Source organism: Aulonocara sp. 'chitande type north' Nkhata Bay, linkage group LG4 (assembly GCF_057382095.1).
Source record: "Aulonocara sp. 'chitande type north' Nkhata Bay isolate Kocher_YH1m ecotype deep benthic linkage group LG4, A_spYH_male_GT1.1, whole genome shotgun sequence".
NCBI lineage: Eukaryota > Metazoa > Chordata > Actinopteri > Cichliformes > Cichlidae > Aulonocara > Aulonocara sp. 'chitande type north' Nkhata Bay.
Genome location: NC_141347.1, coordinates 28,291,354 through 28,435,532, shown reverse-complemented (window position 1 = coordinate 28,435,532; position 144,179 = coordinate 28,291,354). Strand labels below are relative to the sequence as shown.

At 37.5% G+C, this 144,179-nt stretch overlaps 1 protein-coding gene across 1 annotated transcript; it reads right to left on the bottom strand.

Moving 5' to 3' along the window:
• Positions 1-27,106: 27,106 nt before the first annotated feature.
• On the bottom strand, positions 27,107-115,664 carry hs3st4 (heparan sulfate (glucosamine) 3-O-sulfotransferase 4). The gene is made up of 2 exons (XM_086289658.1): positions 114,391-115,664; positions 27,107-29,195 (listed from the first exon to the last, which is right to left on the bottom strand). Exons 1-2 carry the CDS (start codon positions 114,984-114,986, stop codon positions 28,541-28,543), a joined length of 1,251 nt encoding a protein of 416 aa, XP_086145784.1. The 5' UTR covers positions 114,987-115,664; the 3' UTR covers positions 27,107-28,540.
• Positions 115,665-144,179: the final 28,515 nt, after the last annotated feature.

Sequence of the window (144,179 nt, the reverse complement as noted above, 5' to 3'; positions counted from 1 at the left end):
CCTTTGTGTCTTCCCTGGTGAACTTGATGTTTTTATCCACAGTGCGCAGTGAAGGATTCCACTTCTTGTGTCTTGATTTTGACCCAGGATGCCAATGTTCACATTTTGGACAGAGAGGACAGATGGTTTGAAAGAGGAGTGAAAGAAGCCATCTATGTCCACTGTGAGCGACCATCTTTGAACAGAGGCGGGGGTTTACGATACCAACTCTCTGCCATCTATAATCCAGTTTTGAGATCCCTTCCCAGACGCCTTAACGCCCACTCACATCCTGGGCCATCTGACCTCAGGAATTCGCATGACAAGGTGGGGCCAGGTTTCACAATGAACACACCCGAAACTCTGGCTGATTGGGACCCACACCCAGTTTCACACCTTGGCTCAGGCGATTAGAGGATCATCAGGGGGTCCTTTTGTCCCTCTGTGGGGGGTTACTCCCACTAGGTCATATCTGGGACTCTCCACCATTTGACCTTAGAACTGAAGAAGCTTCTCGGATGAGAGGTGAAACGTCTTCAAGCAACTTAAAGAAGTCCAGACGCTTTTCTTTGCAAGCTCCTTTGACTACGATGACCTGGATGACTGAGAACCTTCACAGACAAGTCAATTACTGTATATAGTGACTATTAAGTCTAATATATATACCCTAGTAAGCTATAGTACTTTTTTCCTTTGGGAAGGTACCATCTGTGCAGTCTGCAATTTTGTTGAAGAAAGATGTTGAATCTATTTAATATTTCTTGAAAAATAATTGATTTCTGTGCATTTTTTTTCACACTGCATCAAATTAAGGTTGATTACGTCAATTAAGCATCATGAGGTGAAGCGTGAGGGGCGGTTCCCTATTTTTTATTTATTTATTTTTGTTGCTGGGAGTTGGAACCATATTAGTTAGGTTGCTTAATATTTACGCTAAGTACTCTTTAAAATACCAGAATAGGGAGGATGGTGTAGGTTTGAGTTTATTAGACTGATCAGTATTGCTGAACTATGAAATATTTTTTTTTTGCATACAGGTATAACAGAATAGCTTTAGTGTAGTTGTTGTTTTAAACTTGAGTATGGACTTATACAAAATGCAGCAAGACATAAAAAAGTGGTATCGTGCCATCTCTATGCAGGACACTGGAATGTGTTGTTCAACAAATCCTTATTTTTCAATGTTATACCTACAGGACCTCTTGCTTTTAGCAAACTTGCTTTATTCTTAGCAATTTGCCCCTGTTAGTTACATAATTACACTGTACTTGATTTCATTTTATCTTTGGCCTTGATGATAAAATTCCACTATTTAAAATAACTTCAAAAGGTGAAAATAATGTGGAAATGATAGGTGGCTTACTGCCAGTGTGTTTGGCAGAGTTGACAGGATTTCCTGCCACTGCCAAAGATTCAGAAGCGTTTGATTTGCCTGGTGGCTACTACTAATTTCCCGCCCCCCACTCTACTCGTCAAGACAGGCAAAGCAACAAATTGCAAATGACTAAATCTTTTGCAATCAGGAACCATGAGCCAACTTTGCTTTAACGGATGGCTGTAATTTTCTGTTTTTTTAAACATCTCAACAGCACAAACAGACCCAGCTCATCTGAATGCAGAAAAATGAGAAAGATAAAAGGCTTGTCATCATTTTTAACAAAAGGGTAAATCCTTACTCTAAATGCTGCCTGCATATTGACAAATAAGACAAAATGTTGTAAGTTTTGTAAAGTTTGTTCTCATTGTAATGTAATCCATGTCAGCAGGTGAAAGCCTCTAATAGCTTCTGATTCACTTCATTTAACATACAAAGCATATAATTACTAAGGGGTAATTAAAGCTGTAGCCTTTTTAACCAAGACTGTAACTCATTGAACAGCATGGTGACAACGCTTAAGTTGTATCCAAAGAACTAAAGCTAACATACAAGTTAAACAGAGGTCAACAAGAAAAACCCTGCTCAACAATCACAACTCAGACTTTTGTTCTGCATTTCATTCTCAAATGCTGCCTTATAGCAACCAAATCCTAACAAGCAGTCTCTTTGGTGCATTTTAATTGGACTCAAGGATTTACTGAGGATTTGGTATTACGGCCTCTGCAGGACAGACTTTAGGCTCAGTGTCAACAAAAGCAGTTGCTATATATTCTTAGTCTTAACTTTAAAGTAAAAATCATTACAGTATGCTCTGAAAAAGATGAGGTCAGCATCTTCAGCAGATTCTATCTGGGTGTACAGTATGTATGAAGCCACAGTAACCTTAACCTCTGATTTTTGATACTTTTAAGGGGACTTATAGATGGATTTACAGTTGTTCAACTTACTTTTGCCAGTGCAAACCCACTGAAATTAAGTTAATCCACATTCTGAGGATAACATGAGGGGTATAAAAGATTCTTTTGATGATATTTCTCATTTACTGTGTTTCAAGTCTGTTTTGATAGTAATGGCAACTTGTGTTTAACATCCACAGCAAGCCAGAATAGCTGATAATACTCTATTTTTTGTCTTACCAAATTTATGACTAATTAATCATAATTACAGAGTAACCGAAAACACAATGCACAGCTGCTTCAATGAACTGCTGACATTTGTTATTATTATTATTTTTAAACCCAAGACCTTTTCTGACCTGATCTACTACAGGGAAACCATAATCTTATAATAAGTGTTGCAAGGCTTTTATACCAGCCACATTTGCAGATTCCTTTAACTTGTTCTGTGTGTTTGTATAATGCAGTTTAAATAACTAAAACCCACATCTTCCTTATCCTCCCTGTAAGGAATAGCTATTATCTCTGGCCACAGTGCCTTGGCACAAAGCTGTACTTTATAGGGATCAGTAGTGCAGAACAACATGGAAAACAGCACCCTAGCTGTACTGCAGAGAGTCGGGACAGAAAGCCGTCATCCACCCTGATCAGAGGGGCAGTGATGCAGACCTACAGGGCACTAGAATTTAAAAAACTGGGCTCAGAAATACTAAACTACTAATCGCGGTTGTAGAAGATTTGACATAAGCACATAAGGAGAAATTTCTGTATTGGCTTTTGTGTGCGGATTTTTTTCTGGAAATGTACACGTGTGAGAAATGAAACAATGCATTGACTGAATATTTTTGTTACCGCTATATCAGCATCAACTACAACATCAGTTTATTTACCGTGTGTTATGGTACATGGAGATAACTGCTGTGCTTAATTTTATGAATGAATTAACAAAGACTATCATTAAAAGTCATATAATTGCAGTACTGTTTACACTGGACAGTAAGAAAATGAACTGATCACAGGACGCAGTATTTGACAATTTAGTTAATTTTAAACAACTTCTATCAGTTGCAACTCGCAGTATTTTGTGTTATTTTTGTTGACCACTCTTTTGCCACCAACAACTGTAGACTTCCTCCACTAATTATATGATCTAATTACCTTAATACATCACGTTTTTCCCCTATTTCTCATAAAGTATAAATTAAAGTTCAAATTAAAAACAATAACAAATTATAGCTGGGTAAATCAACGCTTTAACCAACAGAATACAATAATATCTTCAATATACAGCTGATAAAAGAACATTTCCAAAATGTTCCAACAGTTGAAATGACTGTTTATATGTGATATAGGTACATGTTTGGTTCTTGCATGTCTAGACTGGGATTCCTGGAGATTTTAATCTATAATACTGTCTAGGCAGCAGAAAGAGCCTCCCTTTTATATTTCCTTATATAACATCAAAGCATATCTCCACTTTCGTGTACCTGGTTGATCTTTTCAAAATTTGATGATCGTACATCCTGGGATATTTCAAAAGGAAAACAAATATTATTGCAACTGTAACTGATTTCATCATTCACAGATGCTGGACATCATTTCTTTGAACAAAGTACACATATTGAATTGTAAAGCTTTTGTGTAGACTGCACTGCATGATCCTAAAGTTACCTGCATGATGAGAAGAGAGCAAAAAACAGTGCCTTAAAGATGCTGTGTGATACTAGTTTGGTTTAGTAGACAAGGGCTTATAATGCAGTGAAAACTTAAGAATCAAACTGCTGTGGATTCCTATCTTCACCCACTTGCAAATGCTATGATGTTGACAGTACAGGTTTCAGAATGTGAAATCATCTCAAAGCTAGAAACAATGAACTTCAAAAGCTATTAAACTGCCAGCTAATGATAAGGTGTATCTCCATGAGAAATATCTGCAGTCACTAATAAGGAGAGAGGCCTTCATTCTAAACACATTTTGACAGCTTAAGAAAACTATAATCAGTAAAAGGTTCATCAGACTTTCAAAGCTCTCATGTTGCCTTGAAATTTTATCTGTTTTATGGCACAAAGACAAAACTTCTTGCTGCTGTGTTAATCGAGTAAGTCAAGAACATCCTAAAGTTACATGATAAGCTAAACGCTCGAGATACGACAAATACACACACACACACACACACCAGCTGTTTCTAGTGGTCCTGTATCCCCATCACAATTTTTGCCACTCTGACCACAGCGAAAATGAGCCCATTCTTTTCAGGCAGGTCAATATGAAGACGATTTTAGCCAATGATGTACTCTCACTGGTGTAACACAGCATTTCTCAACTGTCACCGCCATCTCCGCTCAATAACTTTGAAAGATTGTCCCAGACAAGGTCAGTCCTCAGTCACTGTGTCCCAGTAGTTTCCAGCTGATCTTACACGAGGATCTCAAGAAGCTAGTGAGGCAAAAATGGTCATGACACATGCTTGGTATGGCTAATATGATCTGAAAAAACGGAGCTGGCTTTTGCAACATATAGTATATACTGATAAAGCCAACGCACACATAGAATGGGGAAAAATAAGCCGATGCTGCCAGTAATAATGGCTAACTATAAAAAAGTGTAACATACCTACCCTTGATTACAGCTATGAAGATAATACTAAAGGGACACTCTAATGTACTGTACTGTAATGTGATGTTATATATTGGGAAATACAGAAGGTATACTAATGATATTCAGACACATCTCACTTTCCCTTTCTCTAAAAACACATTATCTTTTGAAAGTTCTGTTTCTATTACCAGATAGGAAATTGTCACCAAATCTTCTTAAATGGAATGTGCCCCTGAATAAGTGCCCTGATAAAGATTCATGCTGGTTACATTCAGGAAGACTCAGAGAATTTCTGCTCAGGCTTAGAGAAGGCGGTGCCATTTATTTGCTCCTCATAGTGCAGTCGGTTTTAATAAACATTCAGTTCTATCTCCTGTTGTTGGAGATTAAAAAAAAAACCCACTATCTAGAAAACTATGGGCCAATTTTACTAACACATTGCACCAGTGCAACTTGGGTTTTAAATGTAAAAAAAAAAAGTACCATTGGTATTTACAAAGCGAACGGAGTGACAACATTGCTTGTAAGAGTAAGGTAGAGGGACATTTTTGCGACTGACCCATATGTATGCATATGTATTTCTGGGAGTTGCTTTCTTAAGGTGCAAAATATTGGGAGTAGAATATTTAAATTGAACACGTAAACTAATTAAATAATGTTTGAATCATGCAATTTACTTCTAATTGCATCAATATTTAACGCAGAAAAAGCATGTTTTTCTTTTTTGCTATTGATTACTGAAATAAATTTACTGGACAAATATTAATATTTGTCCCATTAGGTCTTCAAACAAACAAACTTGTCCAGGTTAGAGGATCTCAGAAATGTAGGATACCTTACTGTGGAGGGGATTGCTGTTATTTTGCAAATACACACACTTCACATCTTAGCCTGGCATCATTCAACATGTACTCGTCCAACTTGCAACTTGCATTTCAATAAGGAGAAATGATTTGGAAGAACTCAACAAGATTTATTGAGATACAGAATTCAATTAAGCTATTTGGCAATTAGACTCAGATGCAGAGCAGAATCCCAGTGGTGACAGGAATTAGGGCAGGACCACCCAGAGTCTAGATGTTGGTGGCAGTGGCACTGAAGATGGAGGTTTGGAAGAAGCTCTGAGTGACCAGGGGGAGGCAGAGATAGGGAGGAGATGAGTTGCAGGAATGAGAGTCTGAAACTGTGACTGGAAACGTGCATAAGCTTCACAATAATCATTTTCTTACTTGTATGCACAACAACACATTTATACATTCTTTCATATGGTATGAACTATCAGCAAAAACTGTGGTGAGAAAAAGCTATGAAATTTGCCTTCAGCACTCATTTCAAAGCAGGCAGATTCATTGCTGTGAAAGTCTGTTCCCCAGTTCAGGCAAATGCGAAACATGGCAGCCTTTGGATTTAAAATAAGCACGTACAACAGTATGATGGTAGAGGTGGAGTGCTGGAATAAGGTCTCAGCAGCTCTGCTACCTTTAAGTGATTCATATCTGGACAGTTATACAATTTTACTAAATATTCAAAACAAACCCCTTTACTTTTTTACAGATTTTTTTCTTTTTGTTTGTAGCTTTTTTAAACTAATTTGAACTAATCTGCACCGAGGGGTCTTACGATTTTTACAGATTTTTACAGATTTTTACAGATAATGATTTACAGAAGCCCTAGTGACATTGAAATTAAATAAAAAAAAAAATATATATATATATTTGTCAGTGGTGAAAAATAATGTCGACCCCTGAGCCACAAGGTTCTCATTTGCCATGTTCTTTCATGCTCTGTCTTTAAAGATATAATTCAAATAATTTACATTTAAAAGATCATTGTGACACTTTAGATCAAAAATACCAGGGCACAGCATGGAAGAACGGCAAGAACATGAGCAATTATGATTCCATTATCAGGGAATTTTTTTTTAGGTCACACAGCGAAACACAAAACAGGCCTGTCAGTCCGGTCTGACTTTAACAAACATGAATTAGCGGCAGTACATTGGCCAATATAAGAGAGCAAGGCCTGATTGAAAAGAACACTGTTCATTGACAGGAATTAAATCAATGGGACTTTAAACATGAATAGCACACTATGCCTGCAGTACAAAGCAAAACACTCAATTTCTCAGCAGTGGCTTGATGTGACCGTTGTGTAGCAGGGACTGTATTGGGATAATGATGGTGCCTTTCACTCTATTACACGAATCCAGTGGAACACAGGATGCATAAAGTGATTTTCTTCCACATGACATATATGTTTTCAACAAATTATTCTGCAAAATGTTCAGAGTTAGCCACAAAATGTCCATATCCCACCATCTCATAATGATGGCTACTGCTGCTGAACTCAAAGGAATGTCGATTGATTTTTTTTTTTTTTAAGCCGTAGCATTTGGTTCTTTCTTTAGTTTAAATGCTGGTGGTTGAATCGTTAGTGCTGAGCAGGTGCCTTGCTGAGACTGTGAGAGAAGTAAAATAATTTTTCTAACAATCTGGACTCTGTGCTATAAATCATATGGCGTCTGAGCTACAATAAAATAATCAAAAGGAGACAAAAAAAAGTCACATACATACAAATACCTTCTAGCTCTGCCTGTAAACTGGTTGAGCTTCAGTCTTGTGATAAGGGATGGCAGGCCTGTGATATTAGATACAGTTGTTTGATATATTATTGTATATGTCAAACAAACATGACTACAGACTATGAAGGCTATGTTTTCAAAAGACTTAATAATATACTGGATATATGAGGGTGACTTGTTTATGTGTGTATGTGTATGTATGTATGGTGGTGGTGGAGAGGGGGGAGTGTGTAACACTAACACTGTTTTTCACTTGTAAAAGCAAACATTACCACTTTTTAGCCATTTAAAAAAGTATATTTTGTATTTACTCATTGTATCTTTATCTAATATTGAAATTTGTTTGATTTGAAACCACAACCTGGTAGCTCTGAGCTATAACATGAATAGAAGAGAGCTACTATTGAAGCTGAAGATCCATATTCGACAGCACAATGGGAACAACACTGAGCAGCATGACCATAATGAGTAGAAAAGATCAGTGTAACTGACCTAGATGATGCCCAGCCACCTGCTATAACAGATGCATCTACTGAGCAGAGGATGAATATGGCAGCCAGACTCCAGGCAGCTATACAACCAAGGATATGACTCCTCTAGTTCACTCATAAAGTCCCATCAAAGGAGATGCATTTGTTGCTCTGCTACTGTGACGCCCTCAGACTCACCTGTGGGTCTGAATAAACTGCAGTATAGTGGACCACAGTTTAAATTTGCGAGGTAGCTTTTAGAATGACTGAGATTACAGTTAATAGCTGGAACTGAGTTTGTTAAATTAATTTTATCTGGCAAAATGACAAACAAAAGAACAAGTTTTTAAGTTGGTTGCATTATGTACTTTATATTAAAATATTATCATTCTTTACTGTGCTTTACACTATGTTATCCCAGCATAGCTAAAATCTACAAAATGTTACTCCAAACAAACACTTCAATAAAAAGATTCTAGAATATGGTTATCAACAGACAAACTGGATAACACAATTGTTTCTATATTCTTTCTCTTTAAGTTAAATAGAGTTTTTGATTTCATTCTGTTCTTTTCCAGTAGGTATGCACACTGGCAACGGTCAGTCAATTAGTCAGGACTTCATAACTAGATGATGTTAGATCTTTTTACCTTAGTTAGAGGACCTGGATTATCAATAAACTCTACTGGTGATCAGATACCCAGATTAAAAAAACAAGCTGGCCACAGGAGGATGTAGATGTCACTGATGTCAGGACATAAAAACTCCCAACAACTCCACCCAAAAGTCCAGCACCCTGAGGCTCTATGAGTAACGAAAAAAAGCAAAGTGACGATTAGTGAACGTCAGAGCCACAATCCAGGATGAAACACAAAGCATCTGCAAATACATCTGAGATGAGCTGTTTTGAGAGTGCCTCGGGCAGCTGAAGACAGACAGTGATGAAGAACAGGAGGAGGAACTGTCATGGATAACCAAAGCCCTGCATGGGATGTACCATCAATAGACAGAGGATGTGGCTGACAACAAGAAATCTTACAAGTGGATAGAAAAGGCTGGCTTAAAGGACAGCACAGAGACTGTGATGATGACAGCACAAGAAAAGGCCCAAGAACCAGATCCATAGAGGCAGGAGTCTCCTATATCTGAAAGGATCCAAGTTGCAGGCTATGCAAAGGTGACCTGGAGACTACTGAAAATAAAGTAGCAGGATGTAGGAGGCAAGCTAGGCCAGCATATATACTGAGAGACAAAACAAAGTGGCTGGGATAGTGTAAGGGAACATCTGTGCTGCAAATGGACTGGAAGTCCCCAAATCTCAATGGGAGACACCACCAAAGCTGATTGAGAACAATGGGGACTTTGGTCCTGTGGGACTTTGAGTTCCAGACTGACAACCAGCTGTTGGCCAACCAACCAGACATAGTAGTGGCTGACAAGGAGCAGAAGACCGCAGTTGTCATAGATGTGGCAATCCCAGCGAACAGCAAGATATGGAATTAGGAGCACAAGAAAATAGAGAAGTAGGAGGGCTAAAGGAACAATTGGAGCAAATGTGGAAAGTAAAGTTCACAAGAGCATTAGAAGCTGTAACCATGAAACTGGAAGAGTGGCTCCAGCAGATCTGAAGCACAGCATCAGAAGTCTCTGTCCAGAAGACTGCAGTCCTAGGAACAGCTAAGATAGAACTCTCAAAGTCCCAGAGCTCTAGTAGAGGACAAGCTTGAGGATCACACACATACCAAACCCCTGAGATGTGGATGTGTGTGTGTGTGTGTGTGTGTTTCTTTTTGTCTGTTAAATCACCTAATGCTGACCTATGAATCATAAAGCATAAAAGGGGAAAAGAACAATTTTTAGATTGTTTCTTTAGGCGTTTTGTTACTAGCATCCTTTCGCTAAAACCATAATTTGTTCCTACTGCTTTAATGTTAAATCTACGAAAAAAGGCTAACGGTAATACAGTGTGACAGGCACAAAATAGTATTTTTGCATCAACAATTGATGGAATTATGACACAGAAAAGTACTGTCACATTTTCATCCACCATGCAGTATACACTATAGATTTCCATTCATGTTAACACATGCTTCAATAAATTGCTGCTCTAATTTCCAATTTTCCTCGCAAAATATGAAAAAATGACTAGTGGCTCAAGACTTTTTCATAGTACTGTATACACACTCAAGCCTGCTTATATGCTAGCATGAGTGACTACACTCAAGGGATGGTCAGGGGTGATTTCAAGCATATTGCAAGTCTTTTTTTTCCTGACATTGTAGGCAAATGGGGGTTCATTCATTATTCTGTAATTAGCCTGCTGTTAGTCTCCTGGTATATTATTCATTACATGCATTTGCCCCACAGTGTTGTGACAGGAAAGGTAAAATGAATGAGTGCCATAGATAGGATCAGCCACACCAAGCTGCACTCCCATGGTTAATACTATGCTACAGCCAGAAAGTAACCTGCTCTCAAAGCCATTGCTAATTGACCATCTCTCTCACACTCTGTCTCTCTTTCTGTCTCTCTCTCTCTTGCGCGCGCACACACACACACACACTACCAAAAAAACCTTGGAAATCTACTACTGTAAGCATGTGAGAGCTTGTACAATATTCACCTGTGACACAAACAAATCTCTAAAATCTTTTGTTCACAATACTGCGAGAAGATACAATTCCAGTCCATTATTTTGGGTGCAGGTGGCACTTCATTCTTGGAAGTTTTTCATTTTGGTAGTGGAAAGCACCAACAGCTGGAAAATGTAATGTTTCCGTAAATGATGCTTCACGGTTGATGGTGAACACGATGCTTGTTGACTGATAATGTTTCAGGGGGCTGAAAACAGGCCAACTCAGAAGGATTTGGTAGGATGTAGGAGAGCGACAGGACAGTGAATCATTCTGTAGGGATCAGTGCACAAAGAGAGGCAGCTCACCTAAATGCAAGCAAAGCTGGGGGAGCTAGATTTCTGTGTATAAGACAAGAACACATCAACATTGTATTGATCTACAAGTTACCGCAGCAGACAAATTACACAGTCTCATGGGAATCTGACACATTATATAGAAAAGAAAAGAAAATGAGTTTTAGAATGCAGTTGGGAAATGTTAAACTATATAGAGTTCTGTATATATAGTATTAGAAGATATAATGTATATGTGGGCGTACTACCAAGTATCCCAACTAGTCATCTTCATCTTGGCTGTTTTTCATATCCAAAATTCTCCTCACATTTTTTCCAGGCAACCTTGATCCCTGAGAGCACACAAGTTGTAAACACTTCAATAGCAGCACAGTTGTTATGGTAAAGCATAACCAAACATTTGTTAATTTACACATCCAGTAAACACATACCGATAAAAGCATACATTTTGAGTTAAATCCCTGCCCACTGCATAAATCATATATAATCTGTCTTTAGCATTCTAAATTATCCGCTATGTGCTCCGGCTGACTGATAAATCTATCTGTCTGCTGTTTAATGCTTAGTTTAATTTTGACACCGTTTCTGAATTGTGAAATTGCTGCATGGGTACACTTTTTAAAACCAACATCAGAGAATATAGCAAAGTCAAGAGTGAGTTGCACCTCTGTGAAAGCACCATTGATGCTCAACAACTTTTACAGATTCGGAGCAATTTACCATTTACACACAGGCAGTACTAGACAGGATGCAAGTGAGGATTAACTAGGGTCAAAAAGCTGCATTCTATAACCTGGATGTATAAGACTTCTCTTCTCTGCTGTGATCTGATTCTCTGTAACTTTGTATGGTGGTATCACTTCTTTGGATCTAGTGCCAATAATCGCAGCTTTCCCTTCTATTTCCAAAATTAGTGGTAGTTATCCTGCTTCAGCTGTTATAATATGTTTTAGTGATTTATGAAGTGATTTTTACAAATTGGCTTTTGATTTATTCTGAAATCTGACTGCGTAATCTTGACCCTGTCCAGACCCTTAAATAATTATTCATTTTGCAATTAAAGGCTAAATTGGGGGCACTGGCTTTCTGAATTCTTTGTTAGTAAAGTTACATCTGAGGTGAGAACTCCCATTTATGCGTGGGACTGATGACTGTACTGGTGTGGTGTAGCTACTCACTTAGATGCACTACTAGAGAATTTGGACCCTTTTTAATGACAAGTCAGGCAAGACCTCCTGTATATGAATATCTGAGATATAACATAAGTTACAAGTTTATGTTTGTTTTCATTTACACTTTTGTGTACCAGCTTTTTCAGGAATAGGTGAAATTTCGATAAATGCATATTTTCCTCTCCCAAAGTTTAGTATTTTTACACATGTATAGATTTTGTTCATCTGCTCACCACTTAAGCATATCAGTATTTAGGTTTACACATCTTAGCAAACATCAGTTTCACTTATTGTTTTTCTTTTATTTCAAATATCTTGAAATTTGTCTTTTTTGATGCATTTTCATATATTGCTGTGTATGAAATATGTGGAATCTAAAAAGTGTTATTATTTGTCTGAGATCTTTTCCTTACGCAGCATATTCCGAATAAGAAAATGTTTCACATAAACAGCAGTTAAATGGATCTCTTTGTTTGCCTGTGCCCTGTGCGTTTCAGGATAACATTAAAATTGATTTTGCCGCAGGGGATCCAAAAACTGTCCAAAGGAGTCCCTCACCCGTACGCGTTTCCTTGAACCTGGATTCCCACTTGGGATTTGATTCTGGCCCTCATCTTGTGCCTCGGTCTAGCAGAGTTTCTGCAACACAGCAACATTTATATTTCAGCGGCTGAATATGAATTATGCACAATAAGCAGTGAGAAGGAATTTAATGATGCCTCGCTGGTACAGCCTGCCTCAACAAACGAAGAGTGATTCCCCCTGTCTTAGCTGCGGGGATGGAGGTGCTGATTTGAACAAATCTTTGACCTCATCCTTCTTGTTGCTTAAGGTTTACAGTCAATGCACAGGTTTGGAGAGAGAGATGGGACTTGGGGTAGCTCACCCTGTCAGAATATTGATCCACTCTGACATCTAATGTAATGATTCTTTGTCAGTAAAGAAATGACTCGACAGGCTGAATTTGGGTGGTATCACCAGTGACTTTTAATTAAGACTCCTCTGCCATCTCCTTTTGACCTCGTCATCTAAAGCACACAGCAGCCAGTGAGAGTTGATGTTTTGTCATTGAAAGAGCGAACACTTCTTCCACAAAAGCAGATGATGAGTTATCCTCTGTCGCTCAGTATAACCTTGATTTGCTGAAGGTAAAACTCCTGCCATGAATGAAAATAGTATTTTGTAACAACAGCATTTTAAGCATATTCTTCCATGCACGGGACAGTTTGTTCTACGAGTCTCACAGAGCTCAGCACTTGAACGTCTAATTCTGATAAACAGCGGAGACACTTCTTGTGCTTCTTTCACGAATATTTGATGTAAGCCTCCGCAAAAAAAAAAGAGACATTTAAACATACATGCACACGGATTCACACTTACATTGCTAACAGCAGTGTGAAATAAAAGTGAAATATTTGCTAAATACGTCTGATTAATGGGATAATCTGTCCTATTTTACAACCTATTGTAAAATGATTTCTGCATTCTTTTACTGATTTCCATTCAAAGTGGAAGAAAATGTCATTACAATCAAAGTCCATTGTAATTTGGGACAGCGGGGAAATGGGTTCGCATTTTGTATCAAGCTCATTAAATGATATCAGGAATGGTGCGCTTTAACATGCATTCTATGTAATGTTCTCTCTCTGATGTACTATTGTGTAACTATTAATATTTTTACCTTTTTAACACTGAAGATTTTCTTTTTTTTTCTGGCCTTATTATGTTCAGTGTATTTCTTTGAAGTATTAAGCCACATAAACTAATAAAAAAAAAGAGATGGTGTCTGGTTTATTGAGAGATCGTGTTTTTTCATCTTTGGAGGATGATATTTTATTCATAGTTGTTACATTAAAAGAAATTAAAACTGTGGTATTTCTACATAAGCAACTGTTGACTCTTGGTATTAGTGATGATGACTATACCTATGTGCACTGCAAATGGATATTCATGGGGTTTGACTCTGAGCCACATCACATTCTTCAGAATTAGAAGCTCACTGCCTGCGAGTCAGTGTTAAAATAGGAAGGTGAAAGGCTGTGTTGGCTGTGTGTTTGGGATGTGTGTTTATTTTCCCTATGGTGCTACATAGTTAATAGTTATTAATTTCTGTATCGTGACATGGAAGGCTATTATTACAGTATATTTATTAACCATTTCCCACAGGGTGAAAACAAGTCTTTTTTCTGGTGCATGTACACATGATGTGACACACATAATAACACCATTGTCCTTGGTAGCCCAGGTAGCCACCGCCATCAACTTGTTTTCTTTTGCTACCTTTAAAAAATGGGTCAGGAAATAAAGTACATTTTAAGGTGCGATATTGAAGGGTTCTTTATTTTTTAGAAGCTGAAATGGTTTTCAAAATGTTTTAGTTTGTCTGCTCTTGGCCGCAGGCTCCCATTTGAGTCTAGTCACAACACTGTAAATGCCTTTGGACATTTACTCATAGCGATGAGCTATATTCAGCTCACTGTTGACAGACTTACTCTAAATGATTTTATTTCTCATTGTAAGGGCATATTCTCTTTGTTATATATTCCTTTTTGCATATCAGGCAAACAACAAACGGTGTTTATGCGCAGAGGATTTTAACCTTGTAGCCTATGCATGAAAAAAAACCAACATCCTGCTGAAGCAGATCAATGAAAGCTATGCATATGCACAATAATTGCAAGGTATGCTTACTGTAATAATATAAAAGAGTCTGGTCTGTTTTCCACATATTTCATAACAAATAAATCTGCTCTAAGGGTGATTTCACTAGCTACGGATCACCACAGCTCATTCCTCCATATGTCCCTGCCTGCACTGCGTTGTCTTTTGGACTGTTATAGGACACAGTTGTTTCTGCAGCACAGTTCCAACTCTCACTATCTGTTATGATTTCTTCTGCTGTCATTTCTATTCAATTAAATGATAAGCTTTTTTTAACTTTTCAAATGAAGGTAGTGTCCAAACTCTTTTCAGGAAGAGGGGTTATATTCTACTTCAATATGTGTGTTTTTTTTATAGGTAGAAAGATTTACCTTTAAACCTCCATACTTCCTAGCTGCTTTTACTTGTGCTATACTTTGTGCCATTTCAGTTCTCTCAAGAAGTTTAATCAATAGGTTCGCAGAATCTTTGCATCTCCTGGGAATCCGCTTTTTTCTTGATTAAAAACACAGGCTTTGACAGCAACTCTTTGCTGTAAAATACACAAATCCCAGCAGATGGGCAATGGTAGTATTTGTTGAAAACATTAACAAAGTGTTCTCGGTTTGACAGTACGGACAGCAGGTCAGGAATACCAACTTGCTTCTGTAATCTCAAGTAGGTTCATTAAACCTGTCTAAATCTTCTCAATCTTCTCAACTCAATGAGTCTAAGAAACACACACACGGGAACAAGAGCTTGATCTTTTGGGTTGTGTTGTTGGCATACACTGCTATAAGTAGCTCAATTGATCAGCAGTTTCTGAAATACTCAGACCATCCCAGCTGGGAACAACAGTGCCACGCTTGATGTCTATTAAATCACAATTCTTGTTGTTTCAAACCTTGTTTACATGCCTAAGTGCATCGGGTTGCTACAAAGTGACTGGCTCATAAGATATTTGCGTTAAAAAATATTTGAACACATGTACCTAATGAAGTAGCTAGTGGTTACTGTGTTTTTAAAGGCTGTATTCATCTTTTCTGTTATTTAGCATGTTGGCAATGTCTGATGCCTTCATGATGCTAAAAAACTAATATCTTATAATAACTTTATCTATAAACAAGCATGTTTTTTTAAGAAGAGCAAGAATGCTAGTTGGAGACTAATGATGTTTTCATGCACTAACCATCTTTTTTTCACCCCATTTTAGTATTGCTCTTCAAGTGTTCTGCTTAGGAGTTGGATTGCTTGAGGCAAAAATCTGACATGAGTTTGAGTCCTGCATCATTTATGCATTGTCAGCATTGGCATGCAGTAGCTGCAACAGATTCAGTCCAGTGAACAAACATATTGACGTGCTGCCACCATCTAAAAGATTGAATCAGAGTCATCATCAGCTTTATATTGTTCCAATGAAAATAATCACATTTTTATTTAAAGAGTATTTCACAACTCTCAGCATTGACAGAGACTTTTTATTTCAACCAAGAAATAAAGCAAGAGTGGAAGTAAGTACTAAGAAGAATTTTAACCGAGAATGAAATAGGATAACAGACTAACAGTGATATGTTTTGAAAATTTTATATAATGCACAATACAGTTTTTTTTTTTGGTTAAGAGTTGATTGCTAATATCAAGATTGACAGGTGCTTCTGTTGTTACATAAGAATTTACTACAAGACTTTTTCACAGCTTTAAATTGCATTAATTTTAATGGCAAGTCCCAGTCAGTCTGATAGCGAACCTACTGCATGTACGGGCAAAATCATTATACATTTTAAAAACGCATTAAGTCTGTTAAAGTTCACTTTTATGAGACCAGAGAGCAGGAATAAAAAGTTTGAGTTGAAAAGAAAATGCATGAACATTTTGAATTAAGATGTAAAAAAAGTCGTGGTTTAAGGTGGAGGAATAACTTGATCCTTAGTTCAACCATCTTGTCAGAGAAAAACTGAATGCTAGATGTGAAGTTGAAAAGAAAATGCATGAACATTTTGAATTAAGATGTAAAAAAAGTCGTGGTTTAAGGTGGAGGAATAACTTGATCCTTAGTTCAACCATCTTGTCAGAGAAAAACTGAATGCTAGATGTGAAGTTTCTTCATCTCCCAAGGCCTCGAGTCATGATTCAGGCCCCATTTGCATTCAGAGCTGCGATGCTTTTACACAACCTAAGAAATATACCTGCCACTTGCGGGGTCAAGCATACTCCTTCAAACACTATCTCCAGACTGACAGACGTGAAGTGGATAGTTTATCATACGCCAACAATTAGGGGCTAGATTAGTGCTGATAGAAAATGTAAGCAGTTGTCATGACCAGATGAGAGAGTGAGCGATCAAACAGGATGGAAAGATGCAGCTGTCAGCCTCATTGTTCAACTTTGACTGGGGTTCAATTTAATATGGTGGGAAACCTATATCCACATATTTATCTCTCATTTATATTTCATTAGTGCAAATCCACTATGGATCAACTTACGTTTTGCCTGTATTTTCTCCCTACACCGTAGCTTCCCTTGTCTTCTTGTCCGTCTTTATGCCAAAAATTATGTTTTCAAAAAACTACAGGGTACAATATGCTTCTACAAAATATTACATTTCTGACAGGCCATTACTTTAAGTCATTTTTTCAAAAAATGTTATATTTACATAATATTTCCACTTTTTTCATGCTGAGATATATAATATGTTTATGTTGCAAAATATTTGGAAAACAAACACATAAAATCCCCCCCCCCCACACACACACACAATACCCTCATTAGTGCTAGACAATGGGCCACTGGGTGTTGATTCCCTGAAGTGTGAAACTTTCTGCCTGTCTTAATTCTTGCTGTTAAGCAACACACTCACTTCTTTCTTCTACCTATGCAGACGATTCTTCTTCCACCCAAACACTGTGATCTGATTCCTTTAAGCTATTGTCTCTTTTTATGACTTAAAGTCAGACATACAGTACACAGTGTTCCTTATCTTCTTCAAACTTTGCACACATTTAAATAATTTAATGCAAAAGGAAAAAAAAAATCAGTTTATTCAATAAACATTTTCTTCTGCACGTACAACCAGAATGTTGGATTTACCAATACCTACTAAAATTTACAGCAATACATCAGACCTTAGAATTCATGGCACATTCAGTTTATGGACCCTTTTCTCCAGTTGTCTTGTTTCTGTAAATCTCCCTGCTTGGTGCAGGATTTACTGGACTCCTGTTAGCTGTAGCGGTCTTTCATGAGAGTCAGTAAAAAAATGAGTGAGTGCAATTTTCTTATGGGAAGCCCATAAGCTGAAGTGTGGCACATATGAACAGAAGGAACACACATTAAATGTTATTCACAGCATTACATTAGGCAATATCCAAAATTGAAATGCAGGGTGAATCCCAAGCAAAGATCCACAGTGTGAGCTTAAACTCGCATGGTCGTGAACATTTGGGTTTTCATACAGGGAGTTGTCAGAGAGGCATATTTTAAGAAATTCACTTCAGAGGCGAGTTTAATTACTATGCACGAGTGTGCATGAATAGCTGTAGTGTAATGACAGTGTACGCGAATTTACTGTGTATAAACATGTGGAAGATAACAAGGATGCTTTTTAAAATTAAACACTTTAAATGTTTTAACTTTAAAAGGATTATAATTAGTGCCCTCAGTTTAACTGCACTTACTTTGAGGCACACTGGGTTGTGGTGACCAGGTGTTGCACAGTAATCCCTGCCTAAAAACCTATGAGTATTCAGAGCATGATAATTTAAACTGCATGCATGGCTCGGCAAAACAGAACAAATAACCCCCCTTGTCACTTCTGCAAAATTTACCATGCGGGGCGAGAGATTAGCAGTCCTTGTGGTTGAGGCGTAAAGGGATCAATAAATCAATCATTTGAGTCTAAGAAGTCAGCTGGACATCATGAAGGACCTCTAATGTCAGGAGCCTATTAATTGGTTTGTTTATGGCGCTCCAATCACAACATACCACACCTCTCCCACAGAAAATTAATGATTACTGGCAAAAGGTTAATATCCACTCAGCTGAAAATGAATCAACACTGAATTAATGGGATCATTACCTACACGGATTGATAACAAAATTAGTCTTCTTTCAAAGCAGTGCTTTCTGGGATGTGGTGGTATTGATTTGAAAAATAATGTATCTGTTACTGAAGCCCTTGACCAGATGGCCCTCACTGAGCGATCCCTAATGCTGAAGGTTGCAGCCAATGAAAGAATTGTTCGGAGTAGAACGAAATGTCCTTCACATCAGATTTTTCCCCCTCTCTTATGATTTCAAAATGAATAACCATGGATAATGATTGAAAAAAAAAAGCATGGTGTTTTGCTTTATATTTAATGTTTGGAAGACAATACCATTCCTTCCTACATCTAAAAGTTGCAACATTATTGTTTTTGAGAAGACTCCAGGGTTTTTCTTTTGTGTTGTTTTTTGTACCATCCTATTTTTTGCTGTTTTAAAGAGCTAAACTATCAGCATATCCCACCAGTAGTGATTCATATGCGTGAAATAATGTCTCTGTGGAAAATGGCACTGGGTTAATAATTGGCAGGGAGTAGGACAGTACTTAGAGTAGACTCTGGAGATGGGTTGATTCATGTATCAATTCTTCATTTGAACAGCACTTCAAAGTAACACAGTCAAATTGAATCTGCAACAGAGCTGAAATTTTATGTTAGTTGCAGACTGTAAGTTGAGGGTTTCTTTTTGCTTTTGTTTATTTGGTTTTTTAAAAATATTGTATATCTAATACTGATTTTCTTTTTCCTGTTGTAAGAAAATTCATTTTATTGTAACCATTTTTGTATTTTTGTAGTTATCCGTCATGGTCCAGGTAAGTGGCTGTGTTTTGTTCACCAGGTGCTGGTCTCCGCCTTTGGGTGGAGACTCGACAACCTTTTCATTGTCCACACCTGCTACCAATCACCATGGCTGTGTATATATATATATAAATATAAAAATAAAAGACCAGCGCTCTCAATGAGTCATCGCCAGAATGTCTGCTAACCTTCGTTAGTGCAGCCTGTCAAGTCAAGTTAAGCTTAGAATTCCTGTGCTTGTAGAAACCCCTGGATCATCCACCACCTTTTCAGTTTCATGTTTCCCTGGCCGCTGGTATTCTGATGAAATCACGGTCCCTGTTCATGCCACTGCCTCTCTGGATCTCTGGGCTCCCTGGATTCACTTCAAATGGACACTCACCCAGACCTCATCGTCAGTCCTTTTGCCCCGCACCTTTGCTTACTGGATTACAAGTAAGACAGAGCAGCACATGCATATATTTACCGGTCTCTCAACCAGTACTCCACCTGACCCTTGTCTCCCTCTGTTAACAGTGACTAAGACCACCGAACCCTATGCCTTGATACCTGTGCTGAAAATCTTCTGCAGACCCTGCTGTTGGTTTTCAGCTGCTGCCCCAGACTCTCACCCTAGCCACAGCTCTTGTCTAAAATCCTGTTACCAAGTTCATGCTACATTACTACAGCTCCGTCAAGTCTGGATACTGGGTCCACTCTTTGTTCTGGCTACACCACCATGACTGTTATCCATATGGTGTTATACAGTTGTAATGTAATTTAATCTATCGGACAAAAATTACCACTTAGTCTAAGGCTGCTAGTTCCTTTGGTCATTTCAGCATCTCTTTGCATTTATATCTATATATGTAAATGATTAGCAGTGGATTAGCAGTCACACAAACTTATATACCAATTAGTGACACCCTGGCAACTTTAGGTTGCCAAGGAAAAAAAAGCATGCGTATGCCCTGACCAGGTGGTGAGTGGTTGCTGGCAGTCACTAGACGATTGCTACAGTTCCAGACACCAACACAAATTCCTATCATAGTGACAACAGACATGCAATCTTTCTTTTAATTTTTAGATATAAACACAACGTCAACAAAAGAGAGCTGAAGGTCAAAACAAACCCAAAGAGATTACTTTATTCTACTTTAAGAACAGGAATAGGTAAAACTTGAGATTTCAAATTTGACTGCTCATCACTGAAAATAATGTTAATATGTCTTCTCTAAACCGCTCCCCCATCTGCCCAGCCCTTAGACTACTGAAAAACAATGACATAATTGTAACTGTAATATTATTACTGAATTTAGCACAGAAATGCCTTACAAAATTGCGAAAACAAAAAATGTAATGTAATTGCAGTAACACGTTGTTTTGGAACCGCTTACATCCACTGTGAGCATCCTGAGCAGCATAAAACTAACCTGAAACAGAGAACGTTTGGCCCCAAAGTAAAAAATTGTCCCTTACCTGCAATCAACACATTCAATGGTAATTGAACAGTGTTTGCACACAAATTGACATCTTCCATGCAAACTACGACTGTGCAACCAAAGGAAATCCTAAAGATGTTTTACTTCTTTACCATAAATTTAACCTAGTGACTCTGAGCAACTTCCACCAACCAGTGAATATTAATTTTATTATATTATCAACCTGTGGATTCTAGGGGGAGACTGACTCGTCTCTAGGCCTGCCCAACTGGGGCATTAGCAACAAATTTCACAGCAACAACCACTCACCAACTGGTTGGGGTATACTAAGTTTATACTAAGTGAGGCTGCAGGGGGAATCACCGACCACTCTCTTGGTCTGTGTAAATGATACCTGGGCTATTTTGAAATTGATTCCACAAGTGTGTCAACTAGTATTTTTTTGTTTAAAATGACGTTTTTCAAAGGGTGTACAGGTAGTTTTCACAAAGTATTTAATGTTAAAATATGAATCTATTCAATGATTAATAATAAATTAATAATTTCTCAATTATTTACTTTTAAGCCTATTTTTCTAATAATATTGTCCTCTAGATAAATATACAATGAACACTATATATGTATAAAAAAAACAATAACATTCTTGTGTAAATATTAAAGTCAAACCAGCCTTATCAAATTTAGCTACAAGTTTAAGCTTTTTACTTCTACGTACACTTATATACTTAAACATACTGGATTTCTTTTTCTATTTTATCTATATATTGGACTTGTTCCTTCCAAATAGTGTTCCATACCAACTCAAATGTTTGTCTGAAAAGCTGCACCAATAGGATCATTTAAAAATCCATTTCATTTCCTGAACGACTCTACTTATGCAAATGTTTCTCCCTGTTTTCAGTATTCATAAACTGTCTGCCGAGATCCAAATTTCTTAAGGGAAATCATCCCATTAGTGATTTCATCACTCCCTCAAAACAAATAAGTGTTCAGTTTAGGAAAGAAGCGGCACTCACTACTAATCACACATCTTCTCAGTTTGCTTGTTAACACAAACATCACATTGTTAATGCTGTACTTGGTCTCTTTTTAAAACAAGTTGCTTCAAAATTTACTATTTTATAAAATTGATTTTTGCTTATTTGTCCTTTGGCTTGACAACAGCTTATCACATTCCTTCAGCCAACACTGCAGTCCTTATATTAATTAACACTAAAGCTTGGCTCCGGCATATAATACAGCTCAATCCAACTGTGACATGGCTGCCTCATGCCTACTCTTAGTGCCTATTGGGGGTTTATTATTATTGTTATCAGAATCAAAATCAGTATGTAAATTATTTAGAAAGAAACAAATCTGTCAATTTTAGTATTGATTTGAATCTTTTTTTTTGTCTTACTACCTGAACAACACAGTTTTACACCTGCTAAAATATTTTACCTAATATTAATTTGGGTTATGCTTCAGGATAACTAGCCTTGTTTGGAAAAGGATCCAAATTCATCAAGCCACAGACACACATTTGTATTAGCCATAGACATATGCATTTATTTTTTTTCCACACTTTCCACACAAACTGGACTTTAATACTGCTGCTTATACTTCTTCTGTATGAAATGTCCTCAAATTCAACTGACAGAGGATGTCTTTAGAAGAGCTTGTGAAGTTTTAGTGGAATGCCAGATTTCAAAATGATCCATTGCATTGGCCTAAAGTTCAGACATTCAGGTCTGTTCCTGCAGGGCTAGTCTCTACATTTTTGATCCTTCTTCTGATCTTCACTGAGATAAATTTGGTACCAAGTAGATAAAGACCAGGTGTGGCTTGTAAAGTAGCAAGAAAGACCAGAGTATCTGCAGAACACCTAGTATCTATTGGGCCTGAAGCAGAAATATTTCAGTGTCATATATATTTAATTTATTTTCATTTCTTCTGTTTACTGGCATGGCTTGATAATTTCTTGTTCAAAGTTGTCTTTAAAATGTTGTATGAATGAGTTTCTTTCCCCCCCCCTATCAGTCATATAACTGCAGTCACCTGGCTCTCTCTGATTAGAATAGAAGTTGCTGCTCTGGGTCATGTCATCTTTTTACACTCTTGCCCATTGTTTATTTGAAACAACAACACAACCAAAAATAAGTTGACTTAAAACCACAGCATCTGTATGTGTGTGTGTGTGTATGTGTGTGTGTGTGTGTGTCTGAGTTAGGGCGTTGTTGTTGTTGTTGTTATTGTGAGCATTAATAAATGATGGGTAGGGGAAAAACCACTGGGTTAATAGCATTCACTTGCAACTAGATTACTGTGCATTACCATAGCAGACTTTGGGAAAGCAATGTGATTTTCTGCCAATTTCATTAAACATACATTAATTATGTATGCCTAATTTACTGGTCTACAATATCAACATGTTTATCTGTCAGTGATTACTGTTTAATTGGTGATTAGATGATAACTGTGAGCTCTAATAGTGAATGGCATTTTTTGCTTTTGAAGTCATCTTTGCTCATCTGGACTTTTTACACAACACACAATACCTGCATTGAAAGGACAGTATCAATTAACAGAGCTCAGAAAGCTGAATTAATAACAAACAACATCATGGGTGGTAAAAATACTCTACCAGACTTCCTTGACTTTTAGATTCAATTACTTGTCAGTTTTTATTTTTGCTAAAGTGCTATGAATCAAAAGTGTTTGTCGTTTTTTAACAATTTCTCCATCGGAAACATGAAAATTTGTAATAAAGTGGACAGTTGCAAAAAACAGAAGATGATTCATCTCTGAGTCATTGTAAAAAGCATCACACAGGATTGCACGCAAGAGGAGGCAGACACAGAGAATGTGTTGGGGCAGCAGGGATTGAAAATCACCCATCACAGCACGGAGAGGAGAACGAGTTTTGAGTCAAGATTTATGAGAAGATGCTTTTTCTCCACTGAGGTGGTTAGGAGGAAGTTCCTGATTTGGAAAGTGGCATTAGATGAAATGATTGGTCATAATTGCCAGCACTGATTCTGGTGTATGGAAATGGCAGGAACTGTTGATCTCAGGATATTGGAACCATGTGTGATTGAACACTCTTTCTGTAATAATCTTTGCTCTTTTGTTATTGACTTGAAATGATTATTACAGCAACTTCAGAGCGAGCTTCAACACCAGCTTCGACTGAAATGGGTTGGAATATAATTTCTTCTCCACAATACAGGGCAACACTTTCATACATTTCCGATGGAAATGTAGTTTATTGCTAAAGAAACATACTTCATGTTTGAATTGCAGGTGCTGGTATGTTCGATTACTACTGCAAGGGTTGTTCTTGGCAACTGATCGTTCTCATTGTCTGACCCACCCCTTGTATCCATCTGAAGATATACACTGTTTAAAAAAAATACATGACTGTAGAGAATGGGAGAGGGATTTTAGTAATCAGATGCAGAATCAGGTTCAGATACATGGGTAGCATCTCAAATCAATGACTGCCTAAACCACACTTGGGACTAGGGGTGGGTACCGGTATCTGACATAAACGGTAGTAACCAGACCGAAAAGCAGCGCACATTTCGGTGCTTTTTTTTTCCTGAGCTGTGATACACTTTAGATTCTAGTAGCCAATCATTTTACATTTTCGAGGATAGTAGGCGGGTCCAGGTACGTACCTTCTTTTAGAGCAGAGCTACAGATTAAAAATGCCCAAGGCGAAGCGGTCAAAAGTCTGTACTTCACAGCAAAAGATGCAAACTCAGCAGCCTGCAACAAGTGCTTTAAGGTAATAATGTCAAAGGAGGTAACTCCTCGAATCTGATGAAACGCCTGGCGACGCATAGCGTTTTTTTTTTTAAAAGCCGAAAAATGCGCCGTATTTGATAGCTTGCTGCGAGACCTCACACCGTGCACATCTACTGCGGGTGTGGTGCCTGTTATCGGACCCCGAGTTAGCAACATCCCCCAAAAACCCGAAGAGGAGAGTCCTGGCCCCTAGCCCTGCCAGTGTAGCAGAAATGATGACGGATGATGATGGCAGCAGCAGCCGTTCTTCTCTGCGTGAGTAGCTTAATGTTGTTCGTGTATAATTTACGTTGAGTAGGCTAACCACGTTATTACATTAATGCATGTAAGGTGAACTAGCAAACATCATCATAGCTACATGCGGCTGTCTTCTTGTTTGATGGCAGATACTCCCTTCACGCTGGCCAAAAAGGCTAAAATGACCAAAGAAAAAGTGGAAAGCAGTTAAACATGAGAGGTTTTTGGACAAAGTTTGTGTTTTTTCCATTGTTTAAGCACTGCTTCCAGCCAAGAGTGATACTATATATGCCCCATAGCTGCAGAAAAGGCTAACATTGTTATCTTTTTACAAAAAAAACAGCTGAACATGAGAGGTTTTTGGACCAATTTTGTGTTCTCCATTCTTTAAGCACCGGTTTGAGCACCGTTTAAGCACCGGCACCGTTTCAAAAGTACCGGTTTGGCACCGGTATCGGATAAAACCTAAACGATACCCATCCCTACTTGGGACATTTCCATGCAAATAAAATTCCTCTATAGATGAATTATTTCACTAAAAATGAATAAAAATTACCATGATGTAAACTTCCATCTAATTTTCAGCAATTTTTTGTGGATCTTTTGCAGTTGCTAAAAAAAACCTTTATTGCGTGTTGACAATTAGCAAACAAGTTGCTTAAAGATTTTTGAAACCTTTTCTAAAACTACATTTCCAAATGAATCTGTCCTTTACTAATGTGAATGTCAGTGGACATTAAAATGAGCAATTTAAGAGACTACATTAGAGAGTTACTCAGAGTGGAGGAGTGCTAAGTTGTCAGAGTTGACACTATTGTGCCTCTTTACACAGCTGGTGATCATTCACTCAAATGAAGTGAAAAACCAATTAGTTGGTAGTAATGGAGACTTCTCTTCAAACATCCATGTTTCCGCAAGCAAACTATTAACACTGTATTTTTTTTTCTTCTGCACCCTCCATTATGCTGTATATAATTGGAGCTCATAAAATAGAAAAGTGAATGCATACTTTCGCACTTTACCATGCACAGATTAAAGCCCTTCAGCCAAAAAGCAAACACACAAAAGGCTACTGCAAAAACATTTGTTGGTACGTCCAAGTGCTTTTTTCTTTCTTTCTTTTTTTTTATTCAAAGCACTGTTTCAACTTCCTGCCAAATTTTCAGTAATGTCTGACAAATATGAATTTGTACCCCATTTCCGAAATGATGGCACTTAAGCAGTGACAGTTTGATGAGTAGGTGACACTCATTTATCATCACAATCTTCTTTACTTGAAGCTGGAAACAGTGTGGAACCACATTAACACAGCATGACCCCCAGTGGGAGGAACACATGAAGGACAGCTTAGCATGTCTTTCATGCATGGTAAGCCTTGTCGGATGTATCACAGTGCTCCTCCTGTACCTAAAACAAGCAAGAGATACAAAAAAAAGGTGCACGTGTTTCTGTTAATGAGCAATTGGATCCAAGTTTTCACTTTGGAAAGGAATTCTCTTAAGTGTGCGATCCTGGAAATGCAAATGACAACACGGCTGCATATTCAAAGATGTAAAATGGAGTCGTCATCTGTCCTAATAACCCTGTAGGGTGCTTTCTGCGGATTTCTTTGAGTATCTGTACACTGAGTAGGAGGGACTGTCTGGCTTGGAAGTTGGATAATGCTTGTTCTTAAGCTTAGCAAAAATGTGAATAAATAAATGAAAAATGTGAATAAATAAATGATGATAAGGGCTTTTATTAACTGTGTGATTAGCATGTCTTGCTTGCAGTTCACTTATCTTTATTCAGTGCCTCACCTTTGTGAAACAGCCAACACACTTCACAGCTTTGGAGGATGACATGTGTGAGGAGAGAGAAATAGATAGAAAGGGGGGGGGGGGTAAAAGTGCAGAGACATTGTCAAGAAAACACCAAGGGATGGCTGCACAGAAAAGCCTCAAAGTGGAAGTTGTGACTCTGGGATAGTGAGACTCAGAGGTAAGTGTTCAGGCTTGGTGCTACAAAGGGCAGTATAGTGCTTACTTTGATTGAATCAATTGCTCTGTGTAAGTAGCTGCTGGTGCTGGCTTCCCCTGGGTGACAGAGAGGTCTACAGAGAGCGAACCAATCCAATCATCCATGGCAAGAGAACAGGGAAGATTAACAGAGCAATGCATCATAGCTGTAGCAACCAGTGATGTGTAGCAGACTGTATTTATTGACTCATTGGCTGTATTGATTGTCTCAATTGATGAAAAGTCCAGAGACAACAGACAGACGCACAGCAGATTATGCAAAATCAGAAAATAATAAAGGAAAGATGATGGGTCATGTTGTTATTTCATTGTATGAGTAAATTAACATTTCACAGCAAAAGCCTGTAATATCTGGTACAAGCATTCAATCAGTTAGCGTTGCTGATCATGTGATTAAGTGTTTGCTAGTAAAACGTCTAGTTACAGCACATTTGACTGGCATGAGTTATTCCATTCAAGTTAAGCACATACAGTAATGGCTTGGTAATTTACCTGGGCATGTATGTAGCTTTTCCTTGACAGCAAATTCTCTTTGACATTGACATTGTTCCAACAGCAGCAGCAGTTTATTTAACACGCCATTAATCTCTAACGACAGAAGACTGCATAGCAGCAGATGTTTGGTAACAAACTTCTGCTCGGTCCTCTGTTTTTCTTCACCCTCATTGACATGTATTACTGTGACAAGAGGAGGGTCACAAGGCAAGCAGGACCACAAAAGTCAACTGTTATTTTTGGGAATGCTTTGGCAGCACCAATTTTTTCTTCTGCCTAGATGCAGACTCGTTTGATGCACAAAGAGAAAACAGATTCATTTGTAATGCTATACCAAAACTACTCATAGTGCACCACACTGGTGCGCATGGTCGTCAGTATGCTAATGTTCAACTGTGCAGTGAAACAATCCAATTATTGAATGATGGCCACAGTACATCTTCTCTCATATGTATGCAATTAATGAGTGCAGATCAACCATAACAGTGACACAGAGTAAATTAACACTTTGGTAAACTTAAAAGGATTGTCTCCACTCAGATATAGACAACTGGAAAGATGAGCACATGTCAAAGGATTATAGTTCTATGTCTATCATGTCCTCTTTTCTCTCTCTCTTATAAAGCAGCAGAACTCTTTTAAAAGAAATAATACAGAACGCTTCATGGCATTAGCCATTGAAATAGAATATCTTTTTGTACTGAATGCTGGTGAGTGGGCGTGAGGGCAACAAACTGTAGGAAAGTAAAGGGAGAAGAAACAGGCAGAGTTTACCCTTAGGGCTCATGAGGTAAGGACACTTAACTCATCGCATGCATTGCCATAGTCAACATGATTTTTTTTATATCAGTTCTATGCTTTAAACCCAAAAGGAATAAATCATCTCATTTACACAAATATAAATATATTTTATGTTTAGTATATACAATAATGATCTGCCATCATCAAGAAAAAGCATGTCAGTAAACTCTTGCTAATGGGTACAGACACTGCAAAGACAGCCATGATTGATTGGCGTGCTCAAGCACTCTCTGAAGATGAAGCCGGACAAGATTAGTTTTAGTGAGAAGGCTGGTGGTGTGGCTGAGCCGTGCCATGCTAGTCCTGAGAGCTACGAGTTTCACTGTCCTCCTCCAGCTCCCATTCAAAGTTCTGACCAGTCATTTGGTAGAACATCATGTTAAAGGGCTTGTAGAACTTGTGCAGCCGCCGAATCACATCTGGGTCAATTTTAGGATGAGTTCTCCCTTTAGACTTGCCAAGGCATCTGGGAGTGCTGCTGTCCTCTGGCTTCTTTAGACATGGAAATCCTTTCGTTTTATTAAAGTAAAAGTGTTTGTCTGTGACAATCCGCTTCAGTCCCAAGAAGTCCTGCACTTTGGCCATCTCACCAGCAGGATCCACAATGAGCCTCTCTCCACTGACAAAGTGCATTTGGGAGAGTGGGAAATACTGCATCCAGCTCTCCAGGTGAAGAGCATATATTCCTATACGCAACGCACTCCACGAGGCATCTATAAGACCCAGCGTCCGGTTCTTAAAAGCCAGAACCTCAAAGGTGGGGATATCGGGTTTCTTGGACAAAGTCTGTGTATAGTCTGAAATGGCTCTAGTGACAGGATTACGCACGACAATAATAAGCTTGATGTCTCTTGCCATGGAGTGGATGCGCTTGGGGGCATGGTTAGTCACAAAGTAGCTTGGTGTCTTTTCCATGGTGATCTGCCCCTCCAGCGTTGAAGGCATCAGGTCTCTGGGAACAGAAACAGCAGAGGGGGAAAAAAAAACAGCTTAGCATGGTATTACCCTCAACACCTCTTCCAGTGCAAATAACATACCCAAGGACAAGGTGCAAGCAAATCTGGTACATTTACTAAGCAGTGCATTATTCGAAATTACAAGAGAAAATAACCGTTATTATCACTGGACATTATGTTGTGAGGAGAAACATACAGCTAATTACATCCATAGAGTAATATGCAAGAGATAAAAGAAGGAAGATGAAACAGCAGGAAAGCAAGTATGCTCATTGCTTAATTGACTCCATCTGTGTTACTCCAGGAGCTGTTTTGGAACTTTAATAATGAGTTCACTGCATATCATTAATACTGGGGTGCCTGGGGTATTGTTTTGTCATACATTTATTATGCATGCTAGGCTCACACTCTGTGCAGGCAGTTTTATTTCTAATGCACATGCACTTCCCCGGCAGGAGAAGATTGGAATGGGTGCAGGCAGCTCTTTTCTTTTGCTCTTTCTGCTGCATTTAAGGTTAGGGGCCAATCATTTAAAGCAGCAGTGATTAATTATCAGATTCAAGGAGATAATTTGCAGTACAGTTGAAATGTCCCAGACTTGATGAATTAATCCAGGGAGTCGCAGGAAGCCATGTGCCATTGCCACCAATATTATGAGTTTCATCTCTGAGTTGTAGGATAGGCCACTGCAGAGGCAAGTATATCAAATGCACAGAGGCAACTCTTGTTTTTGCAGCTTTTATTTTTGTATCAGTAATAAAGCATAGCAATCGCCTCAAGCAAACCCTTATCAAATGTTTACACTGATGTTCATTCCAATCCGTACTGTTTTCTTTGTTTGTAAGCTATGTGATTCAGTGCTAAATTGGTACATTAAATCCTCTGTGAGACATGCAGATTATTTAACTACTAACGAATACAAGCACAGGAGATGTGTAATACACTGTAAAAAAGAAGCAGAATCCAAGCACGTAGAAAGCTGCTTCCTTCCAAATTCACCAATGTTTGCTTGGAAATGAATGTCCGAACAACCGACCAAAATCGAAATTATTTCTTCTGGAGACTCACTGATTTAGTGGAGAAATTTCCCCATAATTCTGGGATAAAAGCTATTTCCTTCTCCCTGCAATATTCTTTTTCCATTTGGCTGCCCTGCACCACAAACCTACAGTTGTAACGATATAGTCACATCAATCATTTGCATCTTGGACATATTCTAAATTAACTGTTCTCCAGCAAAGAATCCAATTTACTCTGCTAGACATAAGAGCTGTTATGCACATATCGACCACACACATGTACCCACGGATACTCGGCTGAAAGTCTCACAAGTGGCCTGGTAATTGCATCTCAGTAACAGTATTGCCTTCCTGATGGGTAATTTCCCTCTGGATTATGTTTGTCTCTTGACAGTATAGAACTGTGGTTACTTCTGGGCCTGTAATGGGATATTAAACATATCTACAGATAGCATAGTGACCAGAAAGAGTATTAGTTTTCATTATATTCAATCACTTTCCACACTTCCCCCTTCCAGTAATAAATGGCTAAAGATTGTTTTAACCTCAAGGACTTCAGGTCTGTCTGCCATTAAACTCCAAAGTCCAGTAGGTGGTCTAATAGAGCAACATCGCCATGCAGAAAAAAAAAGTTCAGATACACACCACAGCGAATCACCTTGAAACAACCGACGTCCTACTGTATGGACATTAGCTGCAGCGTCTCCCTGGCAATCTTTGGAGCATATCCAATTGAAAGGACAGTTATACAGTGTTCAAGGTTACTTTTTTTGAAAACACAAACATAGCAGGCTATTATTGTAATCACGCTCATTGCTTGTCATCATACATTTAATTAAAAAAGCGAGCGAAAGCACATAAGCCCAGTAGCTTGTTATTGTGCTTTTGATTGAGAATCAGTCATGGACCATGTACGTCTAAAATGTCAGTTGGATGTTGAGGCGGGAAGGAAATCAAAACACTGATAAGCAAGCTAATTTTACTGTGCATTGAAAATGACTCCTCTGGCCTTGCAGTCTAGTGGAACTGAAGTAAACACGAGCAAACAGTTAATTCTTACTTTTTTTTCTCTCCACATCAGCTGCTCAGCTCAATGCAGGTCATTCAGGTGGGTAGCTAAATAAAATCCATAGCGCTAAAGTGGCGCTGCTCACCATCTGTTGTTTACTGCCTCACACCGAGAACATACCACATAACATTTATTTCTTGCATTTCAACACGTGCCTAACACTTTATTTACATAGCAAACAGAAGTTTGAAGATAGAGGAAAGGTCTCTCATACCATTTGATGAATTCTAACTGTGTTGCATTACAAGTATCTAAGGAAATAATATAAAATTACTCAAATCATTGTCAAGATATGATCCTTTGACAATTTATGGCATAAAAAATATTTCCATCAAATATTAACAATACATTTTGCAATCAGATACTTTGAGTGGAAGAAAGAAGTCATCCACAGTGAAATAAATTATGAAAAGACAAAATCAACCTTTAAAACAAGTTCACTTTCCAGTTGCACCAAGGTTACGTACTCGTAGGAAGGGAATTCCATTTTACACCCACTCCTCATAATTTTCAGATCTGGAGGATGCCATTTGAGAAAGTTGATTCATTAGTAAGAATGTGAAGTACATCAAATCAAATTTGTTGTGTGTGTGTGTGTGTGTTTGTTAAGACAAAATCTTAGTAGATAATCACAAGTCTTAGTTCCTAAACACCCACTACAACATACGTGAGCATTTAACTCGATGTTTCATTCTGTTTTGTCAAACTGTTGTGCGGGGAATATTTTGAGGTATGATGAGGTGAGGCATGATGCTCATTTACATTCCCAGATACTAATAGGTCCAACCTGTTTATGGAGAAATGCAGTTTCTCCAGAGAAGCTTTGCTGTTTCTAATAAACTCTGGCAGAGGAATCAACGCTCCCACAGTCTCTCATTTGGATTGATCACATTTCAGCAGCAGAGTATCAATCTGCCGTGCTTCCTCCACGTCATGTCAAATACAATCAATTATTCTAAAGGAGTCCACTCATAATAAGCTGACTCCTTGGAGAGTGTACTTTGGAGAGGGGGCCAATGTTGTGGGCAGATTTGTGTGATTTTTCTTTTTTTCAATAACGCCTAAAAACTAACATAATGATATTGAGGTGTAAATTACAGGAATTCTTTGCTGTCTGCCAATATTGACTCAGTAAGAGAGAATAATCGTTTTGTCGGGGAGGTGTCAGAATCTTGTCATCTTGCCATTTATGAAGGAACATACTTGTTAGTCCTATAATAGAGAAAGCAGAAGTTGTACTCGGATTTACTAAAAATGGCTTTGATAAACCTTTATAAGTTAACCAGTGCTTAGTACAGGCAGCCCCCCCCCCAACAAAAAAACAAACCAGTGCAAGAACAGGCAAATGTATTACACTTACAATTGGAATTACAAATATCAGTCGAGGGTGTAAAAGCGTTTTTCATCAAAAACAGTCAAGACATTTGCAGTGAGAGATATACTGTGGTCATTTTGCAATGAATAATCCAATTATTTTACCATGAGTGACATGTTTGTGATTACAGCGGCACAAAGAACAAAGACATGGGTTTACTGCAAAGTGGAGAGAAAACAAAGGTTGGTCAAATGAGTCATTCTTTGCTTGGCTCTCAACAAGTGGATGCGTACATGTTTGGCACACAAAAAAAACAAGCCCACAGGCCAGAGCAAAGGGGTCCTGGTGGGTCTGCTGTGGAGTGGGAGGCATTGTTTTGTCACGGTTAAGGTGCAACTTTTGGGAAGAAAATAAATAGAGAGAAGGCTGCCATTCTGAGCCATCAGATCATGTTCAAGTAATGGGAGAGAGTTTGGCTTGTTTTTTGTTTTTCTCAACCTGAATCTGACCTAACCACATGGTTGTGTAGTGAAAGTATCCTTTCAGCAGCCTTGCCTTTAAGCTATTAACTGGATTTAGTTATGCAATGTACATAGAGCCACTTACAATTACAGTGAGAATATTATGTGATTTGTCATTTAGAGCATTGAAAAAGTGACATTAGGCTTTTCACATGTGTCACACCTTTAAACATATATTTAATGAATTCTTTTTTGTTCATGTTTTAAGTTTTACATTATAATAATTAAAGACACGTGTGCATACACAGACACAAACTTAATCCATTTATTGCTTTTAATGATTCCTTCTGAATCACTTAAACATTATGTCTTTCTTTCACTATCTTCAAATCCAAGGGGCTTTTCACACCAGAAAGATATCTATATGCATAATAGGCATAAAAGCCTTTTATTGAAATCCAGTAAAAGAGAAGATATGGTTGAATGTATTTAATATTAGCTCTGCATGCTACTTTTTTGTGCAGTAGAGTCTCAGATGCAGAGCTTTTACTATTACATTGGGCAATATGGAAATGGTTAATTTTTACTTTTAGAATTTTCCTGACTCGTTTTACGTTAAACACTTATTTTCTTTCACTGACTTTCATTTTTTCTTTTTTTTTCTTGTTTACATTTACTGGCTGTTGTTATTAAAAACACAGATCTAGAAGTAGTTTCATGAGAAAGATGAAACCAAACCAAACTGTATTTCAAAATGCAGTCAGGTGCTTGGTAATCAGCAACGATAAATGCATTTTTATAAAAAAAATAAATCTATACTACAACATCGTTTATTATTGTTTATTCTACAATATCCCCTTTTACTCCCTTAAACTGTTTTTTGTCTGTTAATCAACTAAAATACTAGCTATTACCAGCTATTTGAAAAACCTTTAAGACTACCATGAGCATTGTTGAATATTATTTTTATCTATTTATTTTTCTTTTCACTGAGAGTTCCCAGTTTGGCTGATGCACAAAGAAGCAGCGATGAAACCAGGCCCATACTGACTGAAGAGTGTTGCTAGGTTGTTTCAAAGCTGTTTAGACAATAGGATGAAACCATGCCAAACTGCAGTGAGATTTTTTGTTCCTGTCTTTAATCATAACAGTACATTGGGTGATAGAATGAGGAACACTGTTTTAAAGTCACTTTATCATTTAATAGTACACTAAATTTATTAACTGCTATTATGTGAAAATTACTATTGGTGTGGTATTACCACCTTTTAAGAGCCAAAATAAGCAAAGCAGATTAAAATCATATTTCAAATATAACAGCTTTCTCATACTTACTAAGTAGTAATTAGGAGGTAATTGAGGGATAACTCTAAGTTAATGGTCTAGTAGCTGGAGAATATTTTGTGATGAATAAGTCATTAATAAGTGACTTATAATTATTTCTAAAGAGTCATTAAGCTACTAATGTGCATAATAATGGTAAATAAGTACACCTTAACATGGACTCCTATTGAACTATGAACCAAGTTCTAAATAGCTTAAACACATTTCAGATTTAATGCTGTTTGTCATACAAACTGTTGGCTTTCTTCTCAAGTGCATTGCTTTCTTTCACCTGCAATGCCATGATCACGGAATATAGACTGTATATCTGTCCACATTTATCATGCTGTCTTTACAGATGCACCACATTCATTAATTAAATGCAACATTTTGAGCCTAGCGGTCAGAGTTATGCTAAATTGTTGAATGTTAATATTGTCAATCTTTCCTCAGTAGAGATTAAAAGACAAGCAAATCATGTCTGTAACATGACAAGGAGAGCAAAACTGCTATAGCCTCCCCACTCTAAATAAGCCTATTATACTTGTACTTCTGCGGGACTGTAGACTTTGAGAAATAGTTGAGGACAGAAGTGACAGCTGGTCCTGATCAAACCCCTATTCCCCACCCCCTTCCTGAGATCCCCTAAAGACCATCCCATTCCAACAGTGGGCAAGCCAGGTACTTCTCTGCCCACATCACCAGACTGCAGTGCTGAGATCTGAAGCTGTGCTCAGATGCCCTTTGGACATAAAACATCATGAAATAAAGTGTGGCAATGAAGCAGACTATGAGGATGTTTGGAATGCTGTACCGACCTGCAACATTAGTACATAACAGTGTATATGAGCCAGAAAATAAGTCTATTTTTAACTGTATTAATGTCTGGGAGAGAGAACGGAAGCAATCTTATCTCAAATCAAACTTCAAGGATATTGCCTTTTTTTTTTCAACTTCACTGTCTTGTCTTAACATTGCTGGCTATAAAAAGGAACTGATTTCTAATCATAAATCTCGAAATAAACACACAGTACATAACCCAAAATAATATCCTTACATAATGGCTCATCTGTGGTCTAATAAAAAAACAGCAGTTTGCCACTCCTCTGAAAGACGATTGTCTCCTTTTATTGTTCTTTACTTGTTTGTTTATCTGTCTTTGAATGAACTGATGAGAGCACTTCAGACAACACTCATTCAATTTGATCACAATTGCCCTCAATATTCCATTATTGATGTTGCCACTACAGAAACAAGTCTATGTTATGTGCTTGTCCCAGCACTGCTGCGCCACTTTCACATTCATTTATTTACAAAGTTGGAGCACAAGCGAGAACACAACATAACAACCGCATGCAGGTCAATGTGATATGATAATATCAATGTTAATGAGCCAGTGGACAGAGTGTGACCTCAAAGTTGTTGGGGTTTTTTTTTTGCATTTAATACTTTATGGTATTTATGTTAAAAATGTAAAGCTCTGCATTTTCTTCTGTGTGGAACAGAGGGCTTTTCATTAGCGCCTGCCTAGCCCAACTTAATTCGCTTACACCGTTGAAACCTTACCAAATGTCTAATAGCTCAACGAAATGCACAAAACAGCAGCTCTAATTGAAAGTCACACCTGAATACGTCAAAGTCAAAGGCTAAAATTTACATCCTGGCTATATTGCAGATCCAGCTCAGTTAAGCAGAACCAATTAATATGACAGTTTGAACATGATAGATTTCCTTGCCAGAGAAAAAAATGGGCAACACTTCAGGATCCAATCAGTTTAAGTTGACCACAGACAAAACTTTGCACTTGTTTGGCTGCATTATGTAAAGCAACCTTTTTATTAAAATGCTCATTATTTTGATTACATAACACATCCATGAGCTCTTTCCATGCTTTTTCTAAGTGGATTTATGAGGTAGCTGAAGTGTAACTTTTGATAAAGTGTCTGTCAGAATGACAAGACTGAAAGGCATCAATTATTGTGGTTAAACAAGAAGACATGAACATATGAGCTGCTGCATGTCGTCAGATCAACGCCATATGACTGATGAAAGAAATAATGTAAAATGGATAATGTCACCATATTTGCATGTGTGGCTGATATAACTTAATATAACCGGAAAGCACAAATTGTATTTTATGTAATTTTGAGTATAATATGTAGGTCTTTGTCAGGTATACATTACAGACACTGTTGGTCTGCATTACTCATAAGTACTCTGGTGAAAACTTAAAAGAAAAGATTTGATATCCAAATGATAGATTTTTGGCAGTTCGATCAGTTAAACACCTGGACATTTTCCAGAAATTACCTATCAGAGGCAGTATTTTTTCCTACTTTTTTCTAATTTTTTCCCCCCCCAACTTATTATTAGGCTGTAGGTCAGCATGACACTACGAAAAAGAAGACTGCACAAACTTTCTGTGTGCAAGACATTACCCTAACACAGACAGAATTTTGACGATTTTCTCCTTTTAGAAGTTTGAGTTAACTCACAAAATGTCAGGATGAATATTATGAAAATTTGAAAGCAAGCAGACTTTTTTACTTTTGTCTTTTCTCATGTTGTAAAAATCGGTAATCTTTGCAATGAAGCCTTACAGAAATGTCAGTGTTGGGCTCTGTTGATTCTATATAATGCACCTTATTCACACATTACAACAAAGGACGCAAGTGACTGAGTTGAGTACTTGTCTATTTTCTCCCTCAAGCGTATGTGTTAAGCTGGCCACAGTTGTCATAGCTATAAAAAATGAATAATGAGCAATATAGTAAATAAAATGAAACATGTATATAGTAAAAACTAAGTCACTGCTGAATTAGGTAGGGGTTATTGCATTCAAAGCGAGTATTTGGTTCACTGGTTCACCATCAATTCTTTCTACATGTATTTGTCTTGATGCTTCAACCCAAACCTAAATAGCACTCTTCAGAGCACATTTGCATTCATTTCTTAGTTACTACACAGCAGATATTGAAATGCATCAATAAGAAATCCAGCAAAAGCAAAAGTGTGTACTGCGTTTCCTTTCTTGCCTTTCCTGTTTAACATTAATCAAGGACTTCAGCGGCTCCAACAGAACTGCAGGAACACCACACATAATGGCATATAAATGCTGCATGAAGCCACTTTCAATCTTGGCAATCCTGAACATTTTCATTCAAATAAATGTCTGGAAGCCCCCATAAATCACTTAATGTGGTATCACAATCGTAATTAAGTCTGTTGCTGACTGATGAAAAATGGTGCAGCATATTTATATTTGGAATATTACAAATCTAGTGACTTTGCCAAGAGACAAATGCTTTATTAATTTATTGTATTAAGTTATTAATTTGCACACCAAATATTACCAACTGCTACAGCTTCACATTAAAAACATTAACTAGCAAAACAAAAAATTGTATTGTGTTGGACTAAGAAGGTACAACGGATCCGCTAGCTGATCCTCCTGTTCGACTACAACCCTGATGTCAAAGTATCTTTGGGCAAGATACTGAAGATCAAAGTGTTGTCAATCCATCAGTGTGTGTGGATGTTAGGGTAAAAGTGCTGAGGCATAAAAAGGCACTTGTTTAAATGGTAAATTAGGCTAGTAGTAAGAAAGTGCTTTGAATTCTAAAATTGTGCAGAAAATTGCTATAAAAGTATCCATCCATTTATCAGTTATGAATTAGAAACAGAAAAGGCAATGTGTTATTTTACATAATTTTTAGACTGTGGATCAGTTTCAAATATCACAGCGAGTAAAGGGACAAAAAGGAGTAGACCTAAGGTATTAAAGTTCGTGTTTTTACTGTCAAATCTTTAAGATTGCTTTTTTTTTTTAAAGCTTGAAGTTGTGCAGACCCAACTAATAGTAATTAAGCCTATATTTGCCAGATAATTTTCTCTGTAATTTGCATTTAACCAACATTTTAAATTGGGTGTGTCCTGCCACATTTCCACACTGGCAACCCAGTATCTCTGCATTTTACATTGCAATTATTGGTGCACTTGAAAGGGTTAGAAACAATACTTGTGATATTTCAGATAGAAACGAAACTCAGTTTTCAGAAGGATTATTGTCTAAGAACAAAAGAAAGATTCGTGGTGAGGACAAATACAAACAATAAAAATACATTTAAAGTGCAGGTTTAACTGTCCAGTTTTAAACTGTAGCTAATATGGAATACACTATGACCCACGAATCTCTTCATATAGTTTCTATCCTTGAGTTTTTAAGTGAATTCCTCAGTCAACTGTGGTGCAAAATTTCTAACCTCAAAAGAGATGAGAAATGCCTCTAGCATTTAACTGTCTTTGTGCCTGAGCCAGTGAGGACGAGGTCAACCCATACGGAAAAGAAATAGTAAAAACTTATATGTGATTACTCATGAAAGTGGCCACTTTCGCATTACTTTCATACATTGTTTTAGTAAGTATCCAAAACTTACAAGTTTCATTATATAATTTTTCAAGGGATCTTATATCTGTTTTCACACTTATATGCTTTTCATACAAGTTTCACACAAGACAGATACAAACTTTATAAGATTTATATATATCTTTTCCATATGGGAAGTCTTAACACTCATTAACACTGTTTTATCTACCAGGTCCCTCTTTTCTATTTAATTTCTTTCAACATAAATTAAATCATTGTAGCAGTTTTAAGATTTATAGAAAAAAAACCATTAACTGATTAAAAATATCACTTAATTGCAATTCCTCTGTATTTTCTCTGTCTTCATTCCTCTGTCTCGTGTTTGACCTCCTGTTATTGTTGTGCCCTTAAACAGGGGAAATAGTGAGGAGAGGTGAAAGAACGGCACAGACTCGCAGCTCTCACTCGTCTGTAATGAGTTTCACATGCAATACAACCAAAACAATATTCTTATGGATATGCACTCAGTCTCAGGACAACTGTGTCCAAACTAAGTCACTATTGTTCGCTGCATTAGCTGATGAGAATGCTTTAGATAACATGAACTGTAGCATTAGACAAAAACATCTTTTTAACTTGCACATGTTAGCTGACACAGTCACTAACTTTCCACAGCAATGAAATAATACTTTAAGTGCTGCATGTCTTTCAGTAGTTAACTTATACAGATAGTAACAGAAAAATCTTCACACAATATGGCGGAGTAATAGTGAAAACTCGCATACACAGCAACAGAGGTTAACTGGAACTTCTCAGCAAAATAGTCCGCAATTCACATCTTTCGCTAAAATGAACAATGATAATGACCTAATAATCAACAGTAACACATGCTGCCACGTTTATACAGATCTGTGCATGGCAGTTACCTTAAACAGGGGAAATAGTGAGGAGAGGTGAAAGAACGGCACAGACACGCAGCTCTCACTCTCACTCGTCTGTATCCGGTTGTTCAGTCTGACGTCACTAGCCGTGTCTGGACCTAAACTCCGCTGCAGGTCCACATATCAAACGATCACTATGGCATTACTGAGAGTTGAAAAACTGTCTAAAGTCTTTCATCTTTAATAAAATGATCAGCGTTCTGCTCTACCAGGTGTAACAATTGAGTTTAACATCCAGGCATCCATGAAAACGGAATTTATGACATTTAACAGAGTTAGAAGTTAGCAGGGCGTTAACTCGCTAGCTTCTATCTAAATACAATATAGCATGTCCTGACTGCGGGGTTTTGGAAACAAATTAAAACGTACAGCTCTGTTATCACTTCCAGCATAAATGAAGACAGAAAACTAAACAGCAGTGACGTTTGTAGGGTTACTGAAGTTGGGCTAGCTGGTATATAATGATGTGCTACGTGACCGCTAGCGACACAGCTATGTTAGCATAATATAAACAAGCTAACTTTTTTTCCACTCGATAAAAGTTAACGTGAGTGTTCTCGGTGGTCAGGAACAAATGTAATCGCATGGCAGGATGCTGTAAAAGGACCAAACTTCAGCCAGGAGAACAACTGAGATAATCCATCCACAATACGAGGTTAGTCATTCATATACTGCTGCATGGGCTGGGCTGTAGTTAGATCCTAAGGTTTTAAAAACTGAGCTTAAATAAATGATTAGCAGTAATAAAAGCAGAGGGAGGTCAACAGTGATCACTGACTGTTTTAGGAGCTTTTTGAGATCAAATAGAAGAAAATACATAACATTAAACATGTTAACAACACAAAAGCCATATTAAATGCAGACTACTTTAGGCCCGGAAGTAGGATTCGTCGCGTCATCACTGAACAACCGGATTGAGTGAAGGAGGAGGTGCGCGAACCCACCTACTGGAGCCCTGAGGCATTAACAATGGATCGACGCACAATCAACCCTGGCAAAACTTTCACTACTTATCTCCCTCTATGTTCCCACTGCATATTCTATTCGAAAACAGTCAAAGCAACAAATAAAACATTAATAAGGGCATGACATGAAATGTAAGGAACAGAGATGTACAACTTCAAAACTAATCAAATTTATGATCCACCACATTATGATCATATGATCGGCAGCAAAAACACATGGTAGTTGCTCTGCAACATGGATCCTGATCCTACTCTTTAAGCTTTGGTGCAACTTGAAAGACTTTGATCAAATTTACAAAGTAAAACGTGCAGTATTTGAAATGTTGGGTCAGCAGTTCATAGCTGCGACTGGCCAGCAACTAAAAGTGATTATCTCTCTTGAGAAAGGGTGTGAGTCTATTCTGTCAGGAGAGTGTGGCAGCCTGCTGGTGTGCGTGATTTTAGATGACTTTGGGCGATGTGCCATTGCTGATAGTGCTTTGTAAACATTGTATTTCATTTTAAATATGGTGTGACTCATGTATTTTTATTATGGTCTGTGTCTTTCACATCTTGCACTGCACCTTTGTCCCCATGTTCTAGGCATTTCATATTCTGTATATACTTCTATATTTCAGTGTGCATGTGGCAGCTACGAGTGCTTGAGAGTATATTTCACTTTTGTCTCGCATTTGGAAAAAAAAAAGCCTCTAAGATTTTTGCTCCCAACAGGCAAAACAGAAAGCAAGAAAAGAAAATAAGGGAGGCATGTATCTATTACCTGTGTTTGAGAGATTTACCCACTACCTGTCTCTGCTTATACACGGTGCAACAGTGTGTAGTGTGGTGCAAAAGCACCTTTAATACCAATCAAACAGAGCGGCACAAATTCTTTTAAGCTGCTTTTGGTCATCTGGGCAGGTTGGCCCATCGTAATACTCATTGTAAAATATTACCTTTGGCTGTGGCAAGAGAGGATGGAAAACAGATGAGAAAGGTTCCTGTATTATATGGGGGTATGCGGTGTACCTGACAAAGGGAGGAAAACAGTTATGTGTCTAAATGCAGGCTTTTGCTAACAGCACTTTAGCCCATCATCAACTAATCGATGAGCACTTTTATTAGTGTCTTGTTTGTTTTTTAGCCCATACAAATAAGCTTGAAATTAAACGTATCAACAGCAACATGAATCTTTCAAGCATTTAGGATGCTAGAAAGCGAGAGAGGGAAAATAAAAACTCCCCTCCAAACAACAAGAACAACAACACTGATCAGCCAAGGCCTGGAACACCCAAGGGAGTCTAAAAATAAATTATTAAATAAAAAATGTGTTTTCCAAAATATGTTTAATACATTATACTGAGATTTGCAAGTTCTCCTTGTTCCTCCATTTGTTTCTTTGGCTTCCTCTTTGTTGGGTTAATTGGTGATTCTAAATTGGCTGAAGGTGTTAATGTGAACAAGAATAACTGACTGTCTCTGTTTTAGCAATGCAATAGACTGACAGCCTTTCTAGGGTGTACCCTGCCTGTCACCTTAAGGCAGCTGGGATAGGCTCCCTTTGCCCCCATTATGTTCCTCATTCTTCGGATCCTTATTAATTCCTGACTTCAATATTGCAATAGAAGTGACTACGTATATTGTTAAAAAAGACAGCTAACTTAATCCAGTAGTAAGTAGTATGCGAGTATTCGAGACGAAACAGAATATATTTTTTAAAACAATAATAGTGAATAAAAGTGACATTTTTGTTTCGCAAACTATAAGATGTGGCCACAGATCACGTTCATGACATTTCGGAGCTAAAGCAATTACAGCGTGAAGTCAAAGCAGCGGGGTGCCCTGCAGTAATGTGGTGGAAACTGCTGGTCGTAGGTGTCCATTTTCATGGTGGAGGCATGTGAATTAAGCTAGCAGCAAAAGTTCTTTTAAATGAGCCGTGAACTTATAAACAAAAAGTTTCACGTGCAAGAGAAATGAGCTGATGAAAACATTCTGGCACGTGTTTTATTTCCATGAGGACGTCTCGTTTAATATTAACAGTGGAAGTGTTGGCATGGTTGGGTAAGGAGAAAGATAAATGATGAAAGCCCCCTGAGTGAAACCTGTGATCAGAAGAGTCTGAGAGACTTCTAAAGACAGACAGCCCTTTGAAAATGACTAAACCACACAGCAGTTTGCATAAACACTGGGACTGTCATTTGGAAAAATAAAACATTGATTTTTCAGGTAATCTTCTTAAACCCATTTGCATCATTGACAGCATCCATCATAAAGCTTTAAAACTTCTAACCTGATCTTGGCCTGTTTATATAATGTACTGATAATGCAAACAACATGCTAAGAAGAGAATCACTACGTGGTGGTGTGTTGAGCACTTTCCAACAAATGCATATGCACACGAACGGCGTCGTTTTGTCACGACATGAGGAAATTTACATTGTCATTTGTGTTTCATGAGAACAACTTGCACAGGCTGAGAGCTCTAATTTAAAGAGCAGTGAGAAATTGAAGTGTTGAAAATAAATTACTGCTGAAGGTCTGAGAAATGGGGTTTCTGAAGTTGAATGTGTAGCTGCTTAAATGCACAGACAGTGCAAAATAACAGTGCTGCTAAATATCAATTAACTATAAAGCATTCGTCACATGCCAGCATTTCAAAAAGAAGCGTCAGAAATGAAATGTCTGCTGTAGTCGAATGTAGTTAAAATGTTGTTAAAGTTGACATTATAATGCTTTGATTTAGCAAACAGATGAAAAAAGAAAATGTTGTCAAAGATGAGAACTTTTAGAATAAATTATTTGTGCCAAATAAGGAAGAAGCATTGCTTGACATATTTTACAGCTAAAAGATCCTTTCAACATTTATCACAAACAGCATTGCTGACAATTAAGGTTCTTGAAAAATGTATCACGTATGCGAAGGTGTTTTTAAAATGTTCATCATTTTGTTGTTCCTCTGATCTACATTTAATTTTGGACTTGAAGTGAGGCAGATATGTTTGTGCTGTAACATCTGGAAGCAAGGCAAAAGGCCGCTAAGAATGTTATAATCATGCAGACAAGGCCTAAGCTGCTCCATTACGGGCTAAGCTGACCTATCAGTGGGGCTTTTGCTAATCCAAATTGTGCTTTAGCTGGCAGAGATTGCTCAATTCAGACAGTCTGTTGGGAGGGCTGAAAAGCTGAAATAATTCACCTGCCATGTGAGCTGCTATCACTTATAAGATATTGTGTCAGTTATATTTGCAACTGCAGGCAGAGGAAAGCACAGAACGTGCTGTTAAATGTATGTGTTTACTTGCAGGGGCCTTTTCTTATATCTGGCAAAAAAGGTGTTTTAAGGCCCTGCTGGAATGCTCAAGATGCAAATGCACAACTTGGCAGGCCTGAATTCTTGCCTGTGTTAGAGGAATTTTGTTTTCACTGTGACTTATGTACAGAGGCAAATCTATTATGTTTCTGCATGGTGTGACTTCATCTAAAATCAGCAGCACAGAGTTGGCTCCACAGATAGACTGTGTTACCCAGCTGACATGACACTGGGGAAATTAATTTGCTACAGTCATATAATGGTTGGTTATTTAATCACTGTTAGATTTAATGTAACACCTTAATCTCACAGGGTTGCTTCCCCTGCCGGAGTTTCATACCTGCAAAGACTGAAGGGATTAGAGACAGGATTAGACAGAGTCCACTATAAACAGGACCCAACTCTGCAGCGTGAGCGGCTTTGCTGTGCTGTCAGAAAGAAAACACGAAAATAGCTACTAAACAACCGCTCCGCTAAGTGTCTCTCTTTATGGAGGAATAGCTTCGTATCATGGCTTTTGAGCTTTCTGGTTTCTGTCATGTATATTTAATAATTTTGAAGATCAAAGCGGGGCACGTTCCTTCCCAGTCTCATGGACTCAAATACTTGCAACTATAATATTAGTTGAACATCAACCAAAGATCTCACTGAGCAGAGACACTCTGCAAGACCTGTTTATTTTGTCAGTTCCGCATTATTTCTGCTGGTTACAGCCCCAAACCACCAGAAAGACAGTCTTTATCATGGAGGAAATGGGCAGACAACACCTCAGCTGTGAAATGGCTGTTGCAAGTCATTGAACATCTCTCTGGTTTTCAATACTCAAGATGGGAGGAGATATGAGGATGTAATCCTTGAATGAATCTCAGTATAGCCCTCAGCCTTTTGAGCAGCTTGTTTGAGCACTTCCAGTAAACCCTGTACACACCCTTAATCTCCCCAGCAGAGGTAGTTTGACACAGCAAGGGAATCTGCCATAAACACACATCACAAACGCAGGATAATGTTTTAGAGATATACAGATTTGCTCATGTAATCCAGGCTGCCAAAGGGAGAGCTTAAAGAGAAATGTGTCAAATGTTTATAGATAGAATAAAACCAAATATTAAACCTTAATCTCAGAAGGCTTTTTGATATTGTTGTCCTCACATGTTTTGCACTAGTCTTGAAATGTATCACTTACCATTATATAAATAGTAAAGCTAAGTTACATAAAAATATATGCTTTATGAAAATATGGGAAAACGATTTTAAGTGTTTTGACCTGGCGTCCACATATGTGGACATCACATTTTGGGTTATTTAGCTCAAAATACTCAATTTTGCTCTACAAGGGCCTGATATCCACTTACGAGGACATTATACTTCTACTGTTCTATCAAAAATTTAAATGAATATCCTCATATGTGGCTCTTATTTGTCTTAGAAACAAAAATAAGGTAAAAAAAAAAATCTGGTAATTCTTTGTTTTTACATTCATCGGGTCCCAATCAGCCCAAATATCAAAGAGACATTAAAAATGCATGCCGTGGAAGAGTTCAGGTCTTACGAGGTTAAAGTCATCTTCCTTCAGATGGCTTCTCCTGATATAACAGAATATGTTGAAACAAACTGCCCATGTAAAAACAAGCAGCTCAGGGCTACGGCACTACAGCACATTTACTTTTAGATAAGAACACAAACATACGTTCTTAGAAAACCATGCTGTATCACATACTCCTGAAACAGGCGGGTATGCAGCAATTTATAAAGTAATTCTACCCGCTCAACATTAACCTTTTTTTTTTACATCAGTTTAACAGTTTCCCGCCTCGGTTTTCATTGGCTAAAGGATAAAATTGAATTCTGTACAAAGTCCAGATGCATCCCGAGTCAGTTACACCAAAAAAACAGTTACCCGTGGTCATGGCATGACGGTGTGATGGTTTGAATTTGGCTGAAAAGATATAAACCACATCTGGGTTGTATATATCGCCAAATCGGTGCCACAGCTTAGCTGTTTATTTGGAACACCATCCTGCCAAAGAAAATTTGCTGACTGGATAATGCACTTAGAAGCACACTGTGCACCACACCGTCCCTATGCACATTCAAATGAGCTGATAAATGCATATTTGCAAAGCTGGGAGTTCACTGTGTAGTGTGCTATAGTTCCTGTTGTCCTTGTACTGTGGAAAATCTTTGAGCTTCTGCTACCAAGTAAATCCCTGTGATACAGACAAAGGTAAGGGAAATATTACATAACAGATTATTACTCCTTTACTCCAACATTCTATATTGTATATTGACTGGAAATTAAATTCTCCAAAAAGCAGACGCACTCCTGACATGGGAGTGTCTTATCAATAACCACCAGCTAAAGCAGGTACACTTCAACACAGAGGATAAATGAGTTAAAGAAAATTATCCATATGGGTTGAGTTGCATTTTTTAATTACTTGTGAAGCCTGCTCTGCTATCTCTTGTACTCTTCACATCAGTATTCAATTAAGCACTGTGATCAGATGATTTGGCACAGCAAACTGCATTGCGGCATTGAAATGCAAGGAGTAAAGGAGCTGTATATTACAAAGACGGTATTTTTCTAGTGAATGAATTTGGGATATATAGATGATTGCAATTAATAACAATCAGCAATGACAATAATAATCCTTTGGACATGCATTTCCATCGCCACATTTTGAGCACTTTGAGCACTCAATTGGAAGTTGAACTGTTGTCTTATCTCTGCCAGTAGTCAAGTTTTCTTCTGTGCAGTGAGTTCTGTGTTACCATACATCATTAACCACTATGAGCTCTTCACTGATTTATCATCCACAAAAAACAGCCTTTGGTGTGTACACCAAGTTGACCAGTACTCGAACTCTCCATGTTACGCTGCAGTGATTATGGACCCTCCCTTTATATAAAAGTAAAGCTCAGTTAATTTAAAGAATCTAATTTCCCAATCAATCTGCATTTATAAATTGAATTGGACTCCGGGGTGTGTAAAGTTGCACAATAAATTAATTGCTTAATGACTCTTGCACATACAAGCAATATTTTCTTTCATTTTATTCCAGCAGTAGAATAGAAGGCTTCTGAAAAGCAAGCACCTCATTTGAAAGCTCACAAAAGCAGCAAACAAGAGCTCTTTGTAGCTCCTTGTTAGCAGATACGTCTTATAATCTTGTAATGGTAGTTCAGATATCATTCACAACACAATGTGACTTGATATTTTCTTCAACAGGAATCTATTTAGGCAATAAATGTGCGCAGAAATCAAAATAGCTTCACCAAAGGCCCTCTCTAGTGACTTTATCAGCTCATTCAAATGTCAGAAATGTGTAAAAGCAAGGTATGATCATCTCCACCGCTCTGAAATTTGGCGTAAATGAGGCTTTGGTGTGAAGAATAGAAAAGGGGCTAGGAAAATCCAGGTGCTATTTCATTTAGCAGTAATTAATTAGGTTTAACACCTATCTTTTTTTTCAAGGGAACAACTGTCTGCCAGAAAGACAGTGGTTTTGAGATTACCTAAATGAAACTGCATGAAATGAAAAATTATAGACAAAAGAATATGACAAGACTGGCATACAGGAAAAAAATGCCAAGAGCGAGCACAATGAAAATAGTGGGTATGGTTAAAGGGGGCACAGGAGTACTGATTAATATATAAATACTTTCTGGAATAAAAGAGAGGGGAAAAAGGCCTCACAACATCAACCTGGCCCTGTCAGTATGCAGTACTGAGCCTTAAGACATAGTGGAAATTGGTACTTTTCGATATAAGATTGTAAACACTAATAAATAAATAACAGGATTTCATTAGAATGTCGTGGCAAAAGTGGACTGAGGACAGACACTCTGTACACAGAGCCCTCATGAGTCCTAGTCAGGGCTCTCTGTCCAGCGTGCATGCCATCCAACACCTCCGGGTTTTACTGGAATGCCGAATGTAATCCAGGCTTTGTTGCCCAACATCAGTAATGCTCTTGTGACTGAATAAGAGCAAAGATCCCCTTGCCCTGGTTTCAAAATCTGCAAAAAAGCTCTCACAGAAGAGTAGTATTTTAATCACCATTTCCCATGCAGGCATCACAAATGCAATCTATCAGCAGTCCAGCCATATTAAAACCTGCAAAGCCATTATGTATAATATTTTGTATATAAAGTAAGTAATTAAATTAAACCATTAAGTATAATGCTTTCTGTTTTTGGCTCGTCTTTGGGATATTACATTATTTGTTGTAAATTACTTTAGTTTCTATGAAGACAGAGTGCCATTAATATTACTCATCAGAGACAGGTTTCACATAAGGATGCATTTTTCCTGGTTTCATCTGAAAATATAAAGTGTTGCCCTCTCTCACCACTTAGATACTGAAGACATTATGAAACCAAGAGTGGTTTAAGCAAGGATAATCTCAGATGAACTTAAATGGGCAAAGCTATTAATGGACAGTTTGTATAGTTGAGCACAGCAGTTAAAAGCTTGTCAGGAAGAATTTTTTTCCACAAATCCTTTGCTTGGTTATTCACATGATCACATTTCAAATGTGCATTTCCAAGTCAGCAGGTCTTACTAATCTTTACAAGCCCAGCTGAATGTTGTGTTCAAAACCTTGGCAATTTGCATGATTCATGTGAATATTCACACACTGTGGATGCATGCAATGTGTTGTTCCTTCCTCGGGTTGTAACAACCTCAGTAAGAATTCCTCTTCTTGTCTTGGGAAGGGTTTTTAAGCCATAATAAATTTCAGGGTATATTATGAGAAACAATATTATCGCAAGCTCCACCTGATGATTGCCTCATTATAAATGGTTTGCACATTGACTTTTACCTCAGCAAGACAGAGGGCTATTAAAAGATGCTTTATTCTCCTTCTGGATGTTCATTATTTTGCACAGCTAAGGATGTTGACATCTCAAACAAAATCCCTGAAGTGACCAGCCTCAGGCCTGTCAGGGGAAATTTAGATAAGCTTCATATGCATACATTTTCTCTACCAAAACTGACGAGGCACCATCACGATAATGTAATCTCACAAACATACTTCTTTTGTACTTTTCATTTTTACAACCAGTTAAATTAGACTTGACTAATCCCTTCAATGAAACACATTCTATACATGTAACGTATCATAAGTATAATGTAGCAAAGAGGAGAACAAAAAACAAAACAAAACAGACATCCGCTGCAGACACTTCAGGGCCAGAACAATGACGTCTTAGAGAAAGACATTATTATTGATAAAGATATGGTATGGTACGCGTCCCAATTGGACAGCTCTGTATTCCTGATGACTTAATGCGCTGCTTGTGACAAGCACAGCCAGTCTCATGATCACATTGTCAGACATTCTCAGTAAAGCTTGTAATTATTCATGTTGCTTAAGTGCTGCAAAAGAGAAAAGTGTCCAGTTTGACTTACTTTACTAAAGCCTGTTTGAAATAAATTGAGTCTTTTTCTTTACAACACAGTTGGGCTTTTCACTCATTTCATAATGGCTTATTGAGATAAAAACCCAAGTGCTACGAGGTGGACGTGTATGGTGCAAAGACTTCTTGGTTTCTCTAATTGATGCTCGGTAATTAAAATGTCTAATTAGAGTATTTGTATACCTTAAAGGTTAAATTTGTTATACTGAAGTGTGTTTTTTGATGTCCCTGACATGCAAGTAATCAAATCAGCCACTTATCATGTTGATTTGATTACTATTTAGCAACATAGTGCACCCATGATATTTCCCTGTTATTCTCAGAGCAGATGTTCAGAGCAATCTGATGGAGCGCCGCAGGAATGTAAAAGAGGCTGTTAAGAGAAAAAGCTACTGTAAAAAAGCTGCACTTTTACAGGTTTGACTATATAAAATTAATATAAAAATTTATATATTTACACACTGTCACAAACACTTAAAGCTTCAAAATGGAGTAGGAAAAATAGTCTGTCTTGACTATAAGCAGTAAGTCTGCTTATTAGGTCCTTACGTTTTGTGCTTGGACATATAGTTTACAACAACATTAGTGGCAGTTAAAAAAAAAGATTTTATCGTTAACTTCTTTGTTTTATAGAAAACCCTCATTGATAATACTGGCCTATATTGTTTTTAAAAAAAAAATAAAAATGAGTCATAGCCAGTCAGTAAGAGCTAAAGCTATTATTCTATTTTTTTAAAGCAAAACACAGAGGAGACCTAAGGAAAAAAATAAATATTTGACTCAACTGATAGCATGTAGCATATTATTATTATAATAATTAATATTATTATTATTATCGTACCATCATAACCATTGCCACAGCAGTGAAGCAGGAAGATACCAGGCAGGCTTTGTACCTTAAGTATTACCTGCTTATTAACAGTACTTAAATGCAATGTCAGTATTTCATCAGTATTAGTATTTCATAGGCTGATAGCCTTTTGTTTTCATATAGTGACACACTTATACACACGCATACAAAAAATACAGCCTTTTCCTTATTTATTTCCTGCTGCTTTTTGGGAAACTGCTTCCCCCATTAAGTCTTGTATACTAACCTATGTCTGCATTTAGCTGTTAGCGTATATGTTCACCCATGAACATAGTTACTTTTCAAGAGTCCTTTACAATGTTTTGGATTATTTTTGTTGTGCACGTAGTAAATAAAATTTAAATCAAATCCGAATGCAGTCAGTTGTACTGTAATTCATAAATTCATATTTTATTCACAATAGAGCATAGAAAACATATAAAATGTTTAAATTCAGAAAACGAACCATTTAAAAAAAATTAAATTTTTAATTTATGAAAAAAGTTGGTGTGAGGTCATGTTTCCCACTGAATTTCCTGTTCTGTTAACAGCAGTCTTCTCCGGGAACTGAGGAGAGCAGTTGCTGGACTTTTGGGAGAAGAATGTTGTCCCATTTTTGTCTGATATAAGATTCTAGCTGCTCAACCGTCCTGGTCTTAGCTGATTAAAGGTCTATACTGCCGGCCGGACAGTTCTTCTACTGTGAAGTGCTGCTGTTTTAATAGTAGCAGTATGCAGTTCAGAATTGTCTTGCAGAAACGTGCAAGACCTGAAAAAGATGTTATTTGGGTGGGAGAACATGTTGCTCCAAAACCTGTATGGACATTTTAGCACCAATAATGGCTTTCCAGCTGCCAGATTACTAAGCAAAGTACCCCCATACAATAAGATATGCAAGATTTTGACCTGAGTGCTGGATGGTCCATCTCCATTTTAGTGTCAGGACTAAATTTAAGTTCAATTTTGTTACCTGTCAGCCTTTTCTGTCATTTGCAAATCGTAGCATTCATTTTATGCAGCTTGCACATTTTTTTGGAATTGGGCTAGCAAAATTGACTTTTGTCCTCATGTTATTTTCTAGCAGTTTTAGTTGACACTAAAGTTTGGTAAATACATGTTTACATATTTATTTTACAGTAAACTGTGACTCTATTCTGTCCCTTCTTCTTTAAAAATATCACTTTCACTTGAAGACAGAGCGTTTTGTGATGTTTTGATGGTATGACACTCTCTTGCCGTGTTTTCAAGTGCGTGTTTCTTGGCCCCAGACAATCCCCAACCTTCGCTGTGAGCTGATATGACAGAGAATGCAGTCTGGCTGTCATTTGCCCTGACCATGACAGAGAAGCACATGGCTGTGAGCTGCATACACATTCTTCTGCGCAGAGTCTGCCTACACCACTGACACTCTATCTCAGCTAGAATGAGCTGTGTTCACACCCTGAAACCCAACAGTTCTCTTTGTAATAAAAGTATTTTTCAAGTGGGTCTGAATAGCTGTCAAGACACATCATTGGTGTGCCTTTTGGCCATTTTAAATAAAGCAGGTGCACAAAAAACACAATAGAACCTCATATAGCTTAGCTAAACCTTTTGCCCCACAGCTGACAGGCTCGTTGGCTGGTATTTGGGTGTAAATTTTCAAAAAGCAAGAAAAAGCATTCTCATACAAACATACTCAAAATCCCTGATATCCTTAAGGTAGAACATTGACCATAATATTCTAAAATACAGGAATACCAAAAATGAACATTTTCTCCAAACATATGGTCAAAATCGAACATGACTTTACTGCAGTTACAAATAGCCACTTGGTAATACACATGTTATCATATGCATATTACCATTAATGAAAACTCCAATTTCTGCTTACTTTACAGTGACAAATTTCAGGCAAACCTAGTGTCACTCTACTGCCTACATTAATAGGACTGCAGTCACTCTAATAGTAATACAGACTTTGGCCTTCATGTGTTGTTTAAGTCTAAAACTTTTTTTTTCCTTTAAAAATTTACAGTATAGAAGAAAATTACTGTGCAAAGAGTAGTTTTATCCTAGTAATTCAGCAGACTGACTGCACATTCCACAAAGCCTCACAGTCAAGAGTCTGCTGAATATGACCAGCTGAAAAAAATGTTCACTTTGAAAATAAATCCCTTAATACAATTACAAAATGAAAATATTTTCAATATAGCATGTAAAAAAAGAAATGCTTCTGGATTAGTCTTATAATCATAAATTTAGTATAGTGTCATTATGCCTCTTGTATTTGGGGCACCAAAGAGGAACAAGTCTGACATTAAGGTGATCCTGCTCTTTTTTCTTCCCTGCACTTTTATGAACTACTTGTCATACATTAGAATAAATCATGTCTAAAAGGTTGTCATTCATATAAAGCAGAGCTATTTCAAATGTTGCACAAAGGAGATGCCGAGGTTATTATCTGTATAGGCAGAAGTGTTTTGATAACTGACTTGATAGGATGGCCTTGTGAAATCTTGTGAAAAAGATTATGAAGGAAATGTCAGTCAAAGTGGTTAAATGTCATCTAACATGCATCACAGATCAGGGAATAAAACTTCATTGCAGCCAATTAAAGATAAATATGCCACAGACCAATATGAGAGACATTAGGTTAACAGGTTACTTCCAATTTATAGCAATTAGCCCACTGTAGAGTCAAAGTTCTAGAGTCAAAGTGAGGGCTGAGCTGCTCAGCACAAAGTGACGAGCTCCTGGCACATGACATCAGTTAGTTGGAATCCAAGTCTCTGACCTTTGCTGCCTCAAAGAGTGTTGAGCTTTCTGTTCAGTGCTTGCTCTACGATTGTGGGTTACATATCACAGGGAAGACTGATCTCTTGACCTGGATTGATATACTGGTTACCCTTTGCCCCCTTGCTGATGTTATTCATGCTGAACAACATCTGACTGTTATAGACTGAAAAAAATCAAATAAATCAACACCTCGCATGACCTTTTGAATATTATACCATTATCATTAATTTACCTGCTTATATTTATTCGCCTACCCTGAAAACCAGAAAAGTGGGAAATTAATACCAACCACACTTGTAGAAAGACAGCTAACTTTTTCTTTCTTTCTTTTTTTTTTTTTTTAAAAAGCGGCTGTTTTATTGACTTAAGTAGAAATATGATTTGGTATCAACCTTGTTATAAGAGACCAAAATGTGAGCCAGGCAGCGTTCAGTTTCACCTTGTTCTTTTGTCAGCTCTGGATTAACCTTTGCTCTGGTTTAGGATGTAAAGGTAGCATTGCTAATACAGAAACCTCAATAGTGACTGAAAATTGTACAATTTGTACAGTGCAGTAAAGCCAGTGTAACATGTTCCATGTGTTCCTGTTCCTGACAGTTCTCAGATAATGAATGCCACAAAAATGATCACATATTTAAACTTGTGTGACATTATTATATAAGTGGCAGATGGTAGTGGTAATTTAATCAGGAGAGACTACATTTTAAAAGCATTGCTTGATTACACTTGAAGGAATCGCTTGTGGCAAAAAGACAAAGCAACAACTAGACTGACAACATTTAGTTGATGTAAATCTCACTGGATGGTTGAAACAGGGGGTAAACTAGTTTTCTAAGATATCGGCGAACATTTGGTTAGAATAAACTAAGGAACCGTGACTGAACATAAACAGAGTGATGGATATCTTAGATGTCAGGACTAGGTTTTAGTTTATAGTTTTTATAAATTATAGTGTTACGCTGGAAGGATTATTACATTTTCTTAGCTTCTTCTGTCTGTTTGAAACATCATATCCACCCTGTTGATGCCAACTGTTATACTTTATGTAAGAATATTATTTTCTTTTAATATACATGACTGTGTTTTTATTGTATTCAGGATTGCCTTTGCAAAAAACACACTCTGGGGATGCTGAGGCTCCTGTGGCTGGTTTATTATAAAGCCTGATGTTCCCTGTGCAACACCTGAGTTTATGTACTGTCGTAGCAACAGTTAAACAAAGAATGCAACATGAATCTATAGCAGCAGCATTCACCACACCACATAAATTATTGACAATTTATTACAGCTTTGCGAGGCAGTAATCAACAGGTTAATCACTTTGCTGCAGTTGAGCTTAAATTTTCACTGGATGTTGCATAAAAAATACAGTTGAATTGGGATGATCTGACACTATACATGCACTACACTAGCCAGAATGGCACTCAAGAGAGAACAACAGATTCAGAGACAAACAATATCATTAAATATGTATGTTTGTCTTCTCTACTAAAATAGTGTATTTGACCAAATGGGTTGTTCACATAGCAATTGAAACACAAAGACGATGGCTATTCAAGCAAAACAATGCAGCCCTTTGAGAGTATATGATCACTGGGAAGAATAGTGTATTCCTCACGTATTACTTTTACTGCAGCACTGAAATATAGTTTAAGTGCTTGAGAAAGCTGCACACGTGCGGACACAAAAGATTTTAGTTTTCTAAAATCTTCTTTCGTTTAACTTGTAAGAGTTCTTTTTTCTGTGTTTTATTTTGATGCCCAACATTAATTAAGTCTGGAAATAAAAACGGCTTTCAGAAAAACAGGGTTTTCTTTTAAAGGCCCCCTCCATTTTTCTCTCCATCCATCTTTAGATAGTTTGTGAGTGACCTGAAAAGTGAGATGCATCAGCAGGCAGGGGGTAGAAAACAAAATGCTGAGAGCTTATAAGAAGCATGTGGAGATGTTTTGTGTCTTAAGCAGAATGAATCAAAATGGGTGAAAATATTTGTGATCAGAAGGACCTGAATCACAGTTAGCTGTTAGGTGCACTAATCAAGGTTTTTGTTATTATGATTATTTTTGTTAAGTTATCATTAAACATTAAAAATGTAAAGTAATACACAGCAGACTATTACTTTTTAGGCTCTGTGATAAATTATTTGTAGGTAGTTACTGGTGGAATTTTGCCAATTGAATCAGAATCAGAAACTTTATTGTCATTGTCATGAGAACAACGAAATTAAGAATGGTCCCCGATCATTGCATCATCCCTAGCAATATCAAAATATAAATAAAACAATAAAATTCAATAAATAAAATAGATAGAATACTTAAAATACTAATAAGATATAACAGTAAAACATTCACATACATTCCCACACACATGCTTCAGACCGTGCATAGATTAACACAAGAGTGGCGTGATGGACATTTTTTTTTTAGTATTCAGATGTGTTATTGCAGTTGGATAACAGCTGTGTTTGAGTCTATTAGTCCTTGCTCTGATTGCCCTGTACCGTCTGCCTGAAGGCAACAGTTCGAACAGGGAGTGGCCAGGATGTGAGGTGTCTTTTATGATGTTTTGGGCCTTTTTAAAACAGTGGGCGTTGTGTAGAACTTCCAGTGTGGGGAGAGGGCAGCCAGTGATCTTTTGGGCGGTGTTAATGATCCCTTGGAGTGCTTTCCTCTGAGCCCCTGTGCAGCTAGTGTACCAGATGCATGTACTCAGGAAGTACAGTCTCTGTTGGGCCTTTTTCAGCAGCTCGGAGGTGTGCCCCAATTGTGCCTAATATGGATATTTTTACACTACAATGAATATCTGAAATTAATGAAGTGCCTTTGAAAAAACTTGCAAAAGACTTGCACTTCTGCAAGACTTGTATTGATTGAAAAAATAATTTAGAAAAGTTGAATGTTTCAGAAAGGGCAGAATTCTATTGCATACGTAGCATGCAGCAAAACATTTGTGCATTATTATGGTAAAAGGCACAAAAGATCTGATTAATAGGCATGACAGCGATCTCAGGCTAATGTAAATATAATGGACAAAGCTTTAGAATCAAAGTTCATTCCTAGTTTTCATGTTGATATCTTTTTTTTCTACATATCAATTAGATATACAATTTTTCCCTATGAATCTTCCTCTTTTCATTCAATAATTTGACATCCCCCCAACCAGTGGCAGCAGATGGTGCCCTTTTCCTGAGACTAGGCCAGAGGTTTCTTCCTGTTAGCAGGTAGTTTTTCCTTTCCACCGTTGCCAAATGCTTGCTCATAGAGGATTGTTGGAATTTTCTCTGTATTATTGTAGGGTCTTTATCTTACATAATAATGCACCTTGAGGCATTGTGATTTGGCACTATATAAATAAAACTGAATTGAATTGGACTGAATCAAAGCGATGACGTACTTCTTGCTGATCACCATTGTTTATCTTCAGAGACATTGTCACCATTGTTCAGTTTTACCTTGAGATCGTGTGCAAAGTGTGTAGCAGTGCAAAGTGTGTAGCAGTGTGAAGTGTGTAGCAGAGATGCAAAGAAAAATGAAAAGGTGGCTGATGACAGCACTGTGTGTAAATACTGTCATGTCTAGTGACAAGTGCAGCCATGTTTAGAAAAAAGAGAAGAATGGCTCATGTTTTACAAAAGAACAATATATTTACATACCTTCTATATATAAACCTGTTCTAGCGTCACATGCACCAAGACCTAGATGAACAATAAGTTTGCACCTGCACTGTGTGGTTACCATGGTTACAAAAAGTCTCACAATATGGCCATCTATTTATTGCTGAAAAAAATAAAACAAACCAAAAAGATCGAAGATTAAAAAAAGCAAAATGTTTCTTTGTATCTACATTTATAGTATATTGCCGAGAATTTGTGTGTATTCTTTCACACGCATATGAACTTGAGCAACATCCCATTCTTAATCCATTGAAGTTTATTAGGATGTTGGCCCACCTTTTGCAGCTATATCACCTTCAACACGTCTGGGAAGGCTTTTCGGAAGCGTAGTTGAGAGGCCATGCTGATGTTGGACAAAAAGTCCTGGCTCATAGTCTCTGCTCCAATTCATCCCAAAAGTGTTCTGTTGGGTTGAGTTCAGGACTTTGTGCAGGCCAGTCAAGTTCTTCATCACCAAACTTGCTCATCCATGTCTTTATGGACCTTGCTTTGTGCACTGGTGCACAGTCATGTTGGAACAAAAGGGGCAATCTCCAAACTGTTTATCACAAAGTTGGGAGCATGAAATTGCTATGCTGAAGCATTAAGAATTTCTTTCACTAAAACTAAGGGGCCAAGTCCAACTCCTGAAAAATTGCTGCTGCACAGGTGGCATCCTATCATACCACGCTAGAATTCACTGAGGTCCTGAGTGCAACCCCTTCTTTAACAAAAGCTGTGTGTATCTGTATGTCTAGGTGCTTGATTTGAATCAGCATGGAAGTAACTGGAACACCTGGATTCAATGATTTGGATGATTTATTCTCATAATAAGAAAACCCTACTTATTGTGTTACAATAAAAAAAAAATTCTAATAAAATCATATTAAATTAAATGATACTGACAACTAATTAGGAAAAACAAGCTCTTTTTACGGAGATGTAACAAACATGGAAGTACAGTAAACAGCTACTGGATCTAAGAAACCGCAGACAATGACGTTATCATATTTTCAAACTGTAAAACACAGTATGAAACAATCAGCTTGTGATTTAAAGTTATCTAAAGCCAAAAGACCTTTTAATGATTTAAATCTAATAATACAACAAGTCTCAAACAAAGTGGCCTGTTATTTCTGTTAATGAGAAAGCCCGATCAATATGATGAATTGTTTATTTTTATATGGACATAAACACATAATAACCACCGACTTGAATGAAGCCCTTTATCATGCTGTGGCATTCATAGCCTGAGGCAAATTTGCAGCACCTCTCCCAACTTAATCGCAAACTGATGCTTAAATGCTAACACCATGAATTTTTCAGCAACTATTAATGAGCAAGAGCTTAGAGAAGGCTTGGATTGCTGTTGAATTATAAACCTTTATGAGTGTGGCTGTGAAGGATAACGTTATATATTATGTAGTGTATACAAATGATTTACCTTTTCCTCGGCCACGATCTGATTCCAGAACCAGAAGGGGAAATATTTTTTTTCTTATGGAGTCTCTGTTGTGTCTCTCTTAAAAGATTGATTGTGCCATGCAGCTCAGTCACAGAGTGATGGCTTATTATTTTTGTCCAGACAGGTAGAAGTGGAAACTTTCCAAAATTTGACATTTTTTCCTAAACTGTTTTGGAACAGGAGTTTGTTATTTATATATATAACCTGAATAATATAGATTGCCAGACATTTAAAGGCAGCCACAGATTAAAAATTGGCTCAACATATCAATCATTACAAATGCAAAATCTGGAAAGTTTAGAGCAGCACTGAGCTGTGTACTCCCTGTTAATCCTTTAAAACCCGACAAATTCAGGGAATTTGGAAAACTAATGCCATGCTTGACCGCTCTGATACGCCTATGCTGCTTTAGCGTGTGTAGTGAACAGAGCCGATTTTGACATCTAAATCACTGTTTGTCAGCACATGTGTTGGAAGAAAATCAGTTGTAATGCACGGCTACAACAGACTGTTGGAAAACATCCTCCAGGGGAGATCACTTGTGAGCATTGGCTGTGCTGTGTAGGACATAATTATTTTATTTGAGAATGTAGCAGACAATAATCATTATCAAAATGAATGATGGAAAAGACAAACTAATTGAGGGTGTTAAGTGTCCTCAAACCAAATGAGGTATGACTAAATGCATCCTTGGAAATATGAAGCCGCATTAGGTTTTGGAAAACAAACAGTCACTACATTCTTTACCAAACACTGCAGAACACAGAGGCATATGGTTTCATGCCAGATTCATAAAAACAGCAATCAGCAGAATACAGAGTGCCAAGGAACAACCCCATGATTTCTAAATTCTCTGGGAATCCTAAATAAGCTGTGTGCTGTGTTTGCCTGTCCTTTTCATTACACTGTGATGTGCTGTCTGTTATGTTTCAAACGAGCAGTGAAGTCAGTCACGCACAGGAAACAGAGATGAAAATAATATCACTTTTTTTTTTTTTACAAGGTTGATGTCAAACACCTAAGATAATCCTGAGATCCACTGAGTAATATACTCTTTTCCTCCACATTTCCATTCTGCAAAATAGTGGTCTCTTTATGTGTTGTATTAGTTTTATTTCTTAGTGACAAGGAAAGACTGTAAAAATAGACACAGTGATCAAAGGCACATCTGTGACTGGTGAGAAGAAAAAGAATTCATCAGCAGTCGGAGAAAGTGGGTCTGGAGCGCACGTCTGTCTAAAAGCAAAGTAGAAACTGTGGATCCGCTCCTCACACATCTCCTCTGAGAGCCAGGTGCTCAAAATCACCTGAGGTCACCAACTGTCCTCCCACGTGGGCATCCATGCCCTCTGCAGGCACTATCAATGTTTAAAAGCTTTATAAGCGTGGAGAGACTAAGAGGCAGAGAGGAGGTTTGTCATATGAAATAAAAGCAAGAGAGAAACACTATTAGAGAGAGGATCATGGAAACAAAAAGCTGGGTTTGGGGAATAGAAAACTGGATAGAAAAAAAAAAGATGGTGCTTTTTGCTTACTGTTCCGCCTCTATCGCTAAAACGTCTTTTTTCTAAAAGCCAGTGTTATTCATTTTGGACAGTTTGTGTCTCAAAAGTCAGCTACTTCACATAGCTACGAAAGCAGACAGCAGCCCAAGTATGAAAAATTGATGGGAAACAAAAGACAGCACTTCCCAAATGCCAATTAAATCTGTGTTACTGTACCCAGGATACACACACATAAATAACACAAAGTGTCTGCTTAACACTGGACAATAAGGGCTAATTTTATTTAAACATCAATCTAGCCCAAAGGAGCAGTGCCTCACAGTGTACAAGTGATATAATTAAATACTCTGTCACAACATATGCAGCAGGTTTAATTATTCCCCAGAGCTGTAGATAAAGAGAGGACTGCTTTTTTTGGTGATGTAGCACTTTTTTTGATGACGCTTTACTTTGGTCACGGGCCCAGTCACTAGGTAACACAGTACTGTGTTATGTGTGTGCTTCTTGCAGAGACTCACTTTTAGCACTGCTCAGATCCAGAAACCTGTGGTGTAAATTACAACAACCAGAACCACCAGTTAGAATTTGCCTGGGTGGGAAAGCCATTATTCGAGATGTTACAAGTCATTACTAAGTGTGAGGATATTCTTGGTAGCAAGCAGCATGTGTGTGAATGCGTGCGTTTGATTTGGGAGACCAATATGGAGACATGCAATAAGAGGCTTGAAACTTTCTGCATGTTTTCTTTGACAGAGTCTGAACCACATATTTGCCTGACTTGATGTATGTGGTATTTAGTCTATAAAGCATATGTAATGTGTATCTTATACAGATGACAGAGCATGATGATTAATGACAGAATGTTCGTATTCACTTCTTAAATTCACTCACTCAAACGGAATCCTAACAAGACATTTCTCTCTCTTATCTTTCCAAGATACATGAAATCTGTTTATTAGTTTGTTTGCAGAGTCTTCCTTCGTAAGCACTCATTGAGCAACCAAACTGGTATAGGTATCATATTTTAGGCCCCTGAATGTTCTTATCTAACCTATATCTGCTATTATGATCTTATTGTGTTGCCTACCAACCACCAAAATTGAACAATGGTGATCCATTTGTAGATTTTGTACCACCCACCTAACAATGCACAAAAATTGAAGGCCAAATTATACTGTACCATGAGCATGGACTACTGATGTACCTTCATAATGGCAGTTTTACATTAGTTTCCTTTACTAATCCCTTACCATTCTCCTTTACTGTTTTGTGTATGCTATTTTCAACCATGGAAATATCACAATAGGTAGACTTTATTTTTATGTGATTTAATTTTATTTATTTATTTATTTTAAATTCAGTATACTTTACCTGAACTTTAATGACAGCAAATGCAGTTGATGGAGTTTTTCTTTAAATCCTACACACAATTTCTGTGCCATATTTAACTGACGCAGACCGTTCCTTCAACTTTTGCATGAACAAAATAAAGTTTTTTGAACTCATTTCCATCGCCTGCATTGCATACCAGCTCTCTACATATTGTATGACTAGTATGTAGTGTGCTCATATTCAGTTAACGTTAAATAGTGTGTCATCAAACACCGCCTCATTAACAGCAGCATCATTAGGATGAAGCCTTTAAGAGCAGTACTCAGCCATGTGACAACACTGTCAGAAATGTGAAGTGCGACTGCACTTAGTGAAAAATTTGCATCTCAAAACAACTCTTTTTTTTTTTCTAGTGGGCAGGATGGATCGCTGACTCTTGCTGTGTTTTATGTACATTTCAAGTTGTCAGTGTTAGCCATGTCACATTCCTGAGCATAGCACCGTGAAAGCAACACACTGTGCTGTAAACGAGATGAGATGAGTCCTGTTGAGAGGTGGCTGCACAATCTGTCTCTTTTTGTGTGTCTCTGACCTTCTAATGATCGAGTCAGGGGCCCAGGATAGCAACCTCGTCTAAAACTGCAACTCAAGCCAGAGTGAGGAAGGTGATATGAACGGTTAAGACTATGGCTCAGAGAGACTCATTTCATAGCGCCTTGCAAAGCTGATAAAGAAATCCCTTTGACATTAGGGAGGAAGCTGCCCTCCCATTTTAATTACCTGGCAAACTGCAAGGCAAACAGTATTACTTCAGCCTCCAGATTCTTTGATGGCATTTGTCATTTTAGAGAGATAGCAAAAATTGTCAAGTAGAGCTAACTCCTCTCTAAAGTGGGACATAGATTTAAAGCTAATCTGGGTGGAAATGGGAGTCTGGATAGATAAACACTGAACAGAACTGAGCAGACAAACAATTTTAGCTGCTGTTCAAATCACGTCTTAAAGTAAACAGCCTCGTCAAAGCACCAGAGATGCTCTTGAACTGTCTTTGTTCCCAAAAAGTAGAACAGTGGTTTCACTTCAGATTAGGTGGGCAACCACACAGTAGAATATTATTTTATTTATTTATTACAGTAGTTTTTCATTTGACATGGAACATTTTTACAGATGACTCAGAATGGCTGGAAGTATCAGCTGAATAAGACAGGGTTCTTTTTTAATAAAAATATTCTGCTCTCTTATTGTAAGAAATGCGCCTGGGGTGAAAAGCCTCTAGAAACTGAGGTCTGCTCAAAACTGATCGAGGGAAAGGTAGTACTTAAGCTCATATGGTTATTTTGGTCATGATGGAGCTTCTCAAATGACATGGGCTCGAGTAATTATTTAGGTCAAACGTATCGAAGTGCATAGTGTAGTTATAGCACACCACTAGGGCTAGAGTTGGGAGGTGAAGTATGTAAAATACGTTACTTTTCCCACAACTTTTTAATCCCTTTATTTTAACAGAAAAGTCTACACTTTCTAATCACTTCTCACTTGTGCTTACATTTTCAAACCGGGTTCGTTACTTTAGGTTTAAGACAAGGGGAGGTTATTACTTCCCGTCATTGCATGCCTTCAAACATCAAACTGATTTGAACCTAAATGGATGGAATAATAAGTTGTAAGGAGCAAGCACATAGGTAGTAATTTGACAGGTAATTTCAAATTCAATGTTTCTAACAGCTTAAAAATTATCAGCTAACTGTCTCTGTGCAGTTTGTCACACAGTGTCTGCTAGCTAAAGGCGCAGTTGCTGTTTTTCCCTTGGAGAGAAAGAATGTGTGAGATAACTTCAGTCAGAGATGGAGAAAGATGTAAGAAAGGCAGGGCAGGAGAGGAAGAAGAGAGATTAGATTTAAATGTAAGAACTGCACAGTGATATTTGTTGAACTGGAAATTGAAAGCTTACAGGTAATGTCCTCATTTGTTCTCGAATTCTTGAAACCAATATTCAATCGAGTTTGAAAGTGATCCAAAAGTATTCTCCATGTGCAGTAAAGTTAAATGCACACATTTTGATCTGCTGCCGAGAAAAAGATTAAGAGCTCCCCCCTCCCATGCTACTTCTTACTAATGAAAACGTGGCAAAATATCAGTGCTCGGAAGAAAGCCAATTGTAGAAATTTTGCATTTAATATCAATGAAAGTAAGACCCTTTGTGAACTGTGTGGATCACCTCTCACTATTAAAAACACAAAAAACGTAGTTAACTAAAACTAGACTAAAACTAAAAGAATTTAGATGCCTAAGTAATGACCAAAACTAAAAGATATTTTAGTCAAAAGACTACAAATAAAACTAAATCACAATTTGCTCACAACAAAAATTATTGTCTCTAATTTCTAAGTGATTATTTTCCTCACACTGCACCGTTACAACCAACCTTGGTGTCACTATGCCTGCCGAATCCCACTGGTTATACTCGTCTTTCTGTTTATCTGTGGAAGCAAAGTTACCTTAGCTTTGGTGGCTTTACTTTTCTTTTCTATTATTATAGATTTATATAGATCTTATAGATCTTTTCTATTCTTTTATCTATTCTTTTCAAGCTGGGTGAATTCTTTAGAATTGACATTAAGGTTGAAAAAAGTTGGAATTCTCTTGTATTCATGTATTATTTTATTATAATATGACACGAGGTTTAGTTAGCTTTGCAAAAAGAATAAAAAAGTTAATAGTAGTTTCAAATTGTTAGCAGAAATGTCATGTAAAGATCTACTTTATTTAATTTAATAATTAATACATACGTTTCAGAGCTTGTACTTTTTTACTTTTACTTCAGTAGCAAAGCTAAATCAGTACTTTCACCAGAGCTTTTACCATTTTTTTAACACATGTTTCTGTACTTCTGCTTAAGTGAGAAATGTGTGTACTTTTTCCACCTCTGCTAGGCCTCCAGGATGACAATCATGCGGCTGAGAAAAATGATACTCCATTCTCAGTGGAAGGTCTTACTGCACAGTTAGCACCAAGTGTGTTTCCTTTACTGTGGTTATTTTAGTGGTGCTGTATTTATGTAGACATTTAAAAAGGGTTTACAAGAGACAGATAAGATCACTTAATTACTCGCTTTTATAAAGAAGCATGTTTCAAATACTTATATGAATCAGCAATCACTGTGGCACATCCTTCAGAGAAATCGGGAGTTTAAATTAACAAAAACAAGGTGATGATGAATGACTCTGAAGGAGCATCCTATTTTTCTCCTTGATCAATCTTATCTCTTCTTCTTTCTGTGATATTTTCTGCACTCTGATCCTGTCCACTCGCCGTAAGTCTCACTTAAGATAGTGTCAGAGAAAGGGTATGCTGAGCACTTTAAAACCCTCTCTTCTTGAGAAACTCTTTCTCTCTCATCAAGTATCCAACTAGACACGGACAAGCGCACTTAGAGGTTATATTTGGCGATTACAGGATAACACCATGAGCACAATTCAAACACCACGAATTGGATGATGTGGTTGTGGTATTGAAGAGAAAAAAAAAGTCAAACGTAGTTTGTTTATTCATTTTGCAAAGCATGCTGTGTTTCATGACTTCCTCCCAAGCAGTGTTTCTACTGCGGTAAACAACACCCTCAAACTCTGACTAAACTGTGTGATTTTCAGAAAACTGAAACAAAATATGTCTCAGGAGAGATGAAAAAGAGAAGTGCGCTCACTTGATTTACTGCAGGGACTGCAAAAGAGAAAACTTGAAAGACACAGGTTTACTAGACTGAAGCAAGGCTTCCCCGGGCACACAGTAAATTATCCTTTTCACTTTGAAATTTAGAAGCAGAACTAGAACTAGGGAAAGCAGTCTTTGGGGCAAAGATGGACATCTGTTAAAGAATGATATATTCATGGGGAATCATATGTTTTTGTATGTACTATGGGAATTCTTCAAATTGCCACTAACGTTCATTAAATTGTATTTAAATTTGTATTTTTTTATTAATACTGTTTGACAAAGTATCCTAGTTGACCTTTATATATTTTATCCTAGGATAGTTTGCACCATTCAGGTGTATTGTTGCTGAAAGGATTTTGACTTACTGTGTTATGAGAGCTGAATGCCTAAAATATATACGACACTATATTTTCTCCTCAAAATACTTTAACATTTAAATTAAAATCACTGCTCCTAACATAACATTTTTAAATTCTACATTTTACACAGATTGTGGTTTTCAGTATTCACCTGTTCACCTAAATGAAGAGGTATGAAAATAAACTGACAATAAAGGAAAATTACGTAGTATCAGAGTCACTAGATAAATATGCAAATAGCTATCACATTTCAAACCAGTGCATTTAAAGATGCATACTAAAAAGGTGCATTCTATACTCAGGTGTTTCTGAAATACGAATCATAAAAAGCACGATAAGAAAACAACAATAGACCAACTGTCTACCAATAACGCTTCTACTTTTCTCTCCCCTGTCAAGTGTTTTGCTGCATAAAAACAGAACAAACACAGAAGACAAAGGGTCGGGTTATTCTCACTTGTCAGACATGGTGTTTGACTGTGATGGAAATCGCTGTTTGTTCCAAACAGCCACATTACTGTGTAAATATGGAGAATTGTCATAGCTCCAGCTAATGTCTCGTGTGCATAGGGTGATGTTTTGGGGGTTTTTTTTGGCCAAAGCATTTTGACCAATCAGCAAGCACTTCACATCTGCATACTAACACAGAGACAATACTAACATGCTTTCGTTAAGCCAGAGCTGCCAACTCCTGTGTTTTTGGTGTTAGACAACCAGTTTAAGGCTCTCGTTCTCCTAAAAAAGTCTCAGTGGACTTTCTTCATAAATAAGAGAGAAAGAGAAACATGGACACGATACGCTTCCTCATTTACTTAGAATTGCAATCCAAAATCGCGCGTCAATTAATAATTTGGTCCAGTTTGCATTACCAGTAAAGTCTTCCTGTGTTCCTGCATGTAATCAGGCTTTTGACAAAACATATTTATTCATTTAGCTTCAGCTGTTTGAAGGTTAAATTCCCCTGATAATAGATAAACACTGGTACCACCAATATGTACATTTCCATGGTAACACAGCTGTAAATTTCCCATTTATACAAGTGACACATTGATCTGCTTTATTATAAATGTGATTTAAGTCTGCTAAACAAAAGAAATCTTGATGGCATACAGCTCTGACAGGTGAGGTGTAGCAGACAAATTTACAGTTTCCTGACTACAGTCAGATAATTTAGAGCTGCCATCCTCAGTTTGAGTCCTGTGCTCCATCACAGCTGTCAGAACAATTTCATTTAACTGTAAATTAAATTCCAAATCATTAACTCTGCAGAGTCAAAATATCTCCTTTTTTTTTGTCTTATGTCAAGTTTATAATTTTCGGGTCTTTCTGGTTGCTTTCTTTAATCCGAAATTGTGCTACAAATGGCTGCCATTGTGTGATGGGGCGTGGTCTGCACCGTGAAGGGAGGGCGGACGCACCTGCACGGTTTGGGTGTGTTGTGTTGTGATGGGAAATCAATAAAATGGCTCTAAATGATGATCTTTGGTCCCGCCGTGTCTTATTCACACCACACTACAACACACCCAAACCCAGGTGCGTCCGCCCTCCCTGCACGGCACTGCAGACCACGCCCCACCACACATTGTTTACAGTATACGGCAGGCATCTGCATCATTATAATATACATTGCATATAATCCACATGATATACATTGGTACTATGTATATAAATCATTTGAGTTATCACTGTATTTTGGAACTTTGTAGACATGTACAACTTTATTGCAAAACATGCGTTAGTTGTCGAGATGTTTTACTCATGACCACTCTAAACCAATGTAGTGGCATTACTGAAGTCCTTCAAGGCAAGTGTTTGCCTAAGCAGCACCTGTCTTTGTAACACCTCTGGCCAATTATATCAAGACCTGTCAGTAGTTCCACTATGCATGGTTATGCATCAACACACCAACTTACTGATTGGACAATCCTGCTGTTATAAAGAATACAGTTAAGGACATATGTCTCTTTCTTATAATGTCTTCACTATAGAGAAATTCACTTTAACTGTGTACACAGCATCTGTCCAGGGGTGGCCCCGATTTTTACCACTGTGGCAGACCTGCCAACAGATTCCACGAGCAATGCTGCCGGTGTCGCTAAAAGTGTTGCAATGTTATTTTCTAGTGTTTTGACTGTGTTTGCACTGTGTTTTAGTTATGCCTTACAGTTACTCTCTTTAATGAGCAGTGTGTGCATATAATTATTCTAATTGATGAGATATTTTGACAAGATTTAATAGGATGCAATTCAATATAAATATTCAGGAAATGTAAATGTGCCTCCACAAACTAATTAAAAGACTGCAGTGGGTTATACAGGGTACAAATTGAGGTTCATTCCCCAGACTGTGAAAATGTGGTACATACAGATGAAGTGTGCTGAAGGGAAAATGAGCTTTCTTCTGACCAGAAACAAGAAAATTTCACAAATCTGTTGTGACGTATTCACCCATGTTCAGTATCATTGCAGTTAAGTCAAATTCAGTGAGGCTTAATGCTGATTCTGAATGCCGGTCTGCTTCTCTTAATGAAAGCTTTCATGGTGGTTTGAGGCACTTGGTCAATGGAGGGAAAAGCAGAGGTTAATTTTTAACATCTCTTTATTTATTTATTTTCTGCCCGCACGGTCCCTTTGTGACGTCCATCTCAGTTTGAAAGGGGCTATCGTGTGCACTGCCATAGGGAACCAGTCATGCAGTGTCATGTTAGAGTGCACTGAAAGATAAGAGTGGATATGCGCGCCACAATAAGATGCTCATACGTAAAATCTACATAGTGTAAAAAGCTTGTTAAAAAAAATCCAGTTGAACTCATTTAAATGATTCAGATGCCCAAATCATGAAAATAATGACGCTACATTTATTACACTATTATTAAATCATTTAGCATTTAAGGGCATATACATTTTGATCAGTTTCCTTCCCAAATGTAAATGTGCTTGTTGGTAAATCCCTTTGAAAGACTGCATTAACTGAATGCATTTGATGGCATTAGAAGACATTCTGACAATAAAAATGTAGTAATTGTGGTCTTGGCACTTGTCACACAGTAATGGAACAATGATATAGATGTATGCAAACTGCCAGGATAATTACGAGGTACCACAATCACCGGTTTCACCTTACACTGTGAACCCCCCTTTATGATTATACTATCCTCCACTTATCACCTCTACATTGGCAGTTATCCCCAAGTTGGTAGAATCTGGCATATGAAAATGATCGTAGCATTTTAGTTCACAAAAAATTCATTGTTTGACAATTGGAAATAAGAAATGTTTGAGATAGAGCATCTACTAAAGGCATAAAGATGTATCAAAAATAGCTCACCGTGCTATTATGAAGCAATATATTAGACTGCGTATTGTGTAAGGCTGTAATGAATTGTCACAGAATACCAACTTGTGTACCTTCTTCAAAGGATGAGAACAAAAGACAAAGGCATAACAGAGTTGGTTGTCTCCGATATTGGATATTACACACCATGCCCACAGAATCGCTAATGAACTTCATCCAGTTTCATGCTAATGGTTATCAGGGTGAATTCATTCCCTCGGCCTTTGTGTGTAATTATTGATTTCCCCAAGAAAGGTGGGGTATATAAAGCCCAGTAAACAGCAGGTAATTAGTATTTCTGGACCTTTGGCAGGATAATGTCCTGTGTTGCTTCTATTTGTATGCATGAAGGTAGAGAATATAAGAATTCTTTTCACACACCAAGATAACTGGGAGCAGCCTCAAAAGCTTCCACCTGAAGGTTCATTTTATCTTCTCTCTCTAAAACGTGTTAACAATTACAATTTTCAATTGGACATTATTGATGTTTTCAATTAAAACCAAAAAGATTAATAATTTTCTAAGAACCAAAGTTTTCCAGGAGAATGGCTGAGGTGTTAGGTCTTGCATTATTCATTATTTTGCCTGAATATGAGAGGGAATACTATTTCTTCCTATTCAAAAAATGCCAAAATTATTCTTATTGTCGTGATTTATTGGGAGATTTTCAAGAAATATCATCTGTGAATCCCACTCTCCCAGAGGAAAATCACTACAAATTAAGTATAATCTATAAGGGAGGCTTTTATGGTCTTTGCAGTGGCTTAGGGTGAGGACTCAGCAGGGGGTTGTGATATAAGTGCTACACACAGTTACTTAGGGTGATCAAAAAACTGAGAAAAAAAAAATTGCCTCTTTCACACCCATTCAAGGCCATCGTTAAATGTCAACAAGCTGATATGATTGAAATAGCCTTGACATACATCCAAATATCTAGCTATTTAAATAAGTGAGATGTCAATTAGCATAAATGACTATATGCCCACTAATTCTTAGAAATCATAGAAAAAACATATGTTTATCTTGTGCTTTTCCTCATACTGTACTGATAAAAGTAATTATTATATTAATTATTGGTTATTATCTAAGTTGGTTCATAATTATCTTCATTGATTTTATCTGCTACCTCTCTGAAAATAAAGATAAAGTTGTCAAAATAATCTTCCTTTAAATATGCCAAACCCCAAAAGACAGTTTATAGAATACAAATGCATCCAGCAAAGCTTATGAAATGACTTAAATAACTAAAAATGACCGAAATCAGTAAGAAAATATATGAATTAATTAATCTTCTAGGTAATACTACGTAAGTAACTCCAGGTGTCACCCCTAAATCTGTCTGCATTATGCATTATCAAACAGCTGATCATTTGTGATGCAGATTTCTAGAACTCTAAGCAATATATGCTAAAAATAGGGTTCATCAAAAGTTTGCCCATAAGGCTTGAAAACCTTAAAAGATCTGAATACACAATACACATGGGAAGTACATCATGAACGTTGCCACTGGTTGTTTTGTGTAGCTGCCTGTTCTAAAAGGGTGGGTATGATGTAGGACCACCATTTGGAGAGATTTCAGCCCCCAGATGGTGCTTTTTGTTGCTCTGAAATTGTTTAAGAAGTACATTGTGCAAGTTATAGTGATTTGGCCAGTCACTCAATTCCGAAGGTCATCTCCTCATTAACTGTCCTTTTCTTTAGGGACAGAAGGAAAATAGTAACATTTTGTTTCATATCTTTTATGAAACAAGACTCCCAGTGCTCCAGTTCTTAACACTGATTACCAAACACTGCAGACAGAGTCCTGCACAACATCATGGCGATATGAGACTTTGATTATGTGTTTGTTGTTTAATTATAGTGGAAGTATTATCTGTATTTTTCATGCGGAAAGAACCTATGAACTGAAAACCATTTTAAATAGCACCTGTAATGCAGAGTGAAATAGCAAACTGATTTGTGCAGGCTGGTAAAGCATCACCTTTCCTGGCATGGTGCAGATGACCTGTGTTGAGCTTCGAGGATACAACAGAAATCCATGAAATGCAACACACTATTAATGGACATTTGTTGTGGATCACTCACTCTAAAATGTCAGCACACTCCCTTTTTTCTCCTTTCAGCATTAGAGCAAGGAAGCACATGGTGACTATCAGAAAGGACAATATTATCCACAATACATAGTGGATAATATTTGTGAAAACATAAATATTGTATGAACGTGTTTAAGTGTATATATTTGAAAAGTAAGAGATCAACTATGTTACTGAAGAAATTAATTCCAGTATTTATGTTATGTACAGGGAGTGCAGAATTATTTGGCAAATGAGTATTTTGTCCACATCATCCTCTTCATGCATGTTGTCTTGCATAATTATTAGGCAACTTTATTATAATATTAGGCAACTTCCTTTCCTTTGGCAAAATGGGTCAAAAGAAGGACTTGACAGGCTCAGAAAAGTCAAAAATAGTGAGATATCTTGCAGAGGGATGCAGCAGTCTCAAAATTGCAAAGCTTCTGAAGCGTGATCATCGAACAATCAAGCGTTTCATTCAAAATAGTCAACAGGGTCGCAAGAAGCCTGTGGAAAAACAAAGGCGCAAAATAACTGCCCATGAACTGAGAAAAGTCAAGCGTGCAGCTGCCAAGATGCCACTTGCCACCAGTTTGGCCATATTTCAGAGCTGCAACATCACTGGAGTGCCCAAAAGCACAAGGTGTGCAATACTCAGAGACATGGCCAAGGTAAGAAAGGCTGAAAGACGACCACCACTGAACAAGACACACAAGCTGAAACGTCAAGACTGGGCCAAGAAATATCTCAAGATGGATTTTTCTAAGGTTTTATGGACTGATGAAATGAGAGTGAGTCTTGATGGGCCAGATGGATGGGCCCGTGGCTGGATTGGTAAAGGGCAGAGAGCTCCAGTCCGACTCAGACGCCAGCAAGGTGGAGGTGGAGTACTGGTTTGGGCTGGTATCATCAAAGATGAAGCCTTTTCGGGTTGAGGATGGAGTCAAGCTCAACTCCCAGTCCTACTGCCAGTTTCTGGAAGACACCTTCTTCAAGCAGTGGTACAGGAAGAAGTCTGCATCCTTCAAGAAAAACATGATTTTCATGCAGGACAATGCTCCATCACACGCGTTCAAGTACTCCACAGCGTGGCTGGCAAGAAAGGGTATAAAAGAAGAAAAACTAATGACATGGCCACCTTGTTCACCTGATCTGAACCCCATTGAGAACCTGTGGTCCATCATCAAATGTGAGATTTACAAGGAGGGAAAACAGTACACCTCTCTGAACAGTGTCTGGGAGGCTGTGGTTGCTGCTGCACGCAATGTTGATGGTGAACAGATCAAAACACTGACAGAATCCATGGATGGCAGGCTTTTGAGTGTCCTTGCAAAGAAAGGTGGCTATATTGGTCGCTGATTTGTTTTTGTTTTGTTTTTGAATGTCAGAAATGTATATTTGTGAATGTGGAGATGTTATATTGGTTTCACTGGTAAAAATAAATGATTGAAATGGGTATATATTTGTTTTTTGTTAAGTTGCCTAATAATTATGCACAGTAATAGTCACCTGCACACACAGATATCCCCCTAAAATAGCTAAAACTAAAAACAAACTAAAAACTACTTCCAAAAACATTCAGCTTTGATATTAATGAGTTTTTTGGGTTCATTGTGAACATGGTTGTTGTTCAATAATAAAATTATTCCTCAAAAATACAACTTGCCTAATAATTCTGCACTCCCTGTATTTATTTAGCTGTCCCTGAGCAATCTCAGCCCTGAGCTGAGATTGTGGAAACATTCTGCAGAGATTTTGGTCATGTTTCATGCAGTTGCTGCAGATTTGTCAGCAGCACATCCTTGATGCCGATCTCCCGTTTCACCACTTCCCAAAGGTGCTCTACTGGATTGAGACCTGGTTACTGTGGAAGCCCTCTGAGTAAAGCAAACTCATTGTCAAGTTCAAACACAGTTTGAGATGATCTGAGCTTTGACATGGTCCATTATCCTGCTAGAATCCCCCAGTGGAAGATGAGTACACTGGTCATAAAGAGACATGGTCAGCAGCAATAGGCAGGCAGTGGCATTTAAACCATGCTCAGTGGGTACTGAGGGGCCCAAAGCATGCCAAGAAAATATCCTCCACACCATTACATCACCACCACCAACTTGAACAAGTGGTACAGGGCAAGATAGATCCATGCTATGCTGTTTCTGCCAAATTGTGACTCTACTGTCTGAATGATGCTGTAAATATTGGGAATTATCAGACCATGCAGCAGTTTTTCAATTTTCTATTCTACAATTTTGGCAAGCCTTTGGTTCCAATTTTAACCTCACTTTCCTGTTCTTAGCTGACGGGGGTCTCCTGAGCTTTAACGTTCAATGTATTGTTGTTGAGATGCTCTTTTGCATAACTGTGTTGTAACAAGTGGTTATTTGAGTGCTGCCCTCCTATTAGCTCAAAGCTGCTCTACCGATTCTTCCCATATGGAAAAGAAATAGTAAAAACTTATATGTGATTACTCATGAAAGTGGCCACTTTCATGAGTAAATCATATAAGGCTTACATGATTTACTCATGAAAGTGGCCACTTTCTCATTACTTTCATACATTGTTTTAGTAAGTATCCAAAACATACAAGTTTTATTATATAATTTTTCAAGGGATCTTATATCTGTTTTCACTCTTATATGTTTTTCATACAAGTTTCACACAAGACAGATACAAACTTTATAAGATTTATATATATCTTTTCCATATGGGTTCTCTCACGCCCAACAACAATACAGCACTTTCGCCCAGAGAACTGCCACTCAGTCCCTATGTGCTTTTTTCCAGACCATTCTGTATAAACCCTAGAGAATGTTGTATTGGAAAATTAATAATAATAATAATAATAATAATAATAATAATAATAATAATAATAATTGCAGTATATTTGAAGTTTTTGAAATAATCAGACAGGCTTGTCTGGCACTGACAAACTCACTCAGCAGGTCATCTTGACCGTGTCTACGTGCCTAAATGTTGAATTGGTTCCTAAAAGCTAAACATTGTGCTGACTTGTTATTATTCAACATAAAAATCAAAGAAAAAGTTTAGGTGATTGCAATTATATTCTAGCAATACTGCATTTTAAGGGTATTCCAATGTGGCAGAGGAGAAAAAAAGCAGCATGAAAACAAATGTTTTTACTATTGGTTGTTACTTTTACAAGTAACCAGCAGCTATGAGATGTTTGAATGTGTATTTGCTCAATGGCAACAAAATCGGGTGTAAATTTGATGGATTTAGTTTTATAGACTTGCTCTCGGGTAGGTTCACAACAAACAACACCTGTGACAGCATATGTTGCCTCCGTCCTCCTGCAAGAATAAATCATTTGCCCCCCCCTCCAAAAAGATACAATAATGCAAAATCACACTATTGTGTAGTTATGCAGAATCTCTCTGCTCCGTGAAGCTTCATAAGATAGAGGATTTTTGTTTTCCTTTTTTATTTATTTACAAGGTCTTACCGAGAAAGCGCTTTAATAAAACCCCAAACCGAAGCTATAAAACTACGTAACGGTAAGTTAAAAAAATAGAAAACCAAAACATGAGGTCTCTGTGAAGTAGCCTGCACCCATTCTGATAAAAGCTTCATATGAGTAAACTGCCAAACGTAAAAAAAATACTTCGTGTGGGAGCCCAAAAATCGACTCTGTGGCGTGTACCTGATGCATAATTTAGCCTTTGTCTAATGGCACTAGGTGTCTGAAAGTGAATAAACAAAAATGGAGGCAGCAACTAATTTAAACAACCTTTTCATTTATGCACATCTGCACTGTTACCGATGCAGTTAGTCCTGTGGCCTGGGATGGCTGCCATGACGAACAACCCACCTCTAGATGCGGCTGTCTCGCCATGACACCAGATGACCTGATCGATTACAGCTACTGTCAGTCTCCTTGAGAACTGCCAATATCGAATGTCTCGCCAAAATAAAGACATCAAGTGTTTCTCTGATCCTCTGCAAGTAGACTGCAAAGTTAACCCTACCTGATGCCTGAAATTGTAAATGCTCCAGGCTTCATCTTTCTTTTGAGTTTGAGCCTCATTTTTTCAAGATTAAAATCATCGGCATCTTGATGTTGCTTTTAGTGGAGTTAAGAAAGCGAGTGAGAGATAATCTGGAAAAATAATGATCTATCCATAGAACACGACGAGGAAAAAAAACAACCTTGTCATCTACAAGCTGTATGGTAATTACTGCAATGGTATTTTTTGTTTTTTTGCCTTGTACGTGTATTAGAAAAGGAAATGTAGAAGCCATTTCAATGTCCATTAAGAATGTTTCGTTTTATATAGGGGTGGAAAACATAAATTTAGTAGTGAGACGTAAACAAAGGATCAGGAGTATCAAGAAATACACCTCTCTGTCTTTAATTAATGCTGCCACACAGTGCACACTATGGCATCTCAGATTACAGAGAGCAAATTGCTATGTAATTGCTTGCTAAAAAAGTCAGACAATTACTGCTATACTTTCTTTTCTACAGTAACAGCTGCATAATCACATGTAAATGAGTTTGAGGGGCTGTTATCACATACCTATGTGAATGGCATGCTAAAAATCACTAAGGGGCAATTTAAATCTGAAATAGCTTAGAAGACAGATGTACAGGGAATGCTAAAAAAATTGGATCCTAAATGCACCAAATTCTAGTTTATGATTGCACCACTGGTATCATCCTCCTTTCTAAATAATGAATATGTATTATTACCTCCGATTTGGTTTATTGGTTGGTTTAGTTCTCTGAAAGTCCTACTAAACGTTTTTTTGGGGTAATGTCTTACTAAAATTGCTTGCCTTGTTCCCAGTTTTCAGCAATATGTTTTTAGGAGAAGGGAGTCAAACTCATCCTTACAAATGCAGGAACACTTTTTTTCAGTTTCTCCACTGCTGTACCTCCTGGCAATCACTTATCAGTAGGCAAATCAGCTTAGTCATTGACCTCATGCCTCCTGGCACTCATTAGTGCAGCATGTGACAGTGATGGAGTGGTGGGCTTGCGCTAGAGTATGATGCTCACGCAGGGAATACATGGGTCACCACTAGTGGGTGGTCAGATTAGTGTGCCACAGAGAGCTTTCTGGTGTGCTATGCCCGGGGCAAGCTTTTTCTTGTTTTGCCTCCCCTTGCCAAGACCCCTTTTTCTTTTTCAGTTATTCTATTCTTGTTGCCCTGGATATCAGAAGAGAAACTAAGAATTGGAGAGTAGCTACACTGAGTGATGTCATGTAGCTCAGGCAAGCACTCAAGGCATTATGGGCCCAATGTGCTGAGTGCACTGAAATGAGAGAGGATCAGCTGTGGCTTTCGAGCTTTTTCTAAAGCATCAATGGACGTGCACAGTGTGGCATCTTTAGTGAACCCCCCCTCCATGCAGAGCTGCTGTGCCAGTACATTTGTGGTGTGGTTCTGATTGGTTAAAAGTAGGTAAACACCGCCACAGTATACGTTTTGGTATATGGGGGAGGACACAACAACAGCTGTGACATAAAAAAAGAATCCGATACATCATATGTATTTTATCACTTTCTGATATTGCTGTATAGTACCTGTTGTGCTGGTGAATTGTCAATCACGGCTGTTCATATAGGAATACAAGGTAAGCTGTGATAAAATTCATGACTGCTTTACATATAATATAGTTTAACAATAAGAATACAGACCGAAGATTAAAAGCAATATCTCTCTTCATATTGAGACAGAAAGAATCCTCAGTTTTTTATGGGGAGTCACATGTTTTTAAGGGGGATTAAAAACTATTGCTGTTTACATAGGCAACCTCTTGTGGTAATGTGAGTAAGTGCATGTTAAAGGTCTAAGTTTTGCAGAAAAACTGTGGTGATCTCATTAATGTAGGAACTGAAAAGCAGAGGAGAAGCTTGTAATAATTGGGGAATTGGCCTTTTAGAAGTGGTTAACCTTCAAAAGGGGTTATTATGACAAAATTAATTATCTTATCCTGAAAAAAAAGAATTCTGTGGGCAAATGCATCGTAAACCATCATCAGAGTCCACAGATTTTTTTTATTGTACTAAATAATCCTGATTTTCACCAGGCATGTAGCCATATAGTTACTTTCTAAAATAAGCAGTTTGCTACTGATAAGGTGATATCACATTCTCACTGTTCGGGCTGTTGCCACAAAACATGAAACAAAAAGTAAAATCACTCAAGCATTTGTAGTTTGTTTGCTTCATATCTATTTCTTGGAGGAAAGCATTCCATACTACAGTTGTTTGTGGACATGTGCATAGCTCATCTGGTGAAATGGCACAGAGGGAATCCTTGAAGTTTTCGAAGTTTTTGAGTTACTTTGATTTCGTGGCTGAAAAGGACAAGAACTGTCAGCAGCAAAGAGCTCCACTTCAGAATAGAAGAAGTACCTGAAAGCTAAGCTTCGCAGCTCTTCAATACTGGCCCTAAGGACCACTGAGAAAGAGAAATTATGCTGGTGCAAATACTAAAAAGCAATTATTAACTTTTTGTTTGGCTAAATGTATCATTTCAAGAGAAATTCACATGCTCCATAGTTACATAGAGTGGAGATGCTACAAAAAAGACACCAATAGTCTATAAGGTTTCTCTCTTCAGCCTTTTTGATTCAAGTTATCACAGGGTACACAAAGCATTGTGATGGAACTGCTGTATAAAGCAGCAAATATAAAATAAAGTCAGTTAAACAAAATTTAACTCCTGCTAATCTTTTTATGTAAGATGCAGATACATTCAGTAGCAAACTCTCAGACCTCATAATTTCACCTGTTACAGACAATCTTCACCAGTGTAACCTGTATTATTACAGACAATTTATTTTGTAATAGATCTGAACATATAGAGCAAAGTAAATGAGGTAAGACTCAAAAGCACAAAACATCTTTCGAACATGCAAAAGTCCTTGTGTGCATCTCAGTAAGATAAATGCATGTAGACCGTGTCTTTTTCTGCCTGTAATGTCTTTTTTCTTGTGTGCAGCTATTGAGGCTTGAGATTACATGTACAGGCAGATGTATATGCCCATGTTCCATCATTTCATGAAAATGCCACATCTGTGAAATTGTCATCACCAGCGCGACGCCTATGTCGCACGTTTTTAACACCCGTGTCTGTACTGTCAGTGTGCATAGATTGTTGCTATGCATTTAAAGGTTTGATCAGATCTTAGCTGTCTTAAGTCAGCACTAGTGAGGTGTTTAGAGTAAGTTGCAAAATTTGACCCCTGCAGTCAGCACATTCAAAAAGGAATGCGTTGTATGCAACTGCATCATTTGCTCTGGACAAAAAGTCCAGAGCAAATGATATATATATAATATATTCTGTTTTTAAGGTTTTTAAGGTACAAGGAAACATGAAATTATCTCTAAGTGAAGTAACAAAACACAAATAGGTCACATACAATGAGTGATCCATTCACATTCGCTCAGTGTACTTTTTTTTTTTTTTTACGCAACAAAAGATGTATTTTAAGATCCACACATTTCCTCCTACCTTCCCACAGTTCCACCTGGGAATTGGATTTTCAGTACTGATAGGTACTGTAGGTGCAGGCATTGACGCATTCATTTGGTGGACTCTTCTTATAGCTTTAGGTGTCTGGTGCCTGCACTTCTCTAAATAACACAAAGTACAACCTAATAGATAATAATAGATAACAAATGCAATTACTTTGTGTGGCAAAGAAAATGCACAGAAACTGCAGAGAAAAGACTTCGGGATGTGGGATGTGCGGCTAATTTCATTCTTTAGTATAGGCGGGTGTGAACACCATGGGATAGTGCTCACCCACATACTGTATGCCTGATTAAGCTGGCTGGAAAGAAGCTCCCATGGTATTTAATCAGCTTCCCCAGACCATAACCTCAGTATGGCTGAGTGCAAACATCCAGTATTGTCTTTTTTGTAATTCAGTGCTATCTCTTATTCAACCAGAATGACATGAACAGAAATGGTAGCAACAGTGGTGGAGCTGGTGTGTGTGTGTGTGTGTGTGTGTGTGTGTGTGTGTGTGTGTGGGTAGAGGCAAGGCTGTAAGGATTGACAAGACCAAAGAAGTCCACAGAGAAGGTAAATAAAAAGGAATATCGTAACCTCTAACAAGGATTTTAATTAGCTATTCAACTATATAATTACACAGACGCAGAGCAATAATCACTCCAAATATCTGACCTTCAATAAACCCAAATTGGCATTGCATTTCTATAGTTACAGTGTCCTTAGAAAGAAATTGTTTCATAATGAAATTATACCCCATTAAAAATGATAACGGAGAGAAATTTCCCCCTCTTCAGCTTACACCTCTTTGACTTTGCTTCCACTGACTTTTTATGAAGACTTTTTTTTAACGAAAAATCTAAAATACTGTGGCAAAAATGGGAGTGAACCTCATTAGATTCGTCTTTAGGAACAATGCGTGATACAAACATGTGTAGAAAGAGTAATTTAATGTCACAAAGCTGTTAACTGAGCACACCATCAAAAGGCTTTCCATTTCCTGCAAATCATGAGCCAGCTTATCTAAAATATGAATTTTACACCTTCAATAGCACATGTTAATATAGGCATAACGTAATTGAATTTATGTCAGTTATCATGGTGATGAACATTAAGTGAGAATTACTAATTTGCCTACAGTGACAGTAAAACAAATTCAACCTAAACCTTTCAGCTCTTCTTTATTTTCCATAAGCGCACATCTGAGCTGGAGAGGAGCCCGAGGAGGAAAGTCAGAGGCAGTTAAGACTCTCTGGTAGAACTCACTCAACAGATCAAAGTGTGAGGCTTTGTCCAGTGTGAGAACAGTGTGTGAAAATGGTGCTGGGGACTGGCAGACTCAGCTCTTTCCCTCAGCATTGGGTTAATGCAGTTGTGCCACTAAACCTGTCAGAGCCTCTAACAGTAGGGCAGATTCACAGCTGCTAGCTTTAAAATGCTATTACTGTTGCAACACTCAACAGCAACATGGCAGACACAAACACAGAGTGATTTGTAAACCTGATGTTTAAAAAATATCCACTCAACATTAAGCTATGTTTTTCCCCATTGTGGACAAAGTCTTTTAAATTTCTCCCTAATAAAGGTGAATGCTGATTGTCAGTGTTACCTAATAATTCAGTCGGCCCATGCAATTTTATTTTCAAGAAGAATTAAACTGATGTAATAACTATCTATTCCAGAGTTTCAGATGCTTGAGTTGTTTAACAAAAAAGAATAACAAAATTACAACTGATTGTAGACGTCTGTGTGGCAGTACTATATAATTTGTCTTTGCTGTAAAGATAAGAAGATTTGAAAACTATGTCACACTTTAATTTTAAGCCGTTTGACTTCACTCGCTGGTCTTCAAGAATACCATTCGAATTTAAGAGGACCATTGTATAGCCACATAGCCATGTCCAAAATAAGTATACACTAAGAAATAATTATTATGACGCAAAAAGAAGCCGCATCAGACATAGCCAAAAGCATTTTTCTCCTAGCAGCATTTCTTTTTTGAATCCATTATGTTCTGATTCAGAGACTCTCACAGGGGAAGACAAAGAAGATGTACTTTGTTCAGCGCAATGTAGGCCAAAATGCTTAAAGCAGGGGTCAAGCCACACAGAGTATTCTTTGATAAACTCTGGAAGAGAATCAGAGAAAACCACCAAACCTAGACTTGTCTAGTGGGGTAGTGCTATTACATGAAGAACAAACAAACAAATCCATGAGTGAGCACAAATAATTACAATATTGCATTATGTAAAAAAAACAACCCAACTTCCGTTTTGTATGGCTGTCTCCTTAAGGATTTGTGGTTAGCAGTATAATTGTTTCTCTAAATAATTTAAACATTTTAATGGTAATTAGCTTATTCTTGCCAATAAAACCCTGAATTTATATAAGTTTGCAGTTCTTCAAATTAAAAACCTTGATGAACATAACCAAAAACTACTTTTGCTCTATTAGATCCTAATTATATTAGTTATCCCTTAGAAAGCTCAGATTTACTTACAATTTCAAGGCTTTCAAACACAAAGATTGAAGCTTGAAAGCTGTGAAATCACAAAAAAGAATAATCACTCATCACTAACCCTAACAAGGTCAAGTTTAGTTATAGTATCAAAGTATCCATATTTTGTTAGATTTAAGTAGTTGCTAATTCTGCTAACCTTCAAACTGTAGCCTGTAATCTATGAAAAATACACTCATCACTGAAAAATCCATTTTAAACGTTGCGAAATAACCCCGAACATGAAACCCGTGCAACCGTATGCCTGTTACAATTGAAAGCAAAGTTTTGCAACCTTGTTTTGTATCCATTAGGCCTCCCATGGCCTCATTTTCAGAGTACTTCTCAAAAGTGCTTCATGTTGCTTGGTTACAGATTTATCTTTTTTTGTTGTTAGATCGTAAATAACTGAGCTGCCACTGACAGCCAGGATCAGTTTCTCCTTCATTATTCATTGTGCAGGTATGGTTAAATGGTTCAGCAACGTACGGTTGAAAGTGTTTATGTCACAAGCTATTTCTTCGCAGTGCAAGCATAAAAAAGGATTAGAAAGAAAACCCTTCTTAGATCGAGTCACCAGAGAGTCACCAACACTGAACTTTAAAGTTTTTGCGTAGAAAATGGAATCTGTGAACATGAATCCTTATTATTAGAGATATGACCAGCATTTAATGTTATCTTGAAAATATAATCTAAAAAGTTGATTTAAAGATTTCACAATGGTTTGTCTTTCCTAGTAAAGCAATATCCCTTGATCACCAGCATTATCTTCAGGTAATCTCAACAAGTACTGTATGCCAGCGGTCTCCAAACTTTTTTGTGCCACGGAGCGGTTTATTCCCGACAATATTTTCACGGACCGGCCTTTAAGGTGTCACAGATAAATACAACAAAATAAAACCAATACCAGTACAGAAAAAAGAAGATTTATTCATAACACATGTGAAAAGACCCAGGAAAACCGAGTTAACGATAAAAACGATAACAAAATAACGCTAAAAACCAATAAAAAAACCCCTGAAAACCATACATTTCACACCCAAGCCTCAACTCTCGTGGCCCGGTACCAAACGGCTAAAGGACCAGTACCGGTCCGTGGCCCGGGGGTTGGGGACCGCTGCTATATGCTATGCATTTGTAAATTAGCATCTTATCTACACTGGCCACATAAAATAAGCAGCATGTTAGGAGGAGTATTCATCATTGTTCAATTTATTGCCTACATTGGAAGGATTTAGTCATCAAACTGCTGTGGGCATAAACTCAGTGCTTACAGCTCACAAGAAAAACAGTGATGTTACACATTTAAGACAGAAAAAAAATGTGGTGTTGAAAATAGAGCAGGCAGTAAAATGATCCCTGTGGCAGTAGTTTGTGCTACATTTTTATTAAACAGTCTTAGTTGATGGGCACCAAGGCCTCTTTGAAAGTAGATTAGTATGAGTTAGGAATAGACCAAGCAACATACTTCACTTAATGTTAATCACTGGATCAGTCTGGGTGTTAGTATTACGTAAAACGCCCAACTCAGCATCTGTATTGATTCCTATTGTAAAAATATAATAAAAGACATTCCAGTTGTCTTCAGCACATTTTGCATTTATATGTAGGACTATTTACCCACCATCAGAGAGTATTAAATTAAATGAACATTTTTGAGCTGAATAATGTTGGAAGCAGTGAGACTCATTATTTTCTTTGACTTAATGGTAGTTCTTTTGCTAATCTGTTGTGCAGTGTCAAGAGCTGATTTTGATTAGCTAGAGCTGAGTGAAAAAGTCGTTTATTGTTGCCATGGAAAACTGTGTGTCACACATTGATCAACGGGATTTTGTTCCACTAATGTACTAACAATTCTAAATCAAGGAAATCACAGTGATCAAAAATATTTGGAGACTAGATGCCCTTTGCAAAAAATGCAACAAGAACATTGTAACTATTGAGTGCATTACCAGTGTTGTTAATATATAAAGTTAGCGAGTACATGAAACAATGAAAGACTGAAAATATAAGGTGATGCAGAACATGTAATAGAGCCTGCATTCCACTTTTTATTTGTACACAAGACCAATAAATGACTGTCTTATTGAATCGATGCTGACATGGGATGCTAAAGGATTGTTTTGAAAATTTAAAAATAAATAAACTACTTTTCTCAATGTTTGAAGCCATCCATTTTCTTTATGTATACTTCAGGGTTGCAGGTGGATTAGAGATGAGGACACATTGCCAGTGAATCACTAGATGTGTTTTAAACCAATGGGAGCAATTAGTTGATTTACAAAAATAATTCTGTAAATCGTTGACCTTGGCTTTTTATTTTTTGGAGAAGAGAAGATGTTTTATGTACCTTGTTGAAATGTTGTTCTGATGCCTTTCTTTGTCAGTGTAAATAACTGAGTAGTCTCAGTGTTTTGTATGAGATATGTATATAAAAAAAGGCCTTTATTTTAATCTTTTATTTATTTCTATTATGAAATGTAGTATGATATTACTCCCTGTGCAAACACAGGAGCAATACTACAATGCCTCTTCACTTTTCTTGTATGCTTGTTTAAAGATGATCTGAAAAATGGACAGAATTAATGTTGTAAAACGTCACACTGAACCTTCACACAGTAATTACAGTAATTACAGCAGTTAATTAAAGAACTTGATTTTGTGATACACCTCATAACCTCAACAGATAGTTTATACTTGTTATTGCACAGGTGTAATAATGCCTGAACAAAATGTATGTATGAATGAATGAAACAGTAAATGGCTGCTTTATCCACTGACATTTATATAGCCTCAAACAGTTGGACTTTGCTTTATCAACAAGGTCCAGAAACTTACACTGGATACAGATGAAACCATAGTGTCTCACTCTTCATTTCACTTTCATACGTACAGTTGAGATAGTAGAGACAGAAAACAACTACAGCAGGACAGCTCTAGAAAACGCCGATCAGATTTGCGCATTGTTAGACCTCTGCCTGACCACCACATATTTTAAATAAATCAAGAGTTTCTACAGACAAAAACATGGATGTGTCATGGGCTCCCCAGTGTCAATCATTGTAGCCAACCTTTACATTAGGGAAGTGGAAAGTAAAGCTCGGCTCTTTCAAAGGGACCCCGCCTAGCCATCCCTTACTGTGTACTCACTTCAAACCCAGCCACACACTCAGACAAAAAATGCTTCATCCTGAGGACAAAACTCCCAAACACAAACTAAATGATGAAATTTATGCTGTGCTGTGCAGTGATGAGTGCTCAGACTTCTACAATGGACAAACCAAAGAGCCACTTCATAAACGCATGCAGCAACATCGAAGAACCTCCTCGACAAGACTCAGCTGTACATCTGCACCTACAAGATAAAAGTCACTCTTTTGAGGATGCTAATGTTCACATTTTGGATAGAGAAGATAGATGTTTGAAAGAGGAGTTAAAGAATCAATCTGTGTCCACTGTGAACGACCACCTTTGAACAGACGGTATGGCTCACGACACCAACTGTCTGCCACCTATAATCCAGGTTTGAGATCCCTTCCTCACATCTTGCACCAGACGATCTCAGTAAGTCACATGATAGGGTGAGGCAAGGTATTACAGTGGTTTCAAAGTGGTTTCATCCAAAACCCCAAACCTCTGATGAGCCACATGATAAATAGTGTGGACAACTCCCACGACGACTTAAAAAACTGGGACTCTCCATCATTTAGTCTTAGAACTGAAGAAGCTTCTCGGATAAGAGGCAAAAGTCCAGTCTCTATTCTTTTCAAGCTCCTTAGATTACCATGACCTGGATGACTGAGAATCTACACAGACATATTGCCACTAATTCAAATGTTTCTGTTAAACCTCTAGCTATGGAATGCTGCATAGCTGCATGCATATATGCACATAATACTTTTAAGTGGAAGCTGGTGATACCCATGAAAGGGTTAAGTGCATGCTGCCTCTAGCTCTGACGTGACAGCATTACTGTTAGTGATGGGGCAGGACAGCCTCTATCAGGAGGGAAGCAGCAGGCATTACCACGGACAGGTATCACTACAGCAAGGATGAATGAGGACAAGAATGAAGGTGGATATTAACATATCCTCTCATTACCATATTAACAGTGTGCATGAAAATGTGGCTCAAGCACTTACCTCAATTAAATTATAGTTGAATTCCAAGGTCACTGCTACATTACCTTTGATCCTATGAACAGTCTAAATAATTCTGTTTTCCAAAGCACAAAAGTGATATATATTCACTTTAAAAGGGGTCAGCTGTGAGAGTGCTATTTTATCCATTTGAATAAAGGAGTCTTTTTTTGTGACAATATTTGTTCTTTTTCATAATTTCATTCACTTTATGCTTCTGCTAAGAGCAGGGTTGTGTAAGCTAAGATGCTGTCTATCAGTGTATGCAGAAACATTTGATGTTTCATCAGTTTGACTGCATAGTCTGTGCCACAGACCCCACTACATCCTTTGCTGTTTTGAATTGAGTTTAACAGATGGGGTAGATGAGTCTAGGTTAACATATGCTAAGACAGGATGCTAAATCCCATATGTGTACAGAGGCACACTGTTTACATAATATTCTAAGGGGAGTTGTGAACCACATACTCCATGCTGCTTAATATACACTCCACAATTTCCACATTACTGGGCACGCAAACAGCTCACTTTAATCTCTGAGTCATAAAGTGTATAAATAAAGCATGAGTATTAACAAGAAGACGGGGTTAAAAAGTTCAGCTACCGTTCATTGAAACGCTTGAATGTGTGATTACAACTTTTAACGTGTCATGACTGGTCGGACCAGACTTTCAAAAATAGTGAATCTTCAGGGATTTTGGCACATTGTGGTGTGTAAAACTGAGGATAGCGTGGTAAATTGCACTGAATATTGCACCATCAGAACCCAATGATGAATAAAATTATCTAGGTAATGTTTTTTTAAGCATGTTAAACCTTGAGTGCCTGGCATTTTCCTAAGCTTAGTAGCATTCTTTTAAAACAAACGTTTGAAAAGGCGCTGAAAGCTACTGCCCTTGTCGGGGTGAGGTGGAACACGTTTCTTCCAAAAATCTTTAAAACAAATTGTGCTACTCAGTGAATTATGGATCATTTAAAAGATCTTGTGAGTCCTCTCAAAACTAGATACACTGTCTCATCTGGTGTCTTGTTGAGGACATTGAGATGAGTATCGTTTTTAAGCCTTGTGTGACATTTTTAACTTTTTTGTGAGCAAATTCATTTTCTACAAACAAACCTGAGTCACATCGGCAGCTGAAGGATAAATAGCAACTCTGGCTACAGGGCCACCTTTCTTTCAAACTTTCAGTTTGTGAGGGACAGCCAATTGGGAAGCAAAAAACCAAGAAAAAACGAACAAAAACAAGTTAAAACAGCTCAACTGAGACGAGGGATAAACTGAGGCTGTCATGGCCCCTGTGTCTGCCCGGCTAGCCCTGCTAGGCTACATGTGTTTTTGTTTTGTTCTCGTTTCTCCTCCCTTCTGCTCCTGCATCACTCGGCCGGGGCGGAGCTCTCCTCGGGCTCCTGCCTTTGGCATGCACATCTGCCACTAATCACTCACCTTTAGCTTATCACTGTTTCTGGACACTACTAAAGGCAGCAGCTCAGAGCCTCTCGTCGCTGGGATATTGAATTACCACGTTAGTGTGAATCCCGGCTTATAGATTCGTGTCCAATATTGCGTACCTTTAGTGATTGCTTCCCTTCCTGTCTTCAGATTCCTGGACCCTTCCTGTTCCCTGCAGTTTGGAGGATTGAGCATGAGTGATAGCTGAGAGCGTGAGGAGCAGCTGAGACCCCGCGAGTGTGGAGCACCCGTCCCTTTCCCCATCAACTCATGGATCCGTTGGAGCCCTTCCCCAAATCCCTCACTTTGTAAATAGCACTTGGTGTTCAATAAAGTTAAAGATTGTAAACGTGACCCGCTGCTTACGCTTGAGTCCGACCCGCTAGCCCTAACAGAGGCGTCTTAAAACACAAGCTGAATAAGGTTTATTTTGAACTGTAAATCATGTAAAAATGCTTTAATAGAATCCAGGAACAACAAGATATTCTAATTACTACAGTATACTGGATACAAACAGTTTTCTTTCAAATATTCAGTGAAATTACACATTTGCCAATGTGTTGCTACGATCAGCTGCCAGATTGAGGAATAGCTCGTCATAGTCATGACCATGAGCAATGTCAATTGAGTTGCACAGCTGGAGTTGTGTTAAACGTAAGGCGAAGTGACAGAAATGCTAATCAAGTATCAAAACTGACACTGCATTCCCATTGATGCACATCAGACCTTCAATGATTTATTAGTCAAAGTGAAAGCATGTGTCACTGTGCTGAGTGGCTTATGGGTAAACACAGTTCTCACCAAGGTGCACTCCTCAGCAGTCCCTCCCCTCTGCTTTCTCTCAAGCATGAACAATACAGTCTACGAGGTCCACTGACAGCAAAGTTGAAGAATTACTTAAAAACAACAACAACGAACAAACAGGTGACTTACATGCAATCTGTCTCAGCAGGTCCTTTAACAGTATACTAAAGGCCAATTATAAGAGTAGAAAGTAGAAGGTGGTGTGTGACTCTGCTGCAAATGGGTCTTCTGCTGAGTAAGCTCTGTTACTTTCTTCCTGCCTGACTCCCATTCCTTCTCTGTCCCCAGATCTAAGGGACGACAGAGAGCAGCAGCAGAGCCCAATTATCAGACCGTTATTCATGATCCTTCATTTGGCTCCTCAATCGCTGCTCACCATATGACATTAATTTTACTCAGGATATTCCAGCTGGAGTCTTAGGGAACTGGAGGTGCAGAGGTTAAACACTCTACAGAGCAAGTGTGTTCTGGCATAAGAACCGAGAGGATGAGACATAAAACACAGCAAGTGCTGGCTTTTCCCTTACTGGATATTTTTTGCCTCATGGACAGAGAAAGAAAGTTGTCTGTTTGCTTTGCCTCTACTTTAGTCTTGCCAATTAATTCTGAATTTCTTTGTGAGTGGATTGCTGGAACAGGGCCTAGTTTGATGGATAAACAATGCTCCAGTGCATAATTTAGTTGAGCATGGAAGTGAAAACACGAGATCCATTCACTCTCCGTCTCCCAATTGTATTCTTAGCATACACTTACATTGACTGCAGAGTTGTAATGAGATTATTGTGATTGAACAACTGAAAAACGGATAATTGGCCAATGTTTTTTGTCACTAAAGTATTTAACCCTCCTGCCATCCTTTAAAAAACTCACACCCATCACCCTAGGGACCATTCTCAGCCACGCCATAAAAAGACCATATATCCATATTTTATTCCACTTTAAATTAGCCAACCTTGTAAAACTACTTCTCCCTGAAATATTCATGTAAAGTTTTAATTATATTTTCGTTGTTTTAACCCTTCAAATCCCAGTGTTATTACATGAGCGCCCTGTGTTATAAGCCCCAAAAACCAAAAAACGAAACTAAATATTTCCACAAAAAACCAGTTGAAGTAATATGTGATTGTCATTATAAGTAGGCCTTTAGACGGACCAAAGATTGGCACCAACATACATTTTGACCTGCCATTATTTTTTTTGCATTTTTTTTGCAATTTAAAAATTAAAACTTCAAGGCCCTGAGTCTTCATTGACATCCAAGAAAAGAAGAAAAAATAAAATCATATGATGATAATTTGGGGTTGAAAAATAGCGTTTATAATGGAAGTCAATGGGCAGAAAATGGTCCCCAGGGTGATGGGTGTGGGGATTTCTGCTGCTCAGCCATTTTAGGCTGATTTAAGGAATTCACACTGGAATATTAACATTGACAGGTAAAAACTATCCTGTGGCAAGTTTGGTTATATTCCACTGAACACAGTGGAAATGGCAGCCATTTAACACATAGCAGTGGCACAAAAAGGTCCCAAGAAGGCAGGAAGGTTAAATCAGCTGTTGGTAATTTTGAAACCTAAATATATCTAATGTCATGCATGCACCCCCTGCCTCCCCAAATGCAGAAAAGAATATCACATATAATGATAAATACTGGAATAATTGCATTCTACATAATTCATATATCTTAACATCTCAGAGAAAATCTGCTCTCTTAAAGCCGTTTCATTGGCTAACCTTTAAATCACTTTAAAATCATCTCTTCTATAGTGGGTTTGTACATTTTAAAAGAACGAAAAAAGAAAGAATGGCTAATGATGCTGATTATTCAGCTGGGCAGGCCAACATGTTTGAATTTCATTGAAAAAAACAGAATCATCATCATCAGGAATCATATAGAAGTCCTCATGTTAACACACAGACACATACACACACAATCACACACCACACTTAAGCACACCATTTCTCTAAGGATCCCATTTGCATTAAGTTTCTACTGTTACTTTGATGGTGTTTATGTCTATTATCAAGAACCCTTTCATTTATGTAATTAATGCAGAGCCTTTAATTACTTCAGCTTTATTTCAATGGGAGGTTGAAATTGACATTCGACCCAAGGCAAAATCAGAACGCCATAATTACATACATAAAAATATCTCTTCACCCACGAACAATAGTGTCCTATATTGTTATATTTTTCCGTCTTTCTTTTAAAGGGAGGATTATGTGAACATGGTGTATGCTTTCCTCTGTTACAGGATGGACAGAGCTAGTTGCATAAGAGCAGCCTGCAGCAGTTTATGCTTTAACGTGAAGAGGGAAAAGGGGAATACTTGGGAGATTAATGGTATATAAACAATACAAATGACTATAAGTATATAAATGGTGTCCAGTTTTTTTCCTCGTTTGTATTTATTGATCTTCTATTACTTGTTTACACTGACCTAAATTTCACTTTTTCAAAATTTGCTATAAATTTCTACTTAATATCATTTTTGAATGATATGCTGGGCTTTATGGCCATAGCTAGAGCAAACACTGAATAAATATGCATAACTCAGATCTAAGTTTGGGGAATTATGAACACCTTCAGTCATTAAGAAGTTTCTCATTTAAACAGGTGCCCTGTTTTCAGTCAGTTCTGTCCTTTACAGATACATAGCTTTGCTGATTTAAAGGCAATTTGCATCCATGCTACAAAGAAACTGACTGTGCAGGTAACAGAAGAAGATATTTGGCATTGTCTACAGTTTCAACTCAAGACACACAAGGTTCGATCCCACATTTGCACTTGAATACAATGAAAGGTGTTTGCTGAGTGAAGTTTATTATACAGGGCCAAATCAAGATAAACACATGCTGACAACAATAATAATTCTTCTGTCTTGGATGATAAATTAAATCTGATTTGTATGTGCAGAAAACAGGCTCCTGCAAAGGCAAATCTATTGCACGTCACAGTTTTACAAACGTGATTCTTTTTTCTTTTAAAAAATCCCATTTTAGATTTCAAGGAGGCCAGTAAAGAAATCATATTTGCACATACTGAGCTACATAGAAACAAATATAGTGTCATATGAGAGATTATATTCTCTCACTAAATTCATTTAGAAATCAAATAAGTTTATTTTAGTACATCAATTTTGGACGCTCTGTGGATTTTAAATGCAATATAAATTTAAGTATCCCATGGGGAATAACATCTTTAATTAATTCAGATATGGATCATTTCATGGTTTGGACTTGGGATTGAAGTATAAACAGATAACTGTTTGGCATTATACCTCCTGTGTAATAAAGATGGCCCCATTGCACTTCCAAATAGGTCCAATATGCAAGTGAGGAAATTCATAGTATGCCCTGATTTATTTGTTGTTATTAATGGGGCAGTGTTGAAGGAAGTGGTCTTTGGCTGCCAGCACAATATCTGAGCTCCAAGAGTGCATTAAATCAAGGCATTAGGGAATGCAGTAATCAAAAGGCCAGGCAAGTCAGTGAATCCACTCAGGAAATAAATAAATAACAAACCACAACACTAGCCCGGAAGAGGATAGACTCACACCCAGAGGCTTATCTCATGCATAAGACACCAACACAGTAGGCAGCCATACAGCTGTTATATGTCCATGTAAAACCCATGTTAGGGTGTTCTTAAACACAGGGTCAACAATCTATCAGGTTGATATTTGGCAGGGAAAATTCTGTACCATGCTAACCATTCTGTATTAGTGATAAAAAGTTTAGAAAAAAAAAATACAGCTGAGACCGAGGAGCAGCTCCTAAACCATACTCCCTCAGAAGTCGATTGTTTTGTTAATAGTGTTACATCTTCACTCTGGTTATTTTGGTTCCTCTAAAAGACAAAGCTTCGAAATCAGAGGTGTTTGACTGCCTGTTATAACTCACAAGCAAAGTAGATAACCCATAAGCTGGAGGAGAAAAATGGAGTCTCACTAATTTAGAAGACTGTTGTTTGGCTGGGAAAAAATATTTTTCTCTCTCTAAAACAAGAATAACCCCAGATTTCTGTACAGCAATTGAGTCAGGATGGAAAAGAGTCAGAGCTCTGTTAAACTGAGTATTCATCTCATTTTAAAGTCTTTAACTAGTAAAGAAAATTTACATTTTCACCATTAGAGATAGAAATTATGCGCATGGCACAGATATATTGTGTACAGCAATGTTTAAATCTGCTGATATTTAAAATCTTTCTCACACATTGATGGTTCTGAGTTCAGTTCAGTAATTACTTCATGCCCCATTCCTAAGAAACAGCAAAGAAGTCCTACCATTAATTAATGCTTCAGCCTTAAATATTTATCTTTATTAATGGGTTATTATTATGGGCACATGCTTTTAAGATGGTGGCAATTAAAGCATTACTTAAAAAGCCTTTACTTGACCCAGGTGTTTTGGCTAATTATAGACTGATTTTTAATCTTCCTTTTATTTCAAAAAGTCTTGTAAGAGCAGTTTTAAAACAGCTAACTACTCATCTGTAGAGGAGCGATTTATTTGAAGAATCCCAGTCAGGTTTCTCAATTCATTACAGTATAGATACAGCACTAGCGAAGTTTAGTAATGGCTTATTATGGCCTCTGAGAGTGGAATCTCAGAACGGTTTTTTATCCTGTTAAAATTCATTGAATACAGGTTGCACTATAGTATTTTGCTATAGAATTATAGCATACCGCAGGTATTAGGAAGACAGGAGTAAGACATGCTGTGGAAGAGAACTATAGATTAATAATAACTAATGATAAAATGCAGAGCGGTGTATAAACATATAGTGAGTGAAAAATAAAATAAAATAAAAGGTGAGTGAAGAGGAAACACTCAGTTGCATTTACTACATTGTTATCAGGTTGTTCTAAAAGTTCCTTAAAAAGCCTTCAGTAATGGCAGTAATCACCCTTTTCTAGTAGTACCTACTTTGATTTTCGTGAAGGAAATGCTATCATAACTCATCAAGTAACACCAGTGACTAGCCAATCGGTGGCATGCAGTCTGTTGACTTCACATTTTGAGATCCTGCTTAGAACCCAAGCTGAGTAGGTACGAAAAAGTAGCTGGTGCCAGGTACCTGAAGGAAAACCCTAAAAACCAAACCAAGCCGTAACTAGCCGACTAGGTGCAGGTGGAAAAGGACTATAAGAGTTCAGACAGAGAGTAGAAAGGGAAACCATATTTCTCCCATATTAGCTTTTCTTTACTAGCTACCTGTAAATCCAGATTTAATTTAAAAGCCTACTTATCACTTATAAGGTCTTGACCTATCATATATTAAGAACTCTTAGTACCATATTGTATTAAGAATAGCCTTAAAACTTTGAATTTTGATGAAGCTTGTAGTTATGTTTGGATCAGGTGATGCTAACCATACCTTTGTTATGTTGCAATAGGCTTAGACTGCTGGGGATTGTCATGATGCAAGCATTTTTTTTCCTTCACTCTTTTTCACTGTCCATGCATTTATACACCACTGTTGCATCTATTTTAATTAATTTTAAATCCTGGTTCCCTCCCATGTCTTAACTTTGTCCTATCTACCTCTGCTCTCTTCTGTTTTCCCTTACCTCCAATTTGTCAGAGGGATCCCCCTCCCTGAGCCTAGTTACTTCCTGTTAAACAGGTTTTTTTTCTTCCCATTGTCACTAAGTGCTAAAGGGGTCATCCCATTGTTGGAGTTTTCCCTCTAATATCCCGGTGTCTTTTCCCTATGAAATAAAGTGCCTTGAGGTGGCAGTTATCATCATTTTTAAATAAAACTGAACTCCATTTAATTGACAGGCTTCATAAACCAAAATATTTAAATTTGATGTTATGGTGATGAACACAGCAGCTTAAAACAGCAGCTTTATGAAATTCCTCAGTTATAAAATCATACAAGGTCTTGGTTACAATAAGTAGGACTGTTGCATAGCAGCAATCTAATTAATCTGAAATGCTTGTTAAGCTTGCTGAACAAGTTACATCTTGCTAAGACAGTCAGCAATGTTTCAGATATTTCAATCACATTAAATTATAACAAATTAAAGTAAACTATTAAGATATTAGACAGGCACAGTCTAGGTAGTTATTACAATTAAAACTGGACATCACTCCAGTTACCATAGAGTATAATATAACTATAGTAACCATCTTTTGTTTGTTTGTCTGTTTGTTTTTTTTAATTTAGTATTGAAATGGAATGAGTTTTGAATTCCAATCAGCGCAAACCTTTGGTAATACTTGGCTATCAACACAGACACAGATGCCTTCAGACACCATAGAAGGATAGTCATTTCTTATTTCTTCGAAGTGTGCTTGAAGTCGATCCAAAGGGTAGTTAGTGAATTAAAACAAAGTGTCTGTGGATGAGTCCACCTGTTCGAAAAAAAAAAAAATTGGCAGGTATAGAAATATTCACTAGGAAAAAAAAAATGACCAGATTTACATCACTCTGACTCAGAACCTCATAGAAGGATGTTACTACTACAGCTGGAGCTTGTAATGTCCCCACTGAACAGTATGGAGATCATAAGGTGACACTGATATAGGAGAACAGTGTTAAAGAACATGATGATACACCACCATCAATTATGGCAAATACATTCACTGGATCAAGTGTGAAATATGTGGCAAAACTTACAAAAAAGAAAAAAAATCAATGCTCGAACTGTACCACAAAGCTAACTAATAAAACCCACTATCACAATCATGAAAGCTAATTAACTCAGCCATACCATTGCAAAATAAATGATGGGTCTTTAACAGGTTGAAAGCTGGGATCGAGAAAGCCCTAAAATATGTTACTCATTCATTAGGATGCTGTGATAGACAATTGCTAGATGGAAAAGAAATACAAGGCTTTAGAATTCACCAAACAAAAGTCTCACAGCTCTGGCTGTTAGGCTAGTGGGACACAGAAGAGAAGCAGAGGCCAAGAAAATAAATAGCCTGGCATGAAGAGCTGGGCAGCACCAGGACCTAACATGATCCACTCCTGCTGGCTGAAGAAGGTGACATGATCACCTGGCAGCACAAGGAAGTGTGCTTTCTCACCCAGCCTGGCTAAGAAAGACCATGTTTTTTTCCATGAAGAATCCTCACAAAGGTACAACACTTTCAACATACTGAGTGATAACCTGCCACTCCACAACATGAAGGTTTCTGTTAAGTAACACAGGAAGCAACACTGAGTAAGCACAGGGATTAGAGCATGAACAAAGCTCAGAAGGGCATTGGAAACAACAGGATCAGGGTTAGAAAACCAGCTACTGCTCAGTAAAGTAATCACTCAAGAGTGTGACTAGGCAAACTAACCTATACACTTCCTGAACTAACTACAAATAAGTCTATGACTTAGGTTTACTAACAACCACAGCTGTTCTACATTGGCCTAAGCCTTCTCAGCCACATCAAGATCAAGAGTGGGCATCGATACACAATCATTCACCTCAGCAATATCCAAAATATTCAAACAGGAAAAGTGCACTGAATCTTTTTATGTCTGAATTATGGGGGCAAAACTGATCATAATATCTAACATATGGTTTTATCTTTGGTCAAAGGGGTTACCCTCCCTCTGGCCAAACAGTTCTTTGTCTTTCATGGCCAAAATATTTTGAAGTTGAATCAAAATTGTATGTAAGGTGTGTAAAGAAAATTTAGATAAACAAATTTTAATTCAACGGTGCTACTGGACCACATGGCCTCCCCTACAAGACAATGTGTGCAACTTCACTACAAAAGCTTTGCAGAATGGCTTTAGTAACATGAGAAAGACTTCAGGGCATTTGCCTGGCCTCAAATCCTAGTGCTGGTCTGATCTAGTGCTTCATGTGTAAGCCCACAACGCAACATAACCATAACCAGAATCAAAATAGATTCAAAGTACTCATGTTTGACACCACAGGATAACTCCAGAAGTCCCACTTGGTGGATCTGAGATGTTCTAAATGCACATGAAGGACTTGCCCAAAAGAACATTTAAATATTGTTGTTTGGTATAAAGGTGTTTGCTAAAAAAAAAAAGTCAATAATATGTGTAATATGTCAGATTTCACTCTTGGTTCACACATGAACTGCAGGATATAGGCAAACAAAGACACAAAAAATGCTTAGCGAACGCAAACAGACATAATTACAGGACTTGGCTGTGATTTTCTTTTACATGTTCACAGCTCTGAGACCTACACTTTTTTTTTTGTTCTTCTTTTTAAATGGTATCAAAACAATGGGAGGTCTGGCGATTACATTCATTTTCACTGCACGATTTCTCCGGCAACTTTCAAAAACTGGCAGAACATGCGGTGGACATTGTTGTGCTTTTCAGTGTTAGAGCTTTCAAAAGTCAAATGAAAGAAAAAAAAAAAACTAAGGAAACAAAAAGCAAAGATTTTATGGAGAAAAAGACCCGTGCCTGACTCTGTGGTTTAGCACTTACACAGGGCAGGGGGCAGCGCTGTCTGATGTCAAAGTGTCTGTGCAACCCACTGTCTCATTATCCATTTGAATAATTTGCCACTGCATCTGTACAGACATTTCTCTGTGAAGTAAAGAATGACAAGTCTCAATAAAATAAAATAAAATTGGTCTTTCATTTATATAAAAAAAATCTAATACTAAGTGACATTTTTAAAAGAAAAACATTCACTGGCATGGACGATAGTAATTAGAGTTGATGGTTCTGGAAGTAGCTGAGTGTTTAAGGCAGTACTTCTCTTTCCAAGCCCTCTGCACCTAAAGGCCTGCTGGTTTTCACTTTGAAGATGTAATCAGAAAGTGTTTTACACCTGGAATGCCAGGTGAGGGAAATTACATGCAATCAACTAGCTAGCAGGATAGAAAGAGGTATTGGTTTGTGTCCTTGGAGTTGTATTCAGTGTTGTCCATGAGATCACAAATAGTTTTACATTGAAAATGTACTGTGTATTGAACATCCTGTTACTAGATGTTTTAGCATTTTACACTTTCATATGATTTGTTTTGAGTTTAGATGTTCCAAAAAAAAAAATACAGACACCCCAAATAGAATACATATATATGAAGTATAACAATGAAATTTGTTAATGACATCCAAACAGATACGGATTAAAATATTCTCACGTACAAAGATGTTTTTTTTTTTGTTTTTTTTTTTAAATGCTCTCTTGGTAAGAGATGATCACTAAACACTGACACCATGAAATAACATGAAGAAACATATGCACATTACAACCAGGGAGAATTATGGTATATATTATTAGACTCAAGGTGTGAAATCCCTTCCTCTGGCATTGCTCCATTGCTTAACTAATTATCATGGCACATTAATTTTCTAAACCCCGAAGCCTTTGTTGAGTTTACCCAGTGTGCAGAGCATGCATGTTTATTCCTGTAAAAATGAGGTGTACTACAAAACAGATTAGGAAAAAAAAAACCCTATTTGCACAGGGCAGAGACAACACAGAGCTAGCAGCTGTTAGTACTGCTTCATTTGTATTCTGCAGATTGTATCAGAAATTTGGAAAATGTTAATTGGAGACAATGTGTTAAGAGGGAGATCTGGTCTGACATGTAGCCACCATAATGGTATTAAGGATAGATTAATTATTTTAATACGCCCAAGGCAAAAAAAGAGAATGCCTTCCTCAATCCACAGAAATACCTAACAGATGAAAAAGATAGCAGTGAATGCTAAACATTTACTTGTAAAAAAATATGCTGAAGTGCCTTTCAGTTTACACACTGAAATCAAAAGACGCAACTTTACATCATCCAACAGTGGACATGTTGACAAAGCCCTCATTTATTACAGATTCCCAGCCCAGCATGCATGGCCCCAGTGTGACGCTGATTAGAAGGCTTGTACAAAATACGCTTGAGAACCCTATTTCACCACAAACCTATATTCATTTAGTTCTGCAGATTTATACATCCAGCTATCTAGCCAAAAAAAAATTACAGCATGACATGAGAGTGTATTCTGGCCTTTTGAAAAGAGGGTTAATCTCTCTTTCTTTCATGGAAAAAACTCTCAATCTTACAGTGACCAGCATGTCTCATATGATGCCTCAGCCAGAGCAATAAATTAAATTAAATAAACCCATTAGTTACAGCAGCCACCTTCTCACCTCGGCCCAGATACTCTTTCATGGTAAGTTGGTCCTTTATAAAGACCAGGGGACACAGCTTAAGACTGTAATGACAAAGTGACCTTGAAACAAAAGATGGAAGGCATGTCCTTGTTCATTACTAACATCAATTAAGACAAAATGTTTACTGCGCGCCACAGCGTCAATGTATTCGGCAGTTGCTTAAAAGTACATATGTGCTTATTCAAAAATCAGTTAGTAGTTAGTTTGCATGTTTTTGTCAGATAGACATAAAATAAATAAGTTGAATTAATAAGTAGAAATTGACTGTTGGGAGATTCGTGCGGCACATATTTTGAAGTCAAAGATTCTTTCATATCGCGTAAATTAATAATGCATATTTTAACTCTGCATGTGAAAAGGTTATGGTTAGGGTCAGGGTGAGGTTGCCAATCACGGTGTGAAAGACATGCAAAAAGCAAAAAATCAGTAGTGAAAACATGTAAAATATCTTGACTTGTTATTCATCCTCTGTTGCCTGATACCAGGCTGACCTTGTTGGATCCCTGACTACTTTACTCACAAATCTGCTTAAGGCTCTTGGCTTGTGTGAAGTGTTTTTCTGGGGGGGTTTTCCCGAGATATTATTCAAATAAAACACCTTCAAAATTGTGGATACTGATTGAATAGTAAGGTGTCAGTCACTGCAATCTAATGTTAAAAGCTCATCAAGTTTTAAAGGCGTTAGTCAGTATTTTATTTTCCTCAGAGGCTATAAAGGCCATTTGAGCTAGCAGCCAATTTAGTCTTGCTGATTTTGATCAAGTTGTAGGACTTTCAACAATGCAACAGCATCTTTGTAGGTTCTGGCATGAAGTATCTTTGGAAACAATGGCATTATCTGAAGCCACACACCTAAAATCTCATTTTTTCAAACTTGCAATAGAATAATTTATCAACTATATCCCAGCTGGCATAACACAACAAGGTATAAGGGAACCTATATATAAAAACTAGTCATAGATTCTCTAGAAAAACAGTAAAATTGTGCATAAAGACTTCAGAATGTATGGGATTTATAATTTAGAGCTTTTCTGGATGTCCAATCAAAGATGGGAATATCCCTTTGAAGGCCTCCATAGTCTGAACTATACAGCTAAAATTAAAGCCGGTCACACAAATTCTTCATGGATATTGATGTGCAGGTTGTTCCTATGCTGAAAGGACGACGTGTTACAGATACAGGCCAAAGAGGGGCTAAAGAGAACGACTGAAGAGCAAAAGTAATACAAAATAAAGTATACAAATGACCAATGGTTGGTGTAATACGTTACAAAAAATATATTATTGTAACTGCATAACATGTTTTGGTAACATAATATCATTTTATGCATTGATTTACTAAATTCAGTAATCACATTACAGCTAAAATTATGTTCCTATTGTATCAAAGGTTCGTCGATTACCTAAATGAATGGACAGAAAAAAAAATCAAATATGCCTTTTTACCAGCACACTTATGTTACAATAACATAAAATGGCAAGAGTGGTGCCAACTGCAAGCAGAACAGTAGCAACTGCATTACACAGACAGCACAACACTGGCTCCTAGTAAGCAACACAAAGCTTGTGAAGAACCCAGAGTTTTGTTAAGGCTAAGTGTCTGCCAGTCCCAGACCAGTCCCAGAGTCTGATCTTCAGTAGGTAACAACGAGAGTGATGACCAGCCACCCTGCATTGCAGCCTCCATTTCTACCTGTATATGTTTCAGTAGAATCCCAGCGGCAATAACTTAAGTCTCTGAGCTCGTTTTCAGTTTTACTTTGTGTTGATGGCCTTGTCTTTACTCTTAACCCTTGTGTGGTGTTCGTATTTTTGTTACTCAGCCAGTGTTCATGGGTCTGGTGGACCCGCTAGAGTTTTGGCTTTCCAAATTAACACTATCAAACAATTTTATGTTAAATTACTCAACAGATGTTTACTTCATCCCAATTACAAGACATATGAACAGCAAACATGGTTAATTTTTTCCCTTTACCTTTGTTAGATCACATTTATGAATTAATGTGCTTCTCGTTTTTCTTTTATATAAAATGTTATAAATAAATCAGTTATAATCAAGTGGAGTGAGTGGAAAGACACAACACATTTACACGTGAAAAAATAATTAATTGTTTAATTTTTCTTTTGAAAAAAACTGAACACGGGTCTCACAGACCCGAACACCATACAAGGGTTAAATGCTAAAAAAAAAGATCACATGTACATGATCATTAGAATAGGGACTGATGTCAGTGTATAGGAATGGGGCCTAAGATTTATATTGTTAACTGTTAATTATGTAACAATACATTTCAAGTTTTGCTACAACAAGTAACTAGAAAACAATATAACAAGTAATGTAGCCAATTACTTTCTCAGGTGAGTAGTTACATAAAATAATGTTTTACTTTAAAAAGAAAACAACAAGTAATGTGTGAAAAATTATTTATATATCACCCACGCCATGTGGGATCTGACCTGTAGTCTCTCATGTGAGGGTTGAAATGACAAATTAAAAAGCGTCATACATGGAGGTGTGCTTCACTGCACTCTCACAGTATTGACCAGCTGGCAGTGAGGATGAGGTACCCACCATTTGGTATTTGTTAAGCGCCTAAATAGCCTTTTTTTTTTCTTCTTTTTTTAAGAGGTCAGTGTCTTACTAATCAGAAGCAGTACAGTCAAATCCAATAATTTAAAGCCTTTAAAATAGCAAAGCACTCTCAACTATATTGAAAGATAAAAATAGTGTTTCTTTATATTAAAAGTCATAAATATATTCTTTCAAATAAAAGCAATAAAAGGGCTAAAATGAGCCATTAAGTGTCAGCCAATGAGCAGTTTAATAACAGTCTATTAATAAATGAAGGATGGAAATGGTTTACTTGGTCTTTGTCTTTTGAAAGCAGAGGAGTTCTTATTCTTATCTTACTAGTGCAAGCTCAATGTAACATAGCCGTTATGAATCTTCATCACAGTTTGGACGAATAGGTTTTTATGGCTGATAAATTCTAAAATGAACCCTTAATGAATAAGGGAATAAGTGCTAAAACATGTGCACTGTTATTGTAACCTTTATAAATAAATTCTAAATAAACTCTGTGTGTTTACATATTAAAAATGTGTTATGTATTTAAAACGAGTCATTAAGCCTTATTTTTTTATGCCGTTAAAATGTGTTGTGTTTGCTTGTTTTGGACCTGTATGAGACATTCTGTGAAATCCAAATATAGGGAAAATATGTATAAAATTAAAACACATTACACGTGATTATTTTTGAGTGCAATATCACACAGTACAAGGTGAAAAAGTAGTACAAACAGGTTAGCTCACATTCACATTCCACAGTTTATCGTTTTGATCTAATTTCACAGCTACAAATATAAAATGAGTTCATGTTCATTTCTTTCACTGTTCTAATTGAGCTTCCCAGAGCTTCGCCTTTTTTTAAGCGGAATCATTCCCACGTTACAAAATAACTGAATAACTGTATAGCACTATAAAATCACACATTACTCTTTTTTTTCCAACAAAAATATTCTCTCATGAGATAAAATATTCATATGGACTGGCTTTGACTAATGCCGGCAAGCTGTATACTTTTGTTGTAAGTAAACTGTATACAGTTCATCATAGACAGTGAGGAACTGCATGGCTCTGAGAGCAAACAATGCTCACTTCATCTTACTAGTTGCAGAGTCTATTCATTTAGTCCAGTGTTCACTAAGAATATGATATTTTAAAGGACACTCGTGTTGTTAGGTTTAGGCAACAAATGTCCTAAAGCCATAAAACAATGACCATTTCGATAGGCTCTTTATAAACCTCTGTTTTTATTTTGCAATTCTGTCTGTGTCTGACTACTAAATCTCTCAGGAAAACAAAAGTTGATTCAGGAAACAGAGGAAAAATGTCTCTGATTAGGAGACAGTGACAGCATATTTTCTATTTGTTGATTTTAATATTAACAAGTTAGATAGTTTCTTTCAGTTTATATAAAAACATAATAAAACAAAATAATACAGAAACATAAGCATAATAAGTTAGCACCTGATTTTACTTGTATCAACACATACTGAAGAACTTCTATCGGCTGTATGGGCTTCATTATAAACAAAATTAAAAAAAATAAACTAGGGTTCTTTCCCCTAATGTTTTGTGCTCCCTGTACACCCCTGAAACCAAGCTCTTACTTTAGCTACTAATTTGCACAAAAGGAGTTATTACTCCATAAAATAAATAAAAGAAATTGACTTTACCTCTTTAGTAAATTTTCCTTTTTCTTAACCCTTATTTATACACGAGTGTTGAGCCTTTCTTTTTTTTTTTTTTTTTTGTGCTCTGTGTTGTTGACAGTAGTCTAGGTGTAAAAATGTACTATCCATATTCTGTTTTGTTTTGCAATAATAAAGAATAACAGGCCATAGTTTGTATCAAATTAGACAAAATTAAATAAAAAATGATGAACAATATGTTCTTTATAGACAAACAAAAACACCCTTACTCCAATTAGACACAATATATTATGTTGTGATTAAAACATTATGTTGGAACCAAAACATTCAGTTATATAAATTGTTACCAGCTTTGCTGTTTATATTATTAATCATAGAAATGATACAAATACATGTCACAGATTGTGCAAGAGAAGAGTTGGTTTTATGGTTGAGAGCAGGTAAGAGCCTTATTAGAAAAGCAGAACTCGTCAACTTTCTCCTAAATCTCTATTACCAATAATCCAAATTACCCAGGAAAAACAATCACCTCCTGATATAGCAATTAGCAATTAGCATAATCCCTAAAAGCCTCCTTTTGCATTCCATTGGCTTAATCCAAGTCTCAAAGGAGTTTGGCAAATGCCACAGCTTGTGTTAATGACTTCCAATATACCAAACACATACTGCATCAGCAATATGTTTCAACCAAGTTATAAAATCAAAATAATAGTGAGAATATTCTCTCACTATTCAATCCAGCATAGCAACATCTTGACTGTATGTAAGAAGTGTGTTGAGAGCAGTTTACACATCTAATACTCGGCTCATACTTTGTTTCACACTGTGCTAAAATTCGTCTAACGGAATACCCCATGGTGATTTGAGGGAAAGAAAGAGCATGAATAAGTAAACAACATAAAGCGATGAGAAACTTCAAAGGCGGTGGGACAATCACAGCAAACAAGATCCTGGAAGCCAATGAATGTGTTTGTCTTTGTTTGTGACAGTGACTCAGGGGTGTAAACAGAGGAATTAGCTCACACCTCCGGAGTCTCAACACATCACACAGCCATAATTGAATTAAGTCTGTCAGGTCGTTGCTGAACTGTAGATGTTATGAGGAGCACAAGATGCATTTGACTCTAAGGACCACCCCTAGAAACGGTCATTTTTCATTCCCATAAAATACCAAAAATAGTAATTAGTGGGGAAAAAATGGTTTCTAAAAATTATGACATCTATGATTAGCAAACAGGCCAATTTTTATGTTAAGATATTTAATGCATTGTAGCAAACACCTAATGCGTTGCGTTTATCGTCATATGCACTTTCCTTCTTTTCATCCCTCAGCCTATAATACAAAAGAACCCATCAGTTCCCATAGACACATGCTTGAAACATATCTCCAGTGGTTCCTGTATCTTGGCTCTATGTCCATTCCTGTCAAGGTTTTCCTTTTGACTGAACAAATGCATCAGCTTGTGTCTTGAGACCATATCGCTCGCAGCCAATAAGGAGCGTGAGCAGCAAAAGTGCTTCAGGAGATGTGGAAAGGAAAATTGGAATCCTGACAAGTATGATTGACATGCGTATTTGTCCCAAAGGTAGTCTTATTTGCAGAGATTTAAAGACGTCTGTAAACCAGCATTCTGCCGAACAGAGTCATTGTTCCTCCAGACTAGAAGCATATCACGGCAATTCTGTCGCATGCAAATAATCTTTTGGGAGAAATGAATCCCTTTGAGCATAAAATGACTTCAGCTTATACTTTATTTTCAGTCCAAAATAAATAATTTAACAGATGAAGCTATGTCTTTCATTTTCAGACAATCTGTCCATGTTGCGGAACAAACACACAAGCCCAAGTCCTTCCGTCTATCCCAGCAACAGCAGAGGAGAAGGCTGCTGCAAATTGTATCTAGCTGTTTTGATGGACACAAAAAAGTGGATATGAGCCTTTATGGCAAACCATAACCTGGGGCCACTTCATAGCAGTGGAAGGGGAAAAAATGGAGAATTAAAATCTAACCATAAGTAAAATAGACTTCCACTTGAAAGCACTGGAGTGTAGCTACAGCAGAGCAAGAGAAAGAGACAAATGTGTGTGTAAAAGAGGAGGTATGTGCATGAATTCTGAACAGAACCAAAGGCAGGATGAAATTGGCTATACCCATTAACTGCTGAAGAGTTTTTTCGCCCTTCTTCTATATGCAGAAAAGATGAAGCGCTATTACTTCTTCCATAATTCCCATGACACATTACAGATGGCTAGAATAAGATCAAGCCTATGTGTTGTCCTGGAATAAAAGAAGCCTCTATTCAGTCAAAACAAATCACCAGAGGAAAAAAAACCTCTTGAAAGGTAATTCTACACTGAGGTATGTACAGTATGTGTTTATCCACTGTATTAGAATATTTGCTGCAGAAAATATGACACCAGAGAATCATGTTGTAATAGTCGTACTAATTAGCGATTCGGAATAGTTGCAGCTTAGTGCCTGTTCTTTTTGAAATTCAGAGGTCTCACCCGAGGTTAACTAATTCACAACCTGATGATACATGTTGCATAAAATCACACAATAACAGCAAGACGTGTGTTTTGCTTTTAGAACACTGCATTTAGTTAGCGAACATTAACGACACAAAGCCCATCGGAGCATACACAATTTTCACTCTAGCTCTGTTCAGCTCAAAGGTAACAGGAACAGGGGCAGATCTAACGTGGTGGCATGGGGTGGCATGTACCACCTTAAAACAATCCCAGTGCCACCCTAGTTTTGCATTTGTCAGTGTCGTTTATTAAAATTAGCTAGCATTAACACTTTGAGCTTATTCAATTAACACTGGATATAGCCCCCCACCCCCTCACACACACACACACACACACACACACACACACACACACACACACACACACACAGAGAGAGAGAGAGAGAGATTATATATTATGCTAATAATCCATGTAACACAAGTTTTCAATTTTTGGTGAAAAATACACCCATTTGTTCATGACAGTGCAGGTTTCTGAAATTTAGGCATGTAACAGTTTGCTTATTTCTTAAAATTAAAGAGTGTGAAACACTATTTCATATTTCAGATTGCGCAGTTACTTGCTGCTACTCTACCTTTACACTCTTATATTCAGCAGCATATTTATAAATTACCAAGGATTGTCCTGTTGCAATAAGAAGTCATTTCCAATACAAAAAGAATGACTTCATCGCTTTGTTGATTCAACAACATAGATTAAAACTCAAGTGTTGTAGACCTATACATTATTGTGTATTAGAGAGACAAAAAAGAAAAGGCTGCTCTTCCCGTTTTTAGGATCCAAAGAGCAAATTTTCTGAGCTATGCAGGATCTGAAGAGATTCTGAAACAAGAAATAAACATGATTGCTCCTGTGGTAACTGGTACCTCAGAGCTCTGTGATCCTTGAGAGTTTAATCAAGTGGAAAGAGGGTGGGCACTGAGAAAGACCTGAGTGAAGCAGTCCTATGTCTTTACAGCACAGGGGTATGCTGCTAATTAAAAAGTTGAATTCTACAACTGCAGTACTGGCACTGGAGCACTCAGAGGTGCGTCCTTGCGAGTCTTGGCACTGTCTTATCGGGCGTAGGCAGATTATGCCATGTTGGGAATGCGTAGGAGAGGGAAGCATTGCAGCAGCACACAGGCCCAGCTGGAATGGATGGCATCCTGCCTACTCCGGGATCTGGCCCACCGTGCTCTTTCCCATCTCCCCACTGAGTGGAGTCATGGGCTCCCAGTCAGGTGGCAAGAGTCAGGGGCTAAGCTGCCCAAGGAGCAACTGAGAGAGGGAAAGCAGGTCTAAACAAGGGATAAATGCGGGATTTAGACTTTCTGCTGCTTTGCTTGGCCATGGATTCACATCTCCATTACACACCTCCTGTTTCGAATCCTGTCTTATGACCAAAGGTTGCAGGTACACCAATGCCTATTCTGCGTTACACTCTGTTCCTTTGACGTGCCGCAGCAGCTAAATCAGACATTGTACACTGACACTTCTTCCACTGAGTTTAATATTTTTTTAAAAAAAATGATTTTTTTCACAGTGCAGTCCAAAAAATAGATATGTTCCTTTGATAAGATAAGGTGAGGACTGAACGTACTCTATTGTATGACCTTGGATGAGGTAAAGGGATGTAGCTGTGTAGGATTCACTGATTATAGTGCATTTCTTATGAGAAGTTTGTAAAAGTTGAAAACCCCATTCATTTTAAACCTCATAGTAAGTAAAATAATTAATCAATTAATGGAGGATGCTAAAGTACCTGTCCTGTGCAGCAAAGTGTGAATTTGGATTTTGGAGTGGTGGTCGTTTAGTTACCTTGTTTGACAGAATTTCATTTTGCACTTTCACTTGTTTAGGTTTAGGCACCAGAAGCTACATTAAGTTCAGAAAAATATTATAATTTGGAATGAAAGATGAATCTTCACAACATTAATCTTGGATTTAGAAGGATGGAACTTAGCAAGTACATTTTAATGTGATGCATAGTGATGGTGAACAAAAATAGTTTTCAAATTTCTTGGAATAAAACTTACATCTGCTGGGACAATTATAGAGTTGAAAGGTATGCTGATTTGATTTTTTAGCACAGAGATGGTAAGGTAGGGCCATCTCCCAAAGATTTATGGGTATGTCTCTTTAGCTTTTATTGCAAAGTGTCATTTTAATAACACAGACATATTACAGCTTCCAAATCTTGGAAAAATGTTGGTTCTGGCTCACCGGTAACCAGTTTATCATATGGTTAAATATATTTAAACATTACAGTCATGCAGACCTGTGTTGAGCTGTTGATCCACTCATGTCATCATTTGTAATTTTCATGAACTTTCTTTTAATTTACAAGTTTTATTTATATGCAATTATCTTCAAAGTTGAATGCAAAACCTGTAGAAAACCTTTGAATTACATTTTTCCAATATTTTCCCATATGACTAAAGGATACATTCTACATTTTGATTAGTTATTTTAAGATAAGATAAGATAAGATACCTTTATTAGTCCCACAAGTGGGAAATTTCATGTTAAGGCTGCCGACCTATTGCACGCAATGGCGGCGCCATCTTACCCTCCGACCATACATACATTACACAAAAACATCACATGGGGAAGACAGGTCAGAGAGGTATAACAATGGAAAAAGCACCACATGAGGAAAGATAAGATTTTGTGACTGGGACTGTGAGGAAAACCATTAACTGGCATATACGAGGATTCTTTTATTGTACATCGCAGTATTCAACTTAATCAATTTGTGTTTATCTGTACCTCACATCTAAATTATGTTGTATTACATTATTTTATTATTTATGGGTCAACGAGTCTTACTTTTGGACACATTTCATAGAACAGCTTCATACTTTTCAGGAAATGGATTTCTAGCTGTTTAAAAAGTAATGTGAGGCAGAGCCCACTGGTGGGGCATAGAGCCACTGCAGACTGAGCACAGACGTTCAGAGGAAAAATTTGGCACAAAGCTGAAGGAAATGTGTATATTTTTATTGGGAAATTAAGAAGAATAAATAACATTTTGTTTTTGATTCTCATTTGCAACCTTTATTTGGATAAAATTTGAATGAAATTTAAATATATATTTTTATTGTTAATGAATGATAAACTCTTGAAGTGGGTAGGGCAATAACCCTACACCCTGTGAAGTAGGTCACTCTGACAAATTTGACATCCAGGGTTACAAAGAAAACTCAATATGTAACAGGTTATCCAAACATATGGAGGGTAGACACAGCACATGTACTCATGAGGTGCATGTACTAGCACACAGAGACAGAGCTACTTGAAATTTACCCAGCATCTTTGTTTCAGAGTCATATTGATTTTTGATGAATTTCACATAGGATTTGGCTTGAATCTACTCTGTTGATGTAGCTGTACAGCAGACTCTTATCGAATGTTCACCTTTATACATAATACAGATAGGCTGCACAAATTTAATATGAGTCTGCAGGCAGAACTGGTGTGCATTTCACTTTTAATTACCTTGAATCTTGGAATTGCTTGCAAATTGCATTCTGGCTTCAACATTTAACATTATTTAATTACATATTTATCACATAATACACAACATAATTGCTCCATATGATGTTCTTTTCTGCAGGCAGAAAGCTATTCTGATTTGTGAAAAGAGTAATCTAACTACTGACTTTGCAGTGTATTCATCAGTGTGGAACAGAATTACACTGAGCCTCAATAGATGAGAAACCTCGTGCTCTCTGCTGTATTATTTGATCTGGATACACATGCTTTTCAAATAGAATTAATCTGAAATGGACAATCTGACATGTTCCAAAATTGTGTTTTTTTTTCCACTGTGTAGTAGGCAGATACTCCTAGTATTAATATTCTATGCACCTTAGATGTTAAAGTTTGGAAAAATATATCTTTTCTATTTTGGAATTTAATATTTTAACTATCTTTAAATTAGAAGCATAATAAAAATTAGACAGCTGTGGGTCAGGTGGTACAGGAGGTCATTGAACAATTGGAAGGTCAGCGGACTGATCTCTAGTTCACGTGCCAAAAAAACCTTGGGCAAGATATTGAACCCCAGATTTTGTAGAAAGAGCTCTGAGTGCTCAACTGAGTAGAAAGGCACTATGTAAGTACTAGTCCATTTACCATTTGTGAGTCCAAAAATGGATAGTTTTCTGCCTTGTTTATCGATACATGAATTTTTGAAGCTTTTTTGACAGCAGTTTAGCATCGTTTTTTTCTTTATAGACTCTTGCTGTGCTTCTCACTCCTCACAAACCCTATTAGTTAACATTAATGTAAACACCATTGTTTGACATTTTGCAAAAGTGACGAAAATACCAAACAGTCAACCTCTCTAATAGGTGCTCATTAAATCAGCGTAAAGTGAATTCCTGCTGAGTGTTTACCCACATCAGACACAAATCTTAATGAATGACTGGTAATCAATTAAATTCTTTAGCACAATTTATGATGCACATATTTTTTTTTCCACTGAAGTACTGTATGCGTGAGCACAGGCAGAGCTGGAGTCAACAGTTGCTGTGTTGGTCACCAAGCATCTAACACTTCCTTTTCCAGCATGGGCGTTTGCACCAGGTTGACTCAAGCTCAAGAGAACAGATAAGTTAAATCCTTGTGGTGATGGCTTATCCTCTTTCCTCAGAAATAGAGGCAGCATTAAAAGTGCCAATTGGCTGATGAAAGTCCTCTGTGAGCAGTAATGATGCCACTACATTGCAAATTGCTTGTTCAAGTAAGCTCAAAACACACTGGAGAAACTATCCAAGAGTGCTAAAAACAAGAACGCGGCACCAGTCCCCAATCTGGGACTGTCTATGGAGGTTTATACCAGGCCTACACTAAACTTGGAAACCTAATCGGAATATCACATGTGGTGGGTTTGAAACTAAACTTTTATAGTCTTGAAAAAAACTAAAAACTTCTTTAACCTCAAATCCAGTCAGAAATCTTTTGCAAAAGAAATGCATGCTTATGCTACAATTTTAGAAAGTTAAAAATCTTCTGAAATATACAAAATGTGTGAAATTATCATTTTCCTTCCAAGTTCTCTATAAAAAAAAAAAAGCTTAGTTTTGCATTTTGATCCCTCAAGTTTCTCCAGCTGCTAAGGTTTTAGCAATGGGTTACTTTTCTCCAGTATAAATTAGTATAATTGTATGCAAATTAAGCAATCTAAGAGTATGATATGTTACATTATAAATACGGTATTTTATATTGTTTTGCTAAAACATAGACTATAGGACACTAGATAGATATTTCAGAAGGTATTTAGCTCTCCATATGATCTAAATACTGGAATTGGTGATTGAAAATGCATAGAAAACTGCATTAAGTTCATTTTGTTTTTTTCTTTTATGTGTAATTTTAGATTTAAGTGGTTAGGTTATGTACACCATACATACAAACAGAGTTTAAAAAAAATTAACCGTAATTTACAGACTTTTTTATAGCACTATAGTGAATGATTTCATGGTAACACATTGTTAATGTAGTGTGTTTTTTCTGTGTTTTTTTATTCATAGCCTATTGGTTTGATCAGACACAATGATTAAATAAAAATGTATACCCTTTCAACGTAGATTGACCAACATATATTTTCTATACTTCAACACTTACATCACTAAAGCTATGAAGAGTAAGCAAACCCTAGTGGTTATCAACTTGGAATATCAACTCAAGTTTTGTTTTAAATCTAACCATGCGCTATATGGAAAAAAAAGTCTTGGGCCATACCTCTTAATCTTAGCATTCAGGTGTTTTTAGTCCCTGTGCCACAGGTGTCTAAATCAACCACACAGCAATGCAGTCTGCCTGTATGAGCATTTGTGAAAGAATGGCTCATTTTAAAATGTTTACTGAATCGAGTTTGGCTGTAATAAGATGCCACTGCTGCAACAAGTCAGTTCCAGGAAGATTTTCCCTCCTAGATATTCCACCAACAACTGTAAGTGGTATTATTACAAAGTGAAAGTGTTTAGGAACCAATGCAAATTAGCCACAAAATGGCAAACGACATAAAGTTTAGAGCAGGATCGCCAAGTACTGAGGCGTACAGTGTGTCTCCAGTGCTCTGCTGTCCATGGACAGTATAAAATAAATACAAGCTAATGTGGAAGTGCATTAAACATTCATTCTATTTCTCGGCCACTTGACGGCAATAACTGTGGCTGCAAAAAGACAGCTGGACCTATAGAAGTCATTGTGAAATTAGCTTTCTGTCAAGACCCATGTAGAAACTTTCATGTGGAGTTTGAAGGGTCAGTCACTCATTTTGGACGGAAGTTTTATTTGCTCTAACCATGGTTCAGAGATTAAGGATTACGAAACGGCATGCTCATTGGCTAACAAAATGTAAATCACAAGTCATTAGCCAGTAAGTGTATGGTTCAACTGTGAGACCCTCCCTTTTTCTTGACCACGATTACAGAAGTGTTTATCTCAAGACTTCAAAAAGAGGATATCAGACATCAACAGGTGACATCACGGTAGCTATATTCAATTTTTATACTATGTCTATGCAGCTCGATCAATAACTATTCAATTCAGTTCCTCCGCTGCTTAGCCATAGGCCACAGCTTTGTAGCTGTAATAAGTAGATGGTCCGTTACATTTGTCTATATGAGTGCATTCCTTACATTTCCTACAAAAAAAGCTATTTTCATTCTAAATGAATAAATGCAAAATATATCACTGAGGATGGATACAACTGACTATTGTCTGTCAATTAAAGTACTACATTGCCTAGATGCATTCTTATTGTGTGTAAGAAATGGCAGGGCCTTATTTAGCCCTGCCATTTCTGTCAAGACAAAGGGTCCTTTAACTAAAAAAACTTTAAAAAAAAAACCCGAAAACCGGTGAAAGGCTTACTAAATTCTAATATCAAGGCAAGATACACAAGGCTTTACACTTTTGTTTATGAACTGCTTGAAGCCAGCAGGAAAAAAAAATACAAAATATGTTCCTGCTGAGAACCTATGACTCCCTTTGACTGTGGTTATATCCTTGTTTTTTTTTTACATTTCATTCTGAGTGAAATCATTCCAATTAAAAATGTTGTGTCAGCTCTTTTCACAGAATATGGCTTTAATAAGCTCTGGTGTTTACATGCACTGATGCAGAACAGTGTGACATGTATAAAAGTGATGAATATGTTAAGCATCTTTTCTCTTTCACATGTGTTTGATCAGCTCCCTGAAAACGGATATGTATCACTTGTTCAGCACAGCAGTTGCCATTATTGCATTGCTCTTAGCTCTTTAATTATTTACGAGTTTGAATTCAAAGGAAACTCTGCAATGAAGAAGTTCAGCTTGGAAGCTGCTATTTTTGGGACGTGGAGAAGCAGATGTCCCCACACATTGACAACATGATCTGTCCTGTGCGGAAGGAATGCAGCCAGAAAGTAATCACGATCAGTCATTGACACTGGGCATTTTTTTTCTTCGGATCAGTTTATTAAAAGGTTTAAACCAACCTTGTGAAACATCTGGACCTGCTTACTCTGACTTTATGGAGCGTTTTTATTATGCTTGGGTGTTAGAAGCAATTACAATTGGTGTAATGTAAACACATGTATTAGCAACGATTTTGGTAAGATCAGAGATTAATTTGATTCTAATATATATATATATATCTGTTATCAGAACACAGATGTCCAAGAGATTTTCCTGGGATGATAATGTTTCTTTCCAGCAGAGTTTATTGGTCAGTAGATAATGGTTTTCATGTGCATTAACCTGCTGTGTTGAATGTAATATACTCTAGAGTGAGTTACGTGTTTGGCATAAGTTAATATTATGCTCCAACAAGTAAATTACCATTACTGTAGTCCTAAAACTCCACAGTTAAACATCCAAACCTCAAAACTTACTTAGGGTTAGCAAGATTGTGCCTCCAACAGACTCATGTAATTATGCATATGACCTTGTTTTACAACATGCCCTATTCTGTAAGAGTGGTTGTAAAGAAACATTGTATAACAGTTGAAATACCAGAAAAAAATGGCTGTGTACAAGATAACATCTGTAGCAAGAGTTTACTAGAGCTTATATTCATAGATGTACCGCAGAGAAAAATCTTGGAATTTTATCTGTCATTTTTGCATGATATACCAAAAAAGCTAGTGCTACCAGTATTTCCAAACTAAACTAGAGACATGCATTCTGTGTCCTGATCCTGGCATTTTTTTATGTATTTTAATTTCACAAAATTGCATGAAAAAATATCAAAATGCATAGACATCTGTAAATGTAAAATGTACCTGTGCAATGCCATGATATGACATAGGTAGTTAACAAAAACAAGAAAAACACAAACACAATCGCAATTCATTCTAAAGACACTTTAACAACATTTGTAGGATATGTGTAGAAAACCATAAAGCTCTGTTATCTTGTATTTATACCAGCCCTCGGCAGAAAAACACATGGTCAGAAATTAAGCCCAGGCATTTCATTATGTACTTATAGGATGTCGTCAGACTGATATATTCCTTATAGATCTTCTATCATAGCTGTCAAAATACAGAGCAGGTGTTAGTGAGACAGGCCCAAATTTATGAATTCCATTTTGTGAGATTACTGGTCTCATTCAACTACAGCAATGTCAAACTGTTGCAAACATTAGTATGTGATCATAATTTCACTTCCATTAAGTGCGCATTAGCCAGAGCATTACCGACAGGGAAGAGAGAGGCAATATAATACATCATTTAGTGTTTAGAAACAAACAAACTTTGCCTGAATTAATGTTTAAATCAATGACAAAAGGGTGACTCAACTCATGATTAAAGCATATATCTATTCACTTTGACCATCGAAGCAAGTCAAAATCACACCCTTCTCGATGAAGCCTATCCATCGACGTAAAATATTTCTTGCGTGTTTATTTGTGTCATTTTGAGGTGAATGTTCAAAATGAAATGCCCCTTCAGGAATTATTTAGCCCAGGGGCCCTAAAACACACAAGTGCATTTATTATTATTTATGTGAGCATGTCATCCTCCTGTCTAATGAGCCTTTCACCGTAAGCATAATGAAACAGCTTGCATTAGCACAGGATAAATGAACAGCCTGAGAGCTCCCATGTCTACGCAGTGAGATGAAAGCAGATGTTCCACAACCCAAACACCAGTGTAACAGACTTAGATCTACAGAGGAACAGAAGGGACTTTGAGTCAGTGTCATTCTCATCAGCTCATTGACTCCATTAGAAAATTCCCCTGGTCAAACATCATTATGTGAAAACAACGCCTAACTGAGCCATGACCAACTGACCATGAATGAACTCCTAAATTGATTTTTTTTTCTCCTATAAACACATTAGTGATAAACAGGTTCTTCACTGGCAAATAAACCTGGAGTCAAAGTGAATGTCAACTACCACACATGAAAGGTTGTGTAAATAATTCTCACATAACCGAGAACTGGTTGTAGTGGAAACAAAGAGTGTTTCAAGAAATCAAGCTTTTATGGTACTATTAGTCAAGTAGATGGAAGGACAATAAAAGAAAGCAGTTGCTACAGCAATTCATGGTTTCATTTTATTGGTTTTATGTTTTGACTCATAAAATCAAAATATAAATTGACATATATTTAAATATTTGTGGGATATCTTTATGTAATAAGCAGTATACGTACAAAAAAATACAATCTGACCCTTTTTTTAAAAAACCGGTAACGCTTTTGTGTGCATGGTTGTGACTGTGTACAGAATTGTAAGTACATATTTTCACAGTCAAAATGTAAATGTGAAAATTTCTTACAATTTATCAACGATGTATTGTTTATTTATGATAGGCTTTCTTTAATCTTTTTTTTTCGTGATGAAACTGAAACACACAAGTGATGTGTGTTTCAGTTTTATTGGTCGATAAAGGGAGACAAATGGAGCCCCAAATTGGCTCTTTCAAAATAAATTAGCTAAATTGTAAAAATAAAAATAAAATGTTGTATAAGATGGATATAAATAACTTAAAAATCTTAAAAATATATGATGATGATCCCCTGTCTAACCTTTAACCTCCTGTGTGACAGCACATCCACTGGTATATGGCAGACACCAGGTGAACAATGTATAACTCTTTGCTATTTTTAATACTATTGTGGGTTTTTAATGGGATTAAATATGTTTTCATTATAAACTCTATGATAAAGCCGGGGAAAGCTTCAAATAAAAACAGTAAAACCACGTCTCGTTTTTGTCTGATAAAAAGTCATAGAACTCACTTAACCCATGTAGTAGAGAAGGAGAAGAATTCAAATTGATTCGTTTAAAGGACAGCATCATGTTTTAGACAAATGTCATAAATCATGTGTATTACTGGTACAGAAACCACTCTCTAAAGCTGCTCTATTCGATTTTTCCGACACTTTCAGCATGCCGTTGTCTCCAGTGTGTATTTATGAAAAATCGGTATAGAGAATAACAGTGCGACGTTTTTCCTTTTAGGCTCTGCTTTGTAATTTTAGCGTAAGTAAGCTAATGTAGCTGAAAGTGCAGATTGACAAGTGGAAAAGTTTTGCCGTGATGGCTGAAATTATGTTCCGTGAATGGGATTACATGTCATCTATACACGGTCATCTACATACATGTCATTTCTACACGGAAAAATTAATTAACTAATAAAGCATGTACGCCTGCATATATAATATATATATATATATATGCGTGACCTTCTACAAACAACTGCACGTGATTGAAAAGGTAACTCACCTGTACCAGTCAAGCCCCTTTTCGTAGTTCCTATCAAAGAAATGTGGCTCATTTCCAACTGCTCTGACATCCGGGTGCACCCTGAGAGCCTCCAGCAGGGCTCTGGTTCCCCCTTTCTTCACCCCGATGATAATGGCTTGGGGAAGTTTCTTCTCTCCGTAATCCGAGGTGCAGTTCACCCTGAGTTCGCTGTCCGTGGTGCTGAATTCCTGGTGCTCCCTCTCCAGCGCAGTGGTATGATACGCCGCCGCCGATTTAGTTGGAGACGGCTGAGTCCTAATCCACTCCACTGTCCTTTGTTCGGCCTCGGCATGTTCTTTCGCGATGGATACCGGGGTTGTTCTCTCGGATTCGGTGAATTCAGAAAAGCCCTGGGAAGTGGAATAAAGTTTCTCTCTCAATGTCACAAAAGTTGTCTCCTCTGTCACCAGCCTCCCCTGATACACATAGGTCTCTTGCAGAGGGAACTGCAGCGAGTTGTAGCAGCTCATCAAGCTATAGAACAAGTAGGTGACAGACAGGGAGAGGGTGAACATGAATAAGATTTTCCGGGGCACTTTAGAGGTGAAAACCGAAGTGCTGGACCAAAATGCCATCTCTGATAGCAATGATCCTCTCAAAGAAGTGGTCAGACATGTTTCCACCCCGAGTCTTGCATGGACAAATTCAACAGCAATAATCAGTCACTATCAACGCTGCTCCAGCTAAAAAAAGCGTGAAGCTGGACCAAACCACCCTAATCCAACCAAACCGCATATTTATAAGGATAGCTGGAACTAGACCGTAAAAATTCCGAAGGAAAAACAATGCGTCCCTTTTCTCGAGTATCGATTTCTAATTCCAAGGCTGACAGACAATGTCACAATTTATTGGACTGAACTTGCAGATATGAGAGGCTGGAGGTCTGGCGTCCTTCCAAATTAGCAGCCTGACTGGAACTGGGCAGCGTATGATGGACGAAATCCTGGCATTTTGTGAAGAGAAAAAGAAAAAAAGGCAATGAAAACCAGAGTGTTTAAAGTACGCTTCTTCTCTTCAACCGCTCAACCCGAAGTCCAGTCCCGTCTCCCACAAAAGAGTAGATTCCCATCGGTGGAGGCAACCTACAAAGCCACTAAATCTTTCCAACATGAGGCAGTTTGGCGCGCAATCCTTTACGCGTCCCTTTATTTACTTTGCGTAGTAGAAACTCGGTTTCCTTTGTACCAAAGCATCCACACTTCCCACTGACTACAGGATGCTGCTCGCCGTCCTTACGCCTTCTCACATTGGTAGGATACTACGATGTGCGCATCGGCTGGGTGAGCTCATCTGAGCTGAGGCACTACAGAGCCACACAGCACAACTAGTGTGTACACCCACTTTTCCTCTGTCCGTGCACAAGTAGTGCTAGAAACGTCAGATTTCCTAATCTAAGGGAGTTGTGTGGGGGGAAAAAGCTCATCTTTATTCCTTTATAGAACTACTCGTGGAGAGATAAAACTCGACACTAGAGTATGCGAGAGCTTATTGCAGTGTGATTTGCTCCATATAAAGTTCACTGTTAAATTCAATATCAGAGAGATTATTTTGATAGAGGTTATTTTTTACAGAAAGCTCATGTCTGCACCCTGCTGGTTTTTTGCGGCGCATTAATTTACAAAAGAGGAGAGAATGTGTGTATGACGGAGAAAGAAACGGAAACAAAGTTTAACCTGATACATGAGGGGAAACAGATATTTAGCGTTTTTAAATTAACAACGCTGATGGTGAAGTCACATTTCTGAGTGAAAGAATCCAGGCAGAAAACAATCCCGCGTTTTGCATTGTGCTGAGGATGTTGCTTAGGCGTATTATTCACTGAATTTATTATACATGGGCTGCAGACTATAATTACTGATGAGAATATTCAGTAGACCTTAACTTGTACACTTTGTTGCCACAATATGAGGATCTAAAATTGCATGCCACCGAAATGTCTCCCTGTATTAGAGAATCTCATTCATCACACACCTCCAACACACCAGGAGAGCCATCGTCACAATAAGTACTGGGTCACAAACAATTTGCAATGCCTGCTTCTCAGAACAGCGCGCCCCTGCTATATTTAAAGATCTCTGTGTCGTAATAGGAAAAAATATTTCTATGTATATGTTGCTTGACCAGATTTGTCATTTCTAATGCTTGTAGCTGGCTGGGCATGCAAACCAGGGGTGATACCAAGTCATATTATAGTGTCGGTAAAGGATTGCAGTATAGCAAAGGAGCTCTTTAATATTCAGCCAGTGCATTTCCATTAAATAAGAATGAAAAACTGTGATAATGGGAGCTACTATTACACACAAAAATACATGTTACCATGACTAAGGCTTTTGCAGGTGCTGTATTAGTGTAAAGCTGTAATAATTTATACTTTTGTTACAAGGTGATGTTAATTGACATTTGGACAAACAATGTGATTATCAATATGAATAATAATCCCATTGTCATATTAATCAACCTACAAAGCCAAATCTGTAGCTCACCTTGGGTTTAAGAGTTGGTCATTTTGGTTGTTGTGAATGTTTGAGGTCTAAATATTTACTCCTGGTTAGAAAGATACACGTAGTGACTGGTTGACATATTGGGTCATGTATTTATTTCAGCAGTGAGTAGGAAGCAAAAACTTGGAAAGAGAAGAATGAATTTTGTATTGAACTTTGCATCCATAAGATGACCAAGCACATTGTCAGAAACATAGCGGTTATACTATTAACTCTTGGGTGTGTAACTAAGCAACAGCTTGCTATCAATATACATTTATATGAAAAAATCGGAGTTACTCCTTGGAAAATAAACCTCACTTACACAATAGATAGTATCATGAGATTCAATGGGCTATAAGTTGCTGAAATACACACACACAGACACATAAATAAATGTATATGTATATATGTATGTGTGTGTGTGTGTGTGTGTGTGTGTGTGTGTGTGTGTGTGTGTGTGTGTGTGTGTGTGTGTGTGTGTGTGGGTTTTAGTAATTAAAAAACAAAAAAACAAGTAAACCCACAAAGCAAAACTACATGTAAGCAATGCAGGTGATTGGCTGAGTGGGAAGAAAGTATGAACAAGTGTTTAGAGCACAATGGTTACTAGGTGTTTGCCAGTCAAGAGAGTGTAGGAGAGCTCAATGGGTTTGTTGAAATTGTTGTATTCATAAATTGCCACTCAGAGAATCAGAGAGCTCTCAAACACGAACTGCACCGTTTGTGAATTCCCACTGTTATCAGACCATCTACCTGTCTAAGAGTCACTCTGTCAGAGATTTCTGGGCATGTTCAGAATCTCCATGAAGTAGTTGCAGCAGAATTTTTCTTTGTTAATAACAACACAAGTGAAATGGTATTCAAAAGGAAGCTTCGACTTGCCGCTGATGATAAATGATTATCACACGAGCACATGAGAAAATATATTAAGTCATTTTATCTTCCCTTTGTTGTGTCTGTTATCTGAGCCATTCAGATAATAGTTAAAGACCAAAATATTTATTACAGGAATTAGATTAAAAATAAAGCAAAGCTAAAATGATTTAAATCGGTATAAAGGATGTAATGTGGTTTGTATATCTTGACAACAAATTGTTAAATCTAAAATGTAAAAAAATGACTTTTACACCAGCAACTAATGCCCAGTGCATTTTTTTCCATGGTGTACTGGGGATGCAGCCTAGTTAGCCAAGAGCCAGTTCCTGCAAGACACATCATTTCTATGGTGAATTAATGTGACAACAGAGGCTCTTCTGTACCTGATTGAGTATCTGAAGTTGCAATACACAGTCTTATGCTGAAACCCCAAAGACTGCAAAATAATTCTTGTGACAACACACACACGAAGCTTCTGTTCTGCCAGTGCAAACTACATCAGGCCTGTGGCACTTTCTCAATATAGTTACAGCTCAGGAGCTGCAGCTCCACCTTTGAGATTTGAGTCTACTAATATGAAATGACTTGATTCTGAACTCTGCCACAGTCTAAGCTTGTCTGGTGGAGCTGAGATGAACGGCTATTGTGGGAAGGTTTTGGCAGACTGTATATGCTCAAACTGTTACGGGGCTCAGTGCAATTAAAGTCAGAGTACTGTGGCCAGCAGAATCACACCCTGCTGTCCGCTGGGGTTCGTACCTGCAAAAATGGTTTATCAGGCTACATTTAGAAAGGAAATGACAAAATGGATTTAAGTGACCATCCTGATAGTGATAAAAGAAAGTAGAAAATACCATAAAAAGAGCAAACTTGCCTTTGGCCTACAAATCAGTAAATCAATATTTGTATGACCTTGTAATTTAATTCTCTCTCTTTCATGGAACCTTTGAATTAATCATAGACTGCAATGTCATGGTGCTGAAGCATAAGCGTGTGCAATCTTGATACAGAAACTTTTGCAGCAATCTACCTTAAGTAGGACTGGTGCAGGTTCAGGAGAATCTCTTGCCTTGTTGTCTTCCTTTAATGCAGATAATAAAATTCATGAGGAAAATGCCCCCGAGTGATCCTTGAAGGCATTTTCCTCATGAATTTCATTGTGGAATCTCTCAGCAGGAAGATTGGAAATATAAAGATTTTGTATGTTCGCCCTAGAGTAGAAAGATTGTTTTAAGGCATGAATTTATTTTATTTTGTTTTTGTTATTACTTTTATTGTTCTTTTTATGTAGAACAACAATTTGAAGCACCAAAGAGTACTATGGGGAAAAAAAAGATTTCCACATTTCCTTATTCAAAAATGACACACTTACAAATCACCTCTTCATTATGCCAGAAACATTAGATTGTCCTTCTTTATTTCTGGGGCCTGGTAAACACATTTGGACAAGTATCACTCAATCATATGTGGAAAAAAAAACATTTGGTTATGGTAAGCAACCCAAACATAAAATTTGGTTAATGCATTTGTGTAGGCATGGTAACAATAACATGAGCCACATTAAAACACGTTGAGACTTAAACCTGTGGGCCTACATGTAAAACAGAATTTGGGATGCATAACCATGAAAATAATATTAAAATATATCCTTAGATATAACGTCTTGTACATTTTCATGAAAATTTGGGTTTGCTTAATTTAAAAAAACAAAAAACAAAGTTGGAGTACGACATAAACGTTCTCTTTTTTTCTGGTGTTTATTGTGTGCACTTTTATGACCCATGTGCATAAAAATCTTCTTGTTTACTTATTTATGTATCGCATTTATGTCTCTTTATTTCTTTGTTTTTGTTTGTTGTTGTTATTAAATCTTTGGTTAATCAGTTATTGGCTATGTAACACATGCACGATACATTTCGGAATGGAGACAAATATAGAGAGTCATTAGTGACTGAATAGGACCAAATGGAGGCAGACTAGAGTCCTCTTTAGTGCTTTGATCCTATAACACCAAGCTATATCCCTGGATTATACAGTGAGCTTAATTTATCACCCTGTTCGAACGCGAAATCACAACCTGATCTCAAGGTCTGCACTATAAAATGGTGTCCCTTTTTCCATCCAGCATACCAAGGAATTTGGAAGCGCCTTAATTCAGTTTAGAAGGTCAAGTGTAAAAACTCTACTGATCGATTTTTAATGCAGTCACCTTAATAAGTGTGAAAGGCAATAAAGAGGAGCTGCTTTTTGTTTCCAGAACGGGTGGTTTCGAGGGAGAGGGTCATATCTGCATATCAAAGTTTAGACATTAAAATTAACATTTAAATGTAATGATTCATTATTATATAACATTTATATTTAACTTAATGAACGTACCAGAATAATCAAGGTATATTAAATTTTTTGGGACTAAAATCATTCATTGTCATGAGACTTGTGTATAGTTATGAGTGATGAGGTGCACTCACTGCTCACAGCTACACTTTTCCCTGTGCTTTTGTTGTAATTTTTGCAACACAATTGCTGAGCATTTTGTCTTAGAACAGATAACTGTTGCTTTAAAACACTTGCTTTGCAAGTGTTGAATTTGCCAGCACAACTCAGCTGGGGCACCTGACAGAATGACTAACTGGCAGTATTGATTTGCTTGTTCTAGCATTACAGATGTCACTGGAGATTCGTGTAGCCATGTCCTAGTTGTGGAATTTTCATCTTTAAAAGTTTGCATTTTTAAAATAAATATATCATAACGGACGGGCATGGTGTGTCCTATTTCAAAGTCTACAGCAGATTAGACAGTGGAAAGGCAGCGTTGTTCTGACACAGTGAACACATCATCTATGGCCCTCAGTATTCATCAGTCTTTGGCACTTCAGTTAATTGTCTTGTCAAGGATTTCAGTTCAAGAGATGACCCAAATACAGGACACAGAGACATGAAGGAAGGTTGTGGAAAGAACATGAATACTTTAAAATAAGTCGCAAAAAAAAAACCAAGGACCAAACTAAACAAAAGAGAGGCAATTATGGAAAAAGTATGCACACAAAGTAACAAGGGCAGGATTAAATACACAATAAATTCATTGAATACGAGTCAAAACTAAATTGGCAAAACAAACAATAATTAAAAATCGAAAGACACAAAGATTGAAAGAGATATAACAAGAAATAACAGCAATTCCAAACAATAACTCAGGAGCCATCTACATTTGCCAGTTGAGACTCAGAAACAGAAAAGATGAAAGTAGACATATTCCAGGATCAGTGAACACAAATGTTAGCAATTCTGGAACAGTCTTTGCATTGGCAGGCCATCAAATGGGTCTGAAATTTGACAAATCTAGATGCAGATTCAAATGCAGACTGAGGAACAGACATGGGCATAAGCCAACTGGATTCTAGAAGGGGAACAGTAGAGGTTTCTTGTTACTGGATGACCAAGAAAACTGAGAGACTTTGGAAGTTACCGTCAGAAATGTTTTAAAGATAGCATGTATATTCCCCTTTTTCTTTTTTATCTCATCATTTTTCCCTTACATATATAAAAGGTAGAATGCACCCTTAAAGTTATGGGCTATTGGGCCCAGGACCTGGCATTGGACATGTCTTCAGTTGAATGGGACTCATGTCTCCATAATGTTAATACTATGTATAAAGAAATAGGCAGTAGATTTATCCAACTTAAGATAACCATAGGTGGCATTGAACATTGCAACAACTGTATAAATGGAACTTGGCCCCCGTGGACGATTGCTGGAGTCAAAATGCTTTGATTTCACATATCTTATGGGACTGGTGGGAGATCAACGGAGGTCATTTTCAGTGTTTTGAAAAGAAGATTTGGCATCTCACGAAAACTGTCCATACTTGGTATAACTACAGAAGTTTCTGATGGAGACTTTTCCTGCTATACAAAAAAATGGATCATCCTGACTTTTACTACGGCAAAACGGTCTTGTTAAGACATTGGCAGAAAAAGAAACCCCCTCCCTATGAGGAGTGGCTAATGACGATGGTTAAGTTGGCATCTTACGAAAAAGTGACTTATGGTCTATTAGATAAATTGCACCAATATAATTGTATTTGGTCCCCCTTTACTAGCTGGCTTACTGTAACTTGAGGGGCAAGAGGGGTAATGAGAGAGTGGTTGGTGTGGGGTTTGGGTTGCAAAGAAAGAATATGATAACTTTATTTATTTTTTATGTTTTGTTATTTAAGTTCAAAATGAAATAAAAAAAAATTAAGATAAATAAAAGGTAGAATGCAGAAGAATTCCCCATTCTTTTTGACTACGGCAAAGATAAGGCCAACATCAAACTGCCTTTTCCATTTACTAAGTGTTTTCACTTGTTCTTCCAGCTCTTTCGAATAATACCCCTTGATGCCTTCATGTTTGTACTCTTATACCAATCCCATTGCTTAAAAAACACCCTAATTGAAAACATCTTATCAGTTTGCTTGATGTGATACCCTCAACTTATAGAAGATAATGTCAACTGACTAATTTTTCATCTCACGTTTGGTTAAGACAAGTCGTTATTAATTAAGTATTTGCAAATCGATCGAGAAACTATGGTGGAAATAGTTGTGCTAATACCTCACCAAGTGTTGAACTGCAGAGTCAGTACAAGTCTATTAGCCTGTGGTGCAACTGAAGAGAACAATAGAATTACCTTTGTTACCAATGCCATTCGTGATTTCCTATGCACATTGCCACAATGATATTGTCTTCCTTGTTTTCAAATCACTAGAGAGCCAATGCTGAAGTGAAATGATAGATACTATCTGCTTCTTGATCAATAATTCTGCCTCCCTCTATTGTTGACCAGGCTGCCACACTGTGGACTAATTAGATGATAAAAAGTGATGGATGTGTATTAAATTCAGCTGGACCTTAAGACAACTCCTTTGGGTTTTGTCCTATTTTGAGCTGACCTTTTAGATCCTAACTTTATTGTACATGAATGCAGTTTTATCGGATTGCTGGATGTTTGTGATGCATCAGTTAGACTGTACGCATTGATTCACAGACAGATAGATAGATAGATAGATAGATAGATAGATAGATAGATAGATAGATAGATAGATAGATAGATAGATAGATAGATAGATAGATAGATAGATAGATAGATCTTACTTCAGTTAACCTATATTGGTCATATGCGTTCATATGAGGACATAAGGACACGTTGCCCATTTCAGTAGGGAAAGTGTAAATTACATAGAGGGAGGGAGAATTCCCAATGGATCAGTGAGAGGTGACTAGAAAGCCCTTAAACTGCAAAGCATTTTGATTAGCTCTGTTTTTTTTTTTACCATCAAGGTAATTTCAAGGTTTCTTGTCCCTACATTTAAAATATAAATTGTATTAAGTGTAGTTAAAATTAGGGCAAGCAGAACAGTCATCTTACAGGGACAAGCTATATTTTTTTCTGTTAGAGCAGAAAATGACCATTTTTCTGTTTTGAAGCAAAAACTCATTTCAAGACTTGCCCAATCTCTTCCTCTCATCTACTACCCAGTTTATCAACTGTACAGTGATAACAACTAAAACACAAAAACAATGTTATTATAGCATTAGAGATCATTAAAACCAAGCTTGTGAGCTTTGTCTGGGGAATTATATTATATTATATCAAAAATGAAGATAGAAACAAAATAAATAAAAGGTTCCATAAATGTTAAAGATTTTTTAAAATTAAATAAAGGTGGTGTCCAAGGTTTTCTGTCATGTATAATCACATTTTTTCCAGAGGATTTAATGTTTCTGCTAGTGTTTTTCCTTTTTTTCTCATATTGTTTACTCATGCTTTTTGATCGTGTTTTCTTTTTACTCAACCTCCCATTATGCCAGTGTGCTATCTTTAGGATGTTGATGTTAGACTGATGCAACACTTGGCCCGCTGTGCTTTTTTTTTCTTAAAACATGTCAGAGCACAGCCAGATAATGGGGTACAATTAGGGTTGTGCTGAAAATGTTCTGTTGGAGGTGTCATCACAAAAAAGGAGACATCATGAGTTATTTTCTTTTGGTTTAATCCTAAGAATTGCTTTCCTCTTGTGATTTATCAGCGGAGGCTGTCGTGAATTTGTGACACCTATTTGCCCTTTACACAACTTGTGCTTTGGAAGTCACTCCCAGGTATAATGTTCTCTATGGAGTTGCTGTAAAACTCTTTTTAGCAAGGCCATACAATGACGACCAGACTGGATCTGCATGGAGCGCACTGCCTGTGGACCACTGGCCTCCTCCTGAGTCGTTCCTGAGTTAGCAATGTCCCCTGGTGCCTCCCAGGTGTGACTCCCTCAGCATAATTAAGGTGGGATCTGCCAGGGCTTCTGGGCCAGGGTCGTTCATCAACTGGATCACCCGCAAGATTAATGTGCACTTGCTACAGCGCTCCAATGGATTGCTGCCACTTGCTGAGATCATTAGCGTTGGTCTCCATATGACTGCAGAGGGCTCTGTGCAGTGGATGGAGAGATTTGCAGCTTTGCATACTAAATGAATAGTCTATCATTGCCTAATTAAGGGCTTATTGGAGACACTTGTGTCCAGTCCCCTGGACAGTAAACCATAACTGAAGGGCAAACTAGATAGATTAGCTCCACCTGCTTAGTAGCAAAGTGCAAAGTAATGAAACTGCTGACAAAAGTAAGCTCAAAGGAGAATGAGTGGGGTGTGCGTCATTACACTGCATTTAGGTCCCAAAGGGACTTTGATGCTCCTTTTTAAGAACTCGCCAATTTTACAGTTTTAGAAGTCAAGATCACAACATTTCAACATGGTTTAGCAAATATCCTGATCTTCCGCATAATCATGTATTATGACTTCCTAAGACACTGAGTTTAAATTTAGATTATATTCAGTCACTTACTCATACTGTTATAATGTAAATTAAACTTGATCATCATCTAAAACTTCAACTGAAACACTGACATCGAGAAACCAGGTCCCAGTCTTACCTCCTGCGTCAGTACTATTCAACAACCAGTTGTAAATTTTTGTTTTCAGAAATATTTTTTATTAGGTCATTCAGAAAAAAAGACTTAAGAAGCAAGTATATGGTGTAACTAGTTTCTGTTATCTTCTAATTTTAAATTAACTCAAAATTAATCAACATTTTTTGCCCTTTGTGATCAAATAGAAAACACAAGACAAACAAAAACCTTTCAAGGTAATATGGGAAATTCATTCATTCTTTCATTCAATTCATTCATTTGCATATCCAGAAGAATTACAATCTAAATTCGTTTCAGTCTCTTGTAGTTCTGTTTATGGTCTCTACCTACTCTGGGAGGATATATGTGGTTAGCATTGCTACATGCTGAATAATGTTCACCAGCTATCATTATGCTGCAATACTAATAAACAGTAACATAAAACATACAAAGGGTACACATAGCTCTGTTACAAAAAATAGCCTTATAACACTCTGTGTTTTTGCACAACATTTATTAACATTTATACATTTCCCTTCATCCTAATTGGAGAATTATTTAATTATAAAATTTTTGAAAGTGTATCTCACCAAATGTACCCATATGATAACTGGTTTATTTTTGAGTGCACACTGTCAACAAGGTAGCAGAAAATATAATTGATGTAAATATTCAGCCAAAACAAAGCAACATCTCACTGGAGTCGATTAGTAAGCGCAGCCTGTGAACCCAAATCAGCTAAGGAGCTAAACTTGCACTGTGTGAAAAGGTTTGGTGTTTTATATCTCTTGGCCACACTACAAGCAACAGCTTCATACTGCATTATAATCATTTGACTCATTGTGTATAGAAAGAATTACAAGAACTTGGAAAAAATATAAAACGACTGCAGTGAGAGTATGGGATGATCATTCACAGTTATAATATATTTGCATACAAATCCAACACAAATACGAATGTGCCAAAATGGTCAAAAATGAGACTCCACTTGTTGTGCAAACCATTATACAGTTTCACACTGAGAGATTGGGGAGGGCGGGGGGGGGCTGTGCACAGCTTTTCTGGCTGTAAGCCTCCCTGTATATGAGGCTTGTTTTTCATTGACTGTGTCAGGAATCAAGAGGGCTAATCCCTCAGAGACTTCAGATGAAAGTTTCAAAAGAAATAATGAAAGGCATACTGCCTGAGGGTGCATATCGGGGTGAACGTACAGCAAGCTGGAGAGAACAGCAGCGGCGCACGACAAGCAGCAAAGGAAGAACATAACAGCTTCCCTTGCTGCCACCCCCACCAGTCTAACTATAAATCACATATTCTGTCTCCAAGACATAAACAAATACGCAGCAGAGCAGATCAGAAACTTGGCACAGCATGAATACTTAAAATAAAAATAAAACGTATCATTTTGCAGCTTGTACTTTTAAACTATTTGAATGATCCGTAAAAATGACTAGAGACTTTATGAAAAGGAACAAGAGACTGGCTTTTGCAAATGTCTTCCTAAGATAATAAAAAAATCTTCTAGTAAGAAGCATTTGCATATTTTGCAACTGAAATATATGTAATTATAATGATGTGTGCTATATGATACAAAGTAACTAAATCAGAATTGGCAGCAGTGTTTAGGAAAGGTCCTATCTGTGTGCTTGTGTGAGCGGTTTTCCTTGCTTGTTTAGATTTATTTTTCTATGTTTGTGTGGGTGCATGGGTGAGTGCCACATGGAAGCTATCCACATTTTTAGGTAAGTACACATGGAATTCAAAGATCTTGGGTTCAGACTTTAGGAAAAATGAAACAATGTACAACAATATAACAGGATTAATTATACTATTAAAACAAATAATATTTCTGTTTGATTACAAAGCACGTGAGTGTTTAAAAAGCTGAGGTAATCCCGGAACAGGTGGACAAATCCTTTATTCACAGCTTAAAACAGCATGGCTGTGCCACCAACACACCTGTTAGCTGACTCTTTGTTAATACATACCATCTGTAAACTGTGACCATGGAGTCATTTAGGCTGTAGGGTAAATGCACATTTACTAACCCGACTCTCTTTTAATGTTTAGAAAGACATTCTTGCAGTGGGAATGACACCATATGTTTTTATCATTCCTCGGAGTTGAGATAAAATGCCGCGCCAAGATATAAGTCAGTGTGAAATGTTGCTTTCAGCTGATTTTATGATGGCTTTCACAAACAAATTATTCTTGTGGCCTCGACTGTTGCAGTGGATGAAACATGCAGACTCTGACTCCGGGGCTTGAGCTGCATGGAGTGTGCAGCATACCTCTGAAATGACCAAATTAGAATGCCATACCGTTCACAAAACATGTGCAGTGAATGGAGAACACCCCTAATAGTGCTGGCAGAAAAAAGCATCTGTATTCTGCTGGGCATGCATATGTAAATATACATTTCCCTCCCTCCACATAGTAATGACTTGTAGGTAGAGCCAGACAACTTGGCCACTAACCTTTGCAATTATTAATGTGTAAATAAGATTTTTTTTAAAAAGATGCCATTCAGTCAAATTCTTTCAGGCCAGTTTAGGCATTTAGATAGTAATAATAATCACTGAAGCTTAAATATTTGCTTGTAATTACATTTTTTGCAGACATTCAGCTAGTTTTAAATTATAGTGTCTGCACTAATGCCTGCATATTTTGTGTTTTCCATAGAATATACCTTTCAACCCAGTATTCAGGACAAAGCTCTTCTAGGAAATCCCAGACGGCTGATTCTGTTGCTTGGACGTAGCGCCAGATGAAAAAATATACCTTCTGGGATTTCCTTATCTGGATGACTGACCATGCATCAAGACACACGACAAACATTGCAGTGTGTTAAGTGAATTAGCTGCTTCAAATTATAAAGCTGGTATGATGTCTTTACTTTGGGATAACCATTAGATCATTTTCTTCACCAGCTATTATTGTACTGTTGCAATACAGCAACTTTGAATATTGAATGAAAATTGTTATGTAAAAATCTTTTAAACACAGCGTGAATGCCATGTTTGGCCTGTAATACAAAACGGTAAAGACTTACCGTTTTGTAACGACTTATGCTTTTATCTTACACGGCTAAACTGGCCGTAGCAGTGTGGGTTTTTCCTAGTTTTAACTGTCCATGTCCTGACTTAACTGCAGTGAGAGGTATTCCCATAACCCTGAACTTTTTAGAACTAGTAAAGGTTTTGTTTTAACATTGCTAGTCAAAGAAAGTAAACCCTACCTAGGAGTCTGTTACTGTGCCAAAATACATTCTCAAATATTTTCTTTTTTAAGATCATGATTGATTTTCAAGCCATTATTCTAATCTACAGACAATGGAATTAAAAGGCAGTTTTATAGTAAAATGAAAAAAATTCAGGGTTTCGAGAAGGCACATTTTTAAATGCGGACACGTTTTATGAAAGACAGCGGTCTAGCTCAGTTGTTAAGAGCCCCTCACATTTCCATGCACAGAAAGAATAAGTGAAGCAGCTGTCTCTGATTCTCCACCTGATTTACCAATAACTGACATGCAGAGCATGTTTCCACAACTGTTCTGCTCTGTTGGGCTGGGGTTTCATACACTTGATCTGATGTCAGGAAAACAAAAGGGTCAGTGTTTATTGCAGGCATCAGAAAAAAGGGAACAGTTCTTTTCAGATTTCCTCTGTTGGGTGACTGATTCCAAACTTCAATCTTGTCGTCCTCAACACTTCCTCCTCATTTCTACAGCCATTCTGCCTCGTAATCTCTTGCCTTATTCCCCGTGATGATTTCTGGACTTCTGTTTGTCCCCATTTTGGCCTGCACCTTCAACCTAATAAAAGGTTTGCTTTTTGTTAGTCTAGTCTGCCAAGACTTCTGCATCTTGGTTCTTTATTCTTCAACCCGTAATAGGAACACATCTCATTATTTCTTAAGTTCTATTTACAAAGAATGAGTACTAACATGGGACTTGATATATTTTAGAAACCCACGTTTACGTTTCATGTTGCACATGAGCAAAAAAGAGAAGTCATACTTAGAGAAGTCAAACCAGTCAAACTTACTGGTTGCCAGTTATAAATCTATACCAAAACCATGACTGCTATATAGTTGTAAATCCTTTTGAAATAGCTCATCATACCATCTTAACAGATTATGCTTTTTTAATGAGTCTATATTACAGTTTAGCCACACATGTCTTTCTGAATTCATGCTAAAGAGATTTGCACAGGATTGGGATCACAAAAGACAACTAATTTTTTACTAAAAATTCCCCAGGTAACACAAGTCCCCTACAACAGAGACTAAATCAGTGCTCTGCGTTCAAACTACTGTGATGTTTCTCCTTTCAGCATTCTCCGATGGAGCTGTAACTGTGTCAGCCCTGAAACTGTGTGGAAAAAACAAAAAAAACCTGTCCCATAAGAATCAGATCAGACAATGGTTAAACTGTTCCTAAAGCCTAGTCTGAATTATTAGGCTCTCACAGCATCATTTGGACTGGCTTAGTGTTACCAGGGGACATCATGAGATTTAGAAATGACTCCCAGGTCTGTCTTTTTGTGCAGGGGCTAAGCATTGTCTGAGTTTTACTCATATTTACTGACATTAAACCGGGGTATGATGACAAATATTGATTGGAAAATGTCTAGTCACTCACTATAGACCTAATGTTACTATAAATAGGCATTTACAGAACAAATGCTGAGACAGCAAAGTGTTTTTCAGTGAACGAGTCTTCTCAGGGCTGCTTATCAAAATGAGACACACAAAGTTTCCAAATGACCTTTAATCGCAGAGGTGCCACAGTTGACTAATACTGTACTAATACAGGACTTCTCAGTTGTTATATGTAATTTGCCGTGAAAATGTTCATAGATTTACAGACACACTCTGCAAATATTGCATTGCTTGGTGTCTTTGGGTAATACTAGTCCTATGCACATCAGGCTTTCTGTTCATTCTTTTTTTCCCTTTAAATGTCTTTTTCAAATATTAAGCACCCTTGTTCCTTAATTAGCCAGGTGGCATTTGAAATCCTTTCTTCCGTGTAGTGTAGCACCTTATTGGAAGATTAAAATATTTCAGTTTTGTTTAGTGTGTAGTAAAATATTTTTGGTATCCTGCGTTTTTCAATTAGACAGTTTGAATGTACATTTGCATGATAGCGTAATACATTTAAATTATATTCCTTTGGCCTCGTGTGGGGAGAAAATGGGGACACAAAATCATGTTTTTCCCTCTGAACACATATGGTGCAAAAGGATTTATCATAGGCAAGACATGCAGGGTGCAAAAGGAACAGTTCCCCAGATGGGAGATTCAGAATTTACAGTACCTTTCCATTCAGAGAAGACCAGAGGGTAAATGTTCACATGGACTAGAATTATGGTCCTGCTCACTGGTGTTTGATAACATCCAGGCAGAGGTTAAGTTTATCCAGTATGTTGAGAGATAAAGATTCTGGTTTGCTTTTTCCATTTCTTCCAGCATATACCGAGTCCTTATCACAAAAGTGTGACATGGTGGAAAAACAGAAGAATAGCCTAAAGCTGCTGGAACAGTGCTGTAGAGGCAACATGGTGGTGAAACATGTTTCTCACTATTAGACTAGGTGATTTGGATTTATAGAGTGAAAAGATCACAGATGTTGTTATAATAATGTTGTGATAATGACTGATTATTTATTTACATTTTATTTAGTTGAAAAATCTGTCAAATAATGGAACAGGTTTAATATGTGAGTCTTTTCAATCAGGAGCTAGCAACTTTATTGTGGTAATTGTAAGCATATATAAAACATCATTTTGTACAGTTTGTTACTATAATCTTGGCCAATGTAAACAATAGTGATGAGCACAGTTATTATCATTTAAATGTAAAAGAAATCATGTAATTTACATGTAACAGTAACAGACTGTAAAATACCAGCTGGGATACTACTGACTCGAGTGAAAAACATTTTTGTAAATGTTAAATGCTGAAAATCTGTTCATCATCTTAAATGCTTTCAGAAATGCATAGGGAATCTGACTAGAATTAAATTCTTCAATTAAAACCAAGAAATCATGAAAAACTAAGCCTCGTTTTTATGAAAATGTGCACAGAATGATGATGTGTTTATTAAGAAATCATTTCCAGGCATACTGTGGAAAAGTCGTGACTCACCCCTCATTTCTTTATATTTTCCTTCCAAGGAGCCAGACTTTTTTTTGTTGCTCTTTTTTTTAAAGTTTGCTTGAGAAACAGATTTTGTCAGGGTCCTGGGACTGGGCGACCCAGGATCCCTGGGCAGTCATGGACCTGTGTATTATTATTATGTATTTTTGGTGTCGTTTCCCCTTCTCTGTGCGTGTACATATGTGTGTTTCTCTGTGCTGTGTTAGTCTGTGTCCCACTCATATGTTTAGGCGAGGTATGGGGGTGTATGTCTGCGGGTGTGCCTGGAGGATGGAGCTCGGCCACCTGCAGGCCTGAGGGGTGTGGCCCTGCGGAGGGACTGGCCACACCCGAAGCCACACACCTGCTGCTGATCAGGCCTCGTCGGGGGAGCTACTTAACCCTTGTATGGTGTTCGGGTCTGTGAGACCCGTTTTCAGTTTTTCTCAAAAGAAAAATTAAACAATTAATTATTTTTTCAACCTGAAATTCATTGGCTTTGGCTTATTTTCTGTGAAGAACATGAATCCGAACTAATTTTCAATGACCTCATACTGTACCTCCCCCCACGCATTTACATTACATACAAGGTGTTCGGGTCCACTGGACCCAGGCCTAATAAAAGTGTTGAAAGTGCAGGTCCTGTGTTCCCACACTCTGTCTTCCTCCTTTCTGGTGCTGCTGATAGTGTTTTCTTCCCCTCCTGCTCCGCACAAAGTTGCAACATTGTTGAAAATTCAACTATCAACACCGTCTGCTCTTACATTCCCACACATTTTACCCTCTTTCTTGAGGGATCCAAATTTTCTCATACCCTGTCCCACCTGCAAATTAGGGGCATAATACTATAAATAAGACTTTGCCAGTGTGGTTCTTTATCACAACTGATCAAGATGGCAAAAGATTATCTGCTGCGAGGGCCATCCAATTGATTTTGGAAGAGAGAGTGGCTTCGGATGATGATGTTGACAAAGAGGTTTCAGAATATTTCACATTTCTGAAAATTTAGAGTCTGACAGTGACTTTGAAGAAGAGGATGAGGTTGAGCACCATTTAGTAACAAAACGAAGACGAGCACCCCATCTGCAGCCAGCTCCAGGACCAGAACAAGCCCACCAGACAGCAAGTGAAGAAATATGGATGTCAATAACTGGTGAAATTGAATGGTCTTCTTGCCCAAGAAATGAGCCACCCTGCAGAGCTGTTACTGTGATAAGCCAGGGCCAACACGGCTGACAGTTACTCATGTGCAGGACATCAAGTCTTCATTTGAGCTTTTCATCCCAGATTACATCCAGAAAATTATTCTGGATTGCAGTAATCTAGAAGGAAGGTGTGTTTTTGGAGAGAGGTGGAAGGAGATGGACCAAATTGATCTGCAGGCCTACTTTGGGGTTCTTATCCTTGCAGGAGTTTTCAGGTCCAAAGGGGAATCCACAGAATCCTGTGGGATGCAGAAACCGGCAAGAACCTTTCCGTGCATCAATGTCTCTGGAAAACTTCCACAAAATTTCCAGGATTATCCGTTTTGATAGCCGAGACGACAGACCAGCTCGACGGCAGAGAGACAAGCTAGCTGCCATCAGGACAGTGTGGGATAAGTGCGTGCACCACCTTCCCCTGTTTTACAACCCTGGGCCTAATGTCACCATTGATGAGCAGCTGATCCCATTTAGTTGTGAAACATATTGCTTCACGTGTAAATGTGTTGTCTTTCCACTCACTCCACTTGATTTATGTTTTTATAACATTTTATAAAAAAACAAAAAACAAAAAAAAAAACGAGAAGCACATTAATTCATAAATGTGATCTAACAAAGGTAAAGGGAAAAAAATTAACCATGTTTACTGTTCATATGGCTTGTAATTGGGATGAAGTAAACATCTGTTGAGTAATTTAACATAAAATTGTTTGATAGTGTTAATTTGGAAAGCCAAAACTCTAGCGGGTCCACCAGACCCATGAACACTGGCTGAGTAACAAAAATATGAACACCACACAAGGGTTAAGAGAGTCTTGGAGTTCCCACCGACGCGGGATCATTGCATGAGACTCCACGTTAGTCACCCTGTCTAAGTTTAGTCAGAAAGTGTATGCCTGCCATTTCTGAGTGTCCTGACAGCTGCGCTATTGTTTCCCGCAGGAAGAGCGTGGAAGGCACGGAGAGCAGCGAGCACCGGGGGGTGCTGACACGGGAGCAGAGAGCACACGGACTATTCACGGGAGACACGACACGGGAGTCTGGGAGAACACGGGGATTTATTGTTACGTTGTTTTCACTCTGTAAATAAACACTGTTTGTACATAGAGCACCGCGCCTGGGTCCTCCTTCCCCCACTCCTTCCACAGTGTGCCATGCCATACCGTGACAGATTTCAAGAATTCGTTCAAGGTTTTTCTTTCCACATTAAGTGCTTTTTATTCATTTTCCAGTCCAGTCTTTGTACCTGATCATTTTCAAGAGAACATTTTAGTTGTTTGTTTTTGTATTTGTCTGTGTGTTTGTTTGTTTTTTGTCATGGTCTGCAAAAAAAGACAAAAATTGATAGAATTATGAACACAGAAAGGTGCTGCCAGCTTTTGGTACCATCTGAAAAGTTTCTGATTTGCAGCGACTTCATGTTTTTATGACAATGATCCCAAACACACTGCCAATGTAGTAAAAGCATACCTGGATAGAAAAACCCACAGTAGAATATTATGAGTCATGGCTCCTTAGAGCATTATCCAAAGTATAAGATCATCTTGACAGAGAACAAAACAAAATGCAGCCAACATCCAAAGAAGAGCTTTGAATGTCCTTTAAGAAGCCTGGAGAACTATTCCTGAAGACATCTTAAAGATATTACAAGAAATCTTTGCTAACAAAATTCAAGTTGTGTTGAAGAATAAAAGGTGGTTAGAACAAATATTCGCTTTCACGCTTAGAACTTGAAAAACTGAAAAAAAAGCTGTTTTAGCCTATATACTGTATTTCTGTACCTGTTTGCAGATGTTGTTAAATCTTTGCACATACTCCTAATTTCTTTTTTTTGCAACCATAACCCTAACCCCAACTGCTCACAAACTAAAAGGAACTAACAGAAGCAAAACAAAGGTCAAAGGTAACCAGTAATGGAGAAGCTGCAGAGGTGCTTTTATTCATTTGTGTCACATTTAGATTGAAAAGAAACTCAGGTTATACCATCAATTCATGAAACGCCCGTCTGTCAAATCTGTCTTATCTATGGTTTGCAAGAACAAAAATGTTTCATTTAACAGAAAAAAAATGTGATAGAAATGTGTGACTATAGCTGTCTAACGAATCCTGGACAGGATATATCATCTATTTAATACCTAATTGTACAATGATTTCAAAGCTCTTTTTGTGCTACTGTCTGTTTTATGGGGTGCCATATGGGTGATTGTAGCTAAAATGACAAAAAGGAGATTTTAATTAAATAAGGCTTTCAAGAATCTAAGTTATACACATTTGTCTTATAGACACATTGTTACACAGCCAGTTCATGTGTTATATAATCCTTAAAAGCGCATCAAACTGCAGGAAAAGGTGTTTGTGAGTGAGACACTGAGATGAATCAACCTCCTAATGGGCAGCACAGCAATGCAGAGAGAATGATTTATACAGCTCTTTTTTTTTCTATTTTGAGCTGTTTTCTTTTAGTTTACTCTTTGTAGAATCCTTGGACTTTGTAAAAGGAAATACACCATCTTTAGATGAAAAAGTTCTAACATACATAATAATTTAATGAATGCTAAATCATCCAGGCAAATCCCTAAAGGCTGATTCTGCTCATTTTGACCCAGGGTTTTCAGTCTGAAGAAGTCACTTAGATGAGTGATAAAACGTTTCTCCCGCTGAAAATGCTACGTCCAGATGAACAGAATCAACCTTTTGGGATACATAACAAACAGGATGTAAGATCTCTGACATCCAGGTCATGGTAGTCTCGAGTGCAATTACTCAAAATGATTTAGTCCTTAGCAAATCTTAAATATAGATAAATATAGATTGATTAATGATCGATAATTAATTGATCATCACCACATCTGTAAAAAGCAGCTTGTTGGTGCCGACTCTTCAGTGTGTTAACACAGTGCCAACGAGGAAAGATATTGTTGCTGCCCATCAATTGACGAAGAGTTACAAGACCATTTCCAAACAATTTGAAGCCCATCATTCTACAGTGAGAAAGACTATTCCCAAGTGGAAAGCATTCAAGACAGCTTACTCTACAAGCCTTAGTTAGCATTTTCAGTGTTAAAGGTCATGACAGTAGAGTTAAAAAGGGACTGAACAAGTAAGGCTTATTTGGAAGGCTTGCCTTGAGAAAAATAACATGGTAGCATAGCTTAAGTTTACAAGATTACATCTGAATAAACCACAGCACAATGTCTTTTGGACAGACAAAACCAGAGTGTACATAATGCATGTTTGTCATGTTTGGTGATGAACTCTGTTTGCTTTCCAACTACAGAACCTTGGCACCTCGCAGTCATTAATTTGACCATGAACTCCTCCGTATACCAAAGCATTCTAGAGTTAAATCTGAGGTTCTCACAGATGGATCTTGGTCAAAATTGTGTCAAGCGACAAGATAATGATCTCAAGTACAGCAGCATAGCTGAAAAAAAAAAAACAACAGAATTAAGTTTCATAATGACCTAGTCAAAGTTCAGGCCTCAATCTGACTGAAATACTGTGGCAGGACCTCAAGAGAGCTGTAAATAATTGAAGGCTCACAAATCTCAATTAACTGAATCAACTTTGTAGGGGAGAATGAGACGGGTTAGAGCTAAAAGTGGTACAAGCTATTGAATCATAGGGGTGTACTTAACTTTTCCGCACACTGCCTGTTCATTTTTGCTTATTTTTAATATATATATTATATATATAATATATATAATATGAGAAATTGAGGATGAAACAGGATGTACTTTCTTTTCAACATGACTTTAGACCAAAGAAAATTTTCAGCTATTACAAATATTCATTCTGCTATCAAGCAGAGGTGCATGTTTCCATGAAATTTCACCTTTAAAACAACTGGAGTGTAAGTAAAGAAAAGAGAATGAACAGTTTTCTCTGAAACAGCTTCTCTATCAGATGAGAGACATGTCTGAAACGCATCTCTCCAAATGTTTGCATAGTACTCCAGCTGCTGAATTTTAAACTTCAAACACCGTCATTAAATCTGTTGGCATCAAGGACACCTCTCAGTTGAAACAATTCTACACTCCTCTGCAGGCAAGTTGTTACTTCTCGGCAGGTGCCTGTTGCAACTGGAAGTGCATAAATCATAGAGCAGGAAGGCTGTCAGCCATGATGACACTCCCCATAAACACTGCTGACCGCTGGCCATGACATTGTACTTCTTCATCAGCGCTCGCCATCAGAGACGAGTGCTTAGGGCACCATCCACATACTTACTAGAAGGCAGCTCCAAAGTCTCTGCCTGATAGAAAACAGCTCTATACTCTGGAGTGCCAAGCTTTGAATTGTAGTGATGCTTCCTTGGCAAAATTTAGGCCCAAGTGCCCACGGCTTTGAGGTAGGAAAACAAAATTTGATTGCAGCGAGTTTACATCACACTGTAATGTGGCAAAGGCTTTTATCAACATATGGGCCTCCATGATTGGATGTTTGGTTCACATTAATATTTCTCTTAAGGCTGTTATATTAATAAATATGAAAGGAAAGCACAGTCTGTATGTAGTCAAACAGTTAATACAGGGTGACAAGAATTCAGCAAGACAGCAGCATTTCATTTAATGGTTTTCAGAGATGTTCTGCAGCACTCCAAAGCGGAGGTTTGCATACATGCTCTGGGTTATTTTTCAAAAATCAACGCAAAATGTTGAAAGCAATAAATATTTTTGTATCTGTTTGCTGGCATATAGTTCATAGTAAAGGATATTGCTGGTTATATTTAAGTTTAACCATTTTTTAAACCCTCTTCCTAATTCAGTGATTTGATACACATACACATATAAATCCAGATTGTTGTGGTTATCCACCAACTTAAATCTTACAAACAACAGATAGGTGACATGGCAAGAAAACCATATGCAAACAGACTTAATGCACCTTGGCATTGGGTCTCCAAGTCTGTGGAATTCAACTAGTGTTACGACCCAGATCAAAAGCCACAACATAAAAATGGAGACGAACACCATCATTTCAATGAGAAGAGATTTTATCTTAAATTGCATAGCAAGTTAGCTAAAATAGCTGGTACCACCAAGGCAAACACTGATGAGCCTCTCTGAAAGTCTGCCTCAGGTATGCCTTTATGCACACCTGACTAGGTGTGGTCAATGAGCAACAGCTGAACACTCTTGCACTCTCACTGCAAAGAGATTAGGGGCTGCAGAGGGGCGTAACTAGAACCATTGGAAACCATTCCACTAGAAGTTTTTCTCTTGTTTTCACGGTGATGTGTGTTGTCTAAAATTTTAGCTCCACACCTTAACCCGTTAAGCTAGTTTGAGGTTGGGTCACTGTGAAGGCCACAGCATGTGATTTACACAATTTCACACTAATCAAGTAGGGGAGACCGGGGATAGTTGTAACGTGGGTCAGTTGTAACACTTCCAATTTCTCCAATCAGGGCTAAGTTTCAAATGATGTGACTCATCCTGTGCATGCCCAATTCAGTTCTGCTATCACATGTGAAAAATCAGCACATTTTGTCAAACACAGACAATTTAACACGAAAAAAAGTAATTTGTATGCCAAAAAGTAAGTTTTTCTACTTTATTTCAATTTGTAATAGCATTATCTGCTTTGCAGTTAAACTCATCAAACTTAAATTATGTTATTTGTATGTCTATGGGGATATATTCTGTGTAGGTCTTTAGTGCTAATGTTTTAGCTGTTGGCTATAATGTTAGCTAGTTCATGGCTATAGGAGTCTGGGTCAGTTGTAACAGCAACAGTCTGGGTTAGTTGTAACAATAATGCAGATGTTACAACTTACCGCACTATTACTTTAACTTATATTAAACAAGTTGGGGCAACGACATCAGCAGAGAGAGGTCCACTGGTCACTTTTGTATATGCGGTTAATGCCATTGGCAACACAATTCCTCCACTGTTTGTGTTCCCACTAGGGTTGCCAACCGTCCCTTAAAATACGGAATCGTCCCGTATTTCGAAACAAAAGTACACGTCCCGTATTGAGCTAATAAGGGACGCACTTTGTCCCGTAATACAGTGAGAATCAAAAGTAGTCTATAAATGTTTATGGAATTAACACTTTGTTTGAAAACATAATTCCCAGCCCCTCTCCTGCTTTGTGACCAATGAGCTGACAGCACACTTATGACAATTCGAGTATGACAATTCAGATTACCGCTCATCTCATTGGTCGAGGAAAGGTCGCTTGCGGAGAAAATACCGGAAGACAACAGATGACCACAACAAGAAGCATGGCCAACAGGGGAACAAACGCCGACTCTGCGGTGCAAGTCTCGGATGACAGTACACCTAAAGCTGGGCAAACACTGTGCGATTTTTTTCAGTCACGTTATTCAGCTCCTGCTCAAACTGCACGATTGACTCGCAGGGGTTAGAAGTTCGTATGTCACGATGTACTCTCACACTATACCGCCCGATGCTCTGATGCGACCTGAGTGCTCACACTGTGCCTCCATAACATGAAGGTTATAACAGAAAATCTGTCGCTCGCTCTCTCTGTCTTTCACTCACACAGACACACCACCACCATCAACTTTGCTAAATTGCTAATGAAAAACATTGATCAGGCAGCTGTGATTGAGCAGCAATGTAAATCCAACTATTTTCACGGTTGTTGTGGTCGTGATAATTTTGTGATGCCACATCGAAAAGGCTCGGATGAGCTTTCCAAAGTTCTACAAGTTGTGCCTCCATCGCTTGTGTCCAGATCACACGCTGCACTGCCGTGCTGCTCCATCTTTTTCACCAACGTTTACGTTTGCGCGTGAGCAGTGTGAGCGCCTGTGGTGACACCCTCACGAGCGATTGATGATCGGGAGCTGGTCGTGAGGTGTTAATCACTTCTCGTTACCCCACGTATACTACACGACGCACGATGAAGGCCAAAATCGGTCCGATCACTCAAAAATCGGCTCAAAATGGGCCAAAAATCGCACAGTGTGAGCCCAGCATTAGAGCAGCAATGTTTGTTCCCCTCAGAGAAAGGGAAGAATGGGAAAAGGAAAACACCTGGCTGGAAAACGTTAATATGGGCATGTGCAGTGAATATCAGCGCTATGTGGCCAGAAGTGTGATAATATAATTTATTTTGTGTAATAAACAACTGCAAGGATAGATGATTACAACAAATTGATGACTAATACATAAAAGTAATACATAGATGAATAATGATGATGAGTTATGATGCGTAATCATGGGAACAAGCGGGTTTACAAACAGGAGCAGCTGATTAGCATTAGAAAAGCTGAAATAATACCTCAACTGAAGCCAATTGTACTAAATGCACTAAATGTGCACTGTTACAAGAATATTTTTCTTTCTATTGTTTTCTATTATTTTAAGTTAAGCAGGACAGAGTGCTTTTAAAGAAAGATTTACTTATATTCTCAAAAGTTAAGCATGACAGGCTTCTGTTTAAGAAAGAGACCTGTTTTACTGTGTTAATGTTGTCATTTTGAGCTAAAAATAAATGGCTAAATGATCATTTGTTTCACATGTGTTCATATCACAAAGAATAGAATATGCATCTACTTAAATCAACTTCAAGTCAAATGGTTAAAAAAATAATTTCACACACAAAAAAAGAGCTAGAAAATTCACCACACTGGGAAGGGTGAAGACAACTGGGTCGCCCGGCCCTGGCCACGAGGTGTCCCTTATTTATTTTTCAGGGAGTTGGCAACCCTAGTTCCCACACATACATTATGCAGACCTCTGTGTCAGAGATGGACCAGTAGGAAGTACTGGTAGTGGAAATAAATCAGGATGGGTGCAAGAAACAGATTCCCTCATCTTTCTGAAGCACTTTGCAAACCAAACATGCTGTTATACAGGCAATAAGGGAAATTGACTAGTACCTAAAGAGTGCATTGAAATTTATGGAAACCACATACTTATGAGTTCCCCTTGCACTGCTGCTAACCTATTATTTTTTTAATCTACCAATGGCATTTCATACATAATAATAAATACATAAATTAATGAGCTGGTATGGGAAAGTGAATATTAAGAGACGGGAAATAAGTACTCTTGGAAAATGTTACTATCCTTCTCTTGAAATCAGTGTGAAATCAATGATTTTTAATATAGCGTGTCAACATTATGGTGATATAAACAGCTATAGCATTTAGCTAAAAGCATCATTGTGGGTTTTAGATTGTACCTGGGAGCAGATATACAATATTTCTTAGTCATACTCTTTTCACTTGCCTGTGTTTCATTTTGAAAAACAGACCAGAAGTCCTTATGTGAACCTATGAATGAAACACTTTTCTGTGATGAGTGTAAAGGGAACAAACATCTTTTTTTACTATTATTTTGGCCATAGGTTAGGGGTAAATCTCTGTTTTTTTCTCACCGAAAGACATATTTTCTGCTGCTAGGGCTACGACATTCATTATTTTCATGTTTTCCTCCTCGCACCAACAGTTTGATTTCAAGTATATACTTTAATAACTTTCCATAAAATAAATGAGATGTAGATTGTGTTAGGAGTAGCTGCTGTTTCCTCAGGGTATCAGGGACAAAATGCTCATGATTAATAATTCATGTGATCTGTTTGATCCTCATAGAAATAGTTTCCTCCAGCTTAATCCTCATCAGTCCGAAAATTGCTGTCTCTGGAGGACAGTACACCTCGCCTCTCCTCTAATGTCTCTGTTGCTCTCAATACTTTGATATGTGCTGAATTTCTAATACCATGTGTTGTTAGGTGGAGGAGGGAATATCATTTCAGAGCAGACCTCAAGTAGCTGGATTAGATTTCTGCTGGCAAAGTTGTTAACAGAAGTACCCTTCTTCTGTTGGTGGCGCAGAAGGGAACTGACTACAAAATTAACACAAGCCTAACCAGGTTTCTGCACGACATTTATTCACTCAGGGGGAACATTTCATCCAGTGTACCCCAAGGACTCGGAACACAGTAGAAGGGTGAAAATGAAATGGACTGTAGAATGACAAGTAAAGTTTCATTATGAGGTGAGCATCATATTGCAACCCACCTTAATGCCAGACACTGTTACTTCTTTGAAATGTTAGATTGTACTTCTATTCCAGTCTCTGTGCTATTGTGAGAGAATCAGTCTCCATCCTTACAAAAAAAAGCTTTTTTTTTAATATCTAAATCAATTTGTGGCTTTTTATTTATGGCCTCCATGCACCAACGTGCCTGTTCTTTCGATTAAAATGCAGCATGATGCAGCTTAATGTCAGTGTTTCTCATGCTTAATGGAAAGAAATAACGCAAACGGATTCAAATAAATAGATGCATTTATAACACAGTCCAAATTATGTCAGCACCATATTATTGTTCTAGTAATAATTTCAGATCTGGGTCTACAAACAACAGAGGAAATGATGTGTCAGATAAGGTGATCACAGTTTCTAAACAACAAAGCGTTACATTATTGATCACTGCTGCATGGGCTTAATCAAGGGACAGAGGAATTTAAACTGCCTAGCAGCATTTATAATAATCTTTTCCAAGAACCAGTAATTACAGAGCAACCGTAAGTGCTAATCGATGCTGTTAATATTCTTGGTGCTGTGTAGTATCAAGGTAAAGTAATTCTTGTTACATTGGATTTAATGCAGCTCCTCAAAGTTTTGTTTTTTTTCAACTGTTTGTCATAGTCGATAGCAATATACCTCAGACAACCCATCTCTCTGCCATTCCAACAAAAGTGTCAACAATCCCTGCTGCAAAACAATACAACACACAACTGCCAGCTCTAAATATAAATACCTGAACTGCAATACAAATTTCTGACATCTACTCAGGGATGGTGAACAAAATGTTTCTGAGAAGTATCACTCAGCGTTAAACACTAAACCATTCCTCTAACCAAGTGTAATTTTACCGGTATTGCTGTTTTTGCAATGCAGGCAAAATAATTTGTTGAAATCTAAAAAAAAATATGGTGAATTATAAAACACAGTTCTTGTGTAAATCTCTGTACTGCAAAGCAGAGCTATCTGTATTGACCCACAGTCTGTTCTCTAACCAACCATCTGTAGATGTGCTCTCGACTACGTTTAAGCTTAAAAACATGCAAGGCTTTGATGTATTTTCATCGAATTTCATTATAAAGACAAACACCATTTGAATGCATCAGCATATAGCTGTCTCATTTGCTGAAGATAATAGAAAGGTTATGATGTGTTTGTTGCACATGTTTGAATCAAGTTATTAATCTGCAAGATAAGAAATTATCTGTAGCAGTGCAAACTGAACTGTTTGTACTCGGGAGGTGATTTATTTCTGGTGCTTACATTATTACTCTGTATTTAGTTGTTGGGAAGTGTTGACACAGGTTTGAAGTGAATGTTATCATGATCCTGTCAAGTATTTTATTTCTAAAACGTTATATTAGAAAATATAGCAGTTGTTTCCTTTTACTTAATAGGTAAAAACTCCTATATTGAGACATTTTGTGACTGAATGGCTTATCCTTCATAATGTGACTCAACCAACACCCACCTACACATCCAGGCGAGAGCAAACAGACGCGTTTGTCTTTAATGGGGAGAAAATATCCCCTGTTGTAATCTAGGTCAAACAGAAATGGCTTCCAAGTGGTTGTTCGACTGAATAAACTTATCATTCTGATTTAATGCCATAAGAACATTACACAATAATTACTGTCTGTCTATTTCATGCAAGATTAATACCAGATTCCCCTGAGCAGTCAAGCTGATTGGAGATTTTCTAAACTTTAAGCTCAGGCATATATAAAGATTGCTAAGTTACACAGCAGGTAATGTATAAATAAGTCTGCACAGATTTGCTTCAAGGAATTTGATAAGTGAAGAGCTTTTGAGAGGTAAAATCTCAAGGATATTAAACACTTCTTTCCCACATATATATTACATTATCACGCAGGGAGTGGTGTTTGGATTGCTATGGCTACACTGTCAAGCTGTGAAGGCACACGATCCTCTGTGTATGGATACTACAGGGGCTGGATGCAGTTGAGCAGCAGAGAGGAGCTGACATGCACCTTTATCACATGGCTTAAAGAGACTGAGGCTGAGGAGAAGACAGGGCTGGTGATGAATGGGCTGCAGGGCTTGCCTCCCTTCTTTCCTTTGACAGAGCTGCTGTAATCTGTTACAGAGCCACCGTTGCCTCTATTAACTTCTGACACATGCACACCTGCACACTCACTACCACTGACCTTCCACTCCTCTGTACTCAATCCCATTCATTCTACCTTCAAGGCGAGTGAGAGAGACAGAGTGAAGCTAAATTTTTTGAATGTGTTTACTATAAACAAACACAGAAGTAACTTTTCTCTCAACTTTATAATGTTTTGTTCTGTTTGGAGGTGGGGGGTGCCTTTTTTTAAAATCTTGTGATAAACTGAAATACCAAAATTACATGTATTAGCAAATCACAGAAACTTGTTGTAGCTCTACCATTATTTCAGCCTACACAGGGGTTGAACTGAAAGGTTATAGACTTAAATTATCCAAGCGCTGCCTATTCTTTCAATCACCACCATACATACACTCAAAAAGCCTATTATTGTTTTTTTTTCTTGTATTTCTTTCTTCTTCTTGGAGTCAAGAAAACTAACCTTGTTGTTGACTTCCTCCATTACCTCCATTACCAAATATATTTTCACACTCTAGCATCTAAAGATTCTAGAATTTGTATTAATTGAAATAGTGATTCATTGTGATTCATTTTAAAGACAGTGAAGTAGTTTGCAGCTTGGAAAATAGTTGTTTTGAATAGAGGACTAATTTTGAAGCAGCATTTAAAATAACTGAAAATGTGTCAGTGTCTTACATTAAAGTCTCTGCCTTTCTATTTAGATGGTAAAGCTGTCTGTAAGCATTATTTTTCCATATGTATTTCTCAAGTAGAGAACGCAAGAATATCGGATATCAAAGTAAAGTATAAAGAACTTCCTGTTTATTTTTGCCCTTCTAATCATTTCTCTCTTGTTAGTGAGCCAGTTGTGTAGTCACCTTACAATAAGAGGAGAAGAGGATTAAAATCTGATAGCAGTCTACAATCAGCAACCTTTTAAGTACCTTATCTGCTATCTTAATGGGATGAAGTGCATATCCATTACTCATATAGAATTCCAAAACCATCAAGGAGATGGCTATCATAATAA

Bases quoted from the DNA above. Each gene is read 5' to 3' on its own strand.
- hs3st4 (XM_086289658.1), bottom strand. From the start codon at position 114,986: ATGGCATTTTGGTCCAGCACTTCGGTTTTCACCTCTAAAGTGCCCCGG. The intron at 29,196-114,390 runs GTGAGTTACCTT...TTCTGTTCCCAG, and splicing joins AAGGGGCTTGACTGGTACAG to AGACCTGATGCCTTCAACGC.